The sequence below is a fragment of the Neofelis nebulosa genome (assembly GCF_028018385.1).
Source record: "Neofelis nebulosa isolate mNeoNeb1 chromosome Y unlocalized genomic scaffold, mNeoNeb1.pri SUPER_Y_unloc_2, whole genome shotgun sequence".
NCBI classification, from domain to species: Eukaryota; Metazoa; Chordata; class Mammalia; order Carnivora; family Felidae; genus Neofelis; species Neofelis nebulosa.
The window spans coordinates 377,587-520,670 of record NW_026691918.1 but is presented as its reverse complement, the minus strand read 5'-3'; the positions used below and the strand labels follow the sequence as shown (position 1 = coordinate 520,670).

Here is a 143,084-nt window from a genome sequence, read left to right as displayed (position 1 = left end):
TACTAACCCTTTATCCCATATGTCATGTGCCAAATATCTTCTCCCATTCCATCAGTTACCTTTTAGTGTTTTTTTTTTTATTGTTTCTTTTGCTGTGCAGAAGCTTTTTATTTTGATGAGGTCCCATTAGTTCATTTTTGCCTTTGTTTCCCTTGCCTTTGGAGAGGTGTTGAGTAAGAAGTTGCTGCAGCCAAGGTCAAAGAGGTTTTTACCTACTTTCTCCTTGAGGATTTTGATGGCTTCCTGTCTTACATCTATTTTGGTCTTTCATCTATTTTGATTTTATCTTTATGTATGGTGTCAGAAAGTGGTCCAGGCTCATTTTTCTGCATGTCACTCTCCAGTTTTCCCAGCACCACTTGGTGAAGAGAGTGTCTTTATTCCATTGGATTTCTCTCCTTCTTTGTCCAAGATTAGTTGGCCATAAGATTGGGTCCACTTCTGAGGTCTGTATTCTGTTCCATTGTTCTCTGCTCAGTTTTTGTGCCAATATCATACAATCTTGATGATTACATTTTGTAATGCTCTTGAAGCCTGGGATTGTGATGCCTTCAGCTTTGGTTTTCTTTTTCAATATTCTTTGGATATTTGGGGCCTTTTCTGCTTCCATACAAATTTTAGGATTGTTTATTGTAGTTCTATGAAGAACGCTGGTGCTATTTTGATAGGGATTGCATTGAATTATAGATTGCTTTGGGTTTTATTGACATTTTAACAATATTTGTTCTTCCTATCCAGGAGCATGGAATATTTTTCCATATTTTTTTGTGTGTGTTTTTCAATTTCTTTCATGAGCTTTCTATAGTTTTCAGCGTATAGACTTTTCACCTCTTTGGTTAGATTTATTCCTAGGTATTCGGTTTCTGGTGCAATTATAAATGGTACCGATTCCTTGATTTCTCTTTGTGTTCCTTCATTGTTGGTGTATACGAATGCAACCAATTTCTGTGCATTGATTTTATATCCTGTGCATTGATTTTATATCCTGTGACTTTGCTGAATTCATGGATAGTACTAGAAGTTTTTTGGTGGGATCTTTTGGGTTTTCCTTATAAGGTATCATGTCATGTGCAAAGAGTGAAAGTTTAACTTCCTCCTGGCCAGTTTGGATGCTTTTATTCCTTTTGTGTTGTCTGATTGCTGAGGCTATGACTTTCAATTCTATTTTGAATAACAGTGGAGAGAATGGACATCCCTGTTTTGTTCCTGACCTTAGGGGGAAAGCCCATCCATTGAGGATGATATTAGCAGTGGATCTTTCATATATGCTTTTATCTTGAGGTAAAAGATCAGATCTTGAGGTCTGATCATTCTATACCTACTTTATTGAGGGTTCTTATCAAGAAAGGATGCTGTACTTTGTCAAATGCTTTCTCTGCATCTGTGGAGAGCATCATGTGGTTCTTGTCCTTTCTTTTATTGATGCGATGAATCACATTGATTGTTTTGCAGATGTTGAACCAGCCCTGCATTCCAGGTTTAAATCCCACTTGGTTGTGGTGAATAATTCTTCTAATGTACTGTTGGATCCAGTTGGCTAAATCTTGTTGAGGATTTCTGCATCCATGGTCATCAGGGAAATTGGTCTGTTGTTCTCCTCTATAGTGAGGTCTTTGTCTGGTTTTGGAATCAAGGCAATACTGGCTCCATAGTATGAATTTGGAAGTTTTCCCTCCATTTCTATTTTCTGGAACAGCTTCAAAAGAATAGGTGTTAATTCTTCCTTAATGTTTGGTAGAATTCCCCTGAAAGCCATCTGGCCCTCGACTCTTGTGTTTTGTGGCATTTTTAATTACTAACTCAATTTCTTTAGTGGTTATGGGTCTGTTCAAATTTTCTATTTCTTCCTGTTTCAATTTTGGTAGGTTATACATTTCTAGGAATTTGTCCATTGTTTTGAGATTGCCCATTTTATTCGCATATAATTGCTCATAATATTCTCTTATTATTGTTTGTATTTCTGCTGTGTTGGTTGTGATCTCTCCTCTTTCATTCTTGATTTTATTTGGGTCCCTTCCTTTTTCTTTTTGATCAAACTGGTTAGGTGTTTATCAATTTTGTTAATTCTTTCAAAGAACCAGTTTCTGGTTTCACTGATCTATTCTACTGTTCTTTCAGTTTCCATAGCATTGATGTCTGCTCTAATCTTTCTTATTTTCTGTCTTCTGCTTGTGTGGGGGATTTAGTTGCTGTTCTTCTTCCAACTCCATAAGGTGTAAGGTTACATTTTGTATCCGAGACCTTTCTTCTTTATGAAGGCCTGGATTGCTGTATACTTCCCTCTTATGACTGCCTTTGCTATGTCCAGAGGTTAGGGGCTGTGATGTTATCATTTTTATTGGCTTCCGTGTACTTTTTAATTTCCTCTTTAACTTCTTGATTACCCATTCATCCTTTAGTAGGATGTTCTTTAGTCTCCAAGTATTTGTTGTCTTTCCATATTTTTTCTTATCGTTGATTTCAAGTGTCATGGTGTTGTGGTCTGAAAATATACACGGCATGATCTTGATCTTTTTGTACTTCTTGAGGGCTGATTTGTGTCCCAGTATGTGGTCTGTTCTGGAGAATGTTCCATGTCCATGGAGGAGAATGTGTATTCCGTTGCTTTAGGATGAAATGTTCTGCATATATCTGTTAAGTGTTTCTGGTCCAATGTGTCATTCAAAGCCAGTTTCCTTACGGATTTTCTGTTTAGATGATCTCTCCATTGCTGTAAGAGGGTGTTGAAGTCCCCTACTATTATGGTATACTATCAATGAGTGTCTTTATGTTTTTGTTTAATTGATTAATTGATATGTAGGTTCTTCCACATTTGGAGCATAACTGTTTACAATTGTTAGGTCTTCTTGGTGGATAGACCCCCTAATTATGATATGATGCCCTTCTTCATCTCTTGTTATAGTCTTTATTTCAAAGTCTAGATTGTCTGATATAAGTATGGCTACTCCAGCTTTCTTTTGTCAAACATTAGCATGATAGATGAGTCTCCATCCCCTCATTTTCAATCTGAAGGTGTCTTTAGGTCTAAAGTGGGTCTCTTGTAAACAGCATAGATGGATCTTCTTTTCTTACCCATTCTTTTCTTACCCATTGTCTTTCGATTGGAGCATTTAGTCCATTGACATTTTGAGTGAGTACTGAAAGATATGAATTTATTGCCATTGTGTTGCTTGTAGAGTTGGCATTTCTGGTGGTGTTCTCTGTTCCTTTGTAGTCTTTGCTGCTTTCGGTCTTTTTTTTCCTTTTTTCCATCTTTTCACTCCTTAGAAAGACCCCTTAAAATTTCTTGCACTGCTGGTTTAGTGGTCACAAAATCCTTTAATTTTTGTGTGTCTGGGAAACTTTTTATTGCTCTTCTATTTTGAACGACAGCCTTGCTGGATAAAGAATTTTTGGCTGCATATTTTTCTGGTTCAGCACATTGAATATATCCTGACTCTCCTTTCTGGCCTGCCAAATTTCTGTGGATAGGTCTGCTGTGAACTTGGTCTGACTTCCCTTGTATGTCAAGGACTTTTATTCCCCTTTACTGCTTTCATGGTTGTTTCCTTGCCAGAGTATTTTGTGAATTTGGTTATGTTAGGCTTTGTTGATGGTCAGTTTTTGTTGAATCTAATGGGAGTTCTCTGTGCTTCCTGAATTTTGATGTCTGTGTCTTTCCCCAGGTTAAGGACGTTTTCCACTATGACTTGCTCACATAAACCTTCTACCCCCTTTTCTCTCTTCATCTTCTGGGAATCCTATGACTCTTATGTTCTTCCTTTTTAATGAGTCACTGAGTTCTCTTATTCTTATATCATGCTCTTTTGCCTTAGTCTCCCTCTTTTTTTCTGCTTCATTGTTCTCCATAAATTTCTTCTCTGTATAGCTGACTCGCTGCTCTGCTTTATTCATCTTTGCCACTGTGGCATCGATTCAAGACTGCAGCTCAGTTAGAGCATTTTTTTTTATTTCATCCTGATTAGCTTTTACTTCTTTTATCTCCACAGAAAGGAATTCTAATCTATTCAACCCCCACTAGTATTCTTTTTATTATGATTCTAAATTCTGTTCAGTCATCTTGCTTGTATGTATGTTGCTGAAATCACTGGCTGTCATTTTTTTCCTGTTCTTTCTTTGGGGTGAATTTCTCTCTTTTGTCTTTTTGAAGGAAGAAAAGGAATTAATAAAGTTCCAAAAATAAAAATTAACCAATTTTTTAAAAACCTAAAAAATCAAATAACGGATACCAGATCCTACGTGTGTTTTGGTCTGTTTGTTGAAAGACACTTGAGAGATTAAAAAGGGAAGATAAGAAAAGAAAAAAAGGCGGGAGGGGCGGGGGGAAGGAGACGTTTGAAAAATTTTTAAATGCATAGAATAAACTAGATTAAATGAAATGATTGAAGTAAAATGCAATATAAAAAATTCACAAAAAAGTAAAAATGTAGCAGAAAAAATTAAAGAAAAATCATTTTAATAAAAACGGAATATAAAAATAATTTTTTTCTCTTTCTGTATTCAAGAATAAAAAAAGAAAAGGAAAAGGAAAAAAAATGATTAGGTGGACCAGTGAACAGAATCAAATATGATTGGAATTACATTCGGTTTCCCCTAGAAGTCAAACCATGAACCACTTTATAGTCTGTAAACTAAGCAGGCGAGAGACTGGTGGTGTTCCTCAAGAGCTTGGTTGGTGTGGTTGGGCAGGGCTTAGTGTGACGGTTTGTTCTCCACTAGACGGTGCTGCTTAGCTTACTGGGGTGGATTGTTGTGGCATGTATAGGCATGTATGCACAATGTGTGGGAGGAGTGAAAATGGCCTCACCCAGCTACCCAGTCTCTAGTATCAGAACTCTGTGCTCTCCCCAACTGGCAATCATGCACCCCTCCTTTGTCTCCAGTTTCCATCCATTCCCCACTTCTACACTTTCCATGACCACGCGGTCATGCTGTCAAGCAGCACCTCCCTCCTGAGTTGTACCTCAGATGGGGATGTTTCCCCATTCTCACTTCTGAGGGCCTGTGGCTTTGACCTGTTTGGACTCTCTGTGGAGGGTCTCGCTGAGCAATGGTGGGCGCCCCTCTGCCCCCAGGAATGTTTGGGAGACTGTGCTGCTGCTGATGCCCAGATACTGCAGCTGGGCACCAGCCCGTCCCAGAAGAAGTTCTGTGATCATTGTAGCAGCAGCAGCATTTCAGGGATTGTGGCAGATCATAGCACACATCTGGCACCAGGATTCACCCTTAAAGTCCTTGCTCCAGTACCAGTGAATGTGGCCATTCTCTGAGATCCACTGGGACCTTTACCTGTGGGGAGGCCTCTATGAAATGTCTTCCCAACAGGGAAATGCCTTTCCCCCTGTGGCCTCTCAGGGCTCCACTCTCTGCTCCCAGGGATTCGCCTTTCCCACCAGAGCTCCGTCAGGTATTGAGCTGTGGAGGTTCAGACTCTGTGCTCCCCCTGTTTACAGAGTCCTAGTGGAAATTAAACCCTCTCCTTTCTCTTTTCTCCCTTTTTTGTTCAGTCCCTGTGGCTGTGTCCACTCTTCCTTTTTTTTTTTTTGTCCTGCTGCTTTTGGAGGGCGGTACTTTTACCATACTCCCCCGTCCCCCATCTCCACCCTCTCTCCTCAAGCAAAATCAGCTCCCTGCACTCCGAGGCTTCTCTCCCTCCCAGTTCACCTCTCCATGCCACGTACCTGCTGAGTTTTGTGGTTCAGGTTGTGCAGATTGATGTGTTAATCCTCAAGTCAGTTTTCTAGATGTGCAGGATGGTTTAGTGTTGATCTGACTGCATTTTGGGTACGAGAGAAGCAAAAAAACTTCCATGCTGTCCCACCACCTTGGTCTTTCCCCCAGTCTTCGTTTTAAGGTCAGTTTTGTTTGATATAATTATTGCTATCCAAGCTTTCTCTTGACATCTGTCTATATGATAAATATTTCTCCACCCCTCACTCTCAGTCTGCAGATGTCTTTACGTCTGAAGTATGTCTCTAGTAGGCAACAGGTAGGTTAGTCTTATTATTTTTTAATACATTTTGTCATGTTGTATCTTTTGATTGTAGTATTTAGTCAATTTACACTCAAGGAAATCATTGAGAGATATTTAATTATTGCTGTTTTGTTATTTGTTTTGTTTGTTTTTTTGGATCTGTTTCTTTCCTTGCAGTCTTCTCTAGTGATGTTTGTTTTCTGTAATGATATGCTTGGATTCTTTACTCTTTTTTTTTTTTATATCTCTGGGTTTAAAAAAATTAGTGTTTAGTTTTGAGAGAAAGAGAGAGAGAGAGAGAGAGAGAGAGAGAGAGAGAGAGAGAGAGAGGCTGCATGAGAGGGGAAGAAAAAGGGGGGCATAGAATCCTAAACAAGTTCCAGCCTCTGAGCTGTCAGCTCAGAGCATGATGGGCGGTTTGAACGCACAAACTGTGAGATCATAGTCTGAGCCAAAGTTGGCACTTAACCATTTGAGTCACCCAGGCACCCCTTTATTACTGGTTTTTAATGTGCTTCCCTTTCTGTTTCTATATAACATCTTCTTCATATAGCAGTGTGTATTAAGTTGATGGTTGCTTAAGTTTGAGCTCACACTTTACTCCTCTTCTCCCCATGTGCTAGGTATATGGTGTCATACTGATATTTACACATATTTATTTTTACTCCCTTTGTGCTTCATGTTACTCATGATCTTGCTTTTACCCTTAAAGACATTACCCTGTGTCTTTTACCCTGTGACGTTTCTTGTAGGGCTCATTGTTGGTCATGAACTCCTTTGGATTTTGCTTGGGAAACTCCTTCTTATCTCTCCTACTATTCTGAATGATAGTCTGGTGGATAAAGTATTTTGGGCTGCCAATTTTTCCCCTTCAGCACTTTGAATATATCATGGCACTCCCTTCTAGTCTGCAAGGTTTCTGCTGAACAACCCACTGAAAACCTTATGGGGTTTCCTTTGTTATGTAACTGTTTTCTTTTGTCTTGCTGCATTTGGAATTCATTTTAGTTACTGTGTGTTTTGGTGTAGACATCATTGGGGGGTGTAGACATGACTTTGTTGGAGGATTTTTGTGTCTCTTTTGTCTGGATATCTTTTTTTCTCTGCAAACATTAGGGAAATTTTCAGCTATTATTTCTTCAAGTAAATTTTCTGCATCTTTTCCTCTCTTTTCTTCTTTAGAGCACCTTATAATGCAAATATTAATTACACTTGATGGAATCACTGAGTTCTCTATTTTGTTTTGTATAATTTTTTTCTCTCTCACTTGCTCAGCTTGATTTCTTTTCATTTCTTGTCCTCCTGGGCACTGACTCATTCTATTTCTTCTAGCTTGCTATTTATTTCATCTAGTTTGTTTTTAATTTCAACTTATTGTGTTTTTCATCTCTAAGTGGTTCTTTTTTATTTCTGTGATAAGGGTCTCACCGATGTATTCCACTTTTCTCTCAGGCCTATCTAGTATCTTTATGACCGTTACTTTAAGTTCTATATCAGGCATATTACTCATATCACTTTCATTTCATTTTTTTTCTATTATTTTCTTCTATTCTTTCATCTGGGAGATATTTCTCTGTCTCTTTGTTTTGTCTAGTTCTCTGTGTCTGTTTCTGTGTGTTAGGAAAGTCTACTTTTCTTCCTCTTGGAAAGTACTGTGCAGGGCACACACTTAAGGTGGCAGTGGTCCTCTATAGTGGACTTAGAGCTGCTGTGGGGATCTGGGCTGTGCTGAGACCCTTGGAAAATCATGTGCAGGTAGCATAAGCTGTCAAACAAGTTGTGTGTGCCAGCCTAATGAGGTTTTGAAGTGGTGGGGGTCTGGAGCTGATGGTCAAGAAAGAATTCTTGAGACATCTTTGGTGTAAAAAGTGATTTTATTAAAGCAGAGGGACAGGACCTGTGGGCAGGGAGAGCTGCACTGGGGTTGTGAAGAGTGACTGGTTATATACTATGAAGTTGGGGAAGTAAAGGCAAACAGAGACCTCCAGAAAACTTTAATGTGCTAAAGAGGATTCCTAAGATATCAGAGGTCTTTCTGTTGTCAAGCTAAGGTGGTTTTCCCTCTAGTAAGGCATTAACGTTAGGACTGTAGGGGGTCCCTGGAGGGGTGTTATACTCTGTATTTGCCTGGAACGTTTGTTGATGGGCTGCAGGTTATAGAGAAATTTAATTTTACCAGTCATTTCCTTCTTGGATTTGTTCTCCACATCAGTATGGAGGGGAGGGTGAAGTTTGAGCTCCAGGTGACTCGAGTCTAGGCTATTGATAAGGTTGCCTTTTTCTTTGAATTTACTAAGACATTTGTAAACTTATGGAGATTCCTGTCCTGCATGACAGTGATCTCTGTCAGTTAATCATTTGGTTTTTTTCCCTTTCCTTTGTTCTTGGGCAGTCAGGAGTGCCTGAGGAATATCACACATATTCTACCGGGGTGTGGGGGTGAAGTTATGCTAGCTTGTGCTTTGCCCTCAGCCTGCCTTATGTTTCCTCATCATAACCCCCGTGTACAGTTTTGACCATTAAATCATTAAGGTTGTTGATGTGGAAGGTCTTATCTTTGGTAGCCTCTTCCAGCTGAGTAGGGGTGTAGAGATGTCCCTAGCTATGGGTCAATATTGGTCTGTTGGGGAACTTATAGGGGAGTTACAAAGACTGGAGGCAGCTGAATCCTGTGTGGACATGTGTGAACCTCCATGAATAGAAAGGATTATTTATTGTCTTAAAGGTATTGTAGTGATGGAGTCTTGGCATCAGGCAGAGAGACATGGGAGAAAACAGCAAAACATAATTAGAATGATAAGAAAGAGAAGCCCAAATAAAAGATAGTTGACAAAATCCTCCAGTCTAGATGTGTAATCAATCATTAAAGGAAAGAGAGGGATTGTTAAAAGCACCAATTTGAGTATTCATGTCAGAAATTTTTGTGGTAATCTGGGAAGTACACACTGCATTTTGTTTCTACAAGACCACAAGTTCCAGCATTTAAAACATCTAATGCCATTCTATTTTGTAGTACTGTCTTATGTATTTATTTTAGTATTTAATAATATAATGTTATTGAGAGTCATAGAAGGCCCTAAGTGTGTAACAGGTGGTATTTAGCCATTATATAGATTCCCTTTTTTTTTTTTTAGTAAGCAATTAGGTAATAAATAAGACATTTTTATGAAACAAGAAAAATGTGGGTTAATGGTTAGAGCAAATTACAAATCCATTGTCTGCCAGTGCTGCCAGTGAGAAGTTTTTTAGATGTCAGGCTTGAAAAATCCTCAGATGGAGTGGTAACAGGCAGCAAGAATCAGATGGGTTTTTCTGGTTTGTAATTCAGATGTCTATGGTGCTCCTTTTGAATAAGCATTGTAAGAAGGAACTGTTAGTAGCAATTGGGGAAAGGAGAATGAAAAAGAAAGGTAAAACCATCATAAGAGAAGTTGCAGGTCTTCCACAGGTTAACAGCAATGAGAAGACACACTAGTGTCTTCCTGTGAAGGGGGTCCATATTTTATTGTACATATAGGAGCCTATGAAGAGGGCTCCTCTAACTTCATTTCAGTGGGAATATGTAATATGATGTGGTAAGGGCCCTTCCAGTTTGGAGTTAGCTCTCCTGCTGTATTACACTTTCAGCTAGGTGTCCTGGGTTTATATGGGGTGTGTTTTCAGTAACTATCAGATCAGGATTAGGGAGGATATGGTTTGCATATTCACTTAGAGATTTATAAATTAATCTAGCCTCAAGTGAATAATTTAATAAAACACCATAGTCTTTATCTGTTGATAGGTTTGCAGTGAGAAAAGACTTTTTATATACAATTGTTGGGGGAATCCATCCCATTTTTCCAGTTATTTAAATAATCTTATGTCCATAGTATCCTGTTATTATCCCCATAGAAAAACAAGCACAGTGAATGGCCATAGCTTTGTTTCTGTGACAGTTTTTCTGAAGTTTACCTCATGTTGCCTAGTTTAGGAAAACAACATTTAAAGACAGTCAGAACTAGAATTTAACATCGGTAAAGATGTGTTATTGAAACATAGTTTTTTACTCTAATAGCCCTTATTTCCAGAGGTAGCCAAATCGAGACTAATTCGTTTATAAAACAAGTCCAGTTGTAACAAACTGAGCCTAATTATTTACATAAGCTCAGCAAGAATAGTGACTGATCAGGGCTGATTCTGAGGCTCAGTTGGTTAAGCAACCGACTTTGGATCAGATCATGATCTCACGGTTTGTGGGTTCAAGCCCTGTGCCTGTGCTGTGAGTATACAGCCTGCTCGGGATTCTCTCTCTCTGCACCTTCCCCCCTCAAAAATAAGCATATATTTAAAAATTTAAAAAAGAGATCCTATGCCAACTAGTCTTTGCTCACACCCACCCCCCACCCCGCAAGGTACAGACTTCATAACAAAGCAAAAAAAAAAAAAAAAAAGAATAGTGATTGATCATGTAGATCTCTTGTAATTTGCTTTGCTGAAATCTTTTATAAGGAATTTCCAGACTGAACTTTTAGTAGCCTCTGCAGGCCAAAAGCCAAACCAAGCACTTACATCAGACATGCCTGCAATATGTTTAGATTTGGGTGTATTCCTCTTCAAGAGTTCAAGAGTTCCCCAAGATATCCTGAGGTTCCTGCATCTGCCAGGAAGTGACATTTTTTACTTACCTGGTAAGGGTTCTGGGAACTCTGTAAGCAAGGTATCAGGCCAACATTTCTAAGGGGCTTTATGGCTCCATGTTTCATTAAGTCAACCTTAGGTCCTTAGTGTGTGTGGTCATATCTGTGTCTATGTATGTCTCTCAGATATGAGATTCCAGCTAAAGCCTTGGTAAATTAATCAGTATTTCCAATGGTGTCCTTTTTACATGGAGAATAGATTCTTAGTGAACTTATGCAAATACGTATGATTGCCATGGAAGAATGTTCACTGAGAGTTTTTGAATTTCAGAAGGTTTAGGTAGAGAGAAAAGTTAAATGCTTCGGTTTGTTTATAAATGAATACACTACCCTATTATTGTGTATCATATGTGTCTTACGTGAAAGTTTCCTTAATGCAGAAGAGCAAACATTAGGGAAAGAGCAATATTTATTACTTTATTTTATTTTATTTCATTTTTATTTTATTTTGTGTATATTTATTTTTGTGAGAGAGAGAGAGAGGAGAGAGAGAGCGAGCAGGGGCCGGAGAGAGGCAGAGAGAGAGGGAGATACAGAACTCGAAGCGGGCTCCAGGCTCCGCGCTGTCAGCAGCTGACAGAGTCAGCACAGAGTCCGATGTGGGAGGTCAAACTCATGAACTGTGAGATCATGACCTGAACTGAAGTTGGACGCTTAAGTGACTGAGCCGCCCAGCTGCCCCAGACAACAAGCAACATTTTAAAAACAAAAGTCACAAACTACAATCTTCCACAATCTATTTAGTCCCATGTTACTAATTCTTGCTCAGTTTGAATGCAGCTTTTTATTTCTGGAAATTTTTACCCATTTTAGTTATGGGTTTTTCAGGATGTCAAATACCTGTATTTATACCTGTATATAAAAGTCCTTTTTATAAACTTCCTTGAATATGAAACACATTTTGTTAGAGCATGAGAACAATAATTTTGAATGACAAAAGACTCAAAAATGGACATAGGTAAAGATCTGATGAAAGTTCATTATGATGTAATTGACAAGGAAATTTGGTTATGTCCGTGAAACATAACACTTTGATAATCAGAATATTAAGTGATGATCTTATTACCAAAACATATTAAACTTTAGGAATTATATATATACGTGAACAGTTATACCATTAACTCATGCAATACAACCTAAGTTTTCCCATTATTTGACAGGGCTTCTAGTGTAACATAACATACCAAATAAGCAAGACTTAATTGGTCAAAGACTTCATTTACAATTTAAATCCTGGGAAGTTTGTTCAAACCTTAGAAAGGTGTAAAGCACATCCTAAACAGGATTATAGATCGTTACAAATCTTAATTACTTAACCACAATGGCAATAAGAGATTCAAAGGCAAATATGTAGGGTTATATAGTTGGTAGCAAAACTTTGCTTCTTTAATACAGGGAAGTTTTAACTAAGTAATGAAAGGCCTGAAAAAGACAAAACATAACCTCTGGTTTTCCTGTCAGACAAAAGAGAAAAAAACCTTTGCAATCATACACAGAGAGAGAGACACACACATACATACATTGTGTATATACATACGTGTGTATATACATACGTGTATATACATACGTGTATATACATACGTATAATCAAAAGCATATCAACAATCCAAGGAAACTTTGTCTTTTGAACAGAGAGAAAAGCAGAATTTCAATCTTATACCAGTTTACTTTTAAGATCCCTTCATTTTTACCATAGTTCTTCCTAACCACACATAAAATTTCTTTTGAAAGATTTTCCTTCACGAATCTTCTACAACTTTCCTTTGCATTCAGATTTTCTCCCAAGCCATTTCTATCCAAACGGTCAGCTTCATTTAGGACAAAATTACATTTTTTCACGTTCAGCAAAAATGGATTTCCATTCCCTATACTTTTCTGACTCACCTCCTATATTTTACACATATAGTTGCTTTCCTTATTTCCATCAGTCTTAAGTACTAGCAGAATTTTAACTCTTAAAAACCTTAGTCTCCAGTGAAAATTAACTAGTAATCAGTTGTAAACTGTTATAACAGAATTCTTTAGATGACATATTTATGAACCACTTAAGCACACAGCATGTTTACCAACAGACCTTCAAATATCCTTAGTTTCTCTGCAATAAGAAGGCCAAGCACAAACTTATACTTAGTAATCAATGCTTTAGTACTCCATTTTCTTTGGAAAAGACCTAGATATCCAATGAATTCAATCCCATTTATCATACAAGCAAAATTTTAAAGTTTCAGGTTACCAAAGACTTTGAAAGCTATCTTAATTACCCATGAAAACTCTGAGACACAATTAAGCATCATTTTAAGTCATCATTTTGCTAACAAATTGGCAACAGAGGTAATAGCTTATTTAAACTTTAGCTCACTTAGGTACACTAATTTTCATATTTAATGCTGATAATTCTAAGGGCAGGTCTGTGTCAAAGCAACAAACTTAAGTTAGCTTGAACTTCTAGTATGTTCCACCTGTATTCTGTTAAAAGACAATTTTTCCCAATTGTCAGTTTTTACCTGGAACACCAGTGGGGAATTGGAAGTGGGTGGTCCAAGGGGGTGCTCTTCACTCCTTGACATAGAGAATGGGAAGAGGAGCCAATAGTGCCTGAGGCACTGAGGATGGTATAGGAACCACTTATGCAGGCTGCACCCAAGGTGGTGCAGAAACAGGAGGGGGCAGGGAAGGCAGAAAAGGTGAGGTGCCAGTAGGAGGCAGAGAAGGAAGCTTTCTGGTTCAGAAGAGCAGATGCCCTGTTTTGTGGGGGGTTTCCCCCCCCCTTTTTTTTCTCCCCCAAAGTATTAATATGGAGTCCATGTCAGGCCAGAGAAGACAGGGAATTTCACCTAAACAAAGGGAGCTTCGGCAGCTGCTTAGGGGTATTCCTTAAAGTCCCCTTCCTGAGTAGACCAACCCCAGTTGCCTCCAATTATAGCTGTTAACCCAGGAAATGAATGGCAGAGAAGCCCCCACATCTATTAGGAGGAATAGAGAAAAAGAGTCATTGTCCCCTTTGTCCTCTTTGTCAGGATGGCCTGTGTTTCCTTCAGTGACTGAGTTCTATCAGGGGGAGGCCTGTTGAGACATCCAGTATTTTAGGAGGGAGTTTACTAGTCAAACACATTTCTTTGGGCAAACACATTCTGCAAGAGGCCTCTTTTTTTTTTTTTTTTTTTTGTCCAAGTCTTGATTTAGAGCTGTGAAGGCCTGGACCCAGGGTTCCTCTGTCCATTTGCCCTGTTTCCTGCAGAAGACATCTAACTGTTAGATCTTACTAAGGCCATGCAGTGTTACAGGAGATCAGTCCTCTCCTAAATTTTACAAGTCAGATTGTTTCCAGTAGGTTAAAAAAGCATCCCAAAGAGAGTCCTTGAGGACCAAAGAGAAGCTCCCAGCTCCTCCTAGAGAGACAAGTAGAAAGAGAGAAGTAAAGAAGTTCCATTACCCCTAGAATCCCCCTTCCCAGACTCCTGGGTGATGTCCCACATGCAGGATATGTCAGAGGTTCCTGGTGTCAAAGTGACCAAAGGAGTCCCTCAAATGAGGCCTCTGTGAGCACTGACCAGCTGACTAAGGACCCCTGAGGAGGGATGCTAGCGCTCCCCTTCTTCCCCAATGCATGCTAGACTGCAGATGGCTGCCTAGACTATGGACTGAGTGTGCCTTCCTGAGAAAGACCAGAAATCACCATTTTTAACCTATGGAAAACATGGGAAAAGTTTTACAAGGGGTAATTACCTAATTTTGTAATTTAAGTAGTAGTTAATAGAGAACATTGTCTGAAAACAGTAAAGACAAATCCATCATGATTTCAGTGACATTGCAACACATACAGTCTGTACAGCCAACTTCCTAGGAATTGTCCCCGGTTGCATTTTAATTCAATTGGGTACTGGTTTTGGCCAGCTGTCAGTGGAGGTCCTGGGGCTAGAAGCGGCCAGACCACAGATGTGGAGTGGATCATGTTAGACCAATGAGGAGGAAACCTCACACAGAGTCTTAAGATTGGCAGCCATCTTGGTGACTTAGGTTGCTTGTCCTGTGCCTGAGACAGACAACTTTGTATAAGGACAGGACTAGAGGGCATCAACTTTCTGGGTCTTACTACCTTTTCAGCCAGGATACTAACTTCTAGCCAAAAGGCAGGCTTTCTCCTCCCTGTAGAGTAGCTTTGGGGTAGAGGATTGCAGCTGAGCAATCAACATGAAAATGTTGCAATAAGACCGTACTCCTCAAAAAGACCCTGAAATGAGAGTAAAAGAGGAAAAGAGAAAGTACTCACCAAGTTTGCACCATGGCTCAGAGTTCAGATGAAAACACTCAAAGCCCCCAACATTCAGATGTCAAATAATGGGGTTTTGCAGCGATGGGGATTTGGAGCTGATGGCCAAAAAAGAATTCTGTACACATCTCTGGTACAAAAGATGATTTTTATTAAAGCATGGGGACAGGACACATGGGCAGAAAGAGCTGTGCACAATGACTAGTTATATATTGTGAAGTTGGGGGAGTAAAAGGCAAAATGGAGGCTTCCACGGGGACTTTGATGTGCTAAAGAGGACTCCTAAGATATCTGAGGCCTTGCTATTGTCAAGCTAAGGTGATTTTCCCTGTAGTAAAGCATAAACATTAGGACTGTAGGGGGTTCCTGGAGGGATGTTATACTCTGTCTACCTCAAGTATCTGTCAATGGGCTTCCGGCTATAAGGAAATTTAATTTTATTTGCCATTTCCTTCTTGCCTTTGTTCCCCACATCACTATGGAGGGGATGGTGATGTGGGTCTCCAGAAAACTGAGTCTGTAGGTTTCTGGAAATTAGGTAAGAATGCTTTTATTTTGTCATTTTACTAAGACATGTGCATACTGATGGAGATTGCTGTCCTGCATGACCTTGATCTCTATCAGTTAACCATTTTTTGTTTTCCTTTCCTTTGCTCTTGGGCAGTCAGGAGTGCCTGAGGAATATCATAATGTCATAATACCCAACCAAGGCAAGAGGACCGTGGTGGGGGGAGGGGGGGGGTCTCAGCTTGCCTTATGGTCCCAAGTCTACTTCCAGAGGGGGTACATAGTCACTGCAGAGACTGAAGGTAGCCAAGGCCATTCAGCAAAGCACAAAAAGACGGGGTGTGTAGTTTTAAAAAGGTGCACATGTTCTCTGTCAGAGGTGACCAGTTACAGCCACTGCTGGCACTGAAGCCTTGCAGAGCAGGCATTCAAGAGATACTTGGGATACAAAAGTTGAGCTCATGGAGAGGGGCCCTACAGCACTAGGACCGAGGTAGGCCTGGCTGGAGGGGGTGGTGCACAGTGTAAGGAAGTTAGGTATTGAATGCTGGTGCCTAGCTTGTTCCTGCACGTAGCTGTTTGTTTGTGATGGGGGCTGGGACAGAAATGGTACCTAGCAGCTCCTATGTTCCTAGTGAAGTCCCTCAGCAAACTCTGATATTAGTAAATAAGTCTCACTCCCTTTAGCCCCAGGCAGTTTTCAAACTGCTGCTTCTAAGCTGTATCTCTGTGGGCTCTCTCTTTATGGGCAAGGACTCAGTTTCCTGTCTCTCCCAGAGCTGGGCCTACTGATTATTAGAATTCCAGGCTGTAAGTTCTGCTGGTTGTGAGGACTCATAAAATCTGGCCCTTCTGATTTTCAAAGTCATATGCTATGGGGATTCCTTTTTATCTTGTAGGCTCCCTGCTGTGATAGTCTGTTTCTCACCTTTGTGCCATGCCTCTGGCTCCCTCCCTCAGGTGACCAGACCTGGGGGCTTTAGCTCCCCCAACAGATCTCTGTTTTCCTACTCTCTTCAGTGCGGTCCTTTCTACATTTAATTGTATTCTACCAATGTTGGGTCATTTTCTGGGTTATTTACGTTGATGTGGGTGTTGTCTAGGTGGAGCTATAGAATGAGGTGAGCTTAGGGTCCTACTTCATCATCTTTCCTGGAATTCTCCCAGAAAAAGTAGACTTTACAACAAAGATTGATACTGTGGCTGTAGCAAATGCAGAAGGTCTGGGTGTCTGCACATCAATGCCGTTTTGCTAGGAAGAAGATTTCAAGAAATACACTCTTCACAGGGAGGAAGCTGCTCCAGAGAATGAAAGTGCTCCAGTTTTTATAAGGGTTATATACTTTTACATCTTGTGAAAGCTCAAAAAAATTGTAGATTAGCATATAATCAGGAATCATGAGTTTTATCTTAAAGGAATGCAGGCACTAGGAGCACGGACAGATACATCCATATAGATGGACGTATGGATGGTTTTTCTTTAGGCTACTCATTCACAAAGTATACAATGCATGCGTGGTGGGCCAAAAGTCAGGCTTTGGTTTGAACCTAGTTTACATAGAGCCATGCTGACTTAGAAATCTAAAATGGCTTTCTTTATATGTTAGGACTGTAGAGAGTTTTTCTCACAACCATTTAATTTTAGAATAAACTCATCTCTTGAAAAAATCTTGGCTCGGATTTTGGAAGACTTTCATTAAATATATACACCAATCAGAGAGAACTGACATCTTAATATATTGAATCTTCAAATCCATGAACAAGTATGTCTTTGTTTATTTGACACTCTTTTGATTACTTTCACCAATGTTTTGCAGTTCTCAGCATATAGATCCTATACAAGGATCCCAGTAATAATTTACATCAACATATAATATTAATGTTTATCAAAATATTTAACTTTCTTTGGATTAATTGCAAATGGTATTTTTTCAGGGGTTTGGAGGAATCTTGCTGATTCTAAGGGTAGCAATATACTGGAGACTTGATTAGCTTCGACAGCCATTATCTGTTTAGTCCCCGTAAGACCGTATAGCGATAGGTCTAGCTTTCTATGTTTGTTTTGTTATTTCATTGTTTTCTAGTGGTAAGAGGAAAGAATGCTAAGTATAGCTCCAGAAGTGGAAGTCAAAATGCAAGGAGCTGTTTTGAGTATTGTGAGATCCAAATCTCATAAAGTAAAACATGGAAAAATGCAGTTACACAAAATGGCATGTGAATTATGGATAACAAAGTAATTGTATAAAATGAAAAAGCCATAAGTCAAATAAAACACAAAAAATTTCATCATATAACTGTTTGTAAGATATATGTAAAAGCAATGTTGATAACATAAACAATATTTATAGGTCAGTTTTAGTCATGAGGACAAAGTTGACAGTTCTCAGAAGAGCTATAAGCAAAATGATGTCCTTTAGTTACAAACTTTCTTAACTGTGGAATGGATATAACTATAAAAATAATAGTAATAATGATATAATGTCTTCATTAAGGTTTGATTCATTATCAGTAAGTAGAAATTAAGTAAAAAATTAAAATAATAAATTAATAGAAACTAGCATACTAGAAATTAAGCAGTTGTTTAATTCTCCTAAGCAAAGTGAATAGATGCAAAAGCACACTTAATTGTGGCTAGAGACTAAAAAAGGAAAGATAAAATCCTTCTTAGGAATCAAACTAATTTAAATAAAGGCAAAACCTCTTAAGTGTTTGACCCAGGCCTGAGATCAAACCCAGTGTGGTATATTGGAATAGTAAATTGGTGAGGGTTTGTATTCCTAGTAAAATAATTCACTTCTATTTATGGTGGAGCTGCCTGCCAAAATAATTGATCAAAGAAGTGCTGTTCAGAAATTTAGCTGGAATTTAGGACCACCATAGAAAATTATCCCTCATAGGTACCAAGATCAACACAGGAAGAGGTTTTCATTCAAAGCTTTGAGAAGAAAGCTTAGCTGGTGCAATATTCACATCAGGGACCAACTTTCTCACATTATCTAAAAGATACAGAAATCTCCAAACCAGAAATCAACATAAAAATGCTAGTTTGAACCAACAGGTTTTGAAAAATCTTAGGAATATCAACTATGAACCCATGCCATGAGAATGGCTGCACATCCCAAACAGACTGGAGATCATTTTGCCACCTCACAGATGACATTATTTATGCACTAAAGAAAAGCCTGTACCTGAGGAGATACCCAAGAACGCACACTTAACGTTGAATAAGATTCATTAAAAGGGCCTTGAAAATGAATACATGTAGGGGTACGTGGGTGGCTCAGAAGATTAAGCATCCAACTCTTGATTTTGGCTTATGTCATGATCTCACAAATTCATAGGATCAGGCCCCACATCGGGCTCTACACTGACAGCGTGAGCCTGCTTGAGATTCTCACTCTTTTTCTCTCTCCACTCACCCACTCGTATGTGTGCATGTACATGTGCGTTGTCTCTCTTTCTCTCTCAAAATAAATGAAAACTTAAAAAGAAAGTGGAGTTGAGACAACTGGAAGTTCACAATGAAGAGAATGAAGTAGGATTTCTATCTCACAATTTATACAAAAAAAAAATCTCAAAATAGATTAATGATCTAAAGCTAAGACTTAAACTATAAATCTGTTAGAAAGAAATATAGACATGAATATTTGTGACCATGGATTAAGCAGTGGTTTCTTAGATGTCACAAAAGGTACAAACCGTGAAAGAAAAATTAATTAAATTGAACTTCGTCAAAATCAAACTTTTGTGCTTCAAAGGAAACCATCCAGCAAATGAAAAGACAATTTACACTGTGGTAGAAAAATATTTGTACATCACATATTTGATGAGACTTTTATCTGGAATAAATAAGGAACTCTTATAACTCAGTAATAAAAAAAATATATATCAAACAAAATATGAGCAAAGGTGATAAGTCCCATGTGTCCAAAGATAATCTTATGAAAAATGTCAAAATCGTTTGGCATTAGAGAAGGAGATCAAAACCAACAATTCACACTGTATAAGTCAGATAAAATAATAATTTTTAAAATAATAGCAAATGTTGGTAAATACATGGGAAAACTGCAACCCTCATACATTGCTAGTGGGAATGTAAATGGAGGAGGTTCTTTGAAAACAGTCTGGTAGTTCCTCCAAAAGTTAAACAGAATTACCATATGCACCATAATTCTACTCTTAAACAAATGCAAACATGTATAGATGCAAAATTTATGTATGATTGTTTATAGCAGCATTAATCACCATAATCAAAAGCAGGAAAGAAGCAAATGTCCGTTAACTGATGAACAAACAAACAAATAGTATGCCCCTACAATAGTATACTCCTAACAATAGAGAGTTATTTGGCCATTAAAAAAAGATAGTAAAAGGGCAACTTGGTGGCTCGATTTTTAAGTGTCCTACTCTTGATTTTGGTTCAGGTGATGATCTCATGGTTTTTGACATTGAACTCCATGGTGGGCTCTGGGCTGATAGCACAGAGCCTGCTTGGTATTCTCTCTCCCTCTCTCTAGGCCCCTCCCCACACTCATGTGCAGGTGCACGCTCTCTTTCTCTCTCAAAATAAATAAATAAACTTTAAAAAAGAAAGAATGGTATGCTGATACAGGATACGATATGGATACGCCTTGAAAAGATTATGCTGTTTGAAAGAAGTGAGTTATGGAAGACCACATATTATGTTATTCTATTTAAATGAAGTATTCAGAATAAGTCATTGAATAGAAATAGAAATTGCATTTGTAGTTGCATAGGGCTAGGAGGGTTGGGGGGAAAGTGGGATGATTGCTAATGGGTAAAAGGGTTTCTTTCCGGTGTGGTGAGTTCTTGAAAGTGACTGTGTTGAAGGTTGCATAACTGAATATGCTAAAACCACTAACTTATACAACTTTCATCAGGTGAATATATGGAATGCATCAGGTGAATATATCTCAGTAAAGGTATTACCAAAAACATTGCAGACATATAGAGAAATTAAAATATTGATTGTATTCAATAATTGTGGTGGGAAGAAAACATCACTTTCAGATTCATTAAATTCTATAATAGTAGGTAAAAAAAATGCATGAATTTTCTGACAAAAAATTTGTTTTTGAAAAGAAATATTTTAAATATAAATTTGAGCCTTGATCACCTCTGGTTTAAAACGTTAACATGCCTACTATGCCATGTAAAATATGTAAGAGAAAGTCAAGCTTCTTTAAATTCACACTGAGTGTATATATCTTCCTCTTGTTTTTTCAGTGTTATTTTTCTCCCAAGGATTACTTTCAGTGGTCTTCTCCAATTCTTTGTTTACATCATCCTTTTGCAGTGTGTTTTCTCAACAAATATTTGAGAGCTAGATGATTTTATAGAGCACATTACTTTTGAAAAGGAATTGTGAAAGGAAGTAAAAAATTTAATAAGAATTCTCATTTTTAGGTTTGAGTGGAAGTTTTACATTACTTGTGGTAAGAAAAGTGAAGGTAATAGAATTTTCTACTTGGATTAAATGTTCATCTAATATTCATAGCTGTTGGTTTATAGTGCTATCATTGATTTTGGTAATTTTCTGGAGATTGTATAAACAGTTGAGATATAATTGTTATGAAATTAAGAATTCAAGAGATGGAAGAATTGTGGTTGATGTGTACCAAGCGCTTTGAAGGATTTAATACAGTCAGGAGCTTAAGATTCATGTTTCTATCAAAAGCCCTTGTGGGGCACCTGGGTGGCTCAGTCAGTTAAGCTTCCAGCTTCAGCTCAGGTCATGAATCTCACGGTTCATGAGTTCGAGCCCCATGTTGGACTCTGTGCTGACAGCTCAGAGCCTGGAGTCTGCTTCAGATTCTGTGTCCCCCTTGCTCTCTGCCCCTCCCTGCTTGTTTTCTCCCTTTCTCTCTCTCAAAAGTAAGTAAATAAGCATTAAGAAAAATACAAGAGCACTTGGGAGCAATCTCTGTGTGGGTGTAAGCAGACACTGCATGTACACTGGACTTTTATTGCTGTTGAGCAATCCCAAGCTTAGGAAAACTGGTATTTTATTTATTTATTTTTTAGAATTTCATTATGAATTTTTTTTTAATGTTTTACTTATTTTTAAGACAGAGAGAGACAGAGCATGAGTGCGGATGGGGCAGAGAGAGAGAGGGGGACACAGAATCTGAAGCAGGCTCCAGGCTCTGAGCTGTCCGCACAGAGCCCCGCGTGGGGCTCGAAATCACAAACCGTGAGATCATGACCTGAGCCGAAGACAGTTGCTCAACTGACCGAGTCCCTTGGGCGCCCCGGAAAACTGGTCTTTTAAAGGAAGCTAAGGGGGCGCCTGGGTGGCGCAGTCGGTTAAGCGTCCGACTTCAGCCAGGTCACGATCTCGTGGTCCGTGAGTTCGAGCCCCGCGTCAGGCTCTGGGCCGATGGCTCGGAGCCTGGAGCCTGTTTCCGATTCTGTGTCTCCGTCTCTCTCTGCCCCTCCCCCGTTCATGCTCTGTCTCTCTCTGTCCCAAAAATAAATTAAAAATGTTGAAAAAAAAAAAAATTTAAAGGAAGCTAAGGACAAATCTGCTCAACTTCTGCCCCAGAAGAATATATTCTTTAACTTTCATGGCTGTTTGTTGTACGAATCATCTTTTAAAATAATCCAGAAGAGGGACAGACGCCTGGGTGGCTCCTTGAGTTAAGCGGCCGACTTCATGGCTCAGGCCGTGATCTCACAGTTTGTGAGTTTGAGCCCTGCATCAGGCTCTGGGCTGACAGCTTAGAGCCTGCTTCAGATTCTGTGTCTCCCTCTTCTCTCTGGCCCTCCCCTGCTCTCTATCTTTCCTCTCTCTCTCAAAAATAAACATTAAAATAAACAATAAATTAAAATAATCCAGAAGAAAAGGCTATCAACCATGTGCTACTTATTGTATGTTTCTGTTTATAGAAATATACTGAAATATAGAAACACCAAATAGATTGGTGGTTGCCAAGATCTGGGAAAAAGGGAGATGGAGATTGACTGCTGTTGGGCACAGAGTTTCTTTTTGAGAACAGCAAGAATGTTTTATGTTTATAGTGATGGTGATTATACAACTTTGTAGATATCCTGAAAATCAGGAAATATATACTTCAAAACTGTGAACCTTATAGTATGTGAATTTTATCTGATTAAGAAACAATATCTTTGTTGAAGCAGTAAAGCAGTATATATGCACGTTGAACACAAAAAGAGTATTTAATAGGTCACACCTACATAAATTGGCAAGGAATTGTATAGCTGAAAAAGAATGTGAACTAAATTCAAAATTGACATTCAGTATGAAGGAATGTTCTTCAGGTTACGTAGAAAAAATTGGGGAGATGATGAGATGGTCAGGTAATATCCCATTTACAACAAATATATATATATATATATATATATATATATATATATATATATATATACACATATACACACATATATATACACACACACACACACACATATATATATACACACACACCATACATATATATATACATACATGTATGTGTGTGTATATATATATATATATATATATATATATGACCCAAATATTATGACATTTAAATAATAAATAGATGTTGAGAATCTAGAATTACGTTGATAATTTATAAATCGTTCAGTTTATACATGAAGAATTTAAATTATTTTTTAGTTCATAATTATTCATAACTATACATAAAGAGAATTACATATTATATAACAATATAATATATAATATATAATATAATTATATATTGTATATGCACAATAAAATATGCATATAAAAAATGTTGACAAATTACTTAACCTTGTCTTGCCTTGGTGACCTTAGCTTGATAACAGCTTAATAACAGGATAAATAGATTGTTATCAAGGTAAGTGAAGCATGCTTCCAGGATAATTTAAACATCACAGTGGAGCTTCATTCATAAGCTTTATGAAGCGCATTTTTACCTAGAAAGTGTTTACTTATTTGTGGAGGATAGGTTTAGGAAAAAATGAAATCAAGAAAAATAAATTTTGTTTCTTTTCATTTTTTAATTAATTCAGGATTTTTATTAAGATATTACAACATAACGGGTGTTATTTTTGGCAATTCAGAGAACAAAACAAATTCATGTGTGTAGAACTTGCATTCTAGCTTTCATGAGGAATACTGTGAACTTTTTAAAATAAGAATGATCATGATTGTGGGTTGGAGTATATAGAGGGTGCTTAGTGTAAACTTAAATGACTCACAGTTTGAGCAAACCTTTCAAAGAATCACTGTAGCAAAACATGTAAGGTTGGAGTGTGTCTGGAATACTAAATATCTTTGTGCAAGAAAGAAAATGATAGGAAAACAGGTCTCAAGGACAAGTGGAATATGGTACGTGGCCCTGTATATGTTAAGGACCTTGGCTTTAGCTTAATGAGAGAGGAAGGAAGGAGATCACTGAAGAAACTGTTTTTGAAAGGCTGATTTTATTTTTATTTATTTATTATTAAATATTTTTTAATTTAAATTTCAGGTAGTAAACAGTCAGTGCAATATTGGTTTCAGGAGTAGAACCAGTGATTCATCACTTTTTTTTTTTTTTTAATATATGAAATTTACTGTCAAATTGGTTTCCATACAACACCCAGTGCTCATCACGAGTGCTCTCTTTAACTACCCATTACCCACCTAGCGCCTTTCCCACCCACCCTCCCTCCTATTAAATATCCACACAGAGATAAGCAATAGTGTCTTCAATATAAGATTTGTGTTTTGGAGAGCTGGGCTAGAGATAAAAATTTGGGAGTCATTCTGTTTATAAACCCATTGGATAGGAAGAGACAGCCAGAGGTTTCAGAGTATTTGGATCAGGGAGAATTTAAGTAAGATAAAGAAGACTAAGAAACAGTTATTGAATTTGGCAAAAAATACATTGATAATATTGAATAGAGAACTTTTGGGACTGTTGGGAAGAAAGCCATATGATCAATAGTGTAAAATTTTCAAATGAATAGAAAGAAGTTAGATAGAAGAATATTTCAAACCTAGGAATTAATCTCTGGAAGCCTTTGAGAAAGAAGTATAATAAGTATTTTGGGAATAAAACTTAGGAAGAAACAAGAGTTGATGCAAGGCATATAATAAGAACAAAGTGTAGAAATCTTGCAACTAAAGGAGAGGACAAGGCCAATATCTTAAGATACAAGTTTGGCTTTGGATTGTGCCTTTTCTTAAAGGATTTACAGGCCAATAAAAGCAATGAGAGAGGAATGAAGTAAATAATACAAGACAGGAAAAGAGTACTTAAATTGACTGGTTGTATCCTAGAGGACAAAGGAAAAGAAATAGTCATAAAGGAATAAATAAGTATAAATAAAGGTTTAATTTAGATCAGAGTAACAAAGAAGAGAAATCAGGGAATTACATATTCTATAGCATAATCTGAAGGATTGGAGTGAAATGTATTTGTAATAATTTATGGGAATAAGGACAATGCAAAAAAATTTAAGAAATGGCAACAATTCCAAATAATTTCTCATAAAGATATTTAAAAAAACATAGTATGATACTACTGAATACTTGGAAGAATATCTAGATTCCAAAGAGAAAAGTATACTAAACTTCGTATTGAAAATCTGAAGAAGGAATAATTTACTCGTCTTACAATTAAAAGGTAAGGAGAACAGGCTAATGTAACAGCAAAATAATATTTGCTACGGAAAATAATATTAGAAGACAAAAGCCATATTATAATAGTTTCTCTTAGGGAAACTTTCTTGTATAATTTAATTGTAAACACACATTCTAGGTCAAAATTCTGAGAATTTTCCTTCTAAGTTTTTTTTTTTTTTTTCAATGTTTACTTATTCTCGAGAGAGAGACAGACAGAGAAAGAGTGTAAAGTGGGGGAGGGTCAGAATGAGAGGGAGACATAGAATCTGAAGCAGGCTCCAGGCTCTGAGCTGTCAGCACAGAGCCTGACATGGGGCTCAAACTCACAAACTGTGAGGTCATGACCTGAGCCAAAGTTGGACACTTAACCAACTGAGCCACCTAGGAACACTGTGAACTTTCTTTCTAAAGGATAATAAAAGTTTTGCCAAGTTAAAGTAAAATAGATAACACTTCTTTTCTTCCCATTTCTCTTATTAATACTTTCAGTTTTCTTTTGTTTTCTTCTTCCAGCTTCAGTTTTCTTATTATTTATTTTAACAAACAAGCAACAGCCTCTAGGTGATAAAAATCGTCTCTGTGGAGACTTGCGTTGAGTTTTAAAATTCAATCTGTGGGTTCTCATTTCATTAGTAATAATTTTTAATTAGAAACAATGTTCCATAATAAAATGTCTCTTCTAATATTTACTTTGATTTATTACCTTTCATTTTATTCTTTTTCATTTTTTTTTATATCTCTTCTGAAAGAGTTGATGTTAATTCTCCTTCACAGTATATCAGTATTATTTCTCTTATAATTTGTTCAAATACAATTTAAAATAAACTTTTCACTTTCCAGAAAGAGAGTTGAGACTTCTTAGTATTGCCTTGAAAGCTCTGGGTTTTACAATTTTAAATTGTAACATGAATTGATAATTTTCCAAATATTTAATTAATATTAAAATACCAATTATTATATAAATCTTAGGGTTAAGTTTAAAATTAAAATTCTTGATTTCCATAGAGTCGAACCAAACAAAGAAATAGGATTTCAAGTGGAAAATGACCAAAGTCTAAAGTAAATGAACTAAAAGGGCTTCCCATTTTGTGTCTCCTTGATCAGGAATATCTGTTGGATAGTTTTCTTAGTGTTATTATGAGTGGATTCAGGATAGATCTGTGCCGTTTATTTTGGGGGGATGTCTTCAGATTTAGACATTGGCTGAAAGACACAAAAAGAAAAAAAGTCATGAGAAATGAATTGTTCTTGCATACTTCTTAGAGGTAAGAGTATCATATGGATGTTAACAGGTGATTTTATGACTCATAGAAGTGTGATTGACTATTTGTGTGCATCATTGTTTTCTGAAGAATAATATTCTGAATAATATTCTGAATAATAATAAATAATAATAATAATAAATTCAATTCAGTTCAACATTTCTTAAACCAAAATAATTCTCTTATGATCAGTGATGCATTTACATCTTGCACATTTTCTGTGAATATTGAATTGTACAGCATCTATTTGGATTGGATACTAAACTATACTGGATTAACTTAGAGGAAGAGTTTTGACTGCCAGGACCTCCAGAATGGAGACAGTGTTTGAAAGGCCTGATGAAGAAAGAGCAGGTGAAATTCCATCTTTGGAAGAAGGAATGGTCCTTGGCCACAGCCCTCATATAAACTTTCCATTTGGCATTCTCTTCTCAACTGTTCTGTACTGTGGTGAGGCTGCTTCTGCCTTGTATATGTTTGATATTTATTGAAAGAATAATGACAAATTCTGGATGTCGTTTACCAATGGCTTCATTATTGTGGGAGCAGTTTTGGATCAAGTTACCCTTATGTTTTTCGAGAAGGATTTGACCGGGAATATGGCTGCATTACTTTTGGGGCATCTTCTGCTTTTAGGACCTATTGTGAGGTAAGTGATAGTAAATATTTTTTGTCCACTGTTTCAGATAAGCAAATTGAATGTGAATATTATGTAAACAAGTTTAAGGATGTATTAATTATTATTGCTTTAGTGAGAATTTTCCCCTTTTAGTTTTGCTTAGTTTTCATACACTTGAAATTATTAGTATGTGGTAGCCATCAATTTTAAGTTAATGATAGTTTTGAAAAAATACAGATAGGAACAAGCCAGTTGTTTCTTCTGTTTTTTAAATGCACTTAATCACATGTTGGTCTTTATCATTTTTTAAAAAGTCATCCATTAGGATTTTTATTTTAAATAATTATGAGTAAAACATAACCTTACCTAACGGATAGAGTAATGGAATGAGAAATGGTGACAGAGCACAGAGAAACATCATGAAAAACAACATTGTAAATTTGCCATGTATTTTGATGACATCTAAGACATCTTTGAAATGTAGCTGAAACTGGCATACTAATATACAATTAGGCAGTCAATTTCCAAATCACTTTTGTTTACTATGATGATTTTCATGAAAATGATCATTTTTATGGAATTAATTTTAGCCAGCTTTACAGTTTGGGTTTTCAAATGTACTAAAAAAGACCCCATTGTCAAAATGTTAATCAGGCAACAATACTAAGTGATTTGGGGGCATTCATTTATTTGAGCTGATTTAGGTTTGGTTGACTATATCACTTAAAAAAAAAAAGGGCCATGCATAAACAACAAAAAATAAAAACATATTCACCATAAAACTCTACAAACATTTTAAAACTATAGTAACAATAAAAGGTAGCATCTATTAGGGGCTTAATATATATTTCATAAACATATCTCATTTTTCTCAAATTTTTCTTTAAATTTATTTTTTAATTTAAATTCTTGTTAGTTAATATATAGTATAACACAATAATACGGTGTAATATTGGCTTAAGGAGTAGAATTTAGTGATTCATCACTAAACTCAGTGCTCATCACAACAGATGCCCTCCGTAATATTCATCATCCAGCTGGCCCACCCCACCGCCTCCCTCCATCAACCCTCAGGTTGTTCTCTATCTTTAGGAGTCACTTATGGTTTGCTTCCCCGCCTCTCTCTTTCCTGCCTCTTCCCATACGGTCATTGGTTTTGTTTCCTAAATTCCACGTATGAATGAAATCACGTGGTATTTGTCTTTCTCTGAATGACTTATTTTGCTTAGCTTAACATACTCCGGCTCCATCCACATCATTGCAAATCCAAGATTTCATTCATTCTAAAATTTTTTTTTCAACATTTTATTTTTTCAGAGACAGAGGGCAACAGAGTGTGAGCATGGGAGGGGCAGAGAATGAGGGAGACACAGAATCCAAAGTAGGCTCCAGGCTCTTAGCTGTTAGCACAGAGCCTGATGCAGGGTTCGAACCCACGAACCCTGAGATCATGACCTGACCAGAGTCGGATGCTCAACTGACTGAGCCACCCAAGTACCCCTAAGATTTCATTCTTTCTGATACACACTTCTTTATCCATTTCTTTATTCTTTATCCACTTCTTTACCTTCTTTATCCATTCATCAGTCGATAGACACTTGGGCTCTCTCTATGGTTTGGCTAATGTTGATAATGCTATAAACAATGGGAGCATGTACCCGTTCGAATCAGCATTTTGTATCCTTTGGGTAAATACCTAGTAGTGCAATTGCTGGATTGTAGGGTAATTCTATTTTTAACTTTTTGTGGACCCTGACACTATTGTCTAGAGTGGCTGTAGCAATTTGCTTTTCTACCAACAGTGTAAGAAGGGTTCTCCCTTTCTCTGAAACCTTGTCACATCTATTGTTTCCTCTGTTGTTCATTTTAGCCATTCGAACAGGTGTGAAGAGGTATCTCATTGTGGTTTTGACTTGTATTTTCCTATGATGAGTGATGTTGAGCATCTTTTCATGTGTCTGTTGGGCATCTGGATGTCTTCGTTGGAAAAGTGTCTACTCATGTCTTTTTCCCATTTCTTAACCGGATTGTTTGTTGACTTTAATAAAGTTCTTTATAGATTTAATAAAGTTCTTTATAGATTTTGGATACCAACCCTTTATCCAACATCTTCTCCCATTTGCAAATATCTTCTCCCATTCCATCAGTTGCCTTTTAGTTTTGTTGACTGTTTCCTTCGCTGTGCAGAAACTTTTTATGTTGATCGGGTAACAATAGTTCATTTTTGCTTTTGTTTCCCTTGCCTCTGGCAATGTGTCTAATAAGAACTTGCTTAGGTTGAGATCAAAGAGGTTGCTGCTTGTGTACTCCACTAGGATTTTATTATTATTATTATTATTATTAAAAAAAATTTTTTTTAGTGTTTATTTATTTTTGAGGCGGGGAGGTAGGGGGCGCAGAGAGAGAAGGAGACACAGAATCCGAAGCAGGCTCCAGGCTCCAGCACAGAGCCTGACGTGGGGCTCGAACTCATGAACCACGAGACAATGACCTCAGCCAAAGTCAGACGCCCAACTGACTGAGCCACCCAGGCGCCCTTCCACTAGGATTTTAATAGTTTCCTGACTCACACTTTGGTCTTTCATCCACTTTGAATTTATTTTTATAGATGGTGTAAGAAAGTTGGTCTAGTTTTGCTCTTCATGTCACTGTCCAATTTTGCCAGTGCCATTTCTTAAAGAGATTGTGTTTTTGGCACTGGATATGTTTTATCGAAGGTGAACTGACTATTAAGTTGTGGGTCCACTTCTGGGTTTTCTATTTTATGCCCGTATCATAGTGTCTTGATGACTACAACTTTGTAATATATCTTGAAATCCAGACTTGTATGCCTCCTACTTTGTCTGTCTTTTCCAGGATTGCTTTGACTGTTTGGGGCTTTTTGTGGTAACATTTTTTTTGTTCTAACTCTGTGAAAAATGCTGCTGGTGTTTTGATAGAGTTTGCATGAAATTTCTAGATTTCTGTGTGTAGTATAGACATATGAACAATGTTTGTTTTTCCAAATCATCAACCATAGAATTTCCCCCCATTTCTTTGGGTCCTCTTAACTTCTTTCAGAGGTGTTCTGTAATTTTACCCTTTGGTTAGGTTTACTCCTAGGTATCTTATTGTTTTGGTGAAATTATAAATGGGATAGATTCTTTTATTTCTTTTTCTGCTGTTTCATTGTTGTATAGAAATGCAGCTGGAGAGTCTGGGGGGCTCAGTTAATTAAGTGCTGGACTTCAACTCAGGTCATGATCTCACTATTGGTGAGTTCAAGCTCCGCATTGGGCTGTGCACTGACAGTGCGGAGACTGCTTGGGATTCTCTCCCTCTCCCTCTCTCTCTATTACCAGAACACACTGAAAATCTTCCTAAAGCATAATTTTACATAAAGTCTAGAAAAAAGTCAATTAAGTGAACAAAAATAAGCAGCTGATAATTTACCATCACTTCTGGAGTCAGACTGGGTATTTTTCATTTAAGAGGGTATGGTATTCATTAAGAAATGGACTGCCATAGAAAAATGAGGAAACATACTAAATGTGACCTTTATTAAGATATTCCCAATGATCAGCCATAGTACATATTCTTTCTATAAAGGCTAAGCTTGTAAGCAGTTGCTAATAAAACTGATTTTTCTTCTGTGAATCTATAGTACTTTGAATGCTATCAGTATGTTCAAGTAAGTACAAATGTTTATCTTCTCAACTCTAATTACAGAATTAGCACACCAAAGTAAAAAATCCTACTATGTCCGAGACATAGTAGGACAAATAAACATCTGTTTTCATCTAGTATGCCTTTAGAACATGTGTCTTTAATTAGGGCAAGAGTGTTTAGAGCCTAGCACATTGTTCTTTGTGAACATTAACCCTTCAAAACTGGTATTAAAACAGGTTTCACTTTGTATTGTTTTTAAGATAAGAACAACCAGAAAGAGACACCTTATTTGTGAGGATATTACTTATATTAGTTCAAGGTAGCTAGCCGATGGTCTTCAGCTATACCAAAAAGAACTTTATCAAAAGAGCAGTACTGGGCGCCTGGGTGGCGCAGTCGGTTAAGCGTCCGACTTCAGCCAGGTCACGATCTCGCGGTCCGTGAGTTCGAGCCCCGCGTCAGGCTCTGGGCTGATGGCTCGGAGCCTGGAGCCTGTTTCCGATTCTGTGTCTCCCTCTCTCTCTCTCTGCCCCTCCCCCGTTCATGCTCTGTCTCTCTCTGTCCCAAAAATAAATAAAAAACATTGGGGAAAAAAAAATTAAAAAAAAAAAAAAAGAGCAGTACTATATTGAATGTCTTAAAACATGAAAAGAAAAGGTCGTGTCCGAATGAATTAAGATAAAAATAGGCTTGCCGTAATGTACATTGAACATTAGTAAAACTTGTATATCCTTTTGACTGCTTTGTTTCCTTTTATTCTTGGGAAAGCAATAGCTTTTGGGATCAAGAACTCTAAGGATTAATGTGATTTGAAAATCCAGTAATTTATATGTTCTCTACCAAAAAACGGAGACAATAAGCTTCTTTTTCTTCTCTATTTTAATTTTTCCTGGCTTTATCGAAATACACATATAACACTGTGTGACTTTAAAGTATTAAAAGTGATGACTTGATACACCTGTATGTTACAAAATGATTAGCATGGTTACGTTATTTAATACCTTCACCACCTCAGATAATCACAGTTCTTGCAATATGTGCTGTAAGATCTACTCTTTTAATAACTTCCAAGTATATGATACAGTATTGTCAACTATAGACATGCTGAATGTTAGATCCCCAGAACTTACTCATCTTTAACTACATGAATATCTTTGATGAATATCTCCTCACTCCTCTCAGCCCTCAGCCAGTGGCAACCAAACTCTGTTCTGCAGCTGTGTATCTGCTGTTTTGTTTTGTTTTTTTTAGATTGCATATAAATATGAGGTCACACAATGTTTATTTTTACCTGTGTGACTTATTTTACCTAATATGATGCCCTCAAGTTTCATCTGTGTTGCAAATGGCAGGATTTTCTTCTCTCTTATGACTGACTCATATACAATTTTTTTTTTATCCATTCATCCATCAGTGAAAATGGAGGTCCAAATACCTTTTAGAGTCTGTTTTTGTTTCCTTCAGATAAATAGCCAAAGGAGATTTTCTGGATCATACAATAGTTCCATTCAAAAATATTTGAGGAACTTCTATACTGTTTTCTCACCAATTTACATTCCCACCCACAGCGCGTAAGTGTTCTGTTTTCCTTGCCAACACTTACTTGTTAGCTCTTGTGTTTTTGATAACGGCCAGTCTAACCACTATGATGTAATAGCTCATTGTGGCTTTGATTTATATTTCCCTGATGACTAATAGTGTTGAGCAGTTTTCCCTGTATCCATTGGCTAAATTTTTCTTTGGAGAAATGTCTACTCAGTTCCTTTGACCATTTCTTTATTGGGTTATTGGCATTTTTGCTGTTGAGTTTTTGGAGTTCCTTATATACTGGGTGTTAGCCTTTTATCACATATATGGCTTGTAAATGTATCATCCTGTAGGTTGCCTTTTCATTTTGTTAATTGTGCCATTTACTATGCAGAAGATTGTCAGTTTAACTTCAACTTATTTTTTATTTTGTTACCTGATCTTTTGATATCATAATTAAGAAATCATTCCCAAGGTGAATATCAAGAAGCTTGTTCCCTGTTTTCTCAAGGAGTTTGACAGTTTCAGTTCTTACACCAAAGTCTCTAATGCATTTCCCCATTTTTATTAAGACATAATTGACATATAACATTGTGTAGGTTTAAGGTGCACAATGTAATGATTTTATATAGAATATATATTAAGATGATTACCACTGGTTAGTTAATATGTCCATTACCTCTCATAATTACCAATTTTGTGCGTGTACAGTGAAAACATAGAAGATTTCCTGTCTTAGCAACTTTGAAGTATGCAACACATACTGTTAACTGTATCATTAAGTTATGTTACACTAGATTGTTATGTCGCTATTCTGTACATTAGATCCCTGGAATTCATACATCCTATAATGGGAAGTTTGCACTCTTTCACCAACATTTACACCCTTTTCCCTTCCCCTACACTTGTCAACCATGAATCTAATTTCTGTTTCTATGGCTTAGGCATTTTTAGATTTCGTGTATAAGTGAAATCATACATTATCTTTCTCTCTCCGACTTACTGCGCTTAATGTAATGCCCACAAGCTTATTCCATGTTGTCACAAATTGCAGGAATACCTTTTTTATGACTCAGTAATATCCATTGTGTGTGTATATATATCACATTTCTTACTCTGTTTAACCATGAATGAACTTAGGTAGTTTCATTCATTGCCTATTGAGAATAATAATGGAATGAACATGGTGGGGGTGGGGCAGACATCCCTTTAAGATAGTGATTTAATTGCCTATATATATATATATATAGGCACACATATATGAAGTGGGACTTCTACATTATATGATTTTTTTTTTTCAAGAAATCTCTATGATGTTTTCCCACAATGGGAAACAGTTCTACCAAGCTACATTCCCACCAGCAGTCCTCATGGGTTCCTTTTTATCCACATTGTTTGTCAAGACTTGTTATCTCTTTTTGATAACTGATATTCTAACATGATGTGCAAGGTAATATCTCCCTGTGGTTTTGACTTGTATTTGATGATTAGCTGTATTGAATATCTGTTCATGTACCTGCTGGCCATTTATCTATCTTCTACAGAAAAAAAATCTAATAAGGTCTTTGGCCCACTTTTTAATCAGACTAATTGATTTTTTTGCTGTTGAGTTGTGTAGGTTCTTTGTATGTTTGGGATATTAATCCTGTATCTGATATATGGTTGGCTACCATTTTCTCTCATTCTCATTATTTTTCACTCTGTTGAAGTCTGTGTGCAGAAGCTTTTTAGTGTGATATAGCCTCACCTGTTCATGTTTGCTTTTGTTGCTTGTGTTTCTGGTATCATATCCAAAAAAAAATCGTTGCCAAATCTGTGAACCTTTTTTGAAGAATAATTAAGACACAGGGCTCATCAGAAAGTTTGACCTGTCAAACAAACACTTCTGCATTCTACTTGTGTGTGTGTCAATTTTATGCATTTATAATATTAAACTACCTTTGCATTCCAAGGAGCTATCCCATTTGATTACTGTGTATGATCCCTTTAATGTGCTGTTGAGTTAGGTTTGGTTAAATTTGTTGAGAATCATTGTATCTGTATTTTCAGGGATTAGCCTGTAGTTTTCTTTTCTGGTTGTATCTTTACCTGACTTTGGTGTCAGGTTATGCTGGCCTTATAACACTTGGAAGCGTTCACTCCTCTTCACTTTTTGAGAAGAGTTTATTAAAGATTGGTGGTAATTCTTTTTTCAGGGTTTGATAGAGTTCACCAGTGAAACTATCTGTTTTAGGACTTTTTTAAAGGGAGGGTTTTGAGTACTGCTTCAAGCTCTTAAGGTGGTATTGATCTTCTCCTGTATTTTATTTCTTCATGACTCAGTCTTGGTTGGTTATGTATTTGGGGAGATTTTTTTAGTTTCTTAAGTCACACAATTTGTTAGGGTATAATTATTCATAGTTGTCTCTATATGATAACTTGTGTTGGTCTGGTTTCAGTTGCGGTTTTTCTTCTTTAACTTAAAATCTTATCTATTGAATTTATTTTTTTCATGGTTGTCTAGCTATAGGTTTGTCAATTTTATTATTTTTCCCCAAAACAAACTCTTGGACCTGTATTTTGTAATTGTTGTTGTAGTCTCTATTTAATTATTACTGCTCTAATCATTATTTTCTTCCTTCTACTCTGTGGGCTTAAAGTTTTCCCCCTAGTCTTTGAGGTATAAAGATACATTGTTTATTTGACATTTTTTTTCTTTATATAGGCATTTATTGCCCCCAAATTCTCTTTTGGAGCTACTTTTGCTATATTCTAAAAATTGTGACATGTTCTATTTTCATTTCTGTTTATCCAAGGATACTTTCAGATGGCTCTTTGGACTTCTTTGATCCACTGTTCAGTGGTATGTTTAATTTTATGTATTAGGACATTTTCAGTTTTACTCATTATTGATTTCAAGTTTCAGAACATTGTGGTTAATAAAGGTAGTACATGTGATTTACTCTTGTAAATCTGTTACGGCTTGCATTGCGACCCAACATGTGATCTATCCTGGGAATATTCTGTAAGCACTTGAGAAGAATATTAGCTCATCTTTATTTCTGAAGTACAGTTTTGCTGAGTAGATTATTTTTGTTTGTCAGTGTTAATTCTTTTAGCACTTTGAGTGTTTCCCACTTTGGCCTGGCCTACTATTTTGTTCCAGACAAAACCCACTGATAGTCTGATCAGTATGTAATGACTCGTGTTTTCCTTGCTGCTTTCAAAATTACTTCCCATGAGTTAATATTCTGATAGTTATGTGTTTAACAGTAATCTTCTTTAGGGTCCTTCGAGCTTCCTATATCTATTTCAAGATTTGGGAAGTTTTCAGGTATTGTCTTGAAGTGAGTTTCCATCCCTTTCTTACCGTCTTCTCCTTCTGAATCCCATGATGTGATGGGTTTGTTTACTCTATGGCGTCCCGTAATTCAAGTAGGTTTTCTTCACTCTTTTAACTTGTTTCCACTTTCGAGATTTTTCACACAGTCTTTGTTTCATTTTGCTGATTTCTTCTGCAGGTTCTACTCTTCTATGAAGCCCTAATGAATTTTTCACTTTTGTGATTGTATTGTTCAGTTCCAGGATTTCTGTGGGCTGCTTTTTGAAAAATGGTTTCTATTCATTAAGAAACAACGGCTTTTAATGATCTTTATAATGATTTTATTACAAAATACAATACTTCTCATTTTTTTATGTATTGTTTTCCTGATTTCATTTAGTTTTCTGCCTGTTGGATTTCATTCTGTTTCTTAAAAGTTGATTATTTGAATTATTTGACAGGAAAGTATATACCTCCATTTCTTTGAGTTCAGTAAATGGAGATTTATTACTTTCTTTTGCCTTATGTGACTGGATATTTGTGATCCATGTAGCCTTTTATTGGTATGTATACATGTGAAAGAGTAGATACCTCTTACAACCTTTCTAGACTGGTATTAGCAGGTAAGAACTTTTGCCTGTCCTGTGCCCAACTGATGGGATTTCTTCTGAAATTGTAGTTGTTCTGCACTGGAGCCAGTTAAGGCTATTGCAAGGTCAGCACTGGGTTCATGGTTGGCAGGCTTGCTGTGAGGGGTTAAGATGAGCTTGGACCCATTATGATGCATGAGTGGATGACATACCTCAAGTATGTTGTTCAGTGGCATGGTGCTGGGAAAGGGTCCACTCAGGGTCCACAGTTAGGACTTCAAACAGTGGGCCTACAACCAGGTATGCAGATGAGTATGGCTCTCACCAGGCTTCTGGGAGGTCTGCTCTCTGGTTAGTGCATGTTCTTGGCAGGACGGGGTTGGTGTTAGACCATGGCTGGGAGGGACTGGATCTGAACCAAAGGGCTACCTCAACTTCTACAGCACAGCTTGCAGTGTGTAGATCTTTGCTGGAAGGACAGATGGTGTGTCCTCTGCCATGTCACCGGGTGGGCTGAAGTAATCCCTGACCAAGATTAGAGGGTCTGGAGCTGCAAGTAGTGTCCTTTCAGGATCTCTAGGGATGCAGATGGGAATGTCTCTTTCTAGGTTCCTGTAACAGCAAGAGTGTTTACAGACTGACTGGGACATGCTTTAACCCAGCCATTGGACCCTTTCACAAAAACAGTCTGACTGAGTTGGGTGGACGTAGCTCCAGTACGTCCCAGACATGGCCAACATGGCCTGGCGCTGGTTCATAGGCTATTTTTATGTCTACAACCAGGACCAAAGTCTGTATGTCAATTACCTGATGCACAGGTGGGCTGACTCCTCTTGGAACCCTTGGCGTAAGGTGTTGGTGACAGGACCAGAACAAAACACAATTGTAACTGAATCCTCCACGGAAGAGAGCTTCTGGGGGTCATAGCCAGGACAGCAATCAGCAAGTCAGCCATCCAGATGCAAACCTGCTTTCTCAAAAATGCTTTTCCCATCCTTGGGCTCTTCTCAGTCACTCCTTCGGTGTAATAATTTCTTACTTGAATCCAGAAGTTCTTATGAGGATGTTTTTGTCTGTGGATGGATGCCAAATTGTTAACGCTGAGGGCTTTCTTATTTGGCATATTGCTGACATCACTCACAACTTCCTAATTCATAATTCTTTTGTTTCTTTTTTCCTGAGAAATCACCACCAAAACTGTACATCTTCTGCCTTTGTAAATAGTCTTTCTTTTTCTGTCTAAAGCTTATTCCCTTCAGGTTTGCTTCAAATTTAATAGCTTAAGATCTTTATTTGCTTACTTATTATTTGCTCGCTGCATCGTTGTTTTTTTTTTCTACCTACGGGATTATTTTCTCCATGTTTTTTTTATGCATGCTTACTCAGTCCTAGATATCCCACTTGCACTTATTTCTTCATTTGTCTTAATAACACGATTTGAATGCATTGAGCCTTTTAAGGTATTTTCTTTTTTTTCTCTTTGTAACTCTTCCTTATTCAAGCTTTTGCCCTATTGGTTGGTACCTGATGTCATACCTCCTTGTTACTAAATTTCGTTTTCACTTGCCACACATTGCCAAACCTATTAGGTGCATTTTGTAAAACTGACTCCATCATCCATTCTGAAATATTATTGAACTTTAGGTTATGCCATTCCACTTTTATTTGATTTTTCTACTAACATAGCAGTATCCTTTGTTCTTATCCTATAGACCTCTAGTTGTTAGAGTACTCAGTGATTCAGACAGAGGTCCCTTTTCTTTCTTCATGTATCATTCCAAAGTGATCATTCAAATCTATTCATCATTAGGTCCGTGAACTACATTATCAAATGTCTGCTATCCTTGGGGCGCCTGGGTGGCGCAGTCGGTTAAGCGTCCGACTTCAGCCAGGTCACGATCTCGCGGTCCGTGAGTTCGAGCCCCGCGTCAGGCTCTGGGCTGATGGCTCGGAGCCTGGAGCCTGTTTCCGATTCTGTCTCCCTCTCTCTCTGCCCCTCCCCCGTTCATGCTCTGTCTCTCTCTGTCCCAAAAATAAATAAAACACGTTGGAAAGAAAAAAAAAAAAAAAAATGTCTGCTATCCTTTTTTTCCTCTTGAGTTTCTTTCTTTCTTTTTTTTTTTTAAATGAGATATAGTTGACATACAACATTATATTAGATTCAGGTGTACATATAATGATTACATATTTGTATATATTGCAAAATATAATAAATTTATATAATAAGCACAATAAATTTAGTTAACATCTGTGAGTACTCACCTCACGAGCCTCTTTTTTTTTTTTTTTTTTTTTAATTTTTTTTTTTTCAATGTTTTTTATTTATTTTTGGGACAGAGAGAGACAGAGCATGAACGGGGGAGGGGCAGAGAGAGAGGGAGACACAGAATCGGAAACAGGCTCCAGGCTCCGGGCCATCAGCCCAGAGCCTGACGCGGGGCTCGAACTCACGGACCGCGAGATCGTGACCTGGCTGAAGTCGGACGCTTAACCGACTGCGCCACCCAGGCGCCCCACGAGCCTCTTAAGAGAAAGTAGGAAGTTCCGATGAACATCACTATACTCCTCAAATTCATCCCTTTGCTGCCATTTTTCTATAAGTTCTTATATTATCTATCTAAAACATTCTTTCCCTCATTTCTTTTACGTTTCAGCTGTTACCAATTTGTGGTATTAATTTTTCTCCATTTCTGTTTCTACAATTTAGTTGATGCCATTATCCCATGCTTCTGAGTGAAAGTATCAAGATTTTAATTATTTTCTACTTCTGTGTTACCTTTTTAAATTCTGAAAGTGCCCAGGACTATTATTATTTTTTTAAATAATCTAAGACATTTCTGCTTTGTTAATTTCTTTCCTTAACTACAGCTTTGTTAAAAGAGGAACAATTTGAATCTTAGTTACTGGTATATACACAATTTATAACTAAGCTTCTAAGAGACAGTAAGTTTTCAATAAATATTTAACAAAAAGTATAATTTTGGTATTACGTTTCTAACTACTAATTTTGTAGAATATTTATAAAAAAAAGATTTTGGTTGAGTTTCAGATGAATTCATATTAAATGTTTATTTAATCCTGCAGTTTTTTATTCAAGCTTCTTGTAAGATATTTAAGGGTGTATTCTTATCCCTTCTAAACTTGAGTTGGGTGAAATAGTATAAAAACTAATATTAATAGTGATTTTTAGAAATAATTCTTTTTTTATGTAGTGCGGAAATTTTTAAAGTTTGCAAGTGTTTGTTATTATCTTTTAATTGATATAATAACTTTAATTCTATTATTTACCAATAATAGTGGTGGAATAGAAATATATTTTTTTGCTGCACTAATGGTCGTTAGTACTAATTTCCATTTTGAGACTGCAAGACAGATTAGTCTCTAATGAAATTGTACTTGAGAGCCACATATATGTCTCAAAATGTCTGTGTATATAAAACATGAATATTTTATATCTTATATATTGAAATGTGTGTGTGTGTGTATTTTAAAGTATAAAAGGCATTTGGGGAGGATATGATATTCAGTTTGCAGAATCTACTGTAACTAGGAATTTATCTTTGTATATTTTAAACACTATTTCTATCAAGTGCAGAAATACTGGATTTTATTTGCAGACAGCAAATGAAATGTTGTAACTATCTTATAAATATCCTACCCAATAAGCAAGTAGACTGATTGTACTTCTTTTTTTCTTTTTTTTAATAAAAGGAAAGATACAAAAAGCGTATTTTCTATTTTCAGATTTCTATTTTCCTGTATGTCCCCTGTATTAAGTGACTGAGTTTTAAATAATGAAAAAAATCTGTCCAATATATATTAGACTTTGGGTTAAAATTACTAATTTCTAATGCTATAAAAATTTTGAATTAAATTTATAGTTACCGGCATTTTAATATAAAATCTGCGATTCAAGAAGGGACATAATAATTAGTTTGTTATGAAAACGACATCTTGTATTCTACTTTCCACCAGTGTAATATGAAAATTCCTCAAGGTCATTAACATTTCTTTGAAAATAAATAAAGTTCATTGGCATACCCTAATAATATTTTTTTAATTTAATTTTTTTTCCTAATAATATTTTTAAAGTAAAACCATAATAAGTAAGGAGGACTAACTTCATAGATCTATATTCCTTATGTTTCTATAGAAGGGATTTCTGCTGCATTCTCTTGAGTTCTGTTGCAGGAAAACTTTTGGTCTATCTCTTAGACACTCCTCTCCAAGGCTTAGGAACAGTCACTATAATTGTAAAGAGCCTAATATCCATTTGGCTAGCTAACATTAATTCTAGATGGACTTTTTTTTTGCTGCAGAAATAGAAATTATCTAGTATTTCCCCTTAATCTACCACCTTTACCATAAGAATGGCTTTTTGGGTTCTCTGTTCTCATCTGTAATTAAGAAAGCAGTTCCTAGTCTTCTTTGTAATCCTCACAGCATGTACATTTATAGTCAATTATTTTGATAAAATAGTGCAGAATAAGATAAAAAGAGTGTAGAATAAAACCTTGCTAGACAAAAATAAATTTCAAAAAGTGTCTGTAACATCAGTAAAATTCACTAGGTTGAATAAAAAATTCATTAGGTTGTTAAGGAGACATATAACCAAATATCATGGGGTAGGGAATTCCCAAATTCCACACTTCCAATAAAGCAGTAATTGAACTGGGAAAGAAAAACCATCAGAATTGGGTTTTATGTAGCCTGAATCTAATAAAAACCCCAAAATACCATAGAACCTTTAATGAATAAAAAAGCTATTGATTTTTGGTAAGAAAGCACGTGACTTCTTAACTTAACCTGTCTATAGACATCCGATCTACAGTGTAGTGGCAGCAATGGAGATAAAATTCCTGTTGCAAGTTCTGGTGCAAACGAGAAATATGGATCTTAGTGTTAAAGAATTGTACTTTCCTGTTTTGACTTGTTTGTGGATTCCCTTAGGGATCAGCTCAAGGGTCTGCTTACCTTTGTTTTGCCCATCTAAGAGTAGGGCAGGGTACACTGTGAGGTGGCATTTGTTGAAAGCGCCTAAAGACAAAGATACTCGCAACCTGCATCTCAGGCAAAAGATAGTAGAGCATAGAACAACAACAACAACAAAATAACTAGGAAAACCTGGAAAGTGAAATCTAATGCAGAGTCATGGGCAGCCTGGCGAAGCAGTTCCTCAAAGAATCAACAACCCTGAATAAGCAGCAGCAACAACAGAAAAAACCCTGCAGAGGGCAGAGAATCTGTTTCTATTAGATTCACATTATCAAATTCACAATATCCAGTTTTTTTTTAATTTTTTTTTCAACGTTTTTTTTTGTTTTGTTTTGTTTTGTTTTGTTTTGTTTTGTTTTGTTTTGTTTTTATTTTTGGGACAGAGAGAGACAGAGCATGAACGGGGGAGGGGCAGAGAGAGAGGGAGACACAGAATCGGAAACAGGCTCCAGGCTCCGAGCCATCAGCCCAGAGCCTGACGCGGGGCTCGAACTCACCGACCGCGAGATCGTGACCTGGCTGAAGTCGGACGCTTAACCGACTGCACCACCCAGGCACCCCAATATCCAGTTTTTAACATAAAATAAGCCTGCTGTACAAAGAAACAAAAATTATGTCATACAAAAAAGGGATGCAAACTACAGGAAGCTCAGATACTGGAATTTCTAGAGAAAGATTTTAAGTCAACTATGTCCTCAAAGAGATAAATGAAAATAGCAAAACAATACTATGCTAAATTATGAATGCCAGTAAAGATACATAAATTACAAAAAGAAACCAAGAAGATGTCATGCTGGTAAAAAGGGCATAAACTGAAAAGTTCACTGAAGGAGCTTGTAATCACATTTGAATAAGCAGTATAGAGAATCCGTGAACTTGGAGGTAGTAGGTCCCTTGCTATTAGCTAGTCTGAAAAATGGAAGAAAATAAAAAATGAACTAAAGTAAAGTAGCCAAGGGACTACATCAATATGCAAAATAGAAGCCCCAGAAGAAGAGGAAAGAGAAAGAGACAGAAACAATGTTTGAATAAATAATAGCTGAGAGCTTTTAATAAAATATATGGATGTGTACAGCTGCATATTTTCTTTCAGTACAATTTTGAAACTCCAGACACATCTCTTCACTTTGTACTTCTTTTCCTTTCAGTGCTTGCTGGTGATATGTCTCCTATAGTACACTTTTCCAAATGCCATTTAGGTAGACATGTAAATAAGTAAAATCAGAAATGTTATTTTGCAAAATGGAGTGTGAACGAAAATGAAAAATGCTCTGTTGACATGTTGTATTAGTCTACTCTGGCTGTGATAACAAAATAACAGACCAGATGGCTTAAATAACAGACATTTATTTTCTCACAGGGCAGGAGGCTGTAAGTCCATGACCATGGTGTCAGCTGTATTGTTTTGTGGTGAGGCCTCTCTAGCTTGTAGATGACTGCCTTTTCACTATGATCTCACATGGCTTTTCATTGGTATATGAAGAAGCAGAGAGAGTGAGTGAGCCCTCTGGTGCATCTTTTGTCTTTTGGGTTTACTGAGCGATAACTGATAAATAAGCCTAAGGTATACAATATGGTGTTTTCATATACATACACATTGTGAAATAATTACCACATTCAAGCTAATTAACATCACCCACATAGTTAATTAACTTTTGTGTGTGTTAAAGAGAGAACAATTAAGATCTACACTCAGCAAATTTTAGGTATACAAACCAATACATAGCATATCGAGTATGAAATACGGTATTATCTGTAGTCATCCTGTTGCACATTAGATATCCTGAACTTATTTATCCTGTGAAGACAGAATCTTGTATCCTTTCACCAACATGCTCTCCTTTCCCCTGTCCCCTGTTTCCTGGTAAAAACAATTATACTCTCTGCCTGTTAAGATTTGGTTTTTAGAATTTCACTTAGAAATGAGAGCACACAGGACTTATTTTTCAGTCTTTGACATATCACTTGCATAATGTCCTCCAGTTTCATCCATATTGTCTCAAAGGATAACACTCTGCCTTCTTTTCTAAGGCTGACTAATATTCCACATTTTCTTTATCTACTTATTCATCAGTAGATACTTAGGTTGTGTTCGTTGTGTGACTATTGTGAATACTACTGCAGTGATATAGGAGTGCAGATGATGATTTCATTTCCTCTAGAAATATACTCAGAAGAAATTTCTGAGTGTTTCCTATGATAGTTGCTTTTTGAGTTACCTTCAGTGTTTTCATAGTGGCTGTACAAATCTACATTGCCATTAATAGTGCACAAAGGTACTCTTTGCTTTATACATCTTTGTCAATACTTACCTTTTTCACAGTGGCCCATCTAACAATGGTAGGTGAAAATATATTGGTTTCATACTTTGTCAAAGATTAGTTGACCATACATTTGTGGGCCCAATTCTGGGGTCTCTCTTCCATTCCATTGGTTTATGTGTCTGTTTTTGTACGGAAACCAATTTGACAATAAATTATGTTCAAAATATTGTTTTTATTTGCATTTCCATGATGGTTGGTGATGTTGAAAATCTTTTCACATTATTGTTGGCCTTTGTGTGTCTTTGGAAAATGTCTATTCAGATCCTTTATCCATTATTTCTACTTGGGTTATTTTCTTGCTGATGAGTTGTTTGAGTTCTTTCTATATTTTGGATATTAACTCCTTATCAGATATATGCTTGGCATGTATTTTCCCATTCTGAAGGCTGTCTCTTTGTTTCCTTTACTAAGGAGAGTTTTTAGTTTGAGAAAATCCTTTTTTTTTTTTTTTTTTTTAATTTATTTTGCTTTTGTTGCTTTTGCTATTTTGTCATATCCAAAAGAATCACTGCCGGTCTTAAGAAGCATTTTTCTGTGTTTTCTTCCGGAACTATTACAGTTTCAAGTAATTTTTAAATTCCTTAAAATTTAATATTTAAATTGCAGTCAGTTAACATACAGTGTTATATTCGTTTCAGGTATACTATCTAATGATTCAACAATTCTACACACAACTCAGTGCTCATCACACCAAGTGCACTCCTTAATCCCCATCATCTTTTTCACTCATTCCCCACACTCCTCCCATCTGGTAATCATCAGTTTGTTCTTTAGAGTTAAGAGTCTGATTCTTGGTTTGCCTCTCTCTTTCAGTCTCTCCCTTGCTGTGTTCATTTGTTTTGTTTCTTAAATTCCACATATGACTGACACCATACAGTATTAGTTTTTCTCTGACTGACTCATTTTGCTTAGCATAATAGTCTATAGCTCTATTCACATTGTTACAAGTGGCAAGGTTCATTCTTTTTTTAATGACTGAGTAATATTTCATTGTATATGTATACCATATCTTCTTTATCCATTTATCAGTCAATGGACATTGGGCTCTTTCCATAATTTATAGTTATTGTAGATAATGTTGCTATAAATTTCAGGTTGCGCGTGTCCCTTCAAATCAGTATTTTCGTATTCTCTGGATAAATACCTAGTAGTGCAGTTTCTAGGTCATAGGGTCATTCTATTTTTGACTTTTTGAGGAACCTTGATACTATTTTCCAGAGTGTCCACACCAGTTTGCATTCCCACCAGCAGTGCAAGAGGGTTCCCCTTTCTCCACATGCTCACCAGCATCTGTTCCCTGGATTGTTAACTTTAATGGTGATATCTCATCATGGTTTTGATTTGAAGTTCCCTGATGATGAGTGATGTTGAGCATCTTCACATATTTCTATATATTGCCATCTATAATGTAGTCTTCACAAAAATTTCTATTTAGATTCCTTGCCTATTTTTAATTGGACTGTTACTTTTTCTGAGGTCATATTTATAAGTTCTTTATATGTTTGGATATTAACCTTTTATTGCATATGTTTTGTTAAATATATTCTCCCATTCAGTAGGTGACCTTTTTCTTTATGGACACTTTCTTTAGCTGTGTAAAACATTTTTACTTTGGTGTAATCCCAATAGCTGCATTTTGCTTTTGTTTCCCTTGCTAAAGGAGACATACCTAGAAAAAATATTTCTATGGCTAATGTCAAAGACATTACTACCTATGTTTTCTTATAGGAATTTTACGGTTTCAGATCTCACATTTAGATCTTAATTCATTTAGAGTTTTGTTTTTTTTCTGTATGGTATAAGAAAGTGGTCTAGCTTCTTTTTTCTTTTTTGTGCATGCTGCTATCCACTGTATCCAACCCCATTTAAAAAAAAAAAGAAAAGAAAGGAAGGAAGGGAAGGAGGGAGGGAGGGAGGGAGTGAGGGAGGGAGGAAGGAAGGAAGGAAGGAAGGAAGGAAGGCAGGAAGGAAGGAAGGAAGGAAGGAAGGAAGGAAGGAAGGAAGGAAGGAAGGAAGGAAGGAAAAGATTTTATTTTAAGTAATCTCTGCACCCAAAGTTGCATGCTGTATCAACTGAGCCAGCAAGTGCACCCCCTAACACCACTTGTTGAAGAGACTGTCCTTTTCCTATTGTATATTCTTGCCTCCTTTGTCATGTTACATTGACCCTAAAAGCATGGATTTATCTCCCGAGTTTTTATTCTTTTCCATTGATCTATGCATCTGTTTTGTGCCATTACCACACTATTTTGATTACTGTAACTTTGTAGTGTATCTTGAAATCTAGGATTCTGATACCTTCAGTTTATTCTTCTTTTCAAGACTGTTTTGGTTATTTGGGTCTTTTGTGGTTCAGTACAAACTTTAGGGTTAGTTGCTTTAGTTCTGTTGGTACTTTGATAGGGATTGCTTTAGATCTGTAGATTGCGTTGGATAGTATAGACCTTTTAACCACATTGGTTTTCTACTCTGTAAACATGGAATATCTTTACATTTGTTTGTGATTCCTTCAGTTTCTTTTCACCAGTACGTTATAGTTTTGGGAGTACTGGTCTTTGACCTCTTCTTCTTTATTCCTAGATATTTTATTATTCTTGGTGCCTTGTAGATGTGACTGTTTTCTTATTTTCTTTCTCCAGTGCTTCATTATTAGTGTATAGTATGCTACAGATGTCTGTATATCAATTTGTATTCTGTGACTTTGCTGAATTCATTTACTAGTTTTAATAGGTTTTTTTTTGGGGGGGGGGAGGAATATTTAGGGTTTTCTGTGTCATCACATCGTGTCATCTGCAAATAGGGAAAGTTACTTCTTCCTTACCAACTTGCATGCCTTTATCTCATTTTCTTGCCCAATTGCTTTGGTTAGTATTTTCAGTACTTTGTTGGATAAAAGTGGTGACATTGGACATCCTGATCTTTTTACTGACTTTACAAAACGACGACAACAACAACAACAATAACAACGGCAGCAACAACAACAACAACAAAACCCTCAGTGCCTCCTGGTTGAGTATGATGTTAGCTTTTGAGTATGACTCAGGATTTCTGCTTCCTTCAGTTTTATGTTCCCTTTCTCTCTCTTTTCCTTCTGGGGTCCCATAATGCAAATGTTGTTATGTGTGATGGTGTCCCTGAGTTCCCTTAACCTATTCTTCTTCTTCCTGTCTTTGATTTGTGTCCAGCTTGGTTGCTTTCTGTGTTGCTTTACTGTCTTTCAGCTTGTGAATCCATCTTCTGCCTCCTGTAATTTGCCATCGATTTCCTCTAGTTTATTTATTTATTTTTTTAATTTCACTGAGTTCTTATCTCTGATTGGTTTTTTTTTTTTTTTTTATATGTTCTCTCTCTTTGTTGGAGCTCTGACTAGTGTCCTCCACTCTTTTCTCAAATCCATTGGTTATCTTTCTTACCATTACTTTGAATTCTCTGTGAGGCATATTCTCATCTCTGGGCCAGCTAGCACTTTTACAATGGCTTTGTCCTATTGTTTCATTTGGATCATATTCCTCTGTCTCCTCATTTTGTCTCACTCTTTGTGTCTGTTTCTCTGTGTTAGGAAAGTCAGCTCCATCTCCTACTCTTGAAAGTAGGGGTCTTATGAAGAACAGGTCCTGTAGTGCCCTGCAGTTTGACGCGCCTTGATCACCCTGGCACTACAGGGGGTGTCTTCTGTGTTTGTTGCATGCACCCTACTCCTGTAGCTGAGCTGTGTTTGCCTTCAGCCTACTCATATGCAGTGGCTCCCTTTGTGGCAGTCAGACCAGATGTCTGCCTGTGAGTCCTCTACTGGGGCTGTCATAGAACCGAACCATGTCTGGTTAGCTTTACCTCTCCCCAAGGCAGGAGTGACTTTGGAGTAGTGCTCACTCTTGGGGCTGCCTGCTGTCAGGCACCACTGTGAAGGGGCCGCAGGTGGAATGGGGCATGTTCTGAGATTAGCAAACAAATTTTCCCACGTACCCCAGGAACTTTTGAAACTGCTGCTTCTATGCTGTGTCTCAACAGTGTTGTTTGTTTTGCTGTCTTTTTCTGGGTAGGGATTCCAGTCACCCTCCAGTTCTCTAAGAGCCAAGTGCGCTGAGTTTTAAAGTATCTGGAGTTAAGTCACCCTGCTTGTAAAAACTCAAGCAGTTAAGTGCTACTGGTTTTCAAAGCCAAATATTATGTACTGGTCTTCTGACTGCAGGTTACTCAAGTCTTGGGGGCTTTCCCTTCTCTGTGCTTCTGTTATCCCTATTTGCAATTAGTCTTGACAGAGATTTGGTTCCTAATGGGGTATCTGACCCTCCTACTGTTTTCTGATATGGCCTCCTCTGCGATTAACTGGAAAGACTGTTCTGGGGCTTTGAGTCATTTTCTGGGTTAGATGTATCAGGGGGATGAGGTGAGCTTAGGATCCTCACACTCTGCCATTGTCTCAGGCTCCCAGCGGTACAGCTTTACTCTAAATACTGCTTTTGCTGTATCCAATAAATTTTGGTTTCTTGTGTTTTCATTTTCATTTGCTCAAGACACTTTTTTGTTTTCCCCATTGATTTCTTACTGACTCATTGGTTGTTTAGGAATCCGTTGCTTACTTTCCACATGTTTATGAATTTTCCAGTTTTATTATGATGGATTTCCAGTTTCATACCATTGCAGTCAAAAAGATGTTTGATATGGGCTTTAATTTTCTTAAATTTTCAAAATTTGGTTTATGTCCTAACATATGACCTGTTTTGTGTATGATTGAGAAGAATATGTATTCTGCTACTATTTTTTAAATGTTTCTTTTTGAGCGATAAAGAGTGTGAACGAGGGAGGGGCAGAGAAAGAGGAAGACACAGAATCCAAAGCAGGCTCCAGGCTCTGAGCTGTCAGCACAGAGCCCAACACGGGGCTCAAACCCACAAACGTTGAGATCATGACCTGAGCCAAAGTCAGACGCTTAACCAACTGAGCCACCCAGGCACCCCTGCATTCTGCTACTACTTGACAGACTCTTTGGCATATGTCTTTTGGGTCCATTTGGTCTATTGTGTTTTTCAAGTCCAGTCTTTATTTGCTGTCTGGATGATCTATCCATTGTTAAAAAGTGGCTACTAACATACCTACTACTATTACACTGCCTTCTAATTCTTCCTTCAGATATAGTATTTGCTTTACATATTTCGTTGCTCCAGTGTTGGAAATATACATATTTATAATTATAATCTCACAAGGAATCAGTCCCCTTATCATTTTTAATGACCTTTTTTCTCTTTACAAATTTTTACGTATTTTATGTAAGAATGGTCACTCCTGCTCTTTTTCGGTTATATTTTTGTGGACTATTATTTTCCAGCACTTTACTTTCAGATGTGTTTGTTTAAAGCTAAAATCAGTCTCTTGTTGACAGCAGATAGTTGAATATTAGTATTGATTGTTTTTTTTTTTCTTCCTTTGAATTTAGTAAGAATGTTTAAGTTCATATATTATTGGCAATGAATCTCAGACTTAAATAACAATCTGCATCCAGTAGTTTTTTTGGTAACATGGAATGGGTATAGCCAGATCTTAAGTCATTTTAATTTTGTGTTAAATTAATATTTATAACACATGGTGTTCCTGAATGCACATAAAACATTTTCCTGGAATTATTTTGTTTTTAATACCATCACCCCTTTTAACAAATTTTGAAAAGGTATGAAAGTTGGGCCTCGGGAGGGGAACTTCAGTTCAGTTCAATCTTTATATGTCATGAGTCGTCATTCTTTCTCATTTGATAATCATGACTCTGACTGTAGTTGTCATTTTTAGTTAGTTTTAACATGACAAAATTAACAAATTACTATTCATATAGGCTTCTCAGCTTGCACGGATTATGAATTGTAAGTGAAATGAAGGAGCATTTCTAGTTGACAAACGGATCCACAGGTAATACAGTGTCTTTAAATTAAGCTTGTGACAATTAAACCAATAAACATAGCAATGAAGAAACTGTCTACAAAGTACAACCATGGAATGTTCATTCAATATATGCTGGAATCTGTAGTTTAAGGAAAAGAGTAAAATTACTTGAAGTAGAACAAATGGTAACCAGTTATCAAGAAAACAGGTAACAGACTTGGGCAAGAGGGATTTTTTTTAGAGTGCTCAGTATAACTGGAGTGGATGAAAAGGGAAAATATAAGATAGTCTCATTTATATAGGAAGTCATCCTAACAGCTTGTACCAATGTAGTCACTTCTGACCAAAGTTTATAAAAGCCATAAATAAAATAATCACCATGGAAGATGACAGCCAGTAACTCTGAATACCAGTAAATAAAGGACATTGACTAAAATAAACACTCAGTTCTAGTAGATGGCTGGGTCTCCCAAACATAAGCAAGGACTGAAATCCAAATTAAAATTACTGTGAAGAAGTAAAATAGAATAGTTTTGGCCTGTAAATACAAGCTTGGTGGGTTTAGAGAAATTCAGATAATAATCTGTACAAGCTCTCAGGAAAACTGGATAAAGCAAAAAGCCCTAAGTCACAGAAATAATTGGAGTAAATAGGCAGAAGTGATATTTAGTAAATGTAATACCCAAAAGTGCAAAATCCCTGAAGTAGGAAGGATATAATTGGAAATGTTTAGTAAAAGATCAATGAATGCTGATGAAATGCAAAAATACTTCATAAAATTTTGATAGGTGTTTTTTCTTCTCATCCCTAGTGTGAGGATATTTAGTAATGTTTTCCCAAGTGTAATCAAGGATAGAAGACACTTACCATATAGGGGATGACTTCCTTGATTTAACTGATACTGCATGACCAATTCTCTGTAGAAAGAGCAATTAATGTTTTTTAGTCGAATATCAGAAGGCCTGCCGAAATACATATGATAAAACACTGCTTCATTTTATCTACTATCCTATGCTTTCTCCAATAGGTCCTTCGTGGCTGATGACCTTCCAATTTCAATTCTACTGCCTTGAGTTATCTTACTTTTGGTACCAGGCATACTCAACTGCTATGTGACTAAATTCTGAGGCACCAAGACTCTTGGCTTACCCACTAAGACCCTGGCACTGGCTGCCAGACCAGACACCTGCTGTGCCCAGCCCCACGGGACCACAGAGAGACGGGCAACTCCCTAAGCACTTTTTGTTTTTTTTCTAATCTGATTTACCACACTATGTCTTTTGTTTGAGGATTTAATCCACTTACATCAAGGTAACATTTGATATTAAGGTAACTTTTGATATTAAGATAATATAGTAATGTTATTAATTATAGTATTCTTTATCAGTACTCTGGGTATAACATTCAACTTCACTGGCGGAGAAATCCTCTGACAGTCTTTTGGGGGCTCCTTTGTTATGTCATAGTTGCTTTTCCCTTGGTAATTTAAAAAATTGGGGTGGTGTTTTGTTTGCTTATTTTGCTTTGTTTTGTTTTGGTCTTTGGCTTTTGCTAATTTCATTATAAGATGTCTCAGTGTAGATTTTTTACACTCAATCTACTTGGGGTTCTTTGGACTTCACAGTTATGCACCCCCAGACTTGAGAACTTTCCCCCCATTATTTATTTATATAGATATTCTGCCCCTTCTCATCTCCCTCCTTCTGGGACTTTAGGGACTCTAGAATACTGGTTAGTGTATCTTGGTTAGCTTGGTGGGATCCTCAGGTCCCTTTGGTTTCCCTTCCTCCCTCCCTCTCTCCTCTCCCTCTCTCACTCCCTCTCTCCTTCTGTCTCCCCTTCCTTCCTCCCTCCTTTCCTTCCTTCCTTCCTCCCTCCTGCTCCCCCTCCCTCCCTCCCTCCCTCCCCCTTCCCTCCCTCCCTCCCTCCCCCTTCCCTCCCTCCCTCCCTCCCTCCCTTCGTTCCTCTTCTTCCTCTTTCTCTTCCCCTTTCCCTTTCTCTTTGTCTTCTTTCCTGCCTTCCTTTCTTCCTTCCTTTCTTTTCTTGTCAGTCATCCGACTGGATAAATTCAAGTGAGCTGTTCTCAAGCTCACTGATTGTTTCTTTTGCTTGACCGATCTAGTTTTGAACCTCTCTAGTGACATTTTCACTTACTATTATATTCTTCTCGTCCAGCATTTCTGTTTTTGTTTGTTTGTTTTTTTGTGTGCTTGTTTGTGTGTTTGTTTTGTTTTGGCTGAGCTTCTCATTTTGTTTGTATATTATCTTCCTGTTTTCATTTAGTTGTCTATGTTTTCTTATAATACACTGAGCTACGTAATATAATTATTTTGAATTCTTTATCAGGCAGTTAGCATATTTCCACTTCTCTTGTGTTAGATATTGGAAATGTGTTTTCTTCCCTTAGCTGTGTCGTTTCTTTTTATTCTTCATGTTCCTAGTAGATTTCTTTTTTTTTTTTTTTCCTATATACTGGCTTTGTTCTTTGAGGAATCCGTTACCATTTCTTCTGGTCTTTACAAATTGGTTTTAAATGGCAGAGTCTTTCCTGGTTATCTGTGTTCAATATGAAATGAGATGGACCCTAGGAGAGTGTGCTGTAAGGGTGGGTAAAGCCTTTACTATAAAGTTCTTTATAGATTTTGGATGCTCACCCTTTATCTGATATGTCATTTGCAAATATCTTTTCCCATTCTGTCTGTTGCCTTTTAGTTTTCGTTTTTTCCTTTGCAATGCAGCAGATTTTAATCTTGATGAGGTCCCAAAAATTCATTTTTGCTTTCAGTTCTCTTGCCTTTGTAGATGTGTTGAGCAAGCTGTTACTGTGGCTGAGGTCAAAGAGGTTGTTGCCTGCTTTCTCCTCTAGGGTTTTGATGGTTTCCTGTCTCACATTTAGATCTTTCATCCATTTTGAGTTTATTTTTGTGTATGGTGTAGGAAAGTGGTCTAGTTTCATTCTCCTGCATACTGCTGTCCAGTTCTCCCAGCACCATTTGCTGAAGAGACTGTCTTTTTTCCATTGGATGTTGTTTCCTGCTTTTTCAAAGATCAGTTGGGTCCAATTCTGGGTTCTCTATTCTATTACATTGGTCTGTGTGTGTCTGTTGCTGTGCCAGTACCATGCTGTCTTGATGATTCCAGCTTTGTAGTAGAAGCTAAAGTCTGGGATTATGATGCCCCCCATTTGGGTTTTCTTCTTCAATATTACTTTGGCTATTTGGGGTCTTTTGTGTTTCCACACAAGTTTTAGGATTGTTGTTCCAGCTTTGAGAAGAATGCCAGTGAAATTTTGACTGGGATTGCATTGAATGCGTAGATTGCTTTGGGTAGTATTGACATTTTAACAATATTTATTCTTCCTATCCATAAGCACTTCACACCAGTCAGAGTGGCTAAAATGAACAAATCAGGAAACTACAGATCCTGGTGAGGATGTGGAGAAATGGGAATCTTATTGCACTGTTGATGGGAAAGCAAACTGGTGCAGCCACTCTGGAAAGCAGCGTGGAAGTTCCACAAAAAATTAAAAATAGAACTATCCTATGACCCAGCAATAGCACTGCTAGGAACTTACCCAAGGGATACAGGAGTGGTGATGCATAGGGGCATAGGATGCATGGGGAACAAAACTTGTACCCCAATGTTTATAGCAGCACCTTCAACAATAGCCAAATTATGGAAAGAGCCTAAATGTACATCAGCTGATGAATGGATAAAGAAGATGTGGTCTGTGTGTGTGTGTGTGTGTGTGTGTGTGTGTGTGTGTGTACACACAATGGAATACTACCTGGCAAAGAGAGAATGGAATCATGCCATGTGCAACAACATGGATGGAACTGGAAGGTATTATGCTGAGTGAAATAAGTCAGTCAGAGAAAGACAGATATCATATGTTTTCACTCATACGTGGATTTTGAGAAACTTAACAGGAGACCGTGGGGGAAGGAAAGGGGAAAAAATAGTTGCAAACAGAGAGGGAGGGAGGCACACCATAAGAGACAAATACAGAGAACAAACAGGGTTGATGGGAGGATGGGGAAGAGGGGGAAATGGGTGATGGCCACTGAGGAATGCACTTGTTGGGATCAGCACTGGGTGTTTTCTGTAAGCCAATCTGACAATAAATTTATTTAAAAAATAAAATAATTTTTCTTTGATGGGGCTTATTTAGATTTCTAGCAAATATATAAGAAGTAGAGAAGTCAAAGTTTGTCTATAAGATGGTAGATGAAAATTTAAGACATTTATCCAAATGAATAACAACATATATTTTAACTGTATTTTCTGAGAATTTAGATGATGAAGGCTAATAAATAAAATCTCCAACTTTTAATGATTGTGGGCCCTGTTCATGGGCTCTCAACGAATCCATACTTTAACATTTACCATGTTCAGAATGACTTGGCCAAACTTCAAAGCATGGGCTTTGTTTCTGCCTCGAGTATAAATTATACATCTGCCTCATGGACAAATAACCTAAAAAAAATGTTTTTTCAAACATGAAATAAACCTCCCTAAATTCCTATGAAACTAAAGCCATACAGGCTTGCACATAGTAAAAGCTTAAGATAAAGTCTGTAGCTTTCTGGAATGTCTTTCATCATGATGATCTGTAACTCTTTGGGTAAAACACATATAGAACCTTACACAAAATGTTCCTTAGCTGGAGAACTCTCTTTGTGAAAATTATATATCCTGAGGAGCTGTCTTTTGCACATATGGGACAATATCCTTAATCTTAAGAGATAAGGGGTTGTCTTTATACAATAATTTAGGAATTTTCTAAAGACTCTGCACACAATAATTATATAGTTATACATTGAGTTAACCCAGAGACGGCAAGATATGCACGATTGTTGAATTTAGAGATAGAGTGTATCTATTTTTAAATTATATTTTATTTTTTCATAATTGATAACATTTCACCAACGAAGTCATTTTAAGAACAGTGACTTTAAACACTACTACATTAAAAATAATTTATATAAAAATTAGTATACCAACTCTGAGTAATAAACATTTTTTTCAGTTTTCATTTTTGTTGCTGTTAATAAACTGAAATTACCACTCTTGAATTTTCAGCTGAAGATATGCAAAAGGAAATGTAAGGTACAAGATTAGTAAATCTGTATTTTTGTCTCAGATATCAGACGTATATTACTTAAATCTATGTAAGTTAAGATATCAAATGTAAACATTCTAGGGTTTTCAAAGATTAAGTACTTGGCATTAATGTCTGCTAAATGCCACCTCTTCATATTTACCAAGAGAGAAGGGAAGACAACTCATATGGTACTTTTTAGAGTTGAGATTCTTTAAAATGGAATTTTAATGATTTGGACTAGGAAAATTTTTTTTAGAAATTGATACTTTTAATATGAAATCTCAGGCTCAATTGTTTAAGCATCTGACTTTGACTCGGGTATGATCTCAACGGTTTGTGAGTTTGAGTCGCTCATTGGATGAGGTCTTTTCCCACTTTGTGTGAGCATGAACCCTGCTCCAGGTTAGCATGAGCCTGCTCTGTGTTGAGTACCAGCCCTTGAGCTACACTCTGGGTGACTTCAAACCTGCTCTGGGTGAACTCAAGCCCTGATCTGGGGTGAGCTTCAGTCTTGCTCTGAATGATCTCTAGCTCACTCCTGGTAAACACAAGCCCTGCTCTATGTGATCTTGTGCCCTGCTGCATGTGACCTCGTGCCCTGCTCCTAGTGACCTCGAGCCCCGCTCTGGGTGAACACAAGTTCTGCTGCAGGTAAGTTCCTGTCCTGTTCTCAGTGACCTTGTGCCCTGCTCTAGGTGACCTCAAGCCCAGCTCCAGGTGAGCTGAAGCCCTATTCCAAATAAGCTGAAGTCCCATATCTAATGGGCCTGTGTCCTAATTCAGGTGAGCTCATAACCTGCTCTGTATGAGCTCAGACTCCATTAAGGTAAGTTTCTGCTCTACTCCGGTTGAGTCATGCCCCTCTGCTTGTGAGCTCATGCCCTACATTGTGTGACCTTGTGCCCTGCTCTGGGTCACCGATAAACCTGCTCTGGATGACTTCTATCCTGGTCCAGTTAAACCTGTGACCTGCTCAGGGTGAGCACAAACCCCTCTCAGGGTAAGCACAAGCCCAGTTATGGGTGGGCATGAGCCCCACACTGAGTTAGAGTGGGCCTACAAAAGCTAAATATGAGCCCTGGTTCAGGTGACCTCATGCCCTGGTATGTTTGAACTCATGTCCTTTGATTCATTGTCTTTTGAGCTCAAGTCCCGCTCCCAGTGAGCATGAGTCCTGCTCCTGGTGGGCTTGAGTCCTGCTCTGGATGAGCTCAATCCCCATTCTGAGTGAGCTCCAGCAGCCCTCTGGCTAAATACAGACCTTGCTCCGTGTGACCTCATACCACCCTCCGGGTGACCATGAGCTCCACTTAGGGTTGAGTTCATGCTCCACTCCAGGTGAGCACCAGCCCCGCTCGGGGTGTCAACATGCTCCACTCTGGGCAACCTCAAGCCCCTTTTTGCTTAAGCATGGACACTTTTCCCAGTGACCTGGAGCCCCTCTCCAGTTGAGCACAAGACCTTCTCTGGTGAGTTTGTCTTGCTCCAGGTGACCTCAGGCCCTGCTCAGATTTTGCACCAGTCCCACTTCTCGTGAGCACGTGCCCTCTTCTGTGTGACCTTGTGCCCCACTCAGCAGAACCTCCAGACCAATACTGGGTGATCTCTAGCTCAGCTCCTAATGAATAATCTCGTGTCCCACTGCAGTTGAGCAAAGCCTAGTTTGGGGTGACCTTGAATCCCACTCCCAGTGAACTTGTTTTTAGCTCCACATGACCTCGTGCTTCACTCCAGGCGCACTCGAGCCATGCTTGAGTTCAGCCCATGTTCTGGGTGACCTTGTGCCTGTCTCCAATTGAAATGAGCCCTGCTTGATATGCCTTCTTCCCTGCTCTGGGTGACCTTGACCCCCACACCTGGTGAGCTCATGCCACACTTTGGGTGTACTGAAGCCTTTCTCAGAGTGAGAGGTAGCCATCCCCAGGTGAGTGTGAGCCCAGTTTTGATGAGCCTGTGTTATGCTCTGGGTGACCTCATGCCAGGTGATCTCAAGACTCTGTCTTGGTGAGCTTGTCTCACTCTCTATGTGGCCTCAGACCCCACTCGGGTTTTGCCCCAGCCCCACTTCTGCTGAGCACGTGTCCCTTTCTCTGTGAGCGAGGGCCACTGCCCAGGTGAGCTCCAGGTGCCCTGCAAGTGAGCTTGAGTCTTCTTCACATTACCAAGGGCCCCTCTCTTTATGATTCTGTGCTCTGCTGCAGGGACCTTCAAGGGGCGCTTGCTGTGACCTCGTGTCCCTCTGCAGGTAGCTCAAGTTATGTTCCAAGGGACATGGAGTCCTGCTCCTGGTGAGTTCAAGCCCTGCTCCAGGGGATCGGTAAGCCCACTCCAGCTAACCCCGTGCCCCTCTCTGATGACCTGCTTCCCTTCTCAGTGAGACCTTGCCCCACACCAGGGGGAACTCAAGTCCTGATCCACCTGGCTGGTGCCCCACTTCTAGTGAATGCCTCTGAAGCTCTGGGTGAGTTCGTGCCAACCGTTGTGTGTCCTTGTGCCCCTCCGCTGGGGTGATCTGGGGCCCCAGTCAGTTTGACCCGGAGCTCCGCTCTGGAGGACCTGTTCCCTGCTCTGTATGAGGTTCTGACCAGCTCCAGATGACTTCCCGCCCCACTGAGTGTGAACTGGAGCTGCAGTCCAGGGGACCTGAGGCCCTGCTCCAAGTGGCCTGGAGCCCAGCTGCTGATATGCTCATGCCCTGTTCAAAGTGTACACACTGGTGCACTTGAGAGCCACATCCGGTGGGCGTGGGGGTGCACGTCTAGTCATGCCCCAGGTCAGCACCTGCCCTGTTGTGTGTGAGCTAGTGCCACACTCTAGGTGTGCTCAAGCCCTGATTCGGGTGACATGAGCCCTTGTTCCTTAGGATTTTGTGCTCCACTCCAGGTGCCTAGAAGCCTGACTCCCTGTGACCTGGTGACCCAGCCCAGAGGAGCACAAACTCTGCTGAGGGTGAGCTCGAGCTCCTCTCCAGTTGAGAAGAAGCCTTTGTCTCATTGAGGACACGGCTTGATCCTGATGACCTCGAGTCCCAGTCCAGGTTAGCAGTGTGCCACTTTGAGTGACCTCAAGTCCCGCTCCTAGTGAACCTGTGCCCCACTTTAGGTGACCTTGAGCCCCATTCCTGGTGAGCTGAGCCCTGATTCATGTGTACATAGTTGTGCAGGTGACCTTGAGACCCACATCTGATTGGGGGGAGTCGATGAGCCCCCCTCCGGTGTCATCTGAGCTGGTGACCTGCTTCATGACCTCGTGACCTGCCCCAAGTGACCTCCAGCCCGGCTCCAGCGTCCAGAGTCGTGTTCTGGGTTAGCCCCAGCCCCCATGCGGTTGAGCACCAGCTCTGCTGCCTGTGACTTCCTGCTTAGCTCCAGGTGACATCGAGCCCCACTCAGGTGGGTTGGTGCCTAGCTCCATGTGAGCTCGAGGCTCGCTCCACTTGACCTCAAGACCTGTTCCGTATGAGCTCAAGTCCTGCTCCAGGTGGCCAGAGCCCAGCTCCTAGAGGGCTCAGGCCCTGATTCAAGTGTACACAGTTGTGAGTGTGGCCTTGAGATCCGCCCCTGCTGTGGTGACTTCGAGCCGTGCTTCAGTGACCTGGTGCTCCATTCTGTGTGAGCTAGTGCCACACTCTAGGCAAACTGAAGCCCTGACCAGGGCAAACACGGGCCCTCCCTCCCTGTTGTTTTGTGCTCCACTCCCAGTGCACGAAGCCTCACTCCCTGTGACCTGGTGACCCTCCCTGTAGGAACTCCAGTCATGCCAAGGGTGACCTGGAGCCCCTCTCCAGTGGAGCATGAGATTTGCTTTGGGTGAGCACGTGCCCTGATCTGGGTGACCTCGAGTCCTGCTCCAAGTGAACTCACACCCTCTCTCCATGACTGCGAGTCCTGCTTCAGATCACCTGAAGACCCGCTCACTAGAACCTCCAGACCCTCACTGGGTGAACTCATGCCTGCTCCTTGGGGACCTCCTGACCCACTCAGCCGTACAGCCTGACCCACTGCTGACCCTGAGAGGAGCTGACAATGAATTTGGGTCCTGCTCCAACGGACCTGGAACCTCGCTCCCAGTGAGCTCCTGGAACCCTCTGGGTGACCTCAATCCCTGCTCAGGGTGACCTTGACCCGTCTCCAGGTGGAGCAGGAACCCCGCTCCATAAGATTCGGTGCTCCACTCTGGGTGACCTGGATCCCCACTCCAGGTGAGCTGGATTTACTCTTTGTGGTAATCCCCGCCCTTTCTGCCCAAGCTCATGCCTTGCTCCCCGTGACCTAGAGCGCCTCACCTGCACAGTTCCCTTCCCAGCTGACGTGGACCAGGACCTTTACTGGGGCATCTCCAGTCATGCACTAGGTAAACTCCTGCCCTGCTCTAGGTGACCTTCTAGCTCAGGACATGGGGAACTGGTGTTCCTCTGGACTTTGGCAAGACTTTTCCAGGTGACCTCGAATCCACCTCCTGGTGACCTCGAGCCTTGCTCCTGAGGACCTCAAACTGCTGCTCGTGATGTGTTCTGCGCTGTGGGACCTAGATCCCCACTCAGCTTAGTCCTGAAACTGGTTTTGAGTGAACTTCTACCCAGTTCTGGTTGGCCTCGGACCCAGCTCTTTGTGACCTTGTGCCACCCTTCCAGTGTATTAAGGCCTTTGGATTAAGGTTATTCCAAACAACAGGTGGCCTGAGCCCCACTTCTGTGACTTCCTGTGCCACTTTGGGAGACCTCATGGTCTATTCTATGTGACCTCAAGGCACAACCCATGATCAAGTGGGATTTATTCCAAGGAAACAAGGATGGTTTGACATTCACAAATCAAAGATACACTACGATAATAAAATAAAGGATAAAAATCCTAATATTTTTGAATTGCAAATAGTTTGCATCTGACTTTATTACTCCAACTATAATAGGAAAGAACACATCTTATTTAAGTTGGTATTAAAAAAATATGGCAAGGGGCGCCTGGCTGGCTCAGTCGGTTGAGCGTCCGACTTCGGCTCAGATCACGATCTCACGGTCCGTGAGTTCGAGCCCCGCGTCAGGCTCTGTGCTGAAACGCCCCCTCTCCCAAAATCATCACCAATAAAGTGTCAGCCACAAACCCATATGCATGCCGTTTTATAAACAGACACGCGATACCAAGTTAGAAGTCCCTTTTAATTAACCAAAAAAAAAAAAAAAAAAAAAAAAAAAAGTCTAGTAACGTAAGAGACTCCAGAACAAGTTGGAAATTGTGTACCATTGGAGTAAGATACAAACATAATACACTTGTCAATCAATCCCTGGGAAAATGATGGATATGGGGGAAGGGGGGGGGGGGGGAAACAATTCAATCTAAAGATTTTAAGAATGAGACTCTAAAATGGAAGAAAAATATAATGCACTGATATTCTAACACAAAGACATCAACTGATGCAAAATGCAGATGGCAACAGAAATCCCAGGCTGGCTGAACCTATGTGAGTTCTGGTATGAGAGAGGCCACAGAAATAAAAAGGATGGAAGGTTTTCGCCTCCCACTGGCAAGACTACTGAAAATCAAAGAAATACCAATTGATGATACATTATGTAACTGATTTTATAAAAGTTCTTGTATTACATTTTTTCCATATAGTATGGATAACTCCTCATGCTCAAGTAAGTCAGGAGAACTAAGGTGCCCAAAGAATATCTAAAAGCTAAGAACAGGAGGTGGATCCAACATGGCTGAGAAGCAGGAAGACTTGAAGTTCCCTCATCCCTCAAACACAGCAGTGTTGAGGGCAAAGGACTTTGAATTCCAAGAGTCCGGGCTACAGAGTGACAAAGACATTTCCAGGGACCTGGCAGGGATAGATACATGACTCTGAACTGGGAGAGATAAAATGGTCTGTGTAGCCATGGATGGGAGGGATCCCCTTCTGCAGAGAGACAAAAGGAAGAGGAAGAGAGGCTGGGAAGGTGTAAGTGCACCTGAGCAAGAGAAAAACCACCGACCAGGACGGGCAAAGATCCAATTTCTAACCGTGGGGCTTTCTCTGGCCTGGGGCCAGCTGCCCTTTTGTGCACGTGGGGAGAAGGGGATTCAGTCTCGGCCTCACTACCTAGTTCAGAGACTCAGTCTGGAGTGGGAGAAAGCAATCCCCTTCTTGGAGTGCTGTGGGAAGAAGGTTTATAACCGTTCAAAGGAAAATGACTGCCTGCACCCGCCAGCCAGAGGCAATATATCAGTGGCACAGACTGGCGCTTCCTTGGAACTGGGGCGCATGCAGGGGGACCCTTTAAGACATCAAGGTTTAAGTCCCAGTCAAGTACCAAGGAGATGTGGGAGTCAGCGGAGCGGGACAAACCGCACACAGCATTGAGGCAACGCAGAGTGGCTCTTCCCTGGAACCCACGAGTGTGGAGGGGCACCCCTTAAGACATCAGTGTTTAAATCCCAGCTGACCGCCAGGGAGGTATGGGAGTTGGCAGAGCAGGACAAACAGCCTGGTTCACGCACACGGCACTGCAAGGACGGCCTAACAGACTGGTTTGGGACACTCACGCCGTGGAGGAGAGACTGGGGTGTCATCCTTTTTCTCCCCATCACCGATAAGGTGGGGCTTCAGGGAACAGACAGTGGCCGCCCACAGTGGAGGCGAGACCCACCGACACCGAACCACACACCTCCGTGCCTGGTAACTGCATCATCTACCAGAGCAGGATTGGCATTGACCAACCAGACAGCCCCTCCTCCAGACCAGCACTGCCACCAGTTCCAACGCACCCGATGGTTTTGCATTTCCTGATTTAATTTTTGGACATTTCTTATTATACATGATTTTTTTTCTTCCTTTTCTCCTTCTTATTTCTTCCCACCTCCAGTCTGATTATTGTTGGTATGTTTCAGCAGACATATTTAATCTATTCTCTTATGCCTATTCTACATGTCCTTCTTTATTTTCTTCTCTCTCTCTCTGGATTAAGCCCTAGAGTTCCTCTGCCTGCTCAATTTTCCTTTCTTTTCTTTTTTCCCTGCCTCTCATTTCTCTTTGTATGGGTAAGGCCTCTTCTACCAACACCACCCCCACCCCAAAGATTGGCTAGAACTGGTGTTTTGGGTGTTTTTTTTTTTTTTTAAGTTCTCTTTGTTCGTTTCCTTTTCCAGGGGTACATCAATGAAGAAATCAAAGCCTGGTGGGGGGTCCAAAACATCATTATGAGTAGGGAGATAAAGCAACCAGAGTCACAACAACAGAGAGCACTTAACAGCTCTCCAAAAAACACCTCCTGAAGGGCCACACCCTGGACAGTATATGACCCCTCTCGAATACAGTAGTGCTCACAGGTGCAGCAGACACATAACAAGCTTTTAACACCCTTAATGAACAGAAAACTAGCCAAAATAATGAAACAGAAGAATTCTCCTCAAAAGAAATTCCGGGAAGAAATGACAGCTAAAGAATTGATCAAAACACATATAAGCAATATAACTGAACAAGAATTTAGAATAATAGTCAAAAGATTAATCGCTGCGCTTGAAAAAAGCACACAGGACAGCAGAGACTCTATTGCTGCAGAGACCAAGGAACTACAAAATACTCATGATGAATTAAAAAATGATGTAAATGAGGTGCAAAATAAACTAGACAGGGTGACAGTGAGGACTGAAGAGGCAGAGGGGAGATTAAGTGAAATAGAAGATAAAATCATGGAAGGAGATGAAACTGAGAAAAGGAAGAGAGAGAGACAGGGGAAGAAGGTGCACTTGAACAAATCATAGCCGAGAACTTCCCCAGTCTGGAGAAGGAGACAGACAATGAAATCCAGGATGCGCACACAACTTCCTTCAGACGTAGCAGGAATCAATATTATCCATGAAATATAGTGAAGCTGGCAAAATACAAAGATAAAGAGAGAATTCTGGAAGCAGCTAGGGATAAACGGGCCTTAACCTAGTAGACAAACAAGGGTGGTGGCAGACCTATCTACTGAAAATGGCAGGCCAGAAGGGATTGGCAGGAAATATTCAATGTGCTGAATAGGAAAAATATGCAGCCAAGAATCCTTTATCCAGCAAGCCTCTCATTCAGCATAGAAGGAGACATAAAGATTCCCCAAACAAACAAAAACTGAAGCAGTTCATCACCAACAAACCAACCCTACAAGAGATCCTAGGGGGACTCTGTGAGTGAAATGTTGCAAAGACCACAAAGGACCAGAGACATCACCACAAGTATGAAACCTACAGATAACACAATGACACTAAATTCTTAACTTTCAATAATCACTCTGTATGTAAATGGACTAAATGATCCAATCAAAAGATATAGGGTATCAGAATATATTAAAAAAAAAAAAACAAAAAAAAAGACCCATCTATTTGCTGTCTACAAGAGACCCATTTCAGACCTGAGGACACCTTCAGATTGAAAGTGAGGGCATGGAGAGCTATCTATCATGCTACTGGAAGTCAAAAGAAAGGTACAGTAGTCAAAGTTAAATCAGACAAATTAGACTTTAAACTAAAGGCTGTAAGAGATGAAGAAGGGCATTATGCCATAATTATAGGGTCTATCTATCAGGAGGAGCTAACAATTTATAAATGTCTATGCATTCAATGTGGAGGCACCCAAATACATAACACAATAAATCACAAACATAAGCAATCTTATTGGTAAGAATGTGGTAATTGAATGGTGCTTTACTCCTCCACTTACAGCAATGGACAGATCATCTAGACAGAGAATCAATAAAGAAACAATGGCCCTGAATGATACACTGGACGAGATGGATTTGACAGGTATGTTCAGAACTTTTCATCGAAAAAACAGCAGAACACGCATTCTTCATTCTTCTTGAGTGCAAATGGAACATTCTCCAAGACAGATCACATACTGGGTCACAAAACAGCCCTCAGTAAATATAAAAGAATTGAGATCATACCGTGCACACTTTCAGATCACAATGCTATGAAACTTGAAATCAACCACAGGAAAAGGTTTGGAAAACCTCCAAATGCACGGAGGTAAAAGAATATCCTACTGAAGAATGAATTGGTCAACCTGGCAATTAGAGAAAAAAACAAAAAAATATATGGAACCAAATGAAAATGAAAACACAACAGTCCAAACCCTTTGGGATGCAGCAAAGTCAATCCTAAGGGGAAAACTCATTGCAATCCAGGTCTATCTCAAGATACAAGAAAAATCCCAAATACAAAATCTAACAGCACACCTAAAGGAACAAGAAGCAGAACAAAAAAGAAACCCAAGGCCAGAAGAAGAAGAGAAAGAATAAAGATAAGAGAAGAAATAAATAACATAGAATCAAAAAAAACAAAAACAAAAACAAAGAGTAGAACAGTTCAATGAAACTAGGAGCTGGTTTTTTGAAAAAATAAACAAAACTGATAAAACCCTAGCCAGACTTCTCAAAAAGAAAAGAAAGAGAAGAACCAAACAGATAGAACCAAATTGGATTAAATCCAATTTAATCCAAATTAAAATGGATTTATCACAACCACTCCCTCAGAAATATAAGCAATTATCAGAGAATACTATGAAAAATTATATGCCAACAAACTGGACAACCTGGAAGAAATGGACAAATACCTAGACACCCACACACTACCAAAACTCAAATGGGAACAAATAGAAAGTTTGAACAGACCCATAACTAGTGAAGGAATGGTATCAGTTATCAAAAATCTCCCAACAAATAAGAGTCCTGGGTCAGATGGCTTCCCAGGGGAATTCTAGCAGACATTTAAAGCAGTTAATACCTAACCTTCTCAAGCTGTTCCCAAAAATAGAAATGGAGGGAAAACTTCCAAACTCATTCTATGAAGCCAGCATTACCCTGATTGTCAAACCAGACAGAGACCCCACTAAAAAGGAGAATTACAGGCCAATATCCTTGATGAACATGGATGCAAAAATTCTCAACAAGATACTAGCAAATCGAATTCAACAGCATATAAAAAGAATTATTCGGGGCGCCTGGGTGGCGCAGTCGGTTAAGCGTCCGACTTCAGCCAGGTCACGATCTCGCGGTCCGTGAGTTCGAGCCCCGCGTCAGGCTCTGGGCTGATGGCTCGGAGCCTGGAGCCTGTTTCCGATTCTGTGTCTCTCTCTCTCTCTGCCCCTCCCCCGTTCATGCTCTGTCTCTCTGTCCCAAAAATAAATAAATAAATAAATAAAAAAAAGTTGAAAAAAAAAATTTAAAAAAATAAAAAAAATAAAAAAAAAAAAAGAATTATTCACCATGATCAAAGTGGGATTCATTCCCGGGCTGCAGGGCTGGTTCAATACTGGAAAATCAATCAATGTGGTACATCACAGTAGTGAAAGTAAGGATAAGAATCATATCATCCTGTCAAGAGATGCAGGAAAAGCATTTGACAAAATATAGCATCTTTCTTAATAAAAACCCTCAAGAAAGAGCTGGGATAGAAGGAACATACTTAAACTATGTTCATAAAAGCTATACATGAAAAGCCCACAGCTAATATCCTCAATGAGGAAAAACTGAGAGCTTTCACCCTGAGATCAGGAACACGACAGGGATGTCCACTCTCACCAACATTGTTTAACATAGTGTTGGAAGTCCCAGCATCAGCAATAAGACAAAAAAAAAAAAAAAAAAAGAAAGAAAAAAAAGAAAAAAGAAAATAAAAAAAGAAATAAAACACATCAAAATTGGCAAAGAATAAGTCAAACTGTAACTTTTTGCAGATGACAGGACACTGCATGTGGAAAACCTGACAGACTCCACCAAAAGGCTGCTAGTACTGATACATGAATTTGGCAAAGCCATAGGGTACAAAATCAATGTATAAAAATCAGTTGTATTACTATACACCAATAATGAAGCAACAGAAAGAGAATTCAAGAAAGCAATCCCATTTACAATTGCCCCAAGAACCACAAAATACCTAGGAATAAACCTAACCAAATATATAAAAGATCTGTATGCTGACAACCTTACAAAACTTATGAAGGAAACTGAAGAAGACACAAAGAAATGGAAAACATTCCATGCACATGGATTGGAAGAATAAATATTGTTAAATTGTCAATTCTAGCCCAAAGCAATCTACACATTCAGTGCAATCCCAATCAAAATTGCAACGGCATTCTTCTCAAAGCTAGAACAAACAATCCTAAAATTTGCGTGGAACCACACAAGACCCCGAACAGTCAAAGTAATATTGAAAAAGAAAACCAAAGCAGGAGGCATCACAACTCTAGACTTTAGCCCCTACTACAAAGCTGTAATCATCAAGACAGTATGGTATTGGCACAAAAACAGACACATAGGACCAATGGAATAGAACAGAGAACCCAGAATTGGACCCACAAATGCAGGGCCAAGTAATCTTTGACAAAGCAGGAGAGAGGATCCAATGGAAAAAAAAAAAAAAAAGATATGAAAAATTATATATTAGCGAATGGTGCTGCAAGAACTGGACAGCAACATGCAGAATGACACTAGACCACTTTCTTACACCATATACAAAAATAAACTCAAAATGGATGAAAGATCTAAATGTGAGACAGGAAACCATCAAAACCCTAGAGGAGAAAGCAGGCAACAACCTCTTTGACCTCAGCCGCAGTAATTTCTTACTCTACACATCTCCAAAGGCAAGGACATTAAAAGCAAAAATGAACTATTGTGACCTCATCAAGATAAAAAGGTTCTGCACTGCAAAGGAAACAATCAACAAAACTAAAAGGCAACCGACAGAATGGGAAAAGATATTTACAAATGACATATCAGATAAAGGGTTAGTATCCAAAATCTCTAAAGAACTTACTAACCAACACCCGAAAACAAATAATCCAGTGAAGAAAAGGGCAGAAGACATGAATAGACACTTTTCCAAAGAAGACATCCAGATGGCCACCAGACACATGAAGACATCCAGATGGCCACCAGACTCAGAACTCATGTTCAGAGAAATACAAATCAAAATCATATTGAAATACCACCTCACACCAGTCAGAGTGACTAAAATTAACAACTCAGGCAACAACAGATGCTGGTGAGGATGTGGAGAAACAGGAACCCTCTGGCACTATTGGTGGGAATGCAAACTGGTGCAGCTGCTCTGGAAAACAGTGTGGGGGTTCCTCAAAAAATTAAAAATAGAACTACCCTATGACCCACCAATAGCACTACTAGGAATTTGCCCAAAGGACACAGGAGTGCTGATGCATAGGGGCACATGTACCCCAATGTTTACAGTAGTGCTTTCAACAATTGCCAAATTATGGAAAGAGCCTAAATGTCCACCAACTGAAGGATGGATAAAGAAGATGTGGTTTATATACACAATGGAATGCTACTTGGCAATGAGAAAGAATGAAATAATGCCATTTGCACCAACACGATTGGAACTGGAAGGTATTATGCTGAGTGAAAAAATTCAGTCAGGGAAAGACAGATATCATATGTTTTCACTCATATGTGGCTCTTGAGAAACTTAACAGAAGACCACGGGGGAAATATATATAGTTACAACAGGCAGGGAGGGAGGCACATCATAAGGGACTTAAATACAGAGAACAAACTGAGGGTGGATGGGGGGGGGGGTTGTGGGAGGGAGGAGAAAGTGGGTTAGGGGCATTGAGGAGGGCACTTGTTGGGATGAGCACTGAGTATCGTATGTAAGCGATGAACCACGGGAATCTAACCCCAAAACCAAGGGCACACTGTACACACTGTATGTTAGCCAATTTGAAAATAAGTACTACTTGAAAAAGTAAAATAAAATATAAAATAAAATAAAATAAAATAAAATAAAATAAAATAAAATAAAATAAAATAAAATAAATAATAAAATAAATAAAATAAAATAAAATAAATTAAATTAAATTAAAAATTAAATTAAATTAAATAAAGCTAGAATATTTCATGATAGCCTTTAAAAGGTATTAATTTCTTTTTTACGTCAGTGTAACAGGCCCACCCTTCAGTTTCTTGTGGGAGCCACTAAGGAAAAATATAGAAAAAACTTTGTGATACTTGGACAGTAATGCAGCAGTAAGGAAGGTCTGGAGAAAAGCATCTTCTCAGTAAAAAATGCTAGGCTTGATCTAGCTACTTAAGGAGACGACAACTCTCCCAACCCCCACAACTTCACAGGCAGGGTTTGAAACCCCACAAAAAGGCATTAGTGAATGTCAATTAAAGCTTAGTGTTTTGCATTCAACTGGAAAAAAAAAAAAAAAAAAGAATGGCAAAGCCTACTTGTAAAAGTAGTGCTTGTGAAAAGTAGAAGAAATGCCTCACAGTTCCTGTCATTTAAAAGGTATACAAAGTTTTTGTTTGTTTTCCAGGCACCTTGAGAGGGAACACTATAGATGTAATATGTATAGGGAAATAAAATATGGCTAAGTTACTGAAAACAAATCTCATACTCTAGATAACAGTACCTTCCCTGCATTTGCTTGTCACAACAGATATAAAGTGAAGAAGGCTATATACAGATTGATGACATTACTTGATGAAAACACTAATTCTGTCAAGTTGTGTCAACTTCCAACAATAAGACTATAATGTTCAGAACGATGCCCACTAGGAATCAATAAATGTAGGCTGAAGTCGAGTCTGCACAAGAGTCACCATTTTAAAAATATTTAAATGTGTGAGCTCTACTCTCTATGACTGACTGTAAGACAGCCATCAGGAAAATAAGGAGTCGGAACATACATGTCCAGTCTACCAGGAGATGGCCATAGTTGCTTCTACCTCAACAAGACATTAAGTGGCCCTACTAGTTACTGGCTTACATAAATAAACACTGGCCTGAAAAACAGTTTTGCCAAATAAACCAGAGTACCCATTCCCCAGAGGACCTGTATACATCCTCCAGCCAAGGAAAAATTCCTATTCTCCCACATCAAACACAATGGGATTAGAGAGAATGTCCATTCAACAAAAGAGAATAAGCACAGAGAGACACATCAGTTCAAACATCCTCCAATTTACAATCTGCAGCAATGATGGGCAAAGGCCATCTCAAAACAACCTGTTTTTGAATACGACCATAAAAAATGTATAAAGTATTTCTTTAAAAAAACTCCTAAAAGGTCTTTTTTGAATACGACCATAAAAAATGTATAAAGTATTTCTTTAAAAAAACTCCTAAAAGGTCTTAAAGCTTAGAAAATAGCAAGGAAATTCCAGATTCAAAATGGGAAAAAAGAACTCAGAGCACACAAAGTGACCGCCCAGTAATACAGGAACAGAAGCCAAATACCAAGGGTAAGGGTACTGGTAAAGGTGAATCTAATAGGAGACTGACCCTGCCCACAACCAGCTGGGCCCCAAAGGGCTGTCCTGTCACAAGTACCTCAGCCCAAAGCCAACCTGTCTTCCTAAGGACTTAAAACCTAATGATTCTACACTGCCAGGCCAGCACAGGGAACCCCAAGTGTCAACCAAGAGACACCTCAGACACCATTCAAATGAAATGCAACATGACTTAAAAAGGAAGGCAGGATCATCTTCTCCTTCATGGCATTCTTAAAGAAACCATATTTTTACATACAGTGCACAACACAATACAGACTCACCGGGTAGTGGGGGGCTTAGTTGTTAAGTCTGACTTTGGCTCAGGTCATAATCTCACAGTTCCTGAGTTGAGTCCCACATCAGGTAAGTCAAGCCCCACTTTGGGTGACCTCGAGCCTCACTTTGAGTGAGCACAGGCCTCACTTCAGATGACCTCCAGTCCTGCTTTGGATGACCTCCAGCCCCACTCCAGGTGACCTCAAGCCCCACTTCTGGTGAGCTCAGTTCCCACATTGGGTGAGCAAGAGCACCACTCGGGTAAAACATGAGTCCTCGGGGAGACCCATTTCTCTCTCGCTCTCCTCTCTCTCTCTCTCTCTCTCTCTCTCTCTCTGTCTGTCTGTCTCCCCCTTTTGAGATTCTGTCTCTCTCTGTCCCTTGTTCACTTGCACCCTCTCTCTCTCAAATGAATGAATGAATGAATGAATGAATGAATGAATGAATGAATGAATGAATGAAAGAAATTTTGAGAGGGAGAGAGAGAAGGAGACGGAGAAGGAGTGGGAGAGGAAAACTACCTACAACAGTCAGGCTCACACAGACCTCAGAACTTGAAACTAGTGAAAAGATATCTTCAAGGACAAAAAGAATCTTGCAGAAGTGACCAAGTAGATGTGAAAAACAATCATAAAAATATCTTTCAGAAAATAAATAAGGCAATGAATGAAATTAAGAACCAATTTCTTGGGTTCTTAAACCCTTAAGATGGGTTTAAGGGATATATTTATTTACACACCCAAGTTGAAAAGAAAGTTAGAAATGGAAGCTGCTGAGAAGAAACTGCTGAGAACTCACCATGGAAAGCAAAGCAAAACAAAACAAACAAACAAACAAACAACAATAACAAAAACAGAAGGGTAGATGAGTCAGACTAAGTGAAAAGGTCTAATACAGGTAAAATCCAAGTCCTAAATCATAATTATAAATACATAAATCTTCCAAAATAAGGCCAGAAACCTGTCATTTGCCAATAGGGTATAAGGGAGAGGAGTGTGGAATTCTCAAGCCCTTCTTCTTCCCTAGAGAAGGACACAAAAGCTAAGTACTTCTGACCTTTGGTGATTTCAATATTCATGCTGTAATTTCAACAGTAACCATTAAAATAACAGTGAGAAATGGCTTAAATTCACTAAGGAAAGAGAAATAAAAGACAGCATCATTAAAAAAAAACTAACCAATCCAAAAGATGTGAAATGCGGCAGGGGAAAAAAACTGTACTCAAAAGGATGGACAAGTAGAAAGCACCACTGAAAAGTAACATGCATCAACAGATTACATCAACTTTAAATGGGCAACACAAAAAGCCAGAAGTATAGTGTATTGAAAACACAAATATAGCTCAGGTTTATCACCATTTAGCTATGACCTACAGATACCATAAAAGTGAAAACGAACTTAAAAACACTATGTGAATACTAAACAAAAGGATAAAATTCATGGGAGATATAGTACTTTTAATTTGCATGTCTTAACAGTCACAAAGTAGTTAAGTGTGAAAGTAGCACATATACAAGGAGAAATGGCCCAAACTGAATTCCTTGAAGGAGAATTTAACAGATAAATTGGAAGTGATCTGGAATTGATAGAATAAGCAGATAAAACAAGCTGCAGCAAAACAGAAGAGGACAAGAAAACAACTGATAAACTAGGCTACTGAACATAAATAGAACATTGCACCCAACATCTCTGGCTTTATAGACAATTAGGAACTGAAAATGTATCCGCCATGCCAACCTCTTTGGCCAGGGGAAGAGCGAGCAAGAGTCTTGAACTTGCTGGGAGGTGAAGGTGACTCAATGATAAGTAGGGGTGTGTGTGTGTGTGTGTGTGTGTGTGTGTGTGTGTGTGTGTGTGTAGGATGCTACATTTGAGTGCACAGTTATGCATTTGTGCTTTTGTTTCCACAAATGGATGTGTATCTGCCCATAAATGAATGGTTTTGCCCATAAGTTGAGGAGACAAATGTCTGGTAGGTAAAAATATAACTAGGCATGCAACAAGGTCACAAAAGTTTCTACTGTCACAAAAGAAACTACTGAATGTCCACCCAGTTTGGCTCTAAGCATGGTAGATCGGAATCAAGAATTCACTTCCTCAGATGAGACTTCTTTGATTACACATTTCTAGATTTGCTTTTTTTCCTAGATGACATAATACTCTACATGGAAAGCCTGAAAGACCCCACCAAAAAGCTGCTAGAACTGATAACATGAATCCAGCAAAGCCGCAGGGTACAAAATCAACGTATAGAAATTAGTTGCATTTCTATACATCAATAATGAAACAACAGAAAGAATTACCAAGGAATTGATCCTGTTTATAATTATGTTGTTTATAATTATATTAGAAACCATAAAATAGGAATAAACCTAACCAAAGAGGTAAAAGATCTGTATGCTGAAAACTACACAAAGCTTATGAAAGAAACTGAAGAAGACACAAAGAAATGGAAAAGCAGTCCATGCACTGGAAGACCACAAGCTGTTAAAATGTTGACACTACCCAAAGCAATCTACACATTGAGATAATAGCAGCTTTCTTCACAGAGCTACTTTTTTTTTAGGAACAAACAATGCTAAAATTTGTATGGAACCAGAAAAGAAATGAATAGCAAAAGATAACATTGAAAAAGAAGACCAAAGGTGGAGTCACCACAACGACAAACTTTAGCCTGCACTGCAAAGCTGTAATCATCAAGACAGGATGGTATTCAAATATCATGTAGGATTGTGGGCTGTTCAAAATGCCTCATACCAAGTACATGAATAATCACTCCAATGGTTATCCAAGCCCTACTATGCTCCAGAAGAGATTTTTTGGGGGATTTCAAATGGTATACTATGCTAGTTCAAATAAATATAATACATTTGTGTAGAACAACACCCATCGCATGTAACTCGGGTTCCCCACAGAGTATCTATCACCTCCTAAAAATGATAAAGTGAATAAATAGAAATAAATAAAAATTAAAAAAAATAAAAGTGACTAAGTGGGTTCCCCTTCCAAACTTGCTACTTTAATCAGCTTATCGAAATGTAAAAGTTACTGTAAACCTCATAGGAGTCTCAGGACAACATTTTGGGTAAATGTAAAGTATGAACAGGGACCAAGAGCCAAACTAGAAAACCTCCTAATGGTGCACACTAAATGGACTCCAGGAGCTACTCTTTTTATCAGTTCCCACATTCCCTCTATAAGTCTTCCACTCCCCCCTTTCTCTTTAGGCTGGAAGGAGTGAGTGAGGTTTACCTGCTTGCGACTAGCATTGCTTCTGGTACGCACAGGAAGTGGGTAAAGAAGGGCATGTTAAGCAAAGTTAACTTAAGCTTGAGCTCTCTGTGGTACAAGAAAGTGCTGAGTTCAAATACTGTCCCCTCCAGCTTAGATGTGAGGTGATGCATCCCCTGTGGAATGGGAGTAATTATAGCATATTCCTACACCTGACAGAGCTGATAAGAGGGCAGAATGAGTTAAATGATCACAAAGGACTTGACAAAACAATTAAGTGTCAATTATTTCCACTGTTGCAGATCTAACCCTGTGCAAGGTGCCACACAAATACGAGTCTATTTAATACATACCCACAGCCCGGGAAGGCATGACCACTCCCTTTCCCTTTCCACACCTGTAGAATTTAAGCTTCACTAGCTCAATCAATTACGGTAACTCTGGGCTTTACAAGCCTCGCAATTCCCAGGCCATTTGTGTACAGTGCTGAAGCTTGGCTTCCACCTAGTTCATAGGATGAGAAAGCACTGACCCAGCTGAAAGTCCACGACTACAACACCTATCCAGCCATTATCTTCAGTTCGTATTTAGTTTGTTTACTCTACTAACCCCTTTCCCAGGCCCACATCTATCATCATTAAAATAAAAATCATGATCATCTCCAAGTTTCCTGGGGACACTCAGATAAGCACAGACTTAAAAACTGCCTAGCTTCCTGGTCAGAGCTACCTACCGGACCAACAAATTAAAAACCTTACAGAATTCGGGTCACCTGGGTGGCTCAGGTGGTTGAGCATCTGACTTCAACTCAGGTCATGATCTTGAGGCCCTTGAGTGTGAGCCCCATGTCGGGCTCTGTGCTGAAAGCTCAGAGCCTGGAGCCTGCTTCAGATTCTGTGTCAACCTTCCTGTCTGCACCTCCCCCGCTCACACTCTGTCCCTGTCTCTCTCTCTCTCAAAAATAAGTATCAAAATTTTTTTTTTAACCCTTACAGAATTCAGAGTCCTACACCAATGCAAAAATTAAAGGCACACCTATATGCACTGTGCAAATACATCAATTAAAACAATTAGGCTGACTGAGCACTTTTCTTTCCAAAGGCAAACACATCATCCTTTCCTTCTACCTTGCTAAAGTGCATCCACTCCCAAATTAGCAAGTTCAGTAATTCCAGACTTCTGTTTGGTACTAAATGGCAAAACGTGAGAATTCCAAGTCCACACATGCATGTATGAAACACACACACACACACACACACACACACACACACACGGCAAATGAATAAAGCTTCTCTTTACTGACTGCTGTAGGAAGGCACAGGAAAGAAGTGCTTTGAGAGTTCAGGGCCCAAGAGATGAGTTTGGGTGGATCTGAGTACAGCAGTAGGAGTAAAAAAAAAAGTAAAGCAGACTAAGTGCAAGCACAGATGACTACAGGAATGGATACGCCACCTGATACGTTTTACATAATGGTGGTACTAGGTGTGCTGTCATTGAAACACTGATTAGAGTACCAGGACATGAAAATATTCAAGTTATGGTATTACTGTATTTATGTACATGAAAACACAGAGTCTACTGAGGTAAACAAACATGGACACCGACACAGATTGCCCAGGCTACTGGAAAGAGGTTTTTGAGGTCTATCCCACATCCAAGCAGATATGCCTTAAGGAGACAAATGGTACAAAGCAAGCAGGGATATGTTTTCTCAGCTGTCCAAGGACAGGGTCAGTACCTATGAATGAGTGAATGATATGAATATGGAAGTCTATCCTTCTCTTTGTCCTCTACTCAAAGTGGAAATTTTTGATGGTTTTATAGACTACATAAGCCACAGAGCAGCAGGCCAAGAATCTAGGTTTGTTTCAGTGCACAGTAAATAACGTCACAGAGCTGCGGAGGAATAAAGAGACAGGGAAAATAAATTTTTCCTACGTTCTCCTGGAGACCCAGGGAACAAACTACAGGAAATAAGGTACTACATGAGGTAGATTTAGCAACCAGTGGGGACAGCCTGGAAAAAACCTGTCCACATTTCCCTGCCCTACCTAGAAGAGCCACTTACACTTAGCTTTTAACCAAATCATCAGTAAGCCCCTGACAATGTAAGATGCCAGCCACTATCTACTTGTGAGGACCTACTATCTCTCCTCTTTGCCATCATTGCATTCCCAGTCTTTCAAAGTACCTACCACATCACTTCTACACACTAACCAGTTACTAATCCAGTATTGTTTTGACAAACTTACTGCTATACTACTAGCAGGAATTCTCAGCCCTTGAGCCCTGTTCCATACTAATGACATTCCAGATTCTAGCACTAAAATGGCTGTATCCAGTTGCTGAGATCCTCTCACAATGACCTCCCCTAATCAGAATAAAATCTGGGCCTCTCCAGCTCTGCAAATCCAACTTCATGATGCAAGATCTTTTTGTCCTCTGAATCCATTCTCCAATCCCAGTGTGTCCTGCATGTCACAAGATAGATGATTCATTTTCAGAAACACCAAATAAAAGCTGTACTGTCTAGTTAACAGTAGGTTTACAAATATGTATGAACCTCCCCCACCCCATAATGGAGTGCCAAACCCTTAGACACTTCACTTCCTGGTTCTTCTTCCCCTCTCTGTTTCCTGGGCTTATTTTTTGTAGGCTTGCAGTGAGCGTGCACCAAAGAACTGAAGTCTCTTCGTCACCTTAGGAAATGTCCAGTCAGACTACTTTTTACCTTACGTGGACATAGGCAATGGCCAGGTAAGGCTGTAACATCTGTAGTAATGAGAAAAACAGGGGAGCAACCTGTACATGAAATAAACTGCCTTCTGTAACTGCCCTGAGTGTGCCTATCCATCAGACACCTGCTCTTGCAAGAACATTGATTAAAGCCCCCCCTTCACTGTGCTCCAAGTCTCTGAATCCTTCCGTTGACTGAGCCAGTGTGCATATTTCTCACATTGCATATTTTTAAGATGTGACATCCCCATCTTATTCATCTTATTTTAGGTGACTCTAAAATACCTCTAGTGAAAGCTAATCCTGCCCTCTTTCCACCCTAACTCTTCAGTTCTGAATATTCCAGGCTAGGCAGGTATAACCACCAGACTATGACCTCAATAATGGGATATCTGTTTAACACTCTGATCCCGCCTGCCACTTTCCATTGTTTCCTTACGTCACTTTCATGATGTAGTCTCAGCTGACTTGGGAAACTTGTCAATAGTCATATAAGGGTAGCAGCTCCTGCTGAGAGTAAGGACAAGGAAAACAGCAAAAACAAATACACCAAAACATTTATTTTACATCTACCCTTGTTTTCAGTATCTTTTAAATTTTAAATTTTTACTTACTGTTTTAAATGGAAGTACAGTTGACATACATATTACTACTCAGTGCTCACCCCATTCGCAGTCCCCATTTGTCACCATACAATATTACTGACTATTTTCCCTATGCTGTATTTTTCATCCCTGAGACTTAATTTATTTTATAACTGGAAGTCTGTGCCTCTTAATCTCCTTCAGCTTTTTACTTAACCCTCACCCCTTCCCTTCTATCAACCACCAGCTTGTTCTCTGTATCTATAAATCTGTGTTCTACTCGTACCCTTTGCACATCTTCTCACTGATCAACCATTTCCGAATGGCAGCAACACTACCATCTATTTACTTCTCCACCACAACTTCAAACTTGAAGTCTTGGGGAGCATACATTTCCCTTCAACTACCTAAAAGTCACCGTTATTCACTTCAAACTGCCCCTGCAAAAGGCATCGCCTCTCTCTTTAAAGAGAGGTGACTTATTCCTTTATTTAATGTTTATTTTTGAGAGAGAGAGAGAGAGAGAGAGAGAGAGAGAGAGAGAGAGAGAGAGAGAGAGGGAGACACACAACATACACACAGAGTGCAAGCAGGGGACGGGCAGATACAGAGAGGGAGACACAGAATCTGAAGCAGGCTCCAGGCTCTGAGCTGTCAGCACAGAGCCTCATGCAAGGCTAGAACGCATGAATCATGAGATCATGACCTCAGTCAATGTTAGACACTTAACCAACTGTGCCACCCAGGCGCTCCTTGGCGCCTCTAGCTCTAAGTGACTTCCCCCATCCTGTGAGAAGGTCTGCTCTGGAACCGTTAACCAAAGCTCCACAATGCATCTCAGTGCTTAAAGCATTCACAGATTCCTTACTTGGATCCAGACTTCCACCTCCTGTTCTCCCATTAGGTTCAAGGGGGAAAGGATGTCTTACAACTATCAGGATCCATTTTCCTCACAAGACCCCAAATCATCCCATTCCTGATTTTTGTAGTTGTTGTGCTTTAGTTTGGTTTGGTGGTGTTTGACTGTTCCGTCTCTCCACTAAGGTATATCACGCTGGAGTGATAAAGGTCCCTAGTGGGTCTCAGCCATCGTCAAGGTCCTGGGACCCTGCAGTGGTCCACTCTACAGTCTTGTGCCCTTGAACCCTTGGCTTGAGCCAAGCTACATAGGACAGTGATACAGAAAGTTCCGTAATTGTCTGCCCACAGAATCAACCAGCAAACAAGCTCAAACATCACTTCCTCAAATGTCTCAGCGTATGGCAGAAGGTCAAGCTCTCAAATCCAAAGTAAGTACTTCAAACTTCTGCTACTTCTTAATATCTTTCAGGACACAGGCTTTTATGTGGTGGCTGATCAGTGTGGTTGGACCAGTGGGTAAACATAATACGCCAGATATCTCCTTCTCTGTCTCCATCCCTGCCCTTTGAAAAATTCACAGTGACTACTAATCTGTGTGGTCTCTTAAGATGTGACTTCTTTATAAAACCAGAAGAGCAGTGACCAGAGTTGACACAACAGACCCATCAAGCTGGACAACTCAACACCTTACAGGATTCTAATCCTAGTTCTCACAGGTAAAAGAAAGTAGCTCCTTACTGGAGCCATCCACAAAAGGAGAATGGATCTTGATTGAAGTGGTTTACCAAAGCAGTGAGAAAGGTCTGGAGATGGGGGAGAGGGAGAAACCAACAAAGCAAGGCATTACCTGAATGAGAAAATGCTTGGTCTGCCTATAGACATACTAATATGTTCTCTCCCAAAGAAATAAACTTTGAGAAAAATGAAAAACAAATCAGTAAAACACATAAAGTGAAAACAATTTCTGACTGAATATACTGATAGTCACCTACAGAATGCAGATCATGTTTAGACGGCATTTGGTGTACATACTATAAAGGTGACTGGGTTATGTGTGAAACAGGAATACCTGAGGAATACCTCTGGATCTTAACTACGGGGAAAAGAGGAATGGATACTTCAGGGGTGATCCTGCTTTCCAACATGGTATTCCCTAACCAGAAGAAAGATTGGAATTCTCTTTACAAAAGGGGAAATCCCTTGAAAGTTTCCTCAAAATGCTGTCAAGTGTGGGGAGGGCAGGAGGCAGGATGTCTATTCTGTATCAAGAAAATGCCAGGTAGCACTGTTACTAAGACACTCACTGAATCTTTAGAGTGCCCTGATGAGAAAGTGTATTATTACCATTTACCAAGAAAACGGGAGGCTCAAGAGAAGTTACACCCTTTTGCCAAAGTCATATAATTAATGAACGCTGCACTCAGGACTTTTACTTAGATCTTCATGATTCTTCTATAAGGAAACAACATCCTGTTTGTAAAAGAGTACACTAATGAATTACCGTTCAATTCAGAAATATCCTTATGTGGAAATTCACTCTTATAGAAGTTTTGGTGGACTGTATATGCCCGAATAAACCAACCACAAAGCAGAACAAGGAAATCTGACCCTAGGACCACTAGGTCCCAGACAAATATCCCTGTAATTTGGTCCAAATTCCCAAGTGGACAGCCAAGTCCATGTGTCTTGACTCCCATTATTCACTTTTTCCTGTTCTGCTGTGTGTGTGAGACACAGTGAAACAGCAAAACAGCCCTTGGGGTCATACACTGAGCAGAAATGCTCTCCTGTCTTCCTGATGCTGATGATGTCTGATCAGAAACAGGTATGATGGTACATCACTAAAGCAAAGATGCTTTTGCCTAGGCAGCAAAAACACTATGCTGCACTGAACACAATAGTATTTTACTAGGCTGGAAATCCTCAATACTCGATGGATGTGCTTGAATGAAAACAACCAACACCTGGACCTGTCCTAGTACGTGCTATAAGTGGAAGTGACTATACTTATGGCTCCTATGTTCTTGTACAATGGCCATTAGGGACCTCTTTGAGTTAATGCAGTCAAGATTCCAAGGAGAAGATAGATGCAACCACTCAGGTGTGTGCATCCTCTTCCTTCCTTCACCCCTCCCCACGCTCACACACTCACACACAGACACACACACACACACACACACACACACACACACACACACACAATGAATGCTCAACCATCACACATGTAAGCAACCAAGGCATGCTAGATTTCCCATACAATAGCGTAACCCATTTTCCATTTACTTACTCTGTGTCCTTGCTCATCATTAGCCCTGCCTCTGGGTTTGCGATTTTGAGAAGGAAAGAGCTAGAATGTAACAATAACAAGAAGGACAAAGGAAAAATGGAAGGATCTTTACTAAATAAGTGACTGGATGCTGCAGAAGTCCTGGTCCAGACCTCAACACCCCTTTGGCCTGAACACCCCTGATAAAGCAAGAATCCCCACCTTCCAAATACTCCCAGGCTTTCACAACCCGTTAAAAAGTATTCAACCCATTGCTATAGTTAGAAAAGGTGCACAAACTGCTAGGACATAACTCTGGAATTCTACCACCTCTCTGAGCTCACCTCATAGAGATGTAAACTATCTTCCCCTCTTCTGCTCACCCCTCCCAGGAAGACCCAATGTGTCTGTGGAAATCGAATTGAGAATGCTTAAGTCTATGTTTACTATGTTTACTTCATCTCCAATGAATGCATACTTGAATCTGTTTTGGGGAAAGATTATGAGGGGGAGCACTCTTTTGGTTGCAGGATCCCACAGATGGACAAGGTGTCTGCGAAAGAAAATGAAGAGATTATCTGATCTGTCTGGGTAAAGATTACCCAGATTTAGCAGATGAAGTGCCTTAGTTTAGAAGAAGTTAAACTGGACTTTAGTTCTTGTGGGGAAGAGGAATCCATGACAGGAGTTCATTAATCCAATAGAGGGGTCTGTGTTGTTAAGATCTGGAGTCCCCTCAAACAGAAATCTCACTTTGTGCACCTCACACTACAATCCAGGCTCACAACCCAACTCTCCATTTTATCTTTATGCAAGCACCTCTGGCACTACCACCACTTTCCCAGACGCTGAACACACCACTGCACCTTAATTATGTCTAATGCTGTGTTCACAGCCCATCTGAAATATCCCAGTATTCTCTTGCAATTCCAGTCTCGGTTCAAAACAAGCCACTTGCAATTCCAGTCTAAATTCAAAACAAGCCACGCCCATTACCTCTGAACTTTGCTAGATCAATACATGTGTTTCCTTCTACCTTTCTTCACTGTTTACCAGTTCAAGTATTGTCAAGTTCACACTGCAACAGTCTGAGTTGCACAGTCTCAATCTTCATACTTGCTTTTGCTACTTGATTCCAGTATATGTAAAATCCTCACTTACTCCAGGCACGGTGCTATACAGTATATACAGTACACTCTTGAACTTTAGAACCTTAGACATGGTTATAGAGAGAGATGTCTCACTCATAAGAACTAGCCCTCAAAAATCTCTGAAACTCAGGTTCATACAGGAATCCTTTTCAACAGAAACTGTTCTTAAGCTTCCTTTGCAGGGCATCTATTTAACTTTTTTTTTTTTTAATCTCCTTTTAAAACACATATGATCACTGATTGCATGATTATCTGTGAAAAGACTGGTATCAGGTTCCCAGCATGTTTACCCTAAGTATTCTGCAAGGAGTCCCCACTCATTCACTTTTTAGTAACTGAGGAAACAGTGTACTATGTGTCAGTTGCACATGTAGCACTTGAAGCAGAATCTGACAGAAATAGGTCATTTACTCAGATCTCCAAAGTGCTCTCTCTGGTAAACTCATGACAAGGGACACAGATTTCTGTTACCCAGGAGTTCAAATGGTGCCAAAAAGGCTAAATAAATAATCCATCAGATGAGTTACCAAGTGCCTCTCATATTAACCCGTGGGGCTGGATATTATCTCCAACAAGTAACTCACATTTCTTCCGCTTAAAATCCTTCGCATTTTAGCACATTCTCACAAAACTTCCCCCCATTTGTCTTTAACTGCATTATCTCTGTCCTCAGAAAGCCAAACCTTTCCGAGTGGCTTCACTACTCTTCTCTAGTCTCACTATATCCACTGAAGACAAACTGTGCCAGGTAGGTATTGTCTATCTCTTCCTTGTCACACCCTTGTGACCCAAGAAACTTTTAATTAGTTGGGTAGGATTCCTGCAGTACTGTGCCTCTAGGCACTCTGAGCTTATTGTCAAGTGCTGCCCCACCTTCCAGGTTCAGTTTAAGTACCATCACTTACCACCTACCTCTGGGGTATGGGGATTCCTCACCCAACTGCCTCCCCTTTTTGTGTGTCCTGTAGCTTTTACTTTGAAATCAGTAACTTAGGTTCAATAACTTAGCAGCTCTTTTAACTTTTAATATAACTCATTTACAACTAAGTGAATTTACTTACTTGTGATAATTGAATGTACTGTCACTCAACTCCTTTTTTAATGTGAACTACACCGCATTTGTTAATTCTGTTGCCACTGGGCCCAGCAAGCCCACTCTGAAGTGGGGAGCTCGAGGGGCGCCTGGGTGGCTTAGTCAGTTAAGCATCCAATTTGCTTTAGGCTCAAGTCATCATCTCATGGTTTGTGAGTTAGAGCTCTACATCAGGCTCTGTCCTAGTAGCTTGGGGCCTGTTTGGGATTCTCTCTCTCCCTCTCTGTCTGCCCCTCCGCTGCTTGGTCTGTCTCTCAATTAATTAATTAACTAATTAATTAACTAATTAATCAACTAATTAATAATCCATCCATCCATCAATCAATCAATTAATTAAAGTGGGGAGCTCGAGGCACCTGGGTGGCTCAATCAGTTAAGCATCTGACTTCACGTCAGGTCATGATCTCTCGGTTTGTGAGTTCAGGCCCCATGTCAGCCTCTGTGCTGACAGCTCAGAACTTGGAGCCTCCTTTGGATTCTGTGTCTCCCTGTTTCTCTCTGACCCTCCACTGCTTGTGCTCTCTGTCTCTCTCAAAAATAAATAAAAACTTTAAAAGAAGAAAAAGAGCTTTTTTTGGGTGTGTCACCGTGTTTTTTTTTAACTGTAATCACTCCACTTCCATTCCTGACACCCTTACCACTGTGCACCTATGCACATGTACCTGTGCACATGTGGTAAACTGGTCTCTTCTCCCAGTGAGATAAAAGCCTCAACAAGACAGGGACGGTGGCAGCAATGGTGGTGGTCGGTGTACCTGAGCATATCCTATGGTATATAATACATGTCTAGTGTGCATGAGTCTGTGAATAAGCAGATAGTAAATGATGGAATGCCATAATTCTCAGCAAAATTATGGGTGAGAGAATACAGTCAAACTTGAAGGTAACAGAGGCTCAGAAAGCCCTCTAGCCCATAGTTTCTAATGCGGATGACAACAGTTTTTGTGTTTCTTTTCTTCTTCTTCTTCTTTTTTTTTTTTTTGTACTTTTTTTATTTAAAAAAATTTTTAATGTTTATTTATTTTTGAGAGACAGAGAGCATGTGTGTGTGAGTGCTGGAGGGGCAAAAAAGAGACATACAGAATGCAAAGGAGGCTCCAAAATCACCAAGTGGGAGATTATGACTTGAGCCGAAGTGAGGCAGTTAACAAACTGAGCCACCTAGGTGTCACTCTTAGGGTACTATTTGAAAGAGAGTACAATGGAAGTTTTGTAAAAGCCTATATACTACAAGCAAGATGAAAGCCCCGTATAAGGAATGAACTGAACACTGCTTCTAGAACGTAACAAACATTAGGCCTGTGCCATTTACTTATGACTAGGGAGCAAATAAAATTATACTCACAAAGAGAGTCATTGGTTTGTAGCGCGTCCAATGCTTCAAGTGCTTCTTTGGGCTTCGGGCTGAAAAGACAATGATGGGCATTATATTGCCATTAAAAATAATGCATTTTTAACGTGTCAGGTGGTCAAACCTGGTATTACCAGATTCCGAGAACAAAGCATCGTTCAATGATTCCTCCTGCCAGAAAAGAATAGAAGAGACGTGCACGACTCCTACCTTAGCGTCTGCCGGGAAGACTGTCATTGCTTTCGCAGCCATAGAACACGTTTTAAATAGGTCGACAGGACCTAATCGTACTTTATTGGCAATATTGGGCGAGGCACTCAAGAATGAACTCACGTGTCAAACACCACTAATCCAATGCCTAAGAACTTGGGTGCTAACCGTCAGCGTGGGGCAGTATGACCTCCAGCTGAGAGGCAAGACCCAGCCGTTCTCTAACCCCAGCCGCCAAAATGGAATTTCACGGGGCTGCACAAAAATATTTCCACCCAACAACTATGGACTCATAATGTTGAAATACGATCAGCCCTTTTCTCAGGATGAAAGCAGATAAAGTTGAATCCAAAGCAGCCCACTTTACTCAGACAAACCGCTGTGAAGGAAAAATACCTCTCCACTTCCCGGGCAACGCCATCCGTGATCCTGAGAAGGAGGAAATCAGGTGACAGACAATTTCAGTTCCGGGCTTCCACTTACTGCAGAAATGTAAAAATTCCTTTTTTTATATTCTCTAGAGAAACAAGGATGGAACTGAAATTACTAAAATGATCAGATTTCTCCTATTAATTTACCAGTGGTAGTTATGCAACAGAACACTTTGCAGTACAAACAACCTATCCATTAAAAACTATTTTCACTCATCCTCCAACTGTTTACTAAAACTCAAGAACAAGCAGAATATATGATCCTTTCTACTAAATAACCTAATTTCTTTGTTCTAGATTGGTGGTGGTTACACAACTTTTGCAATGTACGAAAACCCTCTGAATCTTACACTTTGAAGGGTAAACTGAACAGCATGTGAAATATATGTCATCTAAAAGCTAAACATTCAACACCCTGTATTGCTTTGTGGGCAGTGGTTGCACAGCTTTGTTAATGCACTTAAAAACTACCTCACAATTCCCTTTAATGGGAGGAACTGTAAGTCATGTTAACTTATGACTCAACTCAAAAAACAAAAACAAACAAACAAAACAACACAGTATTCATCAGTCCACTGGTCTAACCCATCTTCAAGACAGCAGAGCTGAATAAAATCTAGACTCTTCACTGCTGTTTTCACAGCAGGGATTCAGTTCTTTATGGCTTCCAAAACCATCCTATACATTTTTCTGTATTTCTCAGATCACTTTGATGATTTCACTTCTACTTCTGGATACCTCTCCCAGGGGTGTTACCTTAATTGAACAGATTCCTCCTAGACTCTACAGCAGACAACCCAGGATACCCACTTTCCTATTATTTTTTTCTGATCATTTTCTTTTTTTATTGTTCTCCCAAAGAAAACATTCTTCCCCTCCAAACTGAATAGTACCAAGTAACATTCTTTTATGACTAGATGATTTTCAGGCTACTGTTACTGAAATACATACATGGGCGTGGGGAAATCTGAAATACCCACATCTTGGAAGATTAAAGTGACTTTTAACACATCTGGTTGAGATTCTCTCTAACTGTGCTTAAGTGAAACTCTACTCTAAAAAGTGGTTTCTTTACACATCTGTAAGCAGAAAGAGTTTCCAAGTGTGTGCTTACTCTTTCCCACAGGTTCTGTGTAAGGGAAAACTTTGAATGCTCAGTATAAGGAAATTAAATATACTTACCCACTGTATGCCCTTTAGTTGAGTGATACAGTGTTCATGAATAATGGTTACCTTTTAGAAAAAGCATTTACTCCAAAATTATCACTATGTATCAGGAAATGTAACAAATAATTTGGCAAAATAAACTCCAACCTCTGCAAATTACACTCCTCAATCAGGGTCTGGCCCCTCTACTGATAGATTTTCTTTTTTGAAGAGTAAAAGCAGTTGTCTTAGGCCAGGCAGGCATGCACTTTTCACATCTCACATCATTTCACGATACTGGAAAAGTCCCAAGGCAAGTAGATTAAATGTATGGGAACATGAGCTCCCATCCCCTTCTCCACTCCTAGACACCTCAGGAAATTGACCATCAGTCTATAGCACCCTGAAAGTCTAAGTATGATGGTCGAGGACTTGGAATATACCTCGATATAATTCATCATTTAAATATGTTGTTGCTTGTGAGGGCCTGAGATTGACAAAAAGCTCCTGTCCCAGATGAGGTGGTCCCCAACACATAGCCAGACAGGACTTAAAGCTAACTTTATTTATATAAAGATCATTTCAGCTACACCGTCCTGCATCAACTAGTGAGTTTTGGGGTCTAACAAGCAGCACACTACTTTCCATCTTAGAGGATGTGGTGAGAGTTTCTTCCAGGTGTCCTAATTACACTAATTTCCTTTTGTGTCACTTACATACAAAAACCCAGTTTGATTTATTTTGCTTCATCAATTCTTCATGTTCTAGCTTTTGTTGATGTGTCAAGACCAGTGAGTGCCCTTGCATGTGCAGTCCTCCAAACACAACTGCATAAAATTGGAATTATTACTCCCACTTTCTCAAACTAATCTAAAAGTAAAGTTCTGAGAATTTAAGTCATTAATCCAAGATACTACAAGAAGTGGCCATCTAAGTGAGAACGAAGGCTTGAATCTTGAACTTTTATACTCCCACGTCCACACTCTTCCATTTGGTAAGTATCACCTTTGAGACAGACAAACCTCCAAAACAAAACCACATGGATTTGTGTTTGGCTGAGACCATTAGGGATTTATCATATCATTAAACATTGTGCCAACATTGTATCAATGAGAGCACAAGCAGGGGAGGGGCAGAGAGAGAGGGAGACACAGAATCCCAAGCAGGATCCAGGCTCTGAGCTGTCAGCACAGAGCCCCACGCTGGACTCGAACTCACAAACCGCGAGACCATGACCTGAGCCAAAGTTGGACGCTTAACAGACTGAGCCACCCAGGTGCCTCTCTTAAAACTTATTTGAAAAGCAACAAATAAATCCATCCATTATTAGAGAGTTTGATGTTACATAAAGTTTCCTTCCCTAGATTGCTGTTCCACAAACTGTTTATAACTTTTTTTTACATCCATTTAGATTTTTGTCTTTTACATTTTTTCTCATTCTGGAACAATTACTTATTTTATTTCCTTGCCTAGTTTTCATAAACAATCGTTTCCTTCCACCCTTATTATTTCTAAGTAGTTCATATTATTATAACATATTTACTAGAATTCTTAACCCTTAAAATCCTTCATTTCTAGTGAAATGCCTAGCAGGCAATTGTGGGATGTCTTTTACACTAGCATCTTTACACTAGCACTGTCAACTTACAAGTACGTTATAAATTGCAGAAGCATGCTATTCCTCTTAGTAAATATTTCCTTGTTCCACGGAAAATGTTTACTAATATATTCAATTTCTCTGTTATATAAAGCCAAAACTAGATAAACCTATGTTCAATTATTAACGGTTCATTACTCTATCTTATCTGAAAATGATCTAGATACTCAATGACTATCCACAATTTACCTTAGCAAACTTTAAAGTTTCAAGTTAGCAAAAGATTTAGGGAAACCATTTCACTATACATGCTACACCATTGCTGAAAATTTCACCAGAAATCTCATTCCACTTACACCTCTCTAAATCCCTTGCTTTTATTTTTTAATATATTTGGATTACTCATGAAAATATCATAGAACATTTTTTAAAAGTCATCATACTGAGTTATTTTTCTTGCTTGCAAATTTTGTAACAGAAATAATAACATGAACTTACTTATTAAGCCCATATAGAATAAAAGTTGTATGTCTGTATTATGCTTAATGCTGGCAAATCTGAAGGCATACTTTATAAACTTAAAGTGAATTTTATGATTTTTTTTTTTACTGTAAATTAACCCCAGTCACATAAACTTAACAAATATTTGGGTTAGCACCAATATTTCTGCCAGTCTAAAAATACTAAATTAGAAAAGCCTTTTTTTTTTTTTTTTTGTGAGAGAGAGAGAGAGAGACAGAGAGAGAGAGAGAGACAGAGAGAGAGAGAGAAAGAGAGACTCCCAAGCAGGTTTGGAACTGTCAGTGAGATCATGACCTGAGCTGAAGTCGGACACTTAAATGACTGAGCCACCCAGTGCCCCAAAAAGCTTATTTTTAAGCCAAATAAAAATAACTCTATTACAAATTAATTTGAATAAAGTACCCAAAGGGGCGCCTGTGTGCCTCAGTACATTCAGCATCTGAAATTTGGTTTCAGCTTAGGCCACGATCTTAAGATTCATGGTATCAAGCCCTGGGCCAGGCTCTGCAGTGGCAGGGCTGACAACAAGTTCTAACAGTTGTAAACAATCCTGCCCCTCAACATGGGACCACCCAAACATATAAAACAACAACAAACATAAAGGAACTAATCAATAGTAATACAATAAGAGTAGGGAACTTCAACACCCCATTTCTATCAATGGACAGATCATCTAACAGAAAATAAATAAGGAAACAATGGCTTTGAATGACACACTGCACCAGATGGACTAAACAGATATAATCAGAACATTCCATCATAAACCAGCAGAATACATATTCTTTTCAAGTGCACATGGAACATTCTTTGGACTAGATCATATATTAGGCCACAAAGCAAGTCTCAACAAATTAAAAAAGATTAAAGTCCTATCATGCACCATTTTTGATAACAGTACTGTGAAAGTAGAAACCAACCACAAGAAAAACTTGGAAGGAACACAATTATATGGAGGTTAAATGAAATGCTGCTAAAGAATGAATGAGTCAATGAAGAAATCAAAGAAGAAATGAAAAATAATGTGGAAAAAATGAAAATAAAAATATAATGGTCCAAAATAGTTGGTAGGCAGCAAAAGCATTTCTGAGAGGAAAGTTTATAACAATACAGAAGAAATACAGATGGCTAACAGACACATGAAAAGATGCTCAATGTCACTCATCATCAGGGAAATAATAATCAAAACCACACTGAGATACCACCTCACACCTGTCAGAATGGCTAAAATAAACAACTCGGGAAACAACGGCTGTTGACAACTGTGGAGAAAAGGGGAACTCTCTTGCACTGTTAGTGGGAATGCAAACTGGTGCAGTCACTCTGGAAAACAGTGTGGAGGTTCCTCAAAAAATTGAAAGCACTAGAATGCAAAAATTCCACTATCAGGTATTTACACAAAAGATACAAAAATACAGGTTTGAAGGGGCACATGTACCCTAGTAGTTACAGCAGCACGATCAGCAATAGCCAAACTATGGAGAGCTCAAATGTCCACTGACTAGTAAATGGGTACAGGTGTGGATAGGTATACAGTGGAATATTACTCAGTCATCCCCAAAAATGAAATCTTTCACACATTTTGAAAGCAAAATGTCAATCACAGAAAGACATACCATATGATTTCACTCATGTGGAATTTAAGAGACAAAACAGACGAGCATGGGGAGGGGAAAAAAGAGGGGGAAACAACCCACAAGAGACTCAAGAATAGAGAGCAAACTGATGGTTGCTGGAGGGAGGTAAGTTGGTGAGGGACTACATGGGTGATGGTTATTAATGAGGGCACTTGTGATGAGCACTGGGTGTTGTAAGTGATGAGTCACTGAATTCTACTCCTGAAAACAATATTGCACTGTATGTTGGCTAATTAAATTTTAAATCAAAAAAGAAAAAAAAAAAAAAAAAGAATACCCTAGATAGAATTTGAGGCATGGTAACGTGAGGGTTCAAATTTTATGATTAGTTTCCTGGATGCAGAGGAAACCAAAGCAATGTTGTTGCATATTTTTATGAAAAGCTTTCAGAAGAATTTTCTTTAGAATTCTATTTTAGTAGTGTTTCATTTGTGAGCGATGCAGAGTAGACAGGCCTCTTTATGCTTACCTCTCTTCCTGGTTCACAGTATTAAATACCGTTTTGAAGTGATGGCGATGTTTATAACAACTTTTGGGGCGGATGTTATATAGTGATCTCTTAATTATAAACCTTACAAAATGTCAGAATAATGAGAACTGACACACTTTTGCCTTAAAGAGTATGAGCCTGGAACTTGTCATATAATGCGAAAGGAAAACTTGGGAATGTTCACTCATTTTTATGATTTCTAGTATTGCTTCAGGCCATTAGAGTGGCCTGGATGTGTGCTAAAAGCCAAGCTTTAAAAGCTTTTGCTAAGCAACTATTTAAAGTAAGTCTTATTTCAACAGAGTAAAATTGTTAAAAAGAACTTATAACAAAAGAAAAAAATCATATTTAAGGTTTTTGTTTTAATGGTCACTATTGGGAAATGAAAGTGTGTCCTATTTTGACAAATATTAGAGGTGTTCTATACCACAAAATGTTAGAACAGGAGCTTTGATTCAAATGATGACGTTCAAATTGTTTCAAGTCCAGACATTGTATGGCTGTGTACTAGTCATCAAAGGTCTTAGAAAAATTCTCAATCGTCTTTGAAAGGGTCTGTGTGGTATGATGTCTTCAGTGTGGCCATTCCAAGGTAAGAACTGTAAAACATGTAAGATACACAGGACTCTCACAATTCTCATCTGTGAGATTCCTTCCCAAGTGAATTCCATACTTGGACTTGAGAATATTTGGTGAGAATATTTTCTCTGATAAATTTCTCTCTGAAAGCAACTAAAGTCAGTAAGCCTAAAGAGCATTTTGCATTTCCTCAAATGTGCTCATTTTCTCAGAAACACAGATCTGATGGATTCTTTCAACTACCTAGTCATTTTGTTAAAATCACAGGATCAGTTTCTAAATGTAGCAACCAAATAGGTGTGACATAACCTCTTTTCTCTATGTAGCCTGTTACATATCAAAGTTTCTAACGCCATCTTTTTGTCTCTAAGAATGAGGGAAGTGGAAAGTACAGATGGAAGCAGAATACAATGTTGGGATAAAGAAAACTGCTACATTTTTTTTTTTTTAGCAAAACACTCAATTTTCTACCTTTTCTAATATTTATTCCATGGTAATATTGAAAGTTGGAAAGTGTTTAAATGATAAAACTCATAATTGCTTAAGGGCACTGACAAAATGAGAGCTCTTTAAATAAAGAGAAAATTATTTTCTTCAAAGCAGTTTATGTGATTGGGTATAAAAATAAATAAAAAAACAACCAGCGTCACCTACAGTCTCCAGGAGATTACAAGAGTCAGCTTTGTGAATTTGGTAGGTAGTAGGTTCAATGTTTTAATTCACTATCTAGAAGTCACTGTAGCTTAGTTTGCACTATACTATGTGTGGAGGTGCCAGGCGGCCTAGCAGCTCTGCCCAGTGTCACACAGCAGACCAGTAGGAGCACCGGCAGATCTAATCAATCTGGATCTGACCAACCCGTGCTCTGGGCTCATTCCAGTGTCCCTGAGAAGTGCTGGCCCAGTGGACTCAGGTTGCCTCTCCTCACTCCTCATCATTTTGTAGTCTTCCTGCTTCTGTGGTGGGTTATTTGATGCCTTGACAGTTTTACATAATGGTTACTGATGGCATACATATTGAGTTTTTAATATTGAGGTTTAAAAGGGAAACGGTCTCCTTCCCAGAGGATGGGCCTGTGGAAACTGAGCAGGTGGATGTCCTTCCCAAAATGCAGATTACTCCCAAAGAATGACTCAGGTGACATTTAAAACCATCGGTTCTGAAGATGCTCAATTTTCAAAGTCCCAAAGTTCTGAATGAAAAAGTCTTTAACAATGCTCTCCAAACCACATACTTGGAGTTGGAGCCCAAAGGTCCAACTGTTTTTGCTACACTGTTCTAGGTGGAGGAAAGCTCAATGCGCCATCAGTCAGCCCCAGGAACTACAACCAACCCCTCATATGCATTAAGTTCTTACATGAAGGAAGGTGAAGGCTTTGATACTTACATCGAACACCTCACGTATTCAAGAATCTTCACAGATTGTATTGGTCAGGTTTTATTTGCAGGAATGAAGGAACATTCCCAGTTTTGAGCCATTCTTTCATGACAATTCCACAAAACTGAATGTAACTTTATAAATATTTTTAAAAGACATAGTTTTTTAAAATATTTAATATTCTGGTAATCTGATTTTGAATTATAAATGCCAAGATTCTTTTGGGGGTTTTAAAATGTTTTTTTAGTATTTTTTTTAAGAAGGCAAAATTGTACACTTTTAGAATGTTTTTAGGAGTTAATTTAATGTACTGAAAATACAAAAAAATTTAAACATATATTCACCCTTATGTTTGTGGCAGCATTATTTAAAATAGAAAACATAAGGAAGGATTCTAATGTCTTATCAATAGATAAATATCTATTTATCAACAGATAAATAGATAAAGAAGTGATACATATATCCAGCCACACACAAAAAAGGATGTGGAATCCTGACATTTATGACAATACGGACCTAGACCTAGGGTATTATGGTAAGTGAAACAAATCAGACAGAAAATGAAAATACCATATAACTTCACTTACATGTGGGATCTAAAAAAACAAAAATTAACAAGCAAAAGGCACAATCAGACCGACAAACATAGAATAAAACTGACGGTTACAAAAGGGGATGGGATAGTGACTGTGGAAAATAAGAGAAGGGCAGTGGGAGGCACAGGCTTTCAGTTATGGAATAAGTAAGCCACAGGGATGAAAGGCACAACAAAAAGAACACCGTTATATAGTGACAGATAGTAACTGCACTTGTGGTAAGCATAGCATAACATATGGAATTGTTGAATCACTGTGTTCTCCATTTGAAACTAATGTCACATTGCATGTCAATTATATTCAAAAACGTTTAAATGTTATATATGTGTGTAACCATATATATGCCATAAACACACAACTGAATATTACTCAGCAACAACAAAAAAAAAATGTTTGCCATTTTCATTTCCAGAAACAGTTATGAACATAGAATAGAGGCTCTTATGCTAAATGAAAGAATTCAGAAAGCACAAGATAAATACCACATGGTTTCACTTATATACGGAAACAAAACAAGTACCACCCAAAACCAAAACCAAACAAACAATAAAATATACAGAACAAACTCTTGATTTCAAGAAGAGAAGTTGGGAGGGGGTAGGGAGCAGGAGGAGTGAAATAGGTCAAGGGGACTAAGAGGTACAAACTTCCAATTATAGCATAAAGTCACTTGGGTGAAAATACCCAATATGGAAGATAGTCAAAATACTGCAATAACATTGCATGGTGACAGATTGTGATTATAAAGTAATTAATAGAATTGTTGAAATATCATACTGAATAATATATCTGAAACGAATAGAACATGTATGTCAACTAACCTTCAACAATAAAAAAGAAACTATTTGTCAAAAAAAACTGGAAGGGAGGGAGAGAGGGAGGGAGGGAGAGAGAGGGAGGGAGAGAGAGAGGGAGAGGGGGAGGGGGAGAGGGAGGGAGAGGGAGGGGAGGGAGAGGGAGAGGGGGAGGGGGAGGGGGAGAGGGAGGGGAGGCAGAGGGAGGGGGAGAGGGGGAGGGGGAGAGGGAGGGGGAGAGGGGGAGGGAGGGGGGGAAAGAAAGAGGGTCAGTCAGTTAAGCATCCGACTCTAGATTGCAGCTCAGATCATGATCTCACAGACCCTAGTCAGGGTCTGTGCTGACAGCCTGGAGCCTGCCTGGGATTCTTGCTCTCCCTTTCTTTCTGCCCCTCTCCCTCTCGGGCTCTCTCTCTCTCTCTCAAAAATACGTATTACACTGTGTTAATTAGCTAGAATTTGAATAAAATCTTGGAAGAAAAAATAAAAGAATTAAAATCTCTATCAGTTATCTAGTAGGTGGGTCAAAGAGAAGATAAAACCTATTTGGACCTTTGAAAATCCAACTAAGCCTCTACCTAACAACCTCGTATCTTAAGATAGCAACAGGACTTTTACTCTGATTTTCTTCCTATTTTGTGACCCTCCACGTAAACAGAGCAAAACACATACTGAAAAGGACTGTCCTGATAAAAGTTATAAAAAGTTGGCCAAAATATACATTTCACTAACAGACCTTAACATATATATTGAATGACTTAAAATAGTATTTTGATTTTAGTAATTTAGGATTGTCAGTTTCTCATTAGAAACTAATGACCTGGGAAACCTGGGTGGCTCAGTCAGTTAAGCATCCAACTCTTCATTTTGGCTCAGATCATGATCTCATGGGATTCTTGGGATTCTCTCTCTTTCTCTCTTTTCCTCCCTCCCCCAATTGCACTGTTTCTCTCTAAAAAAAAAAATAAATAAATGTAACAACAGAAAGAAAGTCGTTTGAAGTATGAACAACAGAGGATCCTGTAAATCAAAAACCAAAAAACAGCCAACTGATGCAGGAGCCGTTTAATACTTTATTTTTTCATTTTTCAATGTTTTTATTTGTTTTTGAGAGTTGAAAAAGACAGAGCATGAACATGAGCAGGGGAGGGGCAGGGAGAGAGACACACACACAGAATCCAAAGCAGGCTCCAGGCTCTGCGCTCTCAGCACAGAACCTGACATGGGGCTCAAACTCACAAACCGTGAGATCATGACCTGAGCCAAAGTCAGATGCTCAACCAACTGAGCTACCCAGGCGCCCCTAATATTTTTGAATTGCAAATAGTTTGCATCTGACTTTATTACTCCAACTATAATAGGAAAGAACACATCTTATTTAAGTTGGTATTAAAATACTATGGCAAAAAGGTTTATTAAGGACAAGAGAATAAAATGACCAGAGCTATCAATATTTAAACTCTAAACTACTACTAAGATTATAGAACACTTGAACATTCTTACAGTCATTGTACAAAGGAAATTTAAGCAACTTAGAGAATTCCATCTTCAAGTTAAATCTGTGTTGAATTAGATGAGGTTGATAGCGCCTTAAATATTGTATTGAAATGAATATGCATATAGAAGAACCTCAGATGCAAACAAAATAAATGGTAATTATATAACATGATATTTGACTATTTTATAATACAGAGTCCTGCATACCAAAATTGTGGAAGTTAAACAACATGCTATTAAACTACCAAAGGATTAGGGCACCTGAATGGTTCAGTCCACTAAGGCTCCAAGTTGGGCTTAGGTCATGATCTCAGGGTTAGTGGAATGAAGACCCACGTTGGCCTCAAGCACCGCATCAGGCTTGCTGCTGTCAGGTAAGAGCTGCTTCGGATCCTCTGTTCCCCCTTCTCTCTGCCCCTCCCCCACTTGTGTGCACTCTCTAACAAAAATAATAAAAATAAACATTAAGAAAGCCATAATACTTCACACACACACACACACACACACAAACGACCAAAGGATCAAAGTACAAATCACAACAGAAAATACTTAATAACAAATTAAAGTGAAACTACAGCATACAAGCCACAGCAAAATCAGTAAAAGGGGGAAAATTTACTTATAAATCCTTAACATAATAAGCAGAAAAGGTCTCATATCAATGATCTGATTTTATACCTTAACTAACCAGAAAAAGAAAAACCTAAAGCTACAAAGAAGAAAATAAAGATTAGGCGTTAAGTGAAAGAGAAAAAAACTAATAGAGAAAATCACTGAAACCAAAAGTTGGTTTTCAAAAAGATCAACTGGGGCACCTGGGTAGCCTAGTCAGTTAATCATCCAAATTGGGTTCAGGTCAAGATCTCACGGTTCATGCTGACAGCTCAGAGCCTGGACCCTGCTTCACGATCTGTGTCTCCCTCTCTCTGCCCCTCCCCACCTTGTGCTGAGTGTCTGTCTGTCTGTCTGTCTCTCTCTCTCTCTCTCAAAAATAAACAAACATTTTTTTTTTAAAAGATCAATAAAGCTGACTAACCTTTAGCTGTATGGACTAAGAAAAAAGAACTAAGACTCAAATTTCTAAAGTCAGAAATAAAATGGGGAACCACTACTGAGCCTACAAAAATAAAAAGTATTATGTGAGTACTTTGAAGTCGTATGCTGACAATTTGTATAGTCTAGATGAAAGATAGGTTTATAAACAACACTCATCAAGAATACATCACAAAAAAATGGAAAACTCTTTCATGGAATCCGGTACCTGAGCTACAACTTTAATCCAACTAACGGTTTAATTATGATTCTGTATTCTTCAAGATGAAACATTAAGCTGGACTGTTCCCCACCAGCAAGAAAGAAATTCTGTATCATCAGAATCTTGGTCTTTTCAGGGTATAACAAAATCCTACAGACTGGATGGCTTGTAACAGCAGAATTTTATTTCTCACAGCTGTGAATACTGGAAGTCCAGGATGCACATGCCAGTCGTTCCTGTTTGTGTTCTGCTGAGCGCCTTCTGAAACTTGCTTTGTAACACTGACCCTAATACCTCCTAAAGGACACTCTTCCTAATACCATCATCATCTTAACCATGTTAAGGTTTCAACAGAAGAATTTTAAGGACTGCACAATCAGACCATAACAATCAGACCATAACAATCAGGCCATAGCAAACACAAATATTAGTGTAATTTACATAAGGAAAATCTTTAGACAAACTATATTTGTTACAGGAACAAGTAAGAAAAAAGATGTTTTGAGTGGCTCTCTACTTAACACAAACTGCATCACATATGAAGGTTCTGACATTCCTGGCAGAATGTTGAGGAATATGTAAATTCAATAGCATCCTTTAATGTATAAAAGGCTACATATATCAGGCAAGTTTTGATTACTTGGAAGACAATTCGTAACTCAATTCTTCACAGGTATTTTCTTTACAGTATTAAAAACAATTCCTCAGTCTCAGACACATTCCACCTAGATAAATGTTCAGGAACTTCACAGAAAAGAACCATGAACTACATTTGTGCATTTTCATTGCTTTTTTTTTTTTTTTAATTTTTTTTTTTTTTAACGTTTATTTATTTTTGAGACAGAGAGAGACAGAGCATGAACGGGGAGGGGCAGAGAGAGAGGGAGACACAGAACCGGAAGCAGGCTCCAGGCTCTGAGCCATCAGCCCAGAGCCCGACGCGGGGCTCGAACTCACGGACCGCGAGATCGTGACCTGAGCTGAAGTCGGACGCTTAACCGACTGAGCCACCCAGGCGCCCCTGTGCATTTTCATTTCTTATTCTTAGATTTAACTATGTATGTATTCTGGCATCAGATTTGGCTCAAGTTGTAACATTTAGGAAGTAAAATTATGGCAAAGTGAGATGAAACAATATGAAAGTTTATTCTCCTCTCTATTTGTTATATTTATAATTTTGAAACCAGTTGAAAGTGTATTTACTCATTGCTAAAAACTCCTCGGGAAAATAACTATGCTTTACAAACTACCTGATGAATCCTTTCCATTAATGTGGTGTAAGCTTTAACAGTGGTAGGGGTAACTAGCCTCGCTTTTAATTTCACCTTATTACAGTTGATAACTCTGAAATAAACAGAAGGTCAAATAGAAAGATTATGATCTAAACTCCTACTAAAATACACACAGAAGTTGCTACATAAAATAAAATACACCAATAACAAAGCAAGGAAAAATACACTCAACAACACATTTTATTGTATTTCTCAGTGGTGGTTCCCGCTACCCCAGCTAAGGGATACTTTAAGAAAAACTTACTTTATGGAAGTTACTATAAAATTAGTTTTTCATTATACATTGTAATTTAATTGCTCATAAAGTCCAAAATTATGAGTTACAATGCATATGACTTTGACAATAAATCACATATGTTAACATAACCTTTCCTGTGTAAGAAATATCCTACTTATTTCACAATCAGAGCTATCATATTTGAAAAATTTTCTATAAATATCAAGCAAAAACACTACCAACTTATATGTCAATACTTCAAATATAAAGATAACCAGGTTTCCTAGCCCTGAATTTTTGCAACTACTAACATTACAAATTGAAAAATGTTATTTAAACCGATGTCCTAAAAATATGGTGGCAACATAAAATGATGAAAATAATGTGTAAGTTATCAAGCTTAGAATGAAATACACATGGCCACATAAATATGAAAATAGCCCCCTTTCTTGACTTTAAATGTGGACTTCCACCTTCCTTAAATTATATCAAAAATCTTACAGAACATCTAGGTAACTCGAATATACATAAAGATTCTGTTAACATACTAGCTGGAACATGGTTTACCAAAACCTATGATGATAAGGCAATTTATTCAAAACACCTATTAACTACAGTAAAATAGTCACAGTGGAAAAGACACTTCTTCTTCGTTTCTTTCTACTGTTTAACAGCAGGTATTACAGTCTTTTCCCCCTAAGTTCCATTATATCCAAACAATAAAATTTCACTTAAAAAATTCAGCTAAATCAGTTATTAGAGAAATATAATCCTTTTAAACAATGAAAATAAATCAGCATGTCTTAACAAAATACATTCATACTAAATGATGTTTTAGTCTTCTTTTAACAGGTGTGATAGCCAAAATCCAAATTGTAGAACAATCCTCAGAAACCACGTTCAATTTAGATCTGTAAGTGAAAAAAAACCATGAAATCCACTGAAAACTAATTCTTATAATACAATAAATAGTCTACTGCATAATAAGGACCCTTTATACTATCTGAAATATAAAGCCTTTGAATGAAAAATTTTATATACTAGGTATTTCTCAATTCCTGTCTGTTGCAGTCATTATGAACTCTCTGAGAATGTTATGTTACGCAAATTATTCTCAATGACATTTACAATCTCCTTCTTTATTTTCATGCTGGTGGCTTGAGATCTTACATTTTGAGAGTGGGAACACACATGTGGAAGTATAAGCGCCTTAAAAATTAAAAATTAAATTACATTAAAAATTAAATTGTAAGTACCTTAAAAATTAAAAATTAGGAAAGTCTGGTCCTAAGCCAAAATATCCTCTTCGTATTCACATACACTTCTACTTCAGCTCCTACCTAGCCTTTGAACCTAACTCAGCTGTCAAAAAGTTCATATCTGTCCTTAATGCACAAGGCAATTGTTACATTAAGTTCTGGCACAGAAAATAATCACCCTACTGTCAGAGGATTAATTTAGTCATAAGAATACTCTGGCTCATGGTCCACAAATAAGGTACATAAAGAAAATTTTAACAATATGTTCTTCTTCATCCTTTTTTATTTCCTACTTCTAGGTATGTTTTATTTTTTTTTATTTTTTTTTTTTATTTTTTTTTTTTCAACGTTTATTTATTTATTTTTGGGACAGAGAGAGACAGAGCATGAACGGGGGAGGGACAGAGAGAGAGGGAGACACAGAATCGGAAACAGGCTCCAGGCTCCGAGCCATCAGCCCAGAGCCTGACGCGGGGCTCGAACTCACGGACCGCGAGATCGTGACCTGGCCGAAGTCGGACGCTTAACCGACTGCGCCACCCAGGCGCCCCGGTATGTTTTAAAATGTATACAACTTTTTCAAAATTTTTTTAAACGTTTATTTATTATTGAGAGACAAAGAGAGAGCATGAGCAGGGGAGGAGCAGAGAGACAGGGAGACACAAAATCTGAGGCAAGCGCCAGGCTCTGAGCCATCAGCACAGAGCCCAATGTGGGGCTAGAACCCACGAACTGAGAGATCGGACGCATAACCAACTGAGCCACCCAGGTGCCCCTAAAATGTATACAACTTTCATTAAATAGTACTGTATGTTTAAAAATGCATAAATACATGGTAAAAAAAAAAAAATCTGGTAAAAAGCTACACTGGAGGTATGTACTCAATTTTCTTCAATTCATGGAATAATCTAAATGATTTGGAACTATATTAAAAAATAATATGGATCTGTAGCTGAATAGAAGGACTGGTCTGGTAGATCAAGTATAGAAAAATGTAAATTGTCTAATCTTGGTACTATATGTAAAGGCGTTCGTTTCACTTCAAAAACTTCCAACTTCTCTGAATGTCTGAAAATGCTCTTAATAAAATAAAGGGCTTTGATGGTGATTAAAAGATCTGGAAATCCCCGATCTAGATCAATGATTACCAACGTGACAGCAGCATCAGCATCATGTGTGGTGCTCAACTTACACTTACCAAAGACTGGCTTTGTATTTCTGAACAACTCTACTAATTGTGCTGCACAGTATTTGACAGGAATAAATGCTCTACACATTTTTAAATTCCAAGTATTAAATCCAAGACTTAACACTAATATTTTTGGATTTGTGGTCTCTGAATTACTTTTTTATTACAGAGGTATTAAAAAAAAAAGTCTAAGCCTGATAGAAATCTAAGATATATCACCATGCCAATTATTTCATCCACACATGCCAAGAAAATCAGGATGAATTTTATTTGCATACAGTCACAGCAAAACAGTGAGACATTCATTACTTTTATTGCTCTAACTGCTTTATCACTAAGAGAAATAACCACGTACCACAAAACACTGATACGTGATAAAATTGTAATCCCAATACATTAAGTTGACAACAGACCTCCGGTTTGAAGTATATTGCAATTTGAATGCTTCAGCAAGCTGGTTCAAACAAGACTCTTCTTTTTACATGCTAGTATTTCATCTAGGAGAAGGTACATTCTCAAAACTGCTACATTTCTTAATAGTTACCTCTCATTAAAGCAAGTTATCATCATGAAGTATCTATGTTAGAGGAAATAATATTGCTCTTTTCAGAAAGAAATGCTTCAAAGGCCTGTAAGGTTTCTCAGAGAAAAGAAATGTGTAACTAGATGGTTTCAGAACATTAATGAACTTTCAAATGAAAGGAGTGATCTCAACAAGATACCGAATTTAAGTGTTCAACATTCCCAGATTAAAGGTTTCTTTCTATGTAATTCATAAATAAAAGAAACAATAAACACAAGGTTTTATCCACTACTTACATCATCAATGTCTTCATCGTCATCTCCAATATCATCAAACTGGATTTCATCATCATCTCCAGGACCAAACGTATCTGTTTCATTGATTTTAGCTGAAGACAATAATTAATATACTTATATACATATATTCATGATGTTATTAGATAAACTGTCTATAAAAAGAAACAAGTCTGGGGCACTTGGGTGGCTCAGTTGGTTAAGCCTCTGACGCCTGGTAAGAGCTTAGCTCATGATACTGTGGTTGTGAGATGAAGCCCCAGTGGGATTTTCCAACTCCCCCTCTCTCAACACTCCCCCTGCTTACACATAAATACAGGGGGAAAAAAAAAAAAAAAAAAAAAAGAAGCAGCAGCAGCCTGATATAAAATACAAACTATATTAGAAAAAGATTCTTAGAAGTGGTATTTCAATTCAACCAACATTTCATTACACGAAAAATACTGCTAACTTGTGTGGAACAACCCATCGCACAGAGAAAATTCACAAGGAAATAAGTTCAATGCTAAGTCATTACAATGAAGGGTGTATGTGTGTACTTTTATTTTGTTCAAAACTGTAGTGTAAATAAAGTAGGCAGGTTCTAATTACACTTAGTAGTTACATATTTCCCAAGTATGCTTCAAGGAGCTTTTCTGTGTTTTATTTTTCAAGGAGTTTGAAACAGGCTAGGAGCTTACTGTCAGCATACATAAAGTTCTCCTAAAAACAGCTAGTCTCTCAACTATTAGACTTACCAAATCTGTCAAAGAGTTAATTAAATCATTTTTATCCCTAAGCAATAAGAGTTTAGCACTTTTAAAATGCAAATAATTTCATCAGAAATTTCAGGCTTATGGAAAAATCTTGCATTTTCATAATAAAATTCAATAGAGTAAAACATATAAAAGAAAATAGCTGCCAAGTGAAAGCTGAGCTTAACAAAAAGTTTGTTTTCTCTTTGATATTATGACATCAAAAGAGAGACAGAAGGTGTAATATGATCCTTTTTAGATCAAACACTGCACTTCAAACCGAAAAGGGGTATAATTATGTAAGAATCAACATAAGTTTCTATATTTAGTCTTTCCTGGGATAGCTAACCCAATCAGAGAAGCAAAAAGAAAACAGAATTAAAAACAGCTTTAAGGCACATCAAGCTCACCAACATTCACATAATAAGGGTCCCAGAGGAGAAGATATTGAGAAAGGGGCAGAAAACATATCGAAGAAACAGCAGCTCCAAACTTCCCAAACCTGGGGAAGGATATAGACATCCAGATACAGAAAGCCGGCAGTGTTCCAAGTAACAATTCAAAGAGACCCATCCGATAAACATAAATAAACTTTCAAATTAAAGACAAGGAGAGAGTCTAAAAGCAACAAGTGAAAAAACAAACACACAAAAACACCCTGTATGTATGGGGATTCAAGGGAATCCCCATGAAACAATCAGCAGACATTTCAGCAGAAACTGTGTGTAGGCTAGAGCGAAGCGGCACAATGTATTTACAAAGTAATGAGAGAGGAAAACCAAATTCACCAATGTGTGGAGATTAAACATCACAAAGTGAAAAACCAATGGAAATCTAAACAAATAAACAAAGAAATCTAAAGAAATAAAAAAAAATCTTCTGACAAATTAAAGTGGATAAACAACATACCAAAATTTGATGCAGCAAAAACATTCCTACTAGGGAAGTTCATAGTAATAAATACCTATATCAAGACACAGAGCCCAAGTGAACCACCTACTTTATACCTCAAGGAACTAGGGAAAAAAGGAATAAACAAAGCCCAAAGTTAGTAGAAGGAAGGAAATAACGCAGATCAGAGTGGACTAAAAGGAATGGAGACTACAAAGGCAGTAGAAAAGATTAGGGACAGCTAATGTTCTTAAAAACAAATGGCAAATTTAGCTACACTAACCAAGTACACTACAGAACTCAAATAAAACCAGAAACGAAGGAGACATTACAACACATACCACAGAATACAAAGGATTATGAGACTATCATGCACAATTGTAGAGCAAAAGAATAGGTCAACCTAGAAGAAATGGATAAATTCCTAGAAAAGATAACCCAAGAGCACAATGATAAAGGAACAGAAAATACGAAAACACAAATTTCAAATAATAAGACTGACTCGGTTATTAACAATTTCTCCACAAACTAAACTCTAGGACCCATGGCTTCAACGTTGAATTCAATCCAAATTTTAGAAAATTAACCCTATACACCTCAATCTCTTTCAAAAAAAAAAAAAAAAAAAAAAAACAACTGATGAGGGAACATTTCCAATCTCCTTTTCATGAGGCAAAGTCTTACTGTGACAGCAAAACTAGACAAGGACAAAACAGGGAAGGAAATCACAGGCCAATATCCCTGAGCAACAGAGATGCAAAACTCCTCAACAAAATATTAACAAACCAAATTCAACGATACAATCAACGAAACATATACTATGATCAAGTGGGATTTATTCCAAGAATACAAGGATGGTTTGACATTCACAAATCAAAGCTACAGTACGATAATAAAATAAAGGATAAAAATCGTGTGATCATCACAACAAATGCAGAAACATCAACATCCATTTATGAGATAAACACTCCTGACAAAGTGGTTTGCAGGAAAGACACCTCATTGCAATGAAGACCATACATGACAAGCCCACACCTAACATCATAGCCCAGGGTGGAAAGCTGACAGCTATTCCTCTAAGATCTGGAAAAAGACAAGGATGCCCACTCTCACCACTTTTAACTCTATAGACTATCAGAAATCCTGGACAAGCAATTAGACAAGAAAACAAATAATAATAAAATAATCCAAATTGGAAAGGAAAAAGTAAGGATCTCTAATTACAGATGACATTATATCGTATGTATAGAGAAGCCTAATGAGTCCACCAGCAAACTTCTAGCACTAATACCTGAATCAGTAAAGTTACAAACTGTGAAATTAGTATACCAAAATCAGCTGTGTTTCTTTCTATCCAAGGAGGAATTGGGAAAACAACCCCTTTTACAGTTACACTAAAAATAATAAAATATCTCAGAATAAATTTAAATTTAAAGGAGATGAAAGACCTGCACTGAAAACTATAAGACACCAATGGGAAAAAAATGAATAAGATACAGATAAATGGAAAGAGATTCCATGCTCATGAGGGTAGAAGAATCAACATTTTTAAAAATTATGTTTATTTATTTTTGTGTGTGAGAGGGAGAGAGACAGGACGTGAGCAGGGGAGGGGCAGAGGGAGAGGGAGGCACAGAATCTGAAGCAGGCTCCAGGCTCCGAGCTGTCAGCACAGAGCTGGACATGGGGCTCAAACTCATACACACGGCGAGATCACGACCTGAGCTGCAGTCAGATGCTTAACCGACTGAGCCACCCCGGTGCCCCAAGAATGAACATTTTTAGGATGTGCATACTAGTCAAGGCAATCTACCAAGTCATGAGATCCCCATCCAAATTCCAGTGGAACAAGAACAGAAACAGTACAAGCCTAAAATACACACAGAACCAGAGAACCACTATGGTGATTACTTTCGAGGTTTCTCAGAAAATGAAAGGTAGTAGAACTTCCATATTCCACTTGTAAGTCTTTTGGGAAGGAGATGAGCATTCAAACTAAACAATATATGTACCCTAAAGCATTATTTACAGTAGCTAACAAAGGGAAACACGAAGCGTCCACTAATTCATGAATGGATAAAAAAGTCACACACACACACACACACACACACACACACACACACAATGAGAGGGGGCAGGCATATTATTCAGATATAAAAATGTAAGGGAATGCTGCTGTTGGCAACAACATGCATGGAACCTGAGGACATTACGCTAACTGAAACAAGTCAGACGGAGAAAGACAAATGCTATGTGATCTGATCAACACGTGGGTCCTAAAACAAAAACAACACAAATTCTGGTGGTGGCCAGAATCAGGGTTGGGGGAGCCAAGAATGGGTGACTGTGGTCAAACGGTACAAACTTCCACTTATTCCATAAATAACTCCAGAGGATGTAATGTACTGTATCTTGACTACAGGTAATGACAAATAGTGTACCGTATCTTTGCCAGCTGACAAGGCAGAAGATCTTAAAAATTCCCATCAGAAGACAAATAAAATTTGTGACTATGTGTGTTGATGGATGTTAACTAGATTTATTATGATCACTTTCCATTGTGTACAGGTATCTAATCATTAGGTTGTACAAGTTATAACACTTATATCTCAATTTAAAAAAATGCTAGTAAGTAACTCAATGAGCAAATCAACACATGGTCCTTCTACATACTGCCTGCAAGAGATTCACTTTAGGTCCAAAATACAAACAGGTAGAGAAAAACAGGTAGAAAAGGATATTCCATACAAAACGTACCAAAAGACAAATGGGATGCCTATACTAACATCAGGACATTGTTAAGGAGACAGTATTACCAAAGTGATCTACAGATTCAACGCGTCCCTATCAAGTTACCAGGGGTGTCTTTTTTACAAAAGTGCAAAGATCCATTCTAAAATGATATGGAATCTCAAGGGACTAGAAGAGCCAAATACTGAAACAACAAAACAAAACAAAACAAAACAAAACAAAACAAAACAAAAAAACCGTTGAATGACTCACACCTCCTGACTTTAAAACTTAAAACAAGGCTACAATAATCAAAATGATGTGGTGTTGGGATGAAGACAAACATGAAGATTAATGAAAGTAAGAGCACAGAAATAATTTCTCAAACACATTTTCAGATGATTTTCCACAAAGGGTGCCGAGCCATTCGGAGGGCAAAAATCTGCCCCTGCAACAAAAGATGCTGAGGAAACAATAGCCACATTAAACAAAAAGAAGAAGAAGAAGAAGAAACGAAAACAAGAATGAAGCTGGACATTTAACACCATACGCAATAATTAACTCAGAATAGCTGAAAGTTCAAGTAACCTCAGGAAGAAGACAAGGATGTCCACTCTCACCACTTATCAATGATTACTGTAACGCCTAGCCACAGAAATCAGACAAGAAAAAGAAATGAGAGGCATCCACGCTGGAAAAGAAGAAATTAAACTGTCACGATTTGCAGATGACAGGTCCTATACATAGAAAATCCTAGAGACTCGGCCAAAAAAATAAATAAGTAAATAGTAGAAGTAATAAACTAATTAGGGAAAGTGGCAGGATACAAAATTAATACGCAGATACCAGAAGTGAGTCTTTACAGTAACACGAAGTAGCAGAAAGAGAAATTAAGGAAGTAACACCATTTACAATCTTACCCAAAAAATAACTATGTAAATAACCCTGTGAATAAACTTAACCATGCAGGGTAAAACATCTCTACTTGAAACACTGTCAAACACTGATGTAATAAATTGACGATGACACAAACTAAATGGAAAGACATTCCCAAAGACATTCCATATTCATGGATTGGAAGACATTCATGCTAAAATGCCCATATTGCCCAAAACAGTCTACACATTGAATGCAATCCCATCAAACTACCAACAGTAGCCCTCACAGAACTAAAACAAATAATACCAAAATTGGTAGGAAACCCCAAAAGACCCTGAATAGACAAAAAAAAAAAAAAAAAAAAAAAAAATCCTAATAAATATTGATGTAGAAACAGGAGGCATCCCAATACCAGATTTCAGGATATAGTACAAAGCTGAAGTATTTAAAATATTTGGTACTGGCTCAAAACACACACACAGGCACGCACGCACGCACGCACACACGCACACGCACACGCACAGATGAACAGGACAGAACAGAAACCCCAGAAATAGACCCACAACTATACGGCCAACTAATCTTCCACAAAGCAGGAAAGAATATTCAGGGGGGGAAAGAAAAACAAATGGCTCTGGGAAATCTGCACAGCAACGTGCAGAAGGATGAACCTGGACCATTTTCTTCGCCACACACAAAAATCAACTGAAATTGGACTGAGTATGTGTGAGACCTGAAACCATAACACTCCTAACAACAGGACCCAGGCAGAAATGTCTCTGACATCTACCATAGCAACACTGCCTCCATGTCTCCTGAGGCAAGGAAAACATAAGCAAAACAAACTATTGAGATAATCACAAAATACAAGCTTCTGCACAGCGAAGGAACAGGAGACAATCTACTGGATGGGAGAAGATGTGGGCAAATGACAGATCTGATAACGGGTTAATACCTGAAATATATAAAGAACTGATACAACTTGGGCGAACACAGCTCTCCTGAGGTCGACTCCTAGGAACACCCAGGAAATCGATCTGCAGTGTGTGTGTGGAGTGGCAGAACCATCTCCAGAGTCAGAGGGAGACAACATGGGAGGTGCGAGGTGCATGGAAGTGAACTGGGTGAACGAGAAATGGTGATGCCATGGAGGGAGGGAACCCTTTCCACAGAGAGACGAAACGAAGAGAAAAAGAGGGGTGCTGAGTTCGCAAAAGAGGAAACCCTCTCTGACCATGGGACTGGGGGCAAAAAATACACAAAAAGGGCCACAGGTGTTTGTTTGTTTGCTGTTTGTTTTGTTTTGTTTTCAAACAGCATTGGGAACTCAAACTCAGGTTTTGGAAGTGTGTGACTTTCTCAGGAGCAGAGCTGTGGCTTCCTGGGGAAGAGAGAAATGGTCCCAGGGTACATAGCATGGTATAGAGATACCCGGGGTGCATTGGGAGAGAACATTCCTCTTCCTGGAGTACTTTTGGAACAGGGTATATTACTATCTCAAGGACCAAAGACCCTGCCAAGCCCCAGCACAAAGCCGTCCATCAGCAGGGGACAGAGGTGCATCCAGAGGGAATGTAAGTTTTGCCGCTTTTAGCAATGCTACACCATAGATTCCGCACACTGTGCAGGCGGGGCACTGATTATCAGGGGCAGGATTTCAGACAGTGTGGAGAGGCTCTAATCTACAGGAGGGAGTGGGGATCCATGTGAGACCAGGTCCATTAAGGCTTTGGGTTCTGAATCCCAGCCACACACCTCCCCCCCACAAAAACAAAAACAACAACAACAACAACAACAACAACACAGAAGAGTTGTGGCACACTGTGAACAGACTGCCCTCGCTCTTCTGTTAGGACTATTTGAAGAGCCGGGAGTGGAAGATCCCCTGTCCATGAGGCAAGAGATTAGAGTGGTGCCATTGCCTGCCAGAACACAAACAGGGTCAGACTTTAGAGAGCAGCACAGCAGCCCCCAGTGGATGAGGGACCTGCTGCTCCCTGCCTGTCAACTGAGGGGCAAGACTGATGCTGAGCGAGGCAGCAGGCTGGTCTTCCAGAAGACCAGCACTGACAGCACCCCACAAGCACCAAGTGTACTGAAAGTCAAGTGTCCAAATGACACCCACAGTTCTGGTGGAAATAAGACCAGGCTTCCCTATTTATTTTATTTTACTTTTTCATTTAAACTCAGGTTCATAGTCTCTTGTTTATTTTTCATTTATTTTTTTCGTTTGGGGTCAGGCTTTTTTTTTTTCTTTCTTCTCTTCACTTTCTCAGTTTTCTTTCGTCTTTTCTTATTGTATTGAAATATTGGGACAGTCATGTGAAAACAAATGGTAAGCCATATCACATACACTTTGCATACAAGGCACTTAAGTTTACTCACCATATAGAAAACTCCTGTAGAGGCCAATGGCAGGACGCCCCAAGATGGGCCACTTTGGCACAAAGATTATGTCCAGTTAAAAACAGTCACAATCGAATAGACTCAGCAAAAGTTTCTTGTTGTTTTTCTAAAAGTTTTTAAAATGTTTTTTTTTCTTTTGAGAGAGAGAGAGAGAGAGAGAGAGAGAGAGAGAGAGAGAGAGAGACGCACAAGCTCGCGAGGGGCAGAGAGAGGCAGCCACAGAATCCAAAGCAGGCTCCAGGCTCTGAGCTGTCAATGCAGAGCTTGACGTGGGGTTCAGGCTCACAACTGTGAGATCGTGACCCGAGCTGAAATCAGTGGCTTAAGCGACTGAGCCACCCAGGCGTCCCAACTCAGCAAAAGTTTTTGACCCTCTTGTCTCCCTCAGCTGACTCAACACAACTGAGATGTAGCAGCTGCTCCTAGAAGCAGCAATCTGCATAGATAACTACATTATGATAAGAACAAGGGGTGGAAGACAGAGATTGAAGGAGGGGAAAACAAGGAGGAATTCAGCAAAGCCTTTTTGTTAAAATTCCTATGCCCCATTGTCTGTGTGAGGCCCTGCAAACAGTTGCTTAACACATATCTACTCTTTATCTTTTTTCCTGTGATTTGCACACCTTCCCTTTGAAAGCCCAGACTCCTACCTGCTTCTCCTTAGTGCAGAATGATGTATGTCACATATATCCAGTCTTTCAATTTTGTGTTGGTGTGGAGTCCCCATGTATATGAAATTGAATTTGATGTTTTTTCCTGTTACTCTCCTCGTATCAATTTGATTCACAGTCCAGCTAGAAGGATCTTGAAGGGGACATGGAATTCCTTCCTCCCCAACAATGTTATGGAAGTTCACTCAAACAGAAAAGAAAAGAAAAAAAAAAAAAAAACCCACCCCAGAGGAGCTAAGACGGAGGTGTGGTAGGAGGACCCTAGGCTTGCTTTGTCCCTCGAACACAGCTAGATAACCATCAAATCATTCTGAGTACCCACGAAAATGACCTGAGGACTGACAGAAACAAACTCCACAAGTAGAGAGAGACGAGAGGCCACACGAAGAAAGGTAAGAAGTGCAGAGACATGGTTTGGGAGAGAAACAGACTGCAGGTGCTGCAGAGTGCAGAGAACCCTAGTCACAAAGAAGGGTGAGAAAGAGGCACACTCAGGGGAAGACACAAGAACATTTCCCCAAAGGCACTCACTCCACAACGAGAGGGGGTGAATTTTGTGAGCTTTTGTAAACAGTGGGGTTCAAAGCCTGGAGTTTCACAGGTCCCCAGGATAGCTGGGATGGAGTTCTGAGGACAGTGCCCTACTCCTGGAGAGAAGACAGGCAAACAACTTCTGGGCAGATGGCATGTTCTAAGGATCACCTCAGTGGGCAGGGAGAGACTGCTGGTTTGTTTTGGAACACATCTGTGAGGCGTGGCATTGCCTCTGTGGAGACAGAGGAGCTGGTGGGCACCATTTCCTCTGCTCCTGAGCGGAGGTGCAGAGACACATCCTGAGGGCAGCTAACCACAACACTGCACAGCAGGCTTGCTCCAAATCCCACACCCTTGTGCTCTGGTGTGACTGCCCTTCTGTACCAAACCTGCATCTGTCGCAGCACAGCGAGAACCTTTCCCAGAGGACCGGTGCCCATCTCCCCAACACCAGGACCCTGAAGTTTGGAAGTTTAGAAGTCAGCAGAGCTGGCTGGGGTAAACCCCAAATGCACTGTGCTCCTCTGGGCCGGCAAGTAATGCGGAATAGACAGAAAGCAGCAATCTGAAAGACACCTAGACACATGAGGGGAAATTATTCACTCTTCTTGGGGGGGACTTCCCTGAGAGCATAAGCATGAACTCCTCTCTCCAGAAACAACGGACCTGGCTAGGTCCCATTTCTGCCCCCCCGCCCCCACCATAAGCCACTTCAGTAAATAGCACAGTGCCCACACAGTGGATGCCTGACCTGCTAACACCGAGTCCTGCCCCCCTGCACTCTGCTGGCACCGCTTCTGTGCATAGGAGCCGGTGCAGGGGGCGCCTCCCCCAGAAGACCAGCACACATCCCCCACACCCCACGTGTACCGACCATTGAGTTGTGCAGGACTTCAGTTCTAGTGGAACTAGCATCAGGTCTCTTTTACCATGCCTGCTTAAAAACTTACCCCACTCTGGCCAAGGACCCAACACTGTCCACTGCAGGTAAAGAGAGCATCTGCAGATGACTGGCCTGAGGGATAGAGCAGCCACAGCAGAGCAGCAGAGCACACCAAGCATACACCACAGACATTCCCTGAAGCATGAAGTCCCGCACACTATATGACTGGCTCTTCATAACGCCTTTAGTCTCACTGTGTGGGCACTGTGGGCACTGTGGGCACAGCAAACATATCAGGCTTTTCTAACACAGAGAAGAAGACAGAGACCTAGACAAAGTGCCAGGAAGAAGGAATTCATCCCCAAAGAAACAACAAGATAAGGTCACAGCCAGAGATCGAACCCAAGCAGATGTAAGTAACATGCCTGGTGGAGAATTTAAAGCAACAACCATAAGGATACTGGCTGGACTTGAGAGAACAATGGAAGACATCAGGGGCGCCTGGGTGGCTCAGTCGGTTAAACGTCCAACTTCGGCTCACGTGATGATCTCGTGCTCTGTGAGTTCCAGCCCGACGTCGGGCTCTGTGCTGACAGCTCGGAGCGTGGAGCCTGCTTTGGACTCTGTGTCTCCCTCTCTCTCTGCCCCTCCCTTGATCATGCTCGCGCTCTCTCTCTCTCTCTCTCTCTCTCTCTCTCTCTCAAATAAAGAAGTAAATAAGTAAGTAAATATATAAACAAACAAACATTAACAATTTCTTCTAGAACTTTTAGTAGAAGGGAGGAGGACATCAGGGAGGCCACCTTGATAAAACAGTTATAACACAATCATTCAGAAATGAAAAAATAAAATAACAGCTTCATAACAGGCTAGATGGAAGGACCACAAGGCCGGAAGAAGCAGACGGATGAACAAGTGATACGGAAGATAGAGTTATGGAAAATAATGAAGGTGACAGAGGAGAGAGAGAAAGAAGAATTGTGGGGATAGATTTAGGGAACTCAGTGACTCCATCAAATGTAATAACATTCATATACTAGGAGTCCCAGAAGAAGAGAGAAAAAAGAGGAGAGAACATTTATTTGAGGAAACAAAACATCACATTCAGTGATAGGGAAAAGACAGCGCGTCCACGACAGAACTCCCATCAAAATTAACAAAAGTAGGACAACACCAAGACGTACTGTAATTAGAGATACAAAACAATAGGGACAGAGAAAAAGTGTTAAACTCAGCAAGACAGGGGTGCCTGGGTGAGTTAGTCCTTGGAGCGACCAACTTTGATTTTGGCCCAGGTCATGATCCCCGTGCTGCCTGGCCTCACTATTCTGTGAGGGCCTCACTGTTCTCACAGCGGGGGATGTGAGAGTCCCCAGTGGAGGGAGGAGAGGTTGCAGTGGCGCCATTTCCCCTCCAGCACCAACACGGTGGGACTTCAGAGAGCAGTACTGCCACTGCCAGTGGAGGCAGGACCCGCTGACACCCCACCCTGTTCATCCATGCCTGGCAACTACTTATTTACTGGGGAAGGAAGCAGGCATTCAAGTCCAAAAGGCACAGAGAACTCCCCTCAGAATCAACAAAAGCAGGTCAACACCATGACATATCATAGGGAAACTTGCAAAATATAAGGATAAAGAGAGCATTCTGGCAGAGAGGAGTTAAGATGGCAGGGCAGCATGGAGACCCTGAGTTTGTCTCATCCCTGAAATGCAGACAGATCAGCATCAAACCATTGTAAACACCTGGGAAAATTGGTCTGAGGATTAATGAAACAATCTGCATACCTTGAGCCTCAGAACTTGGCAGGTCTGTGGTGCAAAGAAGTAAACCGGGGTAGAGAAAAGCCATGGAGGGCAGGGAGCCATTCTGGCAGAGAGAGAGCAGAGAGGGAAAGAGAAAAGGGGGAGAGTGTGGGACATCGGGAGCGTGCAAGAAAAGAACTCTCCCTGAAAGTAGCTGGAGAGAGGGAGAGAGAAAAGGGTGAAAACACTCAAAGAGGACTGGACAACAAATCTGTTCCCTATCACCACTGATGGGGGGAAAGGAGAGCATTTCAACAGCACAGGATTGTGTTAACAGTGGAGCACGAGTCTGAAGTTTCAGAGCTCAGTACCTGGTGGTGCTCTGGTGACAAAGTAGGGAGAATCTCCCAGGAGCAGGCAGCGTGGCCTGCGGGGTCCACGTGCCACATGGGGAGAAGCAATTTCCCTGCGTGGAGAGAATCTGGTAGAGGCCATATGGCCTCCCCACGGGAAAAGACCCCACAGGCCCAGGAGAGCTGCCTCATTTGCTGGTATTGAGACAAAGACGCCAGAGTGCGGGGAAACCTGGCCCCAGCTGCGTGCTGTGATCCGAACCTTTGAGGGTGTGCTGGCACACCACTGTATTCTGGGACAAGTCGTCACCTGTCCACTGCTCCCAGATAACTGGCGTGTGTCCAATCCGGGGGAATCTCTGAAGCCTGGGGTTCTGAGACACAGTCCCATCGGAGATACAACTCTGGAGGGAAGTGCTGCCTGGCCGGCAGACAGCCTGGACACAGACAGTGTGGATGCAGGGAGTGGACAGAGGCCTGAGACAAAGGAGGGGTGCTTCCTCACGTGAGGGTACAAAATTCCCATTCCAGAGACTGGAGAGCTGAGTGAAGTCATTTTCTTCTCTAGCGTGCGTCCCCTCCCACACACACTCATCAACGCTACTGAGCTAAGCAGCGCCACCCAGCGGAAAACAAAGTCCACCCCCGCCCCGAGCCTGACCAACCTGTGTCCTCCAGACACATCTCCCAGAAGACCAGAACAAATCCCTCCACCGGTCAAGTCTGTGGACTATAGCGTACTGCAAAATTTCAGTTCTAGGGAAAAGTGGAGGCAACCCCACTCGGATTTCATTCCTTACGCTTCTTCATCTGTTCATTCTCTTTGCTTCTGTTTTTCTGATGTGTTCTGTTCTCTTTTGTTATGTTGGTTCCTTTTTCTTGCACACAGAAGGAACAATTTTTTTTTTAATTTTTTCAAGTTTAAAAAATTTGTTTTGTTTTCTTTAACGGTTTTATTCGACTTTACTATTTAAATTCTTTTTAATGTGTTCAATTTTTTAGCTCTTTTTCCTTTCTCTTTAGTCCCTTTTCTATCAAGCATCTCTTAACATGCAGACAGATGCATACCTAGGATCTAGCTTCCTTTAAATGATATTTTTGTTTTGTTTTTAATATTTTACTTTTAACTCTTTAAGTTATTAATTTATTTCTCCCTCCAACATGACAAGATGGAGGAATTCACCCAAAATGAAACGAGAAGAAATGACACCTAAGACGTAATCAACACAGATACATGTAAGATGTCTGAACTAGAATTCAAAGCCACAATTTGTAAGACTACTAGCTGGGGTTGCAAACAGCACAGAAGACACCAGAGGAACACTTTCTGCAGAGATAAAAGAACTAAAAGCTAATCAGGCCAAAATGGAAAATCCTATACCGAGATGCAATCAGGAATGGCTGTCATGACGGCAAGGATGGAGAAAGCAGAGCAGCAATTCAGTGATATAGACCGTAAGACTATGGAAAATAATGGAGCAGCAAAAGAGGTAGGAAACAAAAGCAAAAGATCACGATACAAGACTTAGGTGACTCAACCACTTGTTAAAGAGGAAGGACATTCACATCCTAGAAGTTCAAGAGGAGGAATAGAGAAAACAAGGGGCAGAAGGTTTATGTGAGCAAATTGTAGCAGACAACCTTCCTAATCCGGGGAAGGACACAGACATCAAAGTCAAGGAGCACAGAGAACTCCCATTAGATTCAATGCAAAATAACCAACTCCAAGGCATATCATAGTCAAATTCACAAAACACACAGACAAGGAAAGAATTATGGAAACAGCCATGACAAAAACAGTTCTTCACCTACACGAGGAAGCAGGCCAGGCTTACAGCATATCTGTCCACAGGAACTTGGCCAGCTATAAAGGAGAGGCAGGATACATTCACCGTGCTGAATCAGAAAAATCACGCAACCAAGAATGCTTTATCCAGAACTGCTGTCACTCAGAATGGAAGGAGGGATAGAGTATTCCGGACAAGCCAAAACTAAAGGAATCTGTGGCCACTAAACGGGCCCTGCAAGGAGTCTCTAGGAGGACTCTGTGAGTGTAGAAAGAAACAAAACGGAACAGAACAGAATGTAAAAGAAAACAAACAAACAAACAAACAAACAAACCACAAAACAGATCAAAAGCAACCAAAACCTAGAAAGGGCAAGAGAATTTCACCAAAAAGACCACCTCCACAATGGCACTAAATTCATGTCTAAAGGTAATGGACCCAATGCTCCAATCAAAAGGTAAAGGTAACCACTCTAAAGGCAAATGGACCCAATGCTCCAATCAAAAGACCCAGGGCATCAGAACGGATTTCAAAACAAGGTCCATCCAAATGCTGCCTACACAACTCTCATTTTAGACTAAAGACACTTGAAGATTGACAATGAGGGGATAGAGAACCACCTATCGTGCTACTGGACATCAACAGAATGCTGGAGTGGCCACACCTGTATCAGACAAACTAAGCAGACCAAATAATTAAGGGGTCTATCCATCAAGAAGACCCAGCAATCGTAAATAGTTACGTCTCCAAGTGGGACCACTCAAACATGTAAGCCAATTAAGAACAAACAAAGAAAATCACGGATACTAATACCATGACTGTAGGGGACTTAAATACCCCACTACAACAATGGACAGATCATCTAAACACAAAATCAGCAAGGATACAATGGCTTTGAATGACAGGCTGGACCAGATGGACTCAGCAGATATATTCAGAACATTTCATCCTAAAGCAGAAGAATACACATTCTTCTTGAGTGCACCTGGAACATTCTCCAGAATAGATCACATACTGGGTCTCAAGTCAGCCCTCAACATGTGCAAAAAAGATTGAGCTCATACCATCCATACTTTCAGACCACAAGGCTATGAAACTTGTAATCAACCACAAGAAACAAGTTGGACAGCCCTCAGAAAGATGGAGGTTAAAGAATATCCTACTAAAGAATAAATGGGTTAACCAAGAAATTTACGAAACGATAAAGAAATACAGGGAAGCCAATGAAAATGAAAACACGGCAGTCCAAAGCCTTTGGGAGGCAGCAAAGGCAGACCTAAGAGGTTTGCAAATCAGCCGTATCTCGAGAAGCAAGAAAGTCCCCAAACACACAATCAAAACTTGGCCCCGAAGGCGCTGGAAAAAAGAACGGTGAATAAAGCCCAAAACCAGAAGAAGAAGGCAAATGATACAGAGTAGAGCAGAAATCAATGATATCGACTGATCAACGGACCAGTAGAACAGATCAACGAAACTAGGAGCTGGTTCTCTCAAAGAACTAACAAAACTAATAAACCCTAGACAAAAATAAAAAATAAAAAGGAAAGGACTCAAAAAATAAAATCAGGAATAAAATAAGAGAGATGACCATCAGTACTTCACAAATACAAACAATGATAAGAGAATATTATGAGCAGTGATATGCCAACAAATTGGGCAATCTGGAAAAACGGACAGACTCCTAGAAACATGTAAACTACCAAAACTGAAACCGAAGATATAGACAATTTGGACAGACCCATAACCAGTAAGGAAACTGAATCGTAGTCAAAACTCTCACAACAAAAACATTCCAGGGCCGGATGGCTTCCCAGAGGAATTCTACCAAACAGTTAAAGAAGAGTTAATACCTCTTCTTTCAAAGCTGTTCCAAAAAGTAGGAACGGAAGGAAAACTTCCAAATTCATTCCATGAGGCCAGCATTACCCTGAAAAATGCTGTTTCGAAGGCGCAGATGCACCCAAATGTTTATAGCAGCAGCACTCTCAACAACTGCCTATCTAGGGAAAGAGCCCAGGGAGGGAGGGAAGAAAGGAAGGGAGGGAGGGAGGGAGGGAGGGAGGGAGGGAGAGAGGGAGGGAGGGAGAGAGGGAGGGGAGAGAGAGAGAAAAGAAAAAAATGAAAGAAGAACAGAAAAAAAAAGAAGAGAAAAGAGAAGAAAAGCAAAGCCAAGCCAAGCAAAGCAAAGAGAAGAAAAGAAAGAGAAAACCGAGGCAAGTATTTGGAAAAATCTTAAAACCTATATCCCAAATGTCTCTTGGGGGGAAAAAAATGGATCCCGATTTACATGTCAGACCTAAACCTGTACATGTCTTAGAAGAAAACTTGGGGAGGGGCGCCTGGGAGGCGCAGTCGGTTAAGCGTCCGACTTCAGCCAGGTCACGATCTCGCGGTCCGTGAGTTCGAGCCCCGCGTCAGGCTCTGGGCTGATGGCTCGGAGCCTGGAGCCTGTTTCCGATTCTGTGTCTCCCTCTCTCTCTGCCCCTCCCCCGTTCATGCTCTGTCTCTCTCTGTCCCAAAAATAAATTAAAAACGTTCAAAAAAAATTAAAAAAAAAAAAAAAAGAAGAAGAAAACTTGGGGAAATGCTTCATGCCATTGTATTTGACAGGGATTCTTGGACTGACGCCAAAAGCACAGAAAGGGAAAAAAAATAGCTTGACTTCATGAAAATTGAATATGTTGTGCATCAGAGAATACCATTAAGGGAGTGAAAAGGCAAGTGACAGAACAGAAGAAAGTATGGTGAAATTACGTATCATAAGATATTAACACCCACAACTTATAGGCAGTTCCTAAAGCACAAGAACAAAATAACAACCCAATTTAAAGATGGGCAAAAGACCTGAATAGACATGTCTCCAGAGCTGACCAACACATCGCCAATAAGCACATTAAGAGATGCACACTATCACTAATCCTTACAGAAAGCAAACAAAACCACCGAGTAAGACACCATCTCACAACCATTACGATGGCTCTTATTAAACAAACAGAAAACAACAAATATTGGCAAGGCTGTGGCCTAATGGGATCTATTCTGGAGAAAGTTCCTTGAGCTCTTGAAAGAAGGTGTGTTCTGTTGCTTTGGGATGCAATGTTCTGTATATAGCTTTTAAGTCTGCTTGTTTTATTGTGCTGTTTAAGGTCAATATTCCCTTACTGATTTTCTGTCTGGATGATTGGTCCATCGATGTAAATAGGGTATGAAAGCCCCTACTGTCATTGTATACTTATCTATTTCTCCCTTTAGGTCTGTTAATGTTTGTGTTCTCTATGTGGGCGCTCCTATGTTGGGTGCATAGATACATAAACATGTTAGGTCCTCTGCTGGACTGACGGATTTTTCATTATGATATGCCCTTCTTTGTTCTTACACAGTTTTTATTTGTCAGGTTATTTTGTCTGATGTGACCATAGGTACCCCAGCTTTGTTTTGGTTTTCATAAGCATGGGATGTCTTTTCCCATACCTTCACTTGTGGTCTGTGTGCATCCTTCCATCTTAAGTCATTCTCTCACAGGCCGCATATAGATGACTGTTGTTTTCCAAGTCCATTCAATCACTATGTTTTTTTGATTAAACAATTTAGTCCTTTTACACTTGGAGTAGTTATGGATAGGTCTGTACTCGCTGCCGGCTGTTTTGTACTTACTCTGTTTCTTTTCCTCTTGTCCAGCTCTCTGGGGTTTGATGAGTTTCTTAAGTGGTATGCTTACATTCCTTTCTCAACGTCTTTTGGTTATCTACCACAGATTTTTGTCTTGTGATTACCAAGAGGCTCCCGCATAACATCGTGTGTGTGTGTGTGTGTGTGTGTGTGTGTGTGTGTGTGTGTGTGTGTGTCTATTTTGTGTTGTAACAACTTAAGTTAGGATGCATTCTAAAGCTCTACATTTTAATTCTTTGCTCATGTTTCGGGATGTTATGGCACATTCAAAAAAACACCTTCTATCGTGTGTGTTCTCTCCGTGATTATTGTAGTAGTTATGGCTAGTTTTACCACTTTTCCCTTTTAACTTTCAAACGAGGTTTAAAGTGATGAAGCCCCTGCCTTTACAGCCTTTCACCGTGAGCAGTATGATTTATACTTCCACGTTGTGTTGCTGATTGGTGTCCTTTCTTTTCAGTTTGAAGGACTTCCTTTTACAGTTTTAGATTTCACATCTCCAGGATATCCTTTACCTCTCCTTCACTTCTGAATAACAGCGTTAGCCTGGTGGGTATTCTTAGTTAGTCACAAGTGTTTTGTTTGTTTCCTTTCAGAACTTTGAGTATATCATGTCACTGACTCTGGCCTGCAGAGTTTCTGCTGAAATACCTGCTGATAGGCTAACAGGGTTCCCTTGTATGTAAATTGGGTTGGTTTGGTTTTGGTTTTGGTTTTGTTCCCTTGCTGCTTTACAAGAATCTTTGTCTTCAACTTTTAACGTTTTAAGTACAGTGTGTCTCAGTGTGGATGTCTTTGGGTTCATAATATTTGCAACTGTGCTTCCTGAATCTCAAGGTCTGTGCTTCCTGGATCTCAAGGTCTGTTTCCTTCCCCGGGTTAGGGGGGTTTTCAGCTATTTTTTTAAGTAAATTTTCTTCCTCTTTCTCACTTGGTTCTCCACTTGATGTTGTCCCGTAAGTCCCTTTAGCTATCTTCACTTTTTTCCCATTTTCTCTTTGCTCTCTGATGGTGAGCTCCACTGCTTTTGCCAAAAAGTTTACCGACCCTTTCTTCTACCTCACTTGGTCTGCTGTTGAAACTCTCTGGTGTATTTTTCAGTTCAGTTAATTGCATTCCACTGCTCGACCACTTCTCTTTGGCTTTTTTCTTTTTTCTTTTCTTTTGTGTTTTCGATCTCTTTGTTAAAGCGCTCACTGTTCTCATCCATTCTTCTCTCAGGTTTGGTGAGCACCTTCATGACCACCACTTGGGACACTTAACAGAGAAATTACCTATTCTGTTTCATTAAGGCTTTGTTTGTTTGTTTGTTTGTTTTCCCGAGGTTGTATCTTGGTGTTTCTGCTGGAACACACTCCACTCTTTCTTCATTTTTCCAGACTCCCTGTGTCTGTTTCTATGCAACAGTTGAGGCAGTCACCCCTCCCAGTTTTGAGGGGATGCCTTGAGTAAGAGGAACCGCGGAGTTCAGCAATGCCCTAGGTCTTGGTTGTCTCTCAAACCTTCAGGATTGTCAATGGCCTATTTTGCCCTTCATAAACACACATGTTCAGTGTGCCAAGACCTGTTGGGGTCCCAATGTAGGCGGATCTCAGTGAGCATTGAGATCTGTACTAATTGGAGTACAGCCCCAGGTAACACATTTTAAAATACGCAAATATATGCAGTTCTGTAGGACCAGAAGCAGAAGCTTCCATCTGGCTGTTTCCCAGAGCAGATGTGTAGCTCTTGCCTTTCCTGACGTGGCAATCCCCAACAACTCTGATTGCTGCCATCTTTGCATCTGGACCGTGTGTAGGCCATTCAGAGACGCTCTAGGCCATTCCTGCTTCTCCACAATTTTCAGAAGGTGCCAGATTGCTAAGTGGGGTATACTTGTGCCACTTGGAGCGGTAGTAAGTACAATTGTTCCAGCTCTATACTTAGAGTCAGTAATTCAGAAAAGAGTAACGTGTATGCTACAGAGCGGATGCTTTCAAACAGATGTGAATGGACAAAAGTCATCACTGGTAATTCACACAGACACTTCACAACCCACGAGAATTTCCGCATTTACCTTGGAACCAACAATTCTAAAACATTCCTGCCACGATTCTTCAAAATGTCCTATCCCATTCTTCACTTTTTTTTAACTTTTTTTTTTTTTTTTAACATGTATGTATTATTGAGAAACAGACAGAGACAGAGACAGAGCACGAGCCTGGGAGGGACAGAGAGAGGGGGAGACATAGAACCCGAGGCAGACTCCAGGCTCTGAGCTGTCAGCACAGAGCCCGACGCGGGGCTCGAACCCACGAACCGTGAGATCATGACCTGAGCCGAAGTCAGAGGCCCAACCGACTGAGCCACCCAGGTGCACCGCCGCCCCTCCCCCCACCCCCTGCATTCTTCACTTTTAAACTGATGGCAGAGTTTCCTTGTTGAGAATGTTTCCATATACCCAAGGTGAATGCTACTTGAAATAACATGGGCCACAGACCAGAACAAACTCTTTATACAAGTCAGTTTCTTTGGAAGATGCAATAAAAATAGAAAATTAAAAAAATAAATAAAAATAAAAATACAGTGCCTGGCATATAGTGGATGCTAAGGAAATATTTTCCCGAGAAATAGTACTGTTTTACTACACTACTTCACAACACTCAACTTCAGTCAAATGGTTAAATACTTTTGAATCTAACCGTGTTTCAGGTCTACAATTTCTTAATCTACATATAGAAAATCATATCCTCCCAACTGTCAGGCATCTAAACGTATGATGGAAATGCTGACCTAGGAATGCCAGAGCTGCCTGAGTTTTAGGAAAGCTATTCCACATCCCAGAGACTACTAAAATGGTGTATATCTAAGCATACCATAAAATGAGGCCATACAATCAACCTAAGTCTCAAGGAATTAGATTCTTACCCTCAATTTTGTAATGAAAAACAACTTTACATTTAAAACCATTCAAAATCACATCTCATAAGCTTATCAGGCACACGCACCTTTCGTTATATTTTATACGGGCTTTGCACCCTTAATACTCACAAGATCAGCATATGTCTTACAGAGAGCTGCCAGCTTCTCCTCTGGAGTTGAAAGAGTGTTTAAGGCTTGCATCAATAGTAACACTTCTTTTCCTGATGGTCCAAAAGGAATGGAGAAAAAAAAAGTACCAGAAGGATAAAACTAATCCAATCTGTCAATTCTACATAAAAATTATGTTCAGCTATCCAGATTATGATTTAAGGGGACATTAGATACAGGCTCACCAGTAAATCAGTGAAACTATTTTCAAATTCTTAATTAGAAGGGGTCAGCCTCCTCCCTGCCCCACATCGCTTCACTTAATAACTAACACTGCTAGTGGTCAGCTATTTGGCACTGACACTGTAAGAACACCACTGAATGAAAGTGTAAATACTCTAACTTAGCCACTGGTTCCAGATTAAGACATTTTACAAAGGGTAGGAATGTCTTCAAAAGCTTTCTGCTAGCCAAGTACAAGTATTCAAGGAAGTTTAAGACTACCTAAAGCGCACATAATCCACAGGGACACACACTTTTTCCAGTGACCAATGTGACTTATGACTGTTTCCTGGTGATTTACCAAGGATACTCTGGGTGCTAATCAAGATTAGGGCCAAGAAAAAGAAGTGGAAAAAAAAAAATAGCTCTTTCCTTGGGGAGTTTTACAAGGATACTTTAATAACTGTGCCAGGGATGGGGCGACTGGGTGGCTCAGTCGGTTGAGCGTCTGCCTTCGGCTCAGGTCATGATCTCGCGGTCCGTGGGTTCGAGCCCCGCGTCGGGCTCTGTGCTGACAGCTCAGAGCCTGGAGCCTGCTTGGGATTCTGTGTCTCCCTCTCTCTCTGCCCCTCCCCTGCTCATGCTCTGTCTCTCTCTCTCTCTCTCTGTCAAAAATAAATAAACATAAAAAAAAAAAAATTTTTTTAACAGAGAAGAATGTGCCAGGGAGAAGCGGTAGCTGAGGTAAGTGGGGGCAAGCAAAGGGTGCTTCAAACTAAGTGATACGCTTCCTTCTGTACCCTGCGGGTAGGTACCTTTTTATTTTCTGAATTGTTCCCTCTTGTATGTAGGACGTTTCATTTTAAAAATCTGAAGACAACTTTAATAGTTGTCTTAAATTTAATAACTTAAATTAAGTTAGATAACCTTAATATTTTACAAACAACTATGCATGGGAAAGAGGAGGAGGAACAGGCTGACTTCAAAAAATACTCTGCTATGATAGCACACACAATTTCCGTAGTGAAACCATTTCTCAGTCTGTTCAAGGACAAATACAGAGGGAATACAATTACCGAATGTGTAAGAAGTAACAGTCCATGTCAACTCTAATTTTATGAAGGTTTTAAACTGTAACCATTTAAAACTATTTAACAATTTTAACCTGAAGCTATAATTTACACACATTGGTGGAGTGATGGGTTCTGAAGACACCTGTCTTGTTGGCGAGGAATTTTAAATCCTTCTCATATTCCTGTAATGTTAAAGTCCTACAGGGTGCTCAAAAGCGGATTTTTAACAATTCCAAGTTATAGGCAGGTACAGAACTCATGCAAATCAAACCACGTAAACGTTACATACAGTAGGAATTTTAAAAATTGAGAAGCAACCCGTAAGGCCAAGTAGGCGTTTTAGATTTTATTCCTCAAATGTAACATACCACATTCTAAGCCCTAACCTGTCAAACTAACAGAGCAGGAGGGAGAAAGCACACCCTGAAAAGCATTCTTGTGAGCCTGCCTTCTACGCCACAGAAAACATACACCGTTTCCAAATTTTAGTGAATAGTCTTTTAAATAAACTGAGCACATACAGAGTTCTCGCAGTAATTATTGGTCAGATTTCCACTCCACTCCACTCCACTCCACTCCACTCCACTCCACTCCACTCCACTCCATTCATTTAAAGGGTTAAATACAGGGCAAAACAACAGCACTGCTGCCCAAAGGCCACAAACTTTTTCCCCCAAAAAACAATTCTTGATTATTTGCAGAGAAATAATGTGATTCCTATGACCAGGCTTCCTACCTTGTCATATTCTCATCCTGATTATAACTGCCAACCTGTTCCAAGAACACAGAGGTGTGTTTGCACCTAACCACATCTTAAGACAGACTTAAAACAGACTATGTTCTGTCATTACCTGTGCTGCAGAAAGGCTAGGTAAAATGAGTAGCATGTGAAAATGTCCAAGCACTGAGCAGAAATTATTACCTAAGGTTTTTCCTTTGTTCCTGTTGCACTGTGAATCTTGCTGATCATCAGAAGGATCTCTTCCACCATCTGGCCCAGGAGGCTCCATTCTTGACTCTTGCGTGCAGTACACTGGGTTCACCAAATTCCTGTTCTTTCTTACACAGTTACTGTCTTCATCCTCTTGCAAGGAATGCCTGCTACTTGCGCGAGCAAAATTTGAGTCTTGGTGCTGAAGAGTATCGTTCGATTGAGAGTCACACAACCTATCTGCTTTCACCCCTAGCCTGCAAATTCTAGATTCATCCATTGTGCCACTCACAAACTAGAAAGAATGAAGAGGGGGAAAAAGAAATTTTAAAAAGGGCCATGGAAGGGGCTAAATCAACTGTAATGAAGGAAGGGGAACTATGCAGTGCATAAGAATACAGTTTTCCATCCTACATTGCTCATGTCTAAACACACTGTGTACTTTTCGTATGTGGTACAATCAGTGGGCCCATCATCATTTCACAGTTTTTTTCCCCCCTCCTTTCACAGTTGTTTACAAAATAGCAATGCCATTTAGAATCAAAGGAGGCAAAGAGTTGGGAAGGACTACCATAATGGTAGAATAGAAAACCCCGAGGCTCTGTCCCTCCAGCAAGTAACATGCTGGCAGAATCCACCAGAATCAACTTCTGCAGAACTCTGGGACCTTCTCAAAACTTACAACACAAACACAAAATAAAACTTATAACCCAAACGGAAGGCTGAGCGAATGAAAAAGCAGCTGTCTTGCAGCAGGAGAGAGCACTGTGGGATTTTAAACTTCCCACCAACCATTCCCTATACCCTACGTCAACAGTGACCATGGAGGCGGCAGCCCACACTCTTAGTGCCAGAGGGAACAACGCAGACATTATTTTCAAAGGATCGTGGTCCCAGTCAACCTTTCTGGCAGGTCTCTGAGAACCGTGTACGTAAGTTTGCCTCTGTTTTACTCTGGGGAGAGCTGTCCCAAGACTGAGGTAGCTTCCCAGGATGCTCTGGATACAAACATCCCAGCCACAAGTATTAACTTCAGCGGCTGGGTGTATGGAACAACAATCAGGAAAAAGGAAGTGAGAGAGAGAGACAAGCTAGAGGAGAGAGAAACTGGGAAATGAGATGATGATATAGGCTTTTTAAAAGTTCTGGCATCCGTCTGGCCTTCATGTAGAAGTGAAAGCTAACGTGTGAAAGCAAAGTTATCAACAGCCTGGCTACGCCGTTCAAAAGCAAGTGGAAACATGTCTTGTGTACTGATGGGGGGCCACCCTCTCCCTCTTCATGTCCTCTGATTTCTTCCTGTGTACCCTGACTTTAGCCACCTTAAGGAGGAGGATGGCTAGGGTCGGGAGTAAGGATTCCCCATCCCCCAATGGAAGCCAAAGGCCATACGCCTGCATCCCAGCATGCTGGTGTACCGTGGACAACAGAGGGACTCAAACTTTTATGTCTCTGTTTGGAAACAGCTACTGAAGTCACTGCCCCCATCTGAGTCTGTTCCATTGATTGCAATTGGGGCACACTTCACAGATCAAGGAAGTGAGACAATCAGCCATGGGCTTATTCAATGTACTGATACTGCGCTGCCCTAATCTGAATGTATGCTTCAGATTACTCTACAAATACATGTATACATCGGATATAAAGTGTAATATGCTGCCAGCGGGGATTCTGTCATTTGGGGAACCCACAAGTAAGTGCTTTTGGCGTCCACAAATCCTAATGACTCCTTTATGTTACAAGTCTCTGTGATAAGGCAAGCAATGGGCAAGCCTACCTCACATACCCGGTGTATCCTTTTGAAAAGCACCAATTATCTTGTCCCTGGGCTCCTGCAAACACTGAAGACTTATTCCAAGATGCTCTCCTGACTCTCTGGCCTGATATTCTCCTTTCGGGGTGGGTGAACTCAGTTTTTAAGACTAACAATGTAGGAAAAGCCCAACAGGTTTCATGTAACAAACTGAAATGGCCGACTCGAGGACTTAGTCAGCCAAGTCCCACCTCTACTTTACACAAAGAAGTGTTTGTTGTCATTCTGGAGGTCTGTTGCCTGAAGCAAAGCCACTGGCCCAGTGGGATTCAGAGGGGCTCTCCAAATTCCTGTTTCCTCTCCAAATCTCCAGTGTACCCGGTGACCTGGTTACAATGAAACCGAATGGCCGCAGCTGGCTGTGCTCGCTGTTTTGCCTCAGCACAAATTATGAAGAACCAAGAATGGACATGGCTGCTGCGTTAGGTGGAGTGAATTCAAGGTAACTCCTACTGCTCTGCTGCTCTGGCCTATACCTTATCTCTCCCCGGTAAGACTTGTTACGGCTCACTACTTGGTCTTCAACTTAGAAAAAAAAGACAGACTGGTAGATTAAGGACCTCTTCTTTAGCACCACGGAATGGGGAAATCAATCAAACCCACTAAATGAATCATCTGGGTTATTCACGTAGATGCCCATGGTGAGAGTGAAAGCAAGCTGTGGATCAAGCCTGCACCACCCAGACTGCCGCCTTTGCTACAGGCGGAATTACGCTCACTGACTGCACGGATCATGGCAACATGTACACCACCATCGTAGACTGGGCACCAAGTAAAACATTCTGTTTCTGATGTAGACGTTACCATTGTATGCTAGGCTTGTGACACAGGCTGAGAGTTGACCCAGTTGTCTCCAGATTGGGAAGGCCACAGCACACAGGGCACTGAGTGTACCTCCTGCTGGAAGTCTGAGTACCGCTGACCTTTGAACTATTGCCAGGGCTACTGGTCTCGGGTACCCCACGGCTACCTCCTTTTCAGGTTGTGGGGTTGCCACTCCACTCTGATCAGCTGACTCTCACCACAGCAACGAAGCCCTTGCCCTAATCGATCCTGTGATCACCTCCTACAGATGACCTGTGATCTGACAGTGGCACACCCCTTATCAAAGACCCACTAAGAATGCAGCGACGGTCCGGGTACGCCTTGTACCACCCATGTTCCCCCATCATCCATAGGCACGTAGTATTACTGGGAGTTAGGACTGCCCCTCAAAAGCCATCTCAACAAGATTCCCAACAGGTGCCAGGGTAGCGCAGTCAGTTAAGCCTCCAACTCCTGGTCTCAGCGCAGGTCTTCTTCATCTCAGGGTCATGAGTGCAAGCCCCACAATGGGCTCCATGCTGGGTTCCTAATATTACCTCCCCACCTTGTCCTTATCTACACACCTTGGAAATGCGAGTTGGGCCAGTGAATGCAGCTGCCCCCAGAAAGGGATCATCCCCTCTGTCTCCTCCCGGGTAATCATCATCGGGGCCAATGCGGCAGAAGAAATTCAAAGAATCCTGACCATAGCATTCTTAGGCTGATGCTTGCCTCATTCCCCCGACAGTAAAACCGAGTCACCCAGGGGGAACACTCTCCAGGTACCAAATGGGGCCTAGAGGATTCAAACGTTGCATCAGCTACCTGGAGTCTCTTGTGGGACTGACGTGGTCCTCGATCACAAGGATGATGGCGTACACTGTTGAGTACAATGCCCAAGGGATATCCCTAGGGTGATAGTCCACACCGGTCAAAGAGGAGAGAATGCATCTCTGTGCCGTTTATACAACTTACCTCAGCCCTGAAGTACCTAACCTTTCTGGACAAAAGGACTGCCACAAGTAGGGGATGACTGGACAAAAGGTAAAGATGTATCTCCTGGAAATACCGGAGATATTTTTGCGGCAGTTACCAAAATGTACGCATTGAGGCAGGAACGGGTTAGGCGAAGGGGTGCTGGGGGTGGGGGGAAGGAAGAGCTCCTTGGACTGGACACACTGCTGAATGTGCCTTCCAGCCAGACAGCTCATGACAATTTGACTGCAATTTAAATGGATGTAGCTAGCAGGGGATGTCCCCGAACCTGCATCTCCCAAATAAAATACATGTGTACCTCACTGAGTGTCTGCCCTGCCTTCCTTCCTCTTAGGCATCACCAGCTCATTCCAGGGGCAGAAAAATGCCATCCTCCCGATGTCATGGACTGGCCTCGGGCAGGCCATTCAAAAAGGGGATATAATTCAATTACTTACCTGCAAACTCTAAGACTCACCGGCTCTCTAGGGAGTTATGCTGTCAAGCACTCTGAACTTGTGCCACTTGGGGACACTGATTGAAGTCCTCCCTGGGAAGCTCCAAAATCATAAACAACACTTTCTTTCCAAAGGTACCATGTGTACCTCGTCTTTCACGGAAGTTGTGCACTAATTTGTGTCCCTCAAGCGTCGTCTATCTTAGCGGTGGTCATAATGGATCACCAAGTGTTTAAGTCATAACAGATCATCAAGTGCTGAAGTGTTTATATATATATATATTTTTCAACGTTTTTTATTTACTTTTGGGACAGAGAGAGACAGAGCATGAACGGGGGAGGGGCAGAGAGAGAGGGAGACACAGAATCGGAAACAGGCTCCAGGCTCCGAGCCATCAGCCCAGAGCCTGACGCGGGGCTCGAACCCACGGACCGCGAGATCGTGACCCGGCTGAAGTCGGACGCTTAACCGACTGCGCCACCCAGGCGCCCCAGTGCTGAAGTGTTTAAATACCACTAGTACTCATGTAGCCCTCAGACAACTGTGAAGTGCTCTCCAAAATGACGCTAGCTTTGGTTCCTTGCAGGAACCCACCCGAGAACAACTAACTCCACACGTAGGTGGGTTTATGCCCACAGCGCAGGTAGTTTTATCCCCACAATGGAAGTCATTCACGAACCAAAGGCAGTCTGAAATCTGTCCACAAATTTAGTTGAAATGATCAACAAATGGCTTCAAGGGAGTCTCACCTCCCTGGCCAGAGTTATTAATGATGACAAAATTGCCCTAGACCTCTTTCTTGCGGACCACTTGTGAGTGTATCTTGCCATGCCTCAGGCCAGTGGAAAGGTCAACACCGGGCCCCATCCGGCTTTCTGATGGTCTATGAGACTTCCTCAGCCAGTTACAGCAGGGCAGGGTTGAAGTTAATCCTGCCACTTGGGCTCTTCCTCATGCTTGGAGTCCTGTTGATAGTATCCTATGAGATAGACTGGAAAAATCTGGTCCTGGGCTATGCTGGTCAGAGTGAACAAGTGTGGCCAATGGGCACCCAACAGAAGATTCACCAGAACCTACGACAGTGTTTCTGCCTCTCTTGTGGGCAGAGACACGACACACCTCCTGTCTTTGTTTCAGACTATCTTTTCAAGGATGCCCTGGGGAAAAAAATAAGAATGGCATCTACTTCTAAAGCAACGGGCAGATTTGCTTACTGCCTACGTTTCCAGTTGCTGCTGTAACAAAGGGCCACAAACTCAGTGGCTCATTTATTATCTTATATCCCTTCTTGAGGCTCTGTGGGAGAATCCATTCCCTTGTCTTTTCTGGGGGCTACCTGTGTTCTTTGGCTCGTGGCCCTTTTTTGCATGTTCAAAGCCAGTAATAGCAAGTTAAGCCTCATGCATAATGCTTCCCCCCCCCCCCCGCCCCCCACCACCTCGCCACCGACTCCTCTCCCCGTCTCCCCGTCTTTCCTTTGCAAGGATCCTTGCAGTTTCACTGGGCCCATCCGAAGACTCCCTCAATATCCTAACCTATGCCGCCGCATCTTTGCCAAGTCCCTTTGGACAATGAGGTCATTCATGAGTCCTGCTGAAGACATGGGCGTCCTTGAGCAGGCACTGTTCCTCCCACCACACTGCCCATTATTAACGAGTCAGATCCCCTAAACCTAGCATTACTCTTCTGAAATGCAAACATCATCTGCTTCTCTTTACACCACCAGGCTCAGGAGACAGGTGCGTGCATGCGGGCCCTCAGGTAAATGCAATTGTAAAAAACTCTTCTTCTGTCTCGAGGTTTCTCCCCGTATTCATAAAATACTGCCAAGTTATCCGTTTGCAAGTAAAGTAAAATCTCTGGCCCTCCACAGTTTCTAGTTACCATGATTTTTCAGATTTGGGTATCTGCCCGATATTTTCTAGAAAATGAATGAAATAAGCCCGTCAGGATAAACAACAGAATTTGTCGCAATGGGAAAACTTCAAACTTTCAAATGCAAATCAGAATTTTGGATAATTTCAGTCAGTCACCATGACTCCAGCAGCTTCCCAGTACATAATGGCTTTTCTGCTGAGAGTGACAATGATATCAGCAAGTATGATTGCCTAATATTGGACAACAACATTTGGAAGAAGAATGTACGTCAGTGAATTCAGTATTTTCCACATGACAAGGCATTACAAGATGACTGAAAGGTATAGGATCCATCTGAACCATGAAATACAGCACTGGGTTTTCACAGGACCCATTAAAACTTTTTGGTAGCACTGTAGACTCCAAACTGGAGTCCTTGGTGCTTTTTAAGGAGTTTTAAAAATAAAATTAAGTAATATTTAGATAACTTCTTAGGCCGAAGAAATTAAGAACTGCCGCCCTCAGGTGTAAATAAGGACACACACAAGACGATGGCAGGAATAAAAACATAATCTAAGAAGAATTTGTACCTTACAAATGATCTGGCAAATCCAATTTTAGGGAAAATGCCCTGGCACTACGTGGGACCACAGGACCAACCACTTCCTTCTTGGTCAACTATAACTTATAAGTAAGTTATATTTATTTTTTAAGTGACTGGCATTACCGAGCCAGGATAATCCAAATAGGAGGTGAGGAAAAATGAATCCTAAGCATTTCCCCTTGCTCTTCACTGCTCTGATTAAACCATCTGGAACAGTGATATAATCCCTCATTTAATACTCAGAAATCCTTTCCAGGCAGGTATAATGAACAGTCTCGGTGATGAGCAACTTTAAGAAGTCTGTCCGTGTACAAGAACCAAAGATATGGACAAATAAAAATGCATTATCATTATGACCTATCACATTCTGAAGAGTAAGTTCTTCTGAAAGTGGTAATTGAGCTCTGGTAGGCAATAATACATGGACAAAATAACTTAGTAGGAGTTACTACAAATACTTCCTGCTGGCAGGCAAAGCATCTGGGAGAAGAAATATAAGTGCTAAATATAGGGATGAAGAAATCTAATTTTCTGCAGCACTGAAGAAGCCAAAATTGACCAAAATAGTCTGGCAAACGGTCTGTTATGAAAAGGGTCTTATAGAGTTTCTAGTTTTATAATCTCCATGCTAGTAGTATACATACTAGTAGATTCCTTATAGACGAATTCTAAAATGACAGTATATATTAGACTAAGTACTTTGCCTTTTAAAACAATCACAGAGGGTTATATATTTCAGATTTCATACCTGTGGCGGTTTTGTCTCTAAAACTACGATGAGCTAAAAACCACTTCTAGCTCTAACTATATATAATTCAATGACTATTTGTACTCTGAGAGATACAGGTACAAATCTATATTGATATTGGCAGCCAAATAATCAGGAATCCAAAGATTTTAACGTCCACTGAAATATGCTTGGACCTGACCTATTTTGCAGAGTGGCAGGGGTTGAGTCACACAACTAGCATCTTTAAAGCCAGAGAGTCCTAAAATATAAGATGGTCCTCTACTTTTGTGGGTTAGCTAAGTGCATCATCTGTGTCCCAATTTTCTGAAGCCACCTTTCTCCAGCTCCATGTGGACCAATCATCATGCCATTTTGAAACATCAATGCTTTTTTTATTTGTCCTACTTTCCCAGACCACTTTAGCATTTGTTAACACACAACTGTGGACTTTCTTCAACAGAACTTACAGTGAATGGGTCTCTCTACTTCACACTTCAAACAATGGTCAACCTGTAATTTACCTAAGTTACACTTTGAGGTGCTTTTTCCGAGAATTCCAGTGCACCCATACCTCCAAATCTGTATCTAACGTCCAGGTGGGGCTCAAATGAGTGAAACCACAGGTATGAAGCCTAGACGGTTCACAATCCACCTGGTCTCTAGATCTCACGAGATTTCTGACACTTCCTAATCACATCCCACCCTTAATTAAATTTACTTTCATTTAGTAAAACTATTACTCATTTACTTGCCACCAATATTTGCTCACACTCAGCAAGAAGGCTTTGCCCTTTATACCCTTAACAACTGAGGACTGTGCTAATAAGAGACAGCATGAGACATATGGGACAGATAATGGTCTTAGAGCCAAAAGAGCCCAATATTTTAACATATCTCTTACCACATCCTGTGCAGCCATGGTGAGAGCTAAACACTCGTTACCTCATCTGTAAACTGGATGGACAGTACCTACCTTATAGAGTTGTGAGAAAATTTGCTATGATCAATATAAACTGCTGGCCCACTGCGGAACTACTGTAATAATTTGTGAATGAGGGATTCTGTAAGATGCATGCTATGTTAGCTTCTTATTACTGTTGTTAACAAGTTACTATCAACCTAATGCATTAAAAATTCACATTTATCATCTTACAGTTATGAAGAACAGAAGCTCTCAGGCCTCCTTCTCGAGGCTCTCAAGGAGATTGTTTTCACACCTTTTCCAAGTTCTAGAGACCACTCCTTTCTCCACCTTCAAAGTCGGCAGCAGATTCTTCAGATCTCTCTCTGATACCTGCCCACACCTCCTTCTCTGAGTCTCACACTCCTGTTTTCCTATTATAAGGATGCTTGTGTTTACACTGAGCCCACCTACCCAAACAATCCAGAACAATCTCCCCATCTCAGCACACTACTTAATCATAAGTGGGGAGTTCCTTCTGCAGGATAATATACCCACGGGTTTCAGAAATTTTTTTCTCTTACCACATGTTAACACAACAACATTTCTTAAAGAAGAAATGATGTTCTATGGCATAAATTCTAGAAGCTCTTATTCCCCACCACACCAGTCTACCTTACAGAAGTAGAAAAAATGTCATCATAACAAGTAAATATTGCTTACAGCAGGTTAAGCGGTGGAAAGTGGGAAGACGGGAGGGGCATTCTGGAAACAGAATTAAAATCAATTCCCAAGACCATAAACATTAACAAAAGTATTGTGGTAGCACAGGGAGACCACATTGGTTATCTGGTAAATCTTTTCCATCAAAGAGCAGAATTTACACAGTCGTAACTACCAACATAAATTCAACTAGGACATGGATAAAACCACAAAACTATAACCTCTGGGTCTGAATGGATACTAAAGGTCACCTACTATCTGTATCTACTCTCTTTAATGCTGCTGAATACTAACATTAAATTGGTATATGCTTTAGATGTTTTAAATACAGTCACACCCGTTTGATTATCTGAAAGGTACTTATAATCATATTGGGACCATGGGGAAAAGGAGAGGTAAGAAGAAAAAGGAGGAAAAGGAATTTACTTGGGACATTACTTTAAACTCTACTTTACATAAACAACACGCGTCCCTGAAGCAAGGTCTGTCATTTGCCCTGTCAATTATACAATTATGTATCAATTCTAGATAGTCTACAGATAACTCTAGACAATCACAACTGTATGCTAACTATACATAATTCATTAGGAGCTATTTCACCTAACCAAGTTAAAAAAAAAAAAAAAATTAACTAAGTGTGTTATCTGGATACCACCACCTTACAAAATTAAGCTTATGCAAGAGGGAGGGACATGACTGAAAATAATGAGGCAGGTTTTCCATAAAACCATTCCTACACTAAGGCAATGATTAAGATCCCCAAAACTGTCCAAATTCACTTTTTTTTTTTTTTTAGAAGTCTGGAATATAATCAACACACCCACCAGGGGAGGGATAAATGAAGAAAGCAGCTACTGCATATCTGTAAGAGGACAGAGTGACTTTATAATTACCTGCCTAACATACACTAACCACAGCTTGAAAGCGGCTAGCATTCCTGGTGTGGTCTGCCGGTGGCAGAGTGGCTAATAGAAACCTTGTTCTTAAGAGCACTGATGATGGGTTTTGACCCATACAGTGGCTCCAAAGGAGCCTTTATTTTGCTACTCTCTAAACGAACTCCCTTGGGCTGGTATAGCCTCCGAGTGCCAAAGTTGTAGTAACAGCCACAGCCACCATTCTGGGCTAAGAATAACAGGTAAGGCAAACAACCTAAAAATGAGAAGGTTGGAGAAGAAAGATAGATGGAACAGAGCTTTGAAAAGCCTCCAGGTATACCAGGGAATCCAGAAGACCAGACATATGTAAGAGCAGGATATGCTCAGAAAAGACCTTAAAGATCCTAAGGTTTTACATCTTGCTATGTTCAAGGAGGAAGTACGCGCTAAGACAAGTTTTAAATGGCCTAGCCAAGCGTTAACGGAGTTCCCTAAAAGAAACCCACTTGTAAAGACTGAGTTTGGTTTTTGTTTTTGTCACTCCCAGCTTTCAAGGAAGTATCTTTCATATCATTATCTAAAACAGATGACTTCCAGGACCATACAAAGTATATATTATTTTTGCAAAACAGCTCTCCATAAAGAAACCATAAAGAGTTAACTGAACAAACAACTATAATCTATCACAAGCAGCAAGAACCCTAGCTAGTGGGGGAAAGATTCTGGTATCCACAGTTCAGTACTCACAACTGCACATTTCTTACTCACTGCCTTCTCTTGACCAAAGTTTAGTCAGCCTTCTTTCCATCCCACAGACCCCTAATTTCAGGCTTACCCATGAGTAAGCACTAAAATACAGATTCTTCCCCCTATTAAGAAGTCACCCCAAGTAAGAGCTGATTCACACAGCCCACCATGCCATATGCTCACTTTCTTTGCTTGCTCATTTCCCCTGAAAAAGTTTTTACTAATCTTGCTTACCCACCCAATAAAAGAAAACCCACTCTCTGACTGAGATACTTTCAGATTTCTACAATCAGAATGTTCTCCATATTGCACCGGTCTCTTTAAATAAGGTGTCTTCTTACCAAATCAGAATTTGATTTTGTTTGATAGTAACATTCGCCACATTTAGTTGCCAACAAAAAATTATAATGTGTGCAAAGAAACACGGAACTATGGGCAAATCACAGGAATAAAACAAAGTAAGAGAAAATGTCCCTTAGGAAACCTTGGTGTTGAACTAATTACATGCATGTTTTGAATTACCTGCTGGTGTAAATATGTTACTGAGAAAGTTTTAAAAGTAATAAAATGTGTGGGGTGCTTGGGTGGCTCAGTCAGTCGAGCGGCCAGCTTCAGCTCAGGTCATGAACTCAGGTCATGGGTTCAAGCCCCGCGTCAGGTTCTGGGCTGACTCCTCGGTGTCTGGTGCCTGCTTCAGATTCTGAGTCTCCTTCTCTCTGCCTCTGCCCTGCTCATGGTCTGTCTGTCTCTGTCTCTGTCTCTGTCTCTCTCTCTCTCTCTCTCTCTCTCAAAACTAAACATAAAAAAATAAAATAAAATTTATATGGACAAAGTGCTAAATCGGGAGAACAATGTATGTACAAAATAACAGCATCAGTAAATAAAAGTCAAAAAAAGAACCACAAACAGAAATTCCAGACCCAAAAAGTACAGTAACTGAAATGAAAAACTCATGAAAAAGAGATTCAACAGCAGAGTTTTTAGCAGGCAGTAAAATCAGTACACTGGAAGTCAGGTCAACTGAAATGGTACAGTGTGAGAAACCGTATGAAAAAGTGTGAGAAAGAAGAATGAAAAGAATCAACATGCTTAAGAGACCTGTAGGCATACCAGCACACACATGATGGGAGTTAAAGAGGAAGTGAATACAGAAGAGCAGAAAAAAATATTTGAAGAAAATAACAGCCACTAAGAGACAATAGGAAGTGGAAAAATTTCTCGTATCTGATAAAAACTATTAATCTACACATACAAGGAGCTCAACAAACTTAAGATACGATAAATTCAAAGTCTATCCTTCAAAACAAAAGAGGGCATTAAACATCTCCAGACAAACAAAAGCTGGGGGGATGGTGACAAATGGTAAGTGGAGTAATTGTGTTTGCCGATCATTTCATAATGTATTAGTATGTTGAATCAGTATGCTGTATGCCTGAAAATAATATAATATTGTACATCAACCACACTTCAATAAAAGTAAATAAGATAATAAATTCAAAGCAAAAGAGAAGGAGAGAATACTTTATTACCAGACCCACACTACAAAAAATGAAAATGAAGATCAGATTTGAGACATCTGAAAATGAGACAGAAATGAAAGGATATTACACATCAAGTCAAAGCCATACAAAACAATAAACTACTAAAGGTACCTACATAAGATAAACACAAAAGCCAGTATTACTGTATTTCTGTTCTTAACTTCTTTTTTTCCCTAGGTGATTAAAAGACAAACTACAAACAAAAATAAAAATGTTCCATCTATAAAGATGTAATCTAAGACAATACAACAAAGAAGATGGCAAAACTGTATATGAACAGACTTTCAGTATACTACTGAAACAAACTTGGTAGTAAGTCAAATTCATTTGTTATAAACTGAAGGGGCCAATTGTAATACCCAGAAAACAACTATAAAACTAACCAATATACACAAAAAGAAATGAGGGAAAAAAATTCTACACTACAAAAAAACACAAACACAGAAGAAGGCAGTAACAGAAGGAAAAAAGACTCATACCAAACAAAACACAGCAGAAATAAATAAATAATAAAAAGCATAATTAATTAATTAATTAATTAATTAGCAGAAGTAAATTCATCCCGGTTAGTAATTACGTTCAATGTAAATGGAGTAAACTCTCTAATTAAGGGGCCAAGTACGACACATGGATTTTAAAAATGAAGAGTCCAACTAACCGTTTTCTACAATAGACTCAGATAGAAGGACACAAACAGTATGAAAATGAAAGCATGGGGAAGGGATACTTCATAAAAACAGTAACTAACGGAAAGGTAGAGGGGCAATGCTAAAATGAGAATCGGCCTTCAGGCAAAAATTGTTACAAAAGACAAAAGCATCATATTTTGACAAAAATGTCAATCCACAAAAATTAACAATTACAACTTTACATACATCTAACAGAACCCCCAAATATATAAGCACTAATAAACACAACAAGGGAAAAACAGGTAATTCTGTAATAACAGAACCCAATCAAAGCCATCGTCTTAACAGAGGAACAAGGGAGTCACTTGTGTTTTAACTGCCCCAATATTTAAAAAATAACCGAATAATTACACATTATTTCTGCTTCCTGAAAATATAAGGGAAAAAAGAGGAAAAGAGGTTTACCTTGAGAAGTATTTTTTTTCCCAAGTCAATGAGAAAATTTAAAAACTAAAGAATGTACCTAAAAGTGACTTAAAAATTAAAGAATGTACCTAAAAGTGACTCCTGCAGATAGCAGATATTCACCCAACTTGAAATGAAAAGAAAGAAAAGAAAAGAAAAGAAAAGAAAAGAAAAGAAAAGAAAAGAAAGAAAAGGAAAGGAAAGGAAAGGAAAGGAAAGGAAAGGAAAGGAAAGGAAAGGAAAGGAAAGGAAAGGAAAGGAAAGAAAAGAAAAAAAAGAAAAGAAAAGAAAAGAAAAGAAAAAGAAAAGAAAGAAAAGAAATTCAAAATGAATACCTTATCCTGTTAACGTTTCAATCCCAGTTAAATGAGAAAGCAAAACTAGAAAAATGCCCAGAAAAGCATAAGCAGAGAACTGTACAGTTGGTAGACAAAAATGAATCAGCTGAGACGCTATCATTTTCAGACTATTCATGTCCAACTATTAACACAAAGGGTCATTACCTTAACCTTTCTAATCTGGTCATTTAAAACACTAACTGAATAAACCCGTGTTCCTAATCCAACCACTTTCTATCCTCATCCGAAGGAGCATAAAGCAGAACTTATGTTACAATTTTAATCAGAGTTCTCCCTGGGGGAAGGATCTCTAAAATCACTGCCACACAAAGTGACAATTTTGAATTTCTAGGTCGAATCTGCGACTTCGCTTTCAGCGCTGCACATACTGGATCTTTCCTGCACATCTTTCTTGTGTGGAGAGTGAGAAGTTGGGGGGGGGGGGGGGCAGGGGGGGGCGGGTGGACCCTGAGAAGTTAGTAACCCATTGTACTGATACCTGAAAATACCTAACATTGGAAACAGACCCCAAAAAGCTAGTTCTTGACACTTTGCTCAATTATAAACTTGACCTTCTGAAATTCATTAAACATGTTAGAAAAATATTATTTCGTGATTTCATACAGGAGTGAATGTTTTAATATGTTCAAGTGAAGGCGAAAGAAACGGGATTTCCAAAGCCCTCGTCTGCAATTCTCGGCAACAGGGCTGCGAAAACAGCATACCGTTAAGGAGCGCATCCGCATGCATTTGCGTGACCGTTCCCCGATTCTACAAACCGATCGCAGAACTAGTGGATTCTCCCATTCTTAAGGAGGTCTCCACTTTCTTGTATCCAGGGAGTGAAAACTCCTTGCCGTAAGTAAAATAACGGAAATTTTCTAGAATGTGTCCCAGCAAAGGCCAGGCAGGGGTAAGCCACTCAAAGCACAGAAAAAAAGAGAGAAAGGAAGAAAAACGTAAGTTAGAAAGACAAGTTGTTACACGACGATCCCGCCCAATTGTGTCGGACTGAAGTCCTCTGGCATCACCTCGGCATCGCTGCCCCCGCGTGTCGCCAAACGGGTGATGCCAAGAGCCAAGGTTCAGGAACCACGCGCCCATACCAGCTACTTCACAGCAACGGACCAGCCTGTGTGGTGGCGGAAAGGAAAGGCAGAGCAGGAAAAGGAGACGCAGCGTAGCCAGCGCCTCCGCGCCATTACCGAACTACGCAATAGCTCGCTAGTTCTGCCAGGGCGCATCCACAGCAACTCTGTGCACCCACCGAAGTCCCAGGGCTAGCTATTGACCTCAGTCCCGTCTCCCGACTGTGGTGCCCAGCGCGGGGAGCACTGGGAGCAAGATCACCAGGCTCCAAGGCCCCCGCAGCGACATTCGCACGTGGCTGTCACACCTGGCTCACCCGCACCTGGCCTTCAGATAGGGCTGCGTCCCCTGCCCTTCCTTCTCAGCCAAGCGCCCCCAAGCCCTAGCGGTCTTCCCCACCCCATTTAGTCCTACACACAGGTAAAAACACACACTCGCTCCCACAGTCATCGCCCGGGAGGAAACAAAGCCAAATGTTCGTCTCGTGGCAAAGGTTACCAAACAAGCGTTAACAGCCAACACGTAAAAAACAGTATTCTTCCTCACCTTTTACCTTGTAGTCGGTGGCAAGCCAGGCATTTCCCCCAGTGACCTAACTGAGGATGGTGGGTGCCTCTTTCAGCACTACCAGTTTCACCTGAGTCGCGAAGGATTGACGCAAGCAGCCAAAATGTGCCATTTAACCAGCAGCACGGAAGCTTTCAAAACGTAGCTTTTAGGTTCTGTACCTCGGCAACCAGTCGCGCACGAGAGGTATTTCACGTGACCGGAGGAGGTTGTCCTTAGAGGGGAGGAAGTCGGGCAGGATGGGGAATGTTAAAGGCTACGCTGTCGCTCTTTGGGGCCAAAGTTTCAGTAAAGGCCGTGAGGCGTTGCCAAGTCCGGGGTAGAGACTCCGGATCGAACTGGAACTGGCACTCCGAGCAAGCTGCGTCGCTGTAGCTCCCGAGCCCACAGCGTAATTCGGGGCTCTGAAAAAGTGAGCGTGCCCACTGGGCTGCGCCGGCAGCCTTCTGGGATTTGTAGTTTTCCGAGGAAAAGGTCCTGCTTATGGAAGGTATTCGAAGAACTTAAGAGGTATTCCAGTGTTTGGGAATGTAATAATAGATCAGCGTTGAGTGAAAGCAGCCATACACTTGTGTTTTAGTTGGAGTTTAACCTAAGGTGTCCTCACACTTCTCAAAAAGTGGAAGACTATTGGCTTTCATGATTTGTCTGGTCTCCAACACTTGCCCAGAGCCCGCCCTGCCAGCAGAACTTTGACTGTCATTTACCAGTTACAGCTTATTGGGAGATAGGGCTCTTGTCTTGTTGAGGGATTGCTGACCAACCCGGGCTTCCAGAACAAAGCTCCGCAAATAGTCGGCCTTTAGTATTTCCTGAATAAATTCTACTGTGTCCATCATCTGTTTCACTGATGACATTTACAATAAACTTGGTTTGCTGAATAGCTTTTCTTTGTTGTTGTTAATATGAAATGTTGCTCCGAGGGTTCCTGATACATTTGATACATGTTTCCATCTCATACAATTAGAGCTCCAAGAATTAAGACTTTTTTAAAAAGGTATAATTCACTACATCAAATTCTCCCATTTTTAAGTATGCAATTGGTAATTTTTATCATATCCATAAAGGTGTGTGATCATTACTATATAAATCCAAAATATTTTTGTCACCTTCACACGCACACGCGCGCGCGCACACACACACACACACACACACACACCATGCTCACTAACAACCACCTCACATTTTCCCTTCACCCTAGCAATTGATTTCTTTTGACTTCAAGATTGTAGTATCCATGAGTTCTTCATTCTTTCTAGGGCTCATTATATTCCTTGGATTTACCACATGTTCTCTATCCATTCATCTGAGGATGAATATTTGTATTGTTTTCAATTTTTGTCAATTGTGAATAGGGCTGCCATGGACATTTCTGTACAAATATTTGTGTGACCATCTGTTTTCAGTTCTTTTGGGTGTATACTTAAGAATGAAATTGCTGGATTATATAGTAGTTATATGTTTAACTTATTAAGGAAGTGACAAAAGTGTTTTCCACAGCAGTTGCACAATTTTATGTTCCCACTAGGCGACATATTTATCCACATTCTCACCAACATCTTCCTAGTATTCATTCGTTTGATTATAGACATCCAGTGGTACCCTGTTATACTTTTGACTTGTGCTTCCACATGTTTAATGATATTTATCATCTTTTCCTGTGCTTATTGGCTGGCCTTCTGGAGGAAGGGTCTCTTAAGATCTTTTGCCATTTTAAAAATGGGTTGTCTTTTATCGTGGAGATATGAGACTTATGCACACATTCCGGATATAAGCCCATATCAGATAGGGTTTACAAATATTTTCCTCCATTCTGTGAGTTACCTTTGCACTTTCTTCATGATTTCTTTTGCTCCACTGTTGAGTTATTTCTAGCGAATGTATTCTAAGTCCTGAAGGGTAAATGGGGAATTGCTGAAACGTCAGCAGTGTTCTGGTCTCAAGGCTCTTGGATGCGATAGCATTATCAGAATAGAGCCCCATGATCCCCCAAAGGATAGTTAGGTACAAAATTGGTTGTAACTTCCTGGCACTCATTGGAGATGCACGTACTCCCTGCATGTTTTTCACATAAACATCAGACGATCCTTTGTTTTCTCGTCCTATACTTTGGTACTCTTTAATACTCGTATCTGATAAAATAAGAAATAAAAGCTATGTGCAGTTAGCCGCAGCTACTGTTTTCACTGGCTGAGGCAGCCCTGCATGTTCACTCAGTCTAAGTGTCTGAGAACTTTTTCTTCGGTGCACAGTAACACCCCACAAAGGTTTTTGCTATTGATGAAACCCAGTTAACTTACTTGCACGTAAAATTTATTTTGCACTTGTACTTTGATGTCATATCTCAGAAACCACTGCCCAATCCTAGAACATGGTGATTTATGACTATGTTTTCTCTGAAAAGTTTTCGAGTTTAAATTCTTATGTTCATGAACTTACACCGTTTTTAATAGTTTTCGTATATGGTGTATCATGGAGTCCAACTTCATACTTTATTTGTTGATAACTCATCCTAGCACCATTTGTGGAAGAGACTATTTTCCCCCATTAAGTGGTTTTGACATTCCTTCTAACCATATGTGTGACTGTTTATTTCTGTCTCTAAATTTTATTATTGATCTCTATGTGTATTTATACGCCATTACCATACTCTATTTGATTTTGTAGTACATTTTGAAATTTGGAAGTATAAGTCGTATGGTTTCAAGATTGATTTGGTTTTATGGGTCCCTTGTAAGTCCGTGTGAATTTTAGAATCCCCCTGTGCGTTTCTAGGAAAACAAAATAAGCACAGGTTAAAAACAACAACAACAACAAAAAGCCAAGAGATGCTTTGAAAGGGATTGCTTTGAAGTGGCAGATCTGTTTGGATCATCTGTAGGCCACCTGTTAATGAGCACAGAAGTCTTTGTACTTGTTTTAAGGTCCTTTTAAAATTTCTTTCAACAATATTTTATAGTTTCAATGTACAAATCTTGCACATCTTTGGTTAAATACATTCCTATATATTTTATTCTTTTTGCTGCTCCTGTAAATGGAATGTTTTCTTAATTCCATTTTTGGACTATTTATTTCTAATTTATAAAAATACAATTAGTTTTTAATGTGTTGATCCTATTTAATGCCACTTTCCAGAATTTACTTATTAGGTCTAATAGAAATGTTTATTGCGTACTTATGTATGCTTGTGTTCGTTAGTACTTTCCACACTGGATACAAAAGCATGTTTTTGCAAATAGTATTACTTTTTTCTTTGCAAATATGGATGTGTCCAGTTATTCTGTTTCTCCTTAGTGTTGAGGGTTTTGGGAGATGCTTTGAGTCAAAATGGGACCTAACTTTCCAAGATAAAACTTATACGACCAGATTAAATAAAGAGAAGACTTAACATTTAGCCCTTATTTGTCAAGGAAAGTTCCAGAGCCTCTTATCTATTGAAGGAGAAGTCAGAAAAAGGCTTTGATAGAATTCCCTTTCCCTCCTCCTCCCCACCCCCCACCCAGCTTCAGGCACAATTATTGGCAGATTACCGGGCACTTATGATCACCTGCAGCCGGGCAGTGTGATCATTTCTTGCAGTTGACCAGAGCCTAAAGCTTTCTTGTGCTGGCAGGTGCCTGGTACTCAGTGAAAGAGCACCGACTCACCCTAAAATACTAGAAGATGACCTTCTAATTTGCGAAAACTGGGCCGTGTCTGATATATTCACACTATCTCTGCAGTCCACTGCTCTTATATGTTCACACTATCTCTGCAGTGATAGGCTGCTCTTATTTACCCTTAAATCTACATAGCAGAAAAATCAAAATTCCACCAAGGATAGATGGGAGAAAGCTCAGCCAGAGCTACCAGCATTGACAGGCTTTTGCATCCCTCAAGGTAGAACCCATGGGTTTTATGGAAGTGCTCTCCCAACTGGCATTGTAGTGTTCACCAGTGACTGTGTATTTCTTTATGACTTCCTCATTCAGTTGTGGCTCATTTCACAAAACAGAATAAACACATGTTCAAAGGCAACAAAACTGTTCTTTCTGTGACAACTAGTCTTTCAGGACTCTGAGGTTCTGGAATACCCCCTTCTGTTCCTACACTGTGACATAGACTGAGAGCCAGGGCCACACAAGTGCGTTTCCACTCAGCCAGGTAAAATCTCAAAATTTACAGGGAAAAGTAACGCATGTTGCCAAGTCACCAATACTCTTCTTCCCATTCTCCGTGGGAATTAGATTTAATCATGGTGAATCTCCAACCCACCCCAGAACTTATTCAGCTGTCCCTTTAGGAATTCACTCCCTCAAGGATTAGAGGAAGAGTTAAGATGGTGGGGAAGTAGGGGGACTCTGGGCTTTCCTTGTCCCTCAAACACAACTGGATTAAGGTCGGACCACTTGGAACACACAGGAAATCCATCTGTGGAGAGGCAGAAGGATCTCCACAGTTGGAAGAAGACAGCTTGGCAGGATCGAGGTGCGTGGAAGTGGATTGGGGGAGAGAAAAATGGCAGAGCTGTGGAGGAGAGTGAGCCATTTTTGTGGAGACAAAAGGGAGACAGAGAAACAGGGATAGAGAAAGTGTGGGATCATTTCACACAAGGGGACAACCTCTCTCTGGACCACAGACTGGAGAGCCAGAGGTGCTGAGGGTTGCTGTGTGTGTGTGTGTGTGTGTGTGTGTGTGTGTGTGTGTGTGTGTGTTTCAATCAGCATTTGGAGCTCAAACTCCAAGGTTTGGGAAATGCATGACTTTCTCTGGGGAGGGTATGTGAGGTGCACTCCTGGACAGGTGGGGGCTGGCCCCAGAGGGCGTAGGGTGGTGTAGAGATCTCCAGGGTGCATGGGGGGGGGGGAGGGGAGGAGCAGTGCCCTTCCGGGAGTACTTTTGGAGCAGGGTCTGTTACCTCTTCAAGGACAAAAGACCCCGCAGCTGCCAGCCTAAGGCTTTTCGTCAGCAAGGGAGAGAGGTGCACCCAGAGGGAATATCAACTTTGCTGCTGTTAGCTGTTCTGCCTCATAGATTTGGTGCTCTCTGCAGGCATGGGAGTGCTTTTCAGGGACAAAGGATATCAGATACAGTGTGGAGAGGCTCTACTCCGGTGAAGGCTCTACTCCGGAGAAGGATCTGCACGTGCCCAGTTTTTTAAGACTTTGGGTTTTGAGTCCCAGCTACCCACCAAAGATAAAACACAGGAGAATTGTGGTGCAGGGTGAGCTGCCTGCCGTCACTATTCTATGAGGGCTGCCTGAACAACAGGGGTGTGAGATCCCCAGTCCAGGGAAGAGAGATTGGGGTGGCGCCATTTCCTCCCAACACCCATGCAGTGGGACTTCAGAGAGCAATAAACAGTCCCCAAAGGAGGAAGGACCAGCTCAACACAAACTCTGCCCCCCTGTGCCTGAAACTGCATATTTTCTGGGTCAGGACTTCATCTGAGCCAAGGCAGTGGGCTGGTCTTCCAAAAGCCCAGCACAGACAGCGCCCCCCATAAACCGAGTGTACTGAAGATCCAGTGTTTAAAACAACACTTAAAGTTTAGGTGGAAAGTTTAGGTGGAAATAGGACCAGGTTTGATTTATTTTTTAATTTATTTTTCTTTTATTTATTTTTTCTTTCTCTTTTGGAATCAGGCTCATAGTTTCTTTTTTATTTCCTTCTCTCTCTTCCCTTGCTTACTCTCTCTCTCTTTCTCTCTCTGCATCAGATTTTTTTTCTTTTTTCCTTTTCTTTTTTAAATCTTTTTTTTTCCCCTTTAGAATCAGGCATATAGATTTTGATTCTCTATTTGATTTTTTTGTTGTCGTTACTTTCCTTTCCTCTTTTTTTGGTATAAAGGTTTTTTTTTCTCTTTTTCCCAGGCTTACTTCAACAAACAAATCAAAGCACACCTGGTTTAAAGTTCAAACACTCAGCTCTAAAAGCAAGGAGGAGCTCTGCAGAGGAGTAACCAGTGGGAAAGAGAAGCCAAACACAACAGGACAGTGCACACAGCATGCACCTGAAATACAACCTGAAGTGCCAGGACCTGGACTGTTTATGACCCCTTTTTTTTAACACAGTAGTACTCCCAGGGGCAGAAAACATAACAACCTTTCAAAACATGCAAAAGACAGAAACTTAGCCAAAATAACAAGCTGAAGAAATTCTCCACAAGATAAGGGTCAAGATCAAATCAAGACCAGGGATTTGCTCAAAACAGATATGAACAATGCATCATCTGAACAAGAATTTAGAACAACAGTCAGAAGACTACTAGCTGGGCTTGAAAAAATATATGGAAGACATGAAAGAAACCCTTGCTTTGGAGATCAAAGTCATAAAAACTGGTCAGCCCGAGATTTAAAAAAAAAAATGCTATCACTGAGGTCCAAAACCCACTGGATACACAATGAGTACTGAAGAGGCAGAGAAGAAAACAGAAAATATAGAAAATAAAATTATGGAAAATAATGA

General features: G+C 39.7%; 1 protein-coding gene, 2 long non-coding RNA genes and 1 pseudogene across 8 annotated transcripts; 1 reads left to right on the top strand and 3 right to left on the bottom strand.

Moving 5' to 3' along the window:
- Window positions 1–48,996: 48,996 nt before the first annotated feature.
- LOC131503599 (probable G-protein coupled receptor 160) lies at window positions 48,997–50,090 on the bottom strand (annotated as a pseudogene).
- Window positions 50,091–53,497: 3,407 nt separating this feature from the next.
- On the bottom strand, window positions 53,498–84,048 carry LOC131503595 (uncharacterized). 2 transcript variants are annotated; one of them, XR_009257465.1, is made up of 3 exons: window positions 82,706–84,048; window positions 82,094–82,152; window positions 53,498–53,659 (listed from the first exon to the last, which is right to left on the bottom strand). It is a non-coding gene; the product is annotated as an uncharacterized LOC131503595 (long non-coding RNA). The 2 variants fall into 2 exon arrangements; XR_009257466.1 differs by lacking the exon at window positions 53,498–53,659 and adding an exon at window positions 75,930–79,057.
- On the top strand, window positions 54,623–59,102 carry LOC131503597 (uncharacterized). Of its 2 annotated transcripts, XR_009257470.1 has the most exons (4): window positions 54,623–56,575; window positions 56,662–56,748; window positions 57,171–57,324; window positions 57,443–59,102. It is a non-coding gene; the product is annotated as an uncharacterized LOC131503597 (long non-coding RNA). The 2 variants fall into 2 exon arrangements; XR_009257469.1 differs by having other exon boundaries at window positions 57,171–59,102.
- Window positions 84,049–84,100: 52 nt separating the features above from the next.
- LOC131503591 (putative gamma-taxilin 2) lies at window positions 84,101–136,806 on the bottom strand. Of its 4 annotated transcripts, none has more exons than XM_058715060.1 (5): window positions 136,617–136,806; window positions 121,510–121,813; window positions 119,314–119,405; window positions 99,005–99,096; window positions 84,101–84,183 (listed from the first exon to the last, which is right to left on the bottom strand). In XM_058715060.1, exons 2-5 carry the CDS (start codon window positions 121,796–121,798, stop codon window positions 84,171–84,173), a joined length of 486 nt encoding a protein of 161 aa, XP_058571043.1. In that variant the 5' UTR covers window positions 121,799–121,813; window positions 136,617–136,806; the 3' UTR covers window positions 84,101–84,170. The 4 variants fall into 4 exon arrangements, with proteins under 4 accessions (XP_058571043.1, XP_058571041.1, XP_058571040.1 ...); XM_058715058.1 differs by lacking the exon at window positions 84,101–84,183 and adding an exon at window positions 96,092–96,648 and having other exon boundaries at window positions 136,624–136,801; XM_058715057.1 differs by lacking the exon at window positions 84,101–84,183 and adding an exon at window positions 96,092–96,648 and having other exon boundaries at window positions 136,617–136,799.
- Between the last annotated feature and the right edge of the window lie 6,278 nt (window positions 136,807–143,084).

Bases quoted from the DNA above. Each gene is read 5' to 3' on its own strand.
- LOC131503591 (XM_058715058.1), bottom strand. From the start codon at position 121,798: ATGGATGAATCTAGAATTTGCAGGCTAGGGGTGAAAGCAGATAGGTTG. The intron at 99,097-119,313 runs GTGAGTATTAAG...TATTGTCTTCAG, and splicing joins GTAAGACATATGCTGATCTT to CTAAAATCAATGAAACAGAT. The intron at 96,649-99,004 runs GTAAGTAGTGGA...TTTCACTTACAG, and splicing joins ACGATGAAGACATTGATGAT to ATCTAAATTGAACGTGGTTT.